We start from the raw sequence: 107,106 nt of genomic DNA, 5'->3' as shown, positions 1-107,106 counted from the left end.
GTGGTCAGCAGTTAATTTCTTCCACCTTGTGGGGGTTTTAGTCTCTGCAAAACAACTCAAGGATATGCCCTCAGGATATTATCTGTAGCCCTTGAAGAGAAACTAAAGGTCCTTGACATTGTTTCATGGCGTAAGTATTATTATTGTGTCTTGCTTGACTGTTTTCCTTTGTTTCTGTGATGTCTCACTTTTCTGATTAAGTTTGCTCTTTGGAACTCAGGGAAGGCCTAGGAGGTTAAAGCTTTTCTATAAACAAGAGGTGGGGAGGGGGTCTGTCCCCAGGAAGGTCCCACAGGCTCAGGTTCAACCTCATTCACTGGTACTCTTGTAATCGCCATATATATATGCATTTAAAAGCTTTATCTTTTAGCTCCTGGCCAGACCTTTATTCAAACTCCCAAGTTCTAGGTCCAGCTTCAAGGCATCTCCTCATATGTATATTCTCAAAGCAACTCAGTCTCCACATATCAAAACCAGAACTCATCTCACCCCAAATCTATTCCTATCCTTCCTACAATGTGTTGTAAATGACCGGAAATGAAGTTACTGTTGCAGGAATCTAGAATTCATCCTTCATTCTTTCCCCTCCCTTACTCCCCCTGTATAATCAAATAGCCACTGTTGTCCATTTAATCTCAAAAATTATTTCTCAAACCCAGGGCCCCTCATCATTATTTTTGAACTCTCAGCCCCTCACCTACCACCTAGCACAGAGTAGGTACTCAGTGAATGGACAGACCTAGTCCAAGCCATAGACTCCCAGACACGACGGATGGTCCCCAGACCGCAAGAAGTGAGATGCTCTGTCCAGTTCTACTAGGGCTTCGCTCCGGGTCCAAGGTGTTTACGCAAACCCGGCCGGATGTTTTCAGAGCCATAACAGACTAGGCTGAAATCAGTATTACGACCTCCTGGCCCTGCACTCTGGGTCAGGGGTTTGCTTCTTCATTTTCAAAACGGATTTTAAAAGGGCCCACTTCACAGGGTTGTGGTGAAGGACTTAGGAAATTATGCTTGCAAAGTGCTTATCACAGGGCCCACCGCTAGCAGAAGATGAGACTATTTTGATGGCGAGGAAATGCGGGTATTGGCGCGAAACTGGGCGGGGAGGAGGGCAGCGGAAGGGGTGGGAGAGGGTTCTACGTGGCGCCCCGCGGGGTCGCAGCCCGGCTCCTGCGAGCTTCCGCTGAGACAGCCTCGTGGAAGCCGGGTTTTCTTCCAGCAGCCGCGGCTCCGCCTGGGGTGCCCAGGCCTGGGCCGGGTACGAGCCAAGGGGAAGATTGCGGACCGCCCCGGGAACGCCCCCGCGGCGCGCTCCGCCCCGGAAACACGCCCCCGGCCGTCTGCGCGCGCTTTTGAAACAGCCCGGTTCTTGTGTACGTTTCACAGGGTCCTGACAACTCCGGGGGCTTGGTTCTTCGGCACTAACTAAACCTGCGGCCCCCGGCGCGGCGGGACCCCCGCCCCGACCCCGACCAGCGATGAGGAGGACCCGCGAGGAGGTGGACGCGACGCTCCAGATCGCCAAGCTGAACGCGGCCGAGCTGCTGCCCACCGTGCACTGCCTGGGCTTCGGCCCCGGGGCCAGCGCGGCCGCCGGCGACTTCTGCCTGCTGGAGCTGGAGCCCGCGCTGTGCGAGCAGCTGGAGGCGGGACACAGGTGAGCCCAGGCCGGGGTCTGCCTCCCTCAGCCTCCTGCCAGCCACCTTCTGATTTTGCTGCGAGGAAACAGGATGGGGAAATTGGGACAGAGAAGTGCATTGATTTGACTAGGGGCCTCACAGTCCAGCGCGCTCGCTACTTTTCCCGAAGAGTCCCCACCCCTGCTAGTCTGTTGGGTTAGCTGGACCGAGGAGATAAATAGGACTTGGTGCAGCTGACCTTGGAGGCCTGTCGGCGGAAACAAGTCAGGAAATAGAACCTCAGTGAAGTTTTGAAGATGTTAACAGTGAGGCTAGGGACTGCGCAGGACACTGCCGTTCTACCTTAAAGTCCAACAGTAATATCTGGTATTTACAGAGTTCCTTTGCCTTCCACTTATATTTAGTTCACTCAGACAATAGGTAGGACTGTTTAAATAAGTTTAAAGCCGTTTTTACGGAAGTAATTATGTAAGGCCCTTAAAAAACCCCACTTGCTTGGGGGTCACTCAGTGGGGATCTGAAGCTGTTTCTTTCTGTTTCCAGGTCAGCTACCCATTTGCTGCAAGACCATGGGTTAAAAAACAGAGTCGGCGGAGTGGGGATATACCTCAGTGGTAGAGTGTGTGCTTAGCATGCAGGAGGTCATGGGTTCAACCTCCAGTACCTCCATTAAAAAAAAACAAACCCAAAATTAACTAATAATAAATAAACAGACCTAATTACCTCCCTCCCAAACCAAAAGAAACAGTCATAGGAGAAGTCCATTCTCTCTCAACCTTGTGCAGTCCCTGGAAGTGAGATACTGAGGTTTCTGGTTTAGCTCTCTTCTCCACTGTCGTTCCTCCAACACCTGTATTTTATTAGTTTGTTCTCTTGTAATCTTTCAATCTTTCAGGCTTTCAGTTTTCCTACTTTACTCACCTAACAGTATTATAGTTTAGCATCTTTAAGGGAACTAAAGGAGAACCTCACTCATGGGTTTTTGTCCCAGATGAGTTGGCAGAAATTTGAGAAAAGACTTCGGGTGTGAGGACTTTTTTTGTCCGCTTTTATAGTTAATCTAGCTGGCAAAAACCAGAAGGGCCTGAAAAGCGTGTGTTTTAAAATTTTTCTTGCTGGAGGAAGGGACAGTTGTTTTAAACAAAATATTAAAGCAGTGTAGAAATAAATGTTGAAGAGTAGGTACTTGGGACTATTAAATTTTTAGGACCAAGAAGCTAAGAAAAGAAAACCCTTTTATTCTTTTCACTTAAGTGAAGGCTTAGTTTTTTGTTTTTGTTTTTTCTTTTGGGTACGGGGAGGTAATTAGGTTTATTTACTTATTTTCAAAGAAGGTACAGGGGATTGAACCCAGGACCTCGCGCATGCTAAGCATGCGCTCTACCACTTGAGCTATACCCTCCCTCTAATGAAGGTTTAGTTTTAAAAAATATTTACAGTCTTCTATTTCAGGTTTTTAATTATTAAGAGAAGTGAATTGTGTATAGAGGATAAAATACTTTATAGACAAGGAAAAATAGAATCAACTCCTTTTTTGTCATCTCCATCATCTTTATCATTAGTTTTTCTTCTTCCACTTTTATCTTCCCCTTTACCTTCTTGCTTTTCTCTACCTGTGACCCTTTGTTAGAGACATTTAGCCTCGTTTGTAAATATATCATTTAAATATTTGTATTCAGTATTGCAGCTGTCTTTTCTCAAAGTCTCAGTTTCTTTACAGCATAAGTGATGGTTAAACCAGGATGTGCTCTTTTGATTGTTAGGTAATACTCAGGACAAGACAAGAAGGACCACTCCTGGATGGTACCAGGACCAACAACACGGTCATCATCTGGGAGCTTGTTAGTAATGCAGAATCCTAGGTCCCATCCTAGACCTACTGAATCCCATTTGCTTTTTAACAAGATTCCTTAAGGTGCCTGCGTAAGTTTGAGAAGTATTGCTTTAGCATATTAGAAAACAGACATCTTGACTGAAGCTTCCGGATGTTTTGTTTTGTACGCTTCCCAGCAGTTTGCACAAAGATACCATGTGACATCCGGCCTCTTTAGATGTTTTTTGCCCGTGTTGAATGATTTTTCCTTAATGAGGCCACCTGGTGCCCCTCTGGCTCTTAGTTGGCTCAGTCCTTGCCCTGTGAAGACCATCACTGTGCAAGGACTGTGAAAGCAGGGACCAGACAGAGCCTCAAGACTCAGTTTTAAATCCTACAAGCCTAGAGGATTTTGGAGCCGTTTATAATGAAGACATCCATTGGTGTCTCAATAAACCATGTATTTTGTTTCCCCATTTTCCTGCAGTCTTGTGATTCGTGGTGATAAAGATGAGCAGGCTGTGCTGTGCAGTAGAGACAAAACCTATGACTTGAAAATCGCAGACACTTCCAATATGTTGCTTTTTATTCCTGGTTGTAAAACTCCAGACCAGCTGCAGATGGAAGAAACGCACTGTAACATTATTCACACTGAGGTACTGTCTTCTGTTTCCTGATTTATGTGAGAATGAAAACACATGTGCTCATCTTGCCTTTCATTAAAGACTCCAGGTGTTAAATGTATAATCACAGAGAGTCTGAAAAGGTCTCCAGTGAAATCTGAAATTTCTCAGCGTTACTGTTTGTTTGTGTGGAGTCTTGTAAAAAGTTGTCTTTATTTTCCCAATTTGATTTTTAAGTACCAGATAAGTTGACCAATTTCTGAAAATCTCCTATTAGGTGACTCATTCTAAAATTTTTACCTGTTTTCAATCAGTTTTGCTGTGGGTAGGTTTTGAAAGGAGACTTCCTCAAACCATAACTAGTGCATTAGATCAGGTAGAGAAATGAAGACATTGAGTTTTTGAGGGAAGTGTATTTCTCACCTTTGAAGTTGGTTTAGTTTATTACTACCTATAGCCATGGATAACAAATTCTTAATTATTTTGGAGACTACTGATGGCAGATAACAAACAAACGTCTCCATCCTGGCTAGACTGTTACACCTATACAATCAAAGCACAGCCCTTAATTCTATCAGGGCAACTTTAGGCCAAGTATTTCCTAAAAACAAAATTGGGATAGAAATGAGTGAAACTATTGGGACATTTCAGTGATTCATAGGATGTTGCTAGAACAGAAGAACTTGAAGTAAATATTGTATTTGGTTTTTGTAGTGTTACATCTTTCATCGTGATTAACTGGAAATATTGGTGGTTCGTCCTTTTGTAAAAGATGTTATTTTTTCACGTACCTGTTTTGTGAGGTTATAAAAACATCTGTGAGTACCTTTGAGCTCTCGTAGGAATTCTGTGGACTGGTGCTGAGAAAAACTTAAAGACCTACTAACTGAAGTTTTAATCTGTGGTTGCCTAAAAAGGTTAGGTCAGGAATGCACACGAGCAAAGCAGGCTGGCATTGCTAAGTGGCAGTGGGTACCCAGTCTCAGGAGTAACAGGGAACGGTGGGATCTGTGGCAAATTGGAGTGCCCAAGCCCCAAGTAGGTGAGTGGTCATTTCTTGGCCTTGTGGGGAAAGCAGGCTCAGCACTGCCAGATCTTCTGGTATCTTTTTTCCAAATAAAGCTTACAATTTAGATTTTGGGGGCAAAACCTCTTTATTTTTCAGTGTTGGGAACTAATTTAAACTCTATACTGAGCTTCCCTTCTTCCCAGCACAAAAGCACACACCAGCATCTGTGCACTGGATAGACATGCCAGCAGGCTGCCGTTTGTGAACGGTGGATGAAATCAATCTTTCTGTTCTGGTCCTTAAGTTTTTGCTTTAAAGCCCTCAGATTCAGCAATATCTGGCTCCATCTGGTCCTTGTTTTGTCAATCAAAGCTTAGACCAGTTTGAGAGTAGAAGCATCCCCTGACCTTTCATTTTCGAGTTGGAGGGCACCCCAGAGATAATTCATTTCAGCCTTTTTTCATGTGAAACAGTTATTGGGCACCTACTAAGTGCTAGATATCAAGCAAGTCCTAGAGATACAGAGAGGGAGAACGGGTATTTATCCCCCACTGGATTTCCTTAAGTGATAGGCCTCTAACTCTTTCACGAGTCCGATAAGGAATTAGCTGCCATTCTAAATAGCAGGCAGTTCTTGCACTGAATAGAAGTCTCTCTTCCTTAACTTCTGCTTAATTTTGACGTCAAGAGCAACACCCAGCAAGGGTACCCCCTCTTTCCTTTAACATCCCTTCATTATTTGAAGACTGTGGTAATGTCTCATCTCTATTTTGTTTTTTAGCCTCAAAGTTTTTTTTTTTCCCTAAAGATACTCCGTTTCTGTTGTTTCCGTGGTTTGCCTGTTTCTACTAGGATTGTCACCATCCTGGTGATTTTTTTTACTCTAGTTTCCAGAGTATGTTTGAGATTTGGAGCTCAGTTATCCATTCTCGCTATATTGGCAGTGTCTTCTTAATTGGGGTTTGAAAAAAGTGTTTCTAGAAGACAACCATCCATCTCCTTGAGAAAGCTGGATGAGTGCCTTCTCCACAGAAAGCAGAATACCTTGGCTCCCTTTTCTTGCTTCTTGTTGAGGGTGGGTGGGTTGGTTGAAATTTTATATTGCAATTTTCTTTTAGAATGGCCCCTAAAAGGTTATATTTTTGTAATTTCTAGATCTTTGGTTTTTCCAATAATTATTGGGAAGTGAGAAGATGTAGACCTAAATTAAAGAAGCTCAAGAAACTTTTGATGGAAAACGCCTATGAAGGACCTGATAGTCAAGAAGAAAAGGATTCCAGTCACCCAAAAGTAAGACTATTATTTTTGTTTTTTTCAGTTGGAATTTAAAAAATAAAACTCAAATTAGAGGCACTTAATGGTGACAGTCTTTCCAGAGTTTATATTGTGAAAATTTGAAACATACCTAAAAGCAGAAGGACCCCCACGTATTCATCACTCTATTGACCATTTATCAATCTTTTGTCCATCTCATTTCTTCCATCCCCTTGCTGTCCTCTACCTTTTTCCCCCCTTCTTCTGGAGTATTTTAAAGCAAATCCTAGATATCATGGTGACATTTGTATAGCTGAAAGCTTCTCATGTTCCTAACTATGAAATAATAGTTTCTTAGAAGTTCATTTTTATTTAATTAAAAATTATAATTAAGGGTTCTTGAGAAAAGGCATTAGGAAAATGGAAAATCAGAATGCACTAATTCCTGGAAGTATGGAAAAATATTTATAGACCAAGTTAAAAAAATTTAAGTTTTAAATGTAATTCAAAATTCTAGAATACTCTACTGGTATTCTGAAGGCCATATTTGTCTTAGAAGTTTGACTGATTGAACTCTTTTTCTTTGCAACAGCTTTATTGAGATATAATTCAGATACCAAGCAGTTCACTCATTTTAGAGTGTTTAATTCAATGGTTTTTAGTACGTTCACAGAGTTGTGCAGTCGTCACCACGATGAAGCTGAGAATATTTTCATCACCCCCAAAAGAAGCCCTGTGCCCTTTAGCTCCTACCTTCTGATCCTACTTCTCCCTCCTTCCCTCTCCCACCTCAGCCTCAGGCAGCCACTAATCTACTTTCTATTCATTTTTGCCTCTTCTGGACGTTTTATATGAATAGTTGTATTATATAAGAAGGGCCTCTTCTGACTGGCTTTGACTTCGCCTGATGTTTGCAAGGTTTATATTCATGTTGTACCATGTGTCAGTAGTTTATTCCTTTTTATTGCTGAATATACCCCATTTTATGGATATACCATATTTTATTCATCCTTCATCAGCTGATAGACATGTGGGGAGCTTCTGCTTTTTGATTACTTTGATTATTATGAATAAAACTGCTGTAAACCTTCATGTACAAGTTTCTAGTGGACCTGTGTTTTTATTTCTCTTGGTATATACCTAAGAATGGAATTGATGGGTCATGTGGTAACTCTGTATAACCTTTTGAAGAAGTGCCAGACTGTTTTCCAAGGTGACTGTTACATTTCCTCTATATGAGGGTCTCAACTTCTCCATATCCTAAACAACAATTATTATTATGTCTTCTCGATTCATCCTAATGGGTTTAAAAGGTTCTCATTATGGTTTTGATGTGCATTTTCCTAATGACTAATGATGTTGAGCATCTTTTCATGTGCTTGTTGACTATTTACCTTTGGGTAATGTCTATACAGAAACTCCTTTGCCCAATTTTTAATTGGGTTATTTGTCTTTTTATTACTAAATTGTAGGAGAGTTCTTTATATGATCTAAAATACCAGTTCCTTGTCAGATATGTGATATGCAAATATTTTCTCCTATTTTATGGGGTTTTTCCCTTTCTTGATTTTTTTAAAAAATTGTATAAATTAACAAGTACAATTTACCATTTTAACCATTTTTATCTGTATAGTTCTCACATTACATACACTTACATTGTTCTGCAACCATCACCACCATCCATCTACAGAAAATGTTCATCTTCCCAAGCTGAAGCTCTGTACCCATTAAACACTAACTCCACAGTGTCTCCTGCCTCTCACCCCCTGGCAACCACTATTTTACTTTTTGTCTCTGAGTTTGCCTATGCCAAATCTCCCATATTAGTGGAATCAAACAATATTTGTCCTTTTGTGTTGATGTTTTGAAGTACAAAAGTTTTCATTTTGATGAAGTCCACATTACTTTTCTTTCGTTGCTTCTGTCTTTGTTTATTTACTTTTAGAGTAAGTAGTGCATTCTTTTTGTTTGTTTATTTGGAAGGACATAATTAGGTTTGCTTACTTACTTACTTTTAGAGGAGGTACTGGGGATTGAACCCAGGACCTCCGGCATGCTAAGTGTGCACTCTACCTTGTTGCTTCTTTTTTTGGTAAAATACCTAAAACCATTGCTAAATCCAACATCACAAAGATTTTACCCTGTGTTTTCTTAGATAGCCACTGATTTTGTGTAGTAATCATTACGCCTTAACAAAAGAAATGAAGCTAGTGTACCTATAAGTATTGCCTTAATCTGTTCTATGTCAGTAAGTCTAAAAAAAACTCTTTGAATGCCCTAAAATGTGTTTTTTTGTTTTTGTTTTTGTTTCAGTATACAACTGAAGATCTGCTTGATCGAATTCAGGCAAGTGAGGAAGAAATAATGGCCCAATTACAAGTTCTAAATGCCTGTGAGATTGGAGGTAGTTTTACTTACTATTATTAAAAACAGTGGAATTGGGTATCAGAGAGAAATTTTTGGACATCTTCACCTGTTTATTGCTGTTTCATGCTATTTATTTAATCTTCTTTTGGGCTCAAAGATGATGACATTTTTACTTCTGGGTGTAGGGTACAGACCGTAGGTGATCACCTTGACATGAGAAGGTCAGTCTCCAACCAGCGACTTTATCCACTCTGTACAGGCCTTTTTCTTTGGACTAAATGGTACTAGAAGAACCATGCTAGATCTAGAAAGGTCTTACATATCAGGCAGTCGAATCCCTTCACTGTTTTTAACAGGTGAGGAAACTAAAGCCTAGGAAGGGAAACTGACTTGTCCAGGGTTCCATGTTGAGTCAGTGATAGAATAAGGCATAAAACCCAGGTACTTGAACTCCTGGCTCAGAAGCAATTGGATAACCGCATTGTATTGCCAAATTGCTTAGAAGATGGGATAACTCAACATATTTTTGAATATTTGTTAAATAGTTTACATAATAAACCTGAGTGAAAGATGTAGTGGTGTGTGTTGGTCTCAGAGGCTGATGGAGCAGCCCTGTAGTATATCCTTCAGGGTTTTGACTGGCTTCTAGTCTGGAGCGGGAGCTTTTTTACCCAGCATCTGGGCCTGCAGTAATACTTGAGTAGATGTTTGTGTGGATTTTCAGCCCTCATAAGCTTGCCGGGAGAAGCAGCTTAATTCTGCACCTGTGTGTTAGGAAGGAGGAAACTGGCCTGGTTCAGTGGATGCATTCTTCAGTCTGCTCGCGATCCTCCGAGCAAGATTAGCTTTTGTGAGACCTTCACTCTCAAATGTGGTGAATTCCAAGCAACTGCACACAACTTCAGAACTAACTGGAAGCACTTAGCTCTTTGTTGTGGTTCCCTGAGACACATTTGGTCCTCAGCATTGGAAATAAAGCTTTAAATTGTGGGTGCCAGCTGCTAATTACTGTGGTAATGTGTACCGTGAATGTTAACCTTAGAAAAACAACGATGGATTTAGTGTAGCCCTCTGCATTATCCACGTACTCTGTGGCAATGGATAATATTTTGGTGTGTATGTAGGGGGATGGGGGTGCATAGACTTTTCTCCCCTAGCTTTCTTTTTCTGTTTTACATCACACATTCCATTTTTTAACATCACCTTTATTTTTTCAGAATAAGAGTAGCAACATTCCCCGGTGGAAATGCTGGATGTGTACTTGATTTGTATCTCCAGGGGTGGTTGGTAGTGCCTTCGCTTATAAGATGGCATTTCATAACCTTTTACAGGAATAGGGAAGTGTATCTCGATGCTCAGCTTTTGTTTTGCCACTGGTCCACATCGTACTTCTGAGCCTGTCGTCTCTTGTATGAGCTAGACTGCTTTATGAGCATGAGAACACCTCTCCAAGATAGTTGATGTGAGGGTTGTAACCATGGCAGTGCCCACAATGGAAATGACTGTGTGGGATATCCAGCCTATGACCGTCACCTCACCTGTGTGACGTTCTAATGAAATGACTGTACCAGCCACAAGTTTCCACATTTCCATTTGGAACCACAAGGTTATTGTGAGATAACTGAATATAAAAGCACTTGGGAAAAAAAGTGTTAGTCAAATGTAAAGTACTCTTTAAAAACCACCTGATCCCCATTAAGACACAATTTGTAATGACTGGGAGAAAAGCATAAACAGAAGCATTGTTTATAAAGAAAGCTAAGACTTAAGCTTAGTGTCTCTCTTATGCAAGAGCAAGAGTATGCTATCAATCCACCAGCCAGTTAATTTGCTTAAAATGTTCTTTGGTAAATGTAACTTTTGGAACTTGTAGGTTATTGGAGGATTCTTGAATTTGATTACGAGATGAAACTTCTGAATCACATCACTCAGCTTGTGGATTCTGAATCCTGGCCTTTTAGTAAAGTGCCTTTGAGTATATGCCTTCAGGAGCTTGGACCACTGGAGCCAGAGTAAGTATTTTAATCACTGTCCCTCCAGATTTCCTGAAGGGGAAGAAAACTATTTTCCAGGGTGGAACTAAGCATAGGGCATAGACTTTACATTTCGATATAGAAGTTTTAAAACTATACAAGTAGGAAGGTCTTGGGAATTTTGGTCACTGGACTGAATAAATGTGCATCATTTTTTTCCTGCCATAAAAAATAAAAAGAAATTATTACGCTTAAGCTATTTTCTAATAATAAATGTGTGCTCACATAATTCATGTAAAAATATTTACCATGGGGTCTGGCATATAGTAGCTTTCTAGTATATTTTAGTTTCTAAGGTAAAGTTTTACTTGGCAACTAAAATCATTTAGTATTATATATATGTAAAAAGTATATAAATACATATATTTAGTTGTGTATATATATTACATATGTTCAAATTTATATCTTAGTTCCTAGTTAGCAGTGGTGTTTAAAATATGATGCATAAAAATGTGAAAACTTTCCAAATCAGTGTTTTACATTTTTCAGGGAAATGATTGAACACTGTCTTAAGTGTTATGGAAAGAAATACATAGAGGACGGTAAGATTGGGAAAGTATTTTAATTGGTATTTTAATTTGTGTGTGTTAAAACTGATATTGCCCTTTTCAAGTGTCTTCCTGTTAAAAATAAGAATTCCATGGGGGGGGATGGGCGGTTAGTTGTGTATAATTCCTTCTGTGAAACTGCATTGGGGAAAAGGAAACACTGGTGTAATTAACTGTCAGAACACAATGTGAAACTGTCTGATACCTTTTCTTTAGGTGAAGTTTATTTTGAATTGAGTGCAGATAAAATATGCAGAGCCACAGCACAAATGCTACTTCAGAATGCGGTGAAATTCAATCTTGCTGAATTTCAAGAAGTGTGGCAACAGAGTGTTCCTGAAGGAATGATAACTAGGCTTGATCAGCTTAAGGTAAAGCAGTGACGGTGATTATCTCCGTAACTCATCGGATTACTAGGTGAATGAAACCTTTATGGGAACTGAATTTGGAGCCAATTTATTTTCCTAGCTGCCTGTTCCAAGTGTACCCCATATTCAATTCATCACAAAATCCTTAAAACAAAACAAAACAAAACAAAGAAACCCACTTGACAGAAGTATCATTTTTCATGTCACAATTGAACCTAAATTTAATGAGTTACCAGCCACCAAAATCTGTTTTAGAACATTTCTATCACCTCACTGAGATCATTCAGGCCCATTTACAGTTCATCCTGGTTCACACCTGGTGCACCTCATTTTGTTCCATTTCTCTCCGTTTCCGCCACCACCATCTTAGCCAAGACTATCATGTTCGTCTGGCTCTAAAGAGCAATGGCATCCTTCAGTGGGCCTTCCGTCCTTTTAACTTTGCCCACCTCCAGTTCATTCTCTGTGCTACTACTAGAATTATCTTTAAAAAAATGCCGGTCAGATTAGATGAGTATCTTGCTTAAGTCAGTTTAATGATTTCCTACTGCATTCAAGATATAAAATCCAGAACTATATAAAATATATACAATCTTGGCCTGCAAGGCCCTGCATAATCTCCCCTGTAGCTTCAGCTCTTGCTGCTTTCTCTCCTGCTCCCTGCAGACCAGCCATCTTTCGGGTTTTCAAGATCATCAAGCTCTTTCCTGCCGTACGACCTTCACACAAGGCTTTCTGTTCTAGAATAAGCCTCTCCCCAGTTTCACCTGGATATCTCCTACTCATCTTTGAGTCAAATTATCGAGGAGGCCTTCCTTTACTCTAAATGCTTCCTGCTTTACTCTTCCATTGCACCCTGGATTTTTCATAGAACTTATCACTTAGCTTTGGGAGAACATTTCGTTATGTGGTTCCCTGCTCACCACTTTGATAGGATTTTTTTTCACTGCTGCTTGCCAGTGTATAGCACCCTACTTTGCATGGAGTGTATGCTCGATAAGAATCTGTTACATAAGTGAAAGGACTGGCTCAATATTTACGGAGTTCCTTTTGTGTCCAGGCACCATGCTAGATGGTGAGGAGAAAATGTCATGCAAGGTGCCATCCAGGTCCTCAGCCTGGGGACTGGCAATGGGGATGCACGTTACACGTATATATCTCTTCCTACAATGCAGAGCCATGGGAAAAACGCGCACAAGATGTTACGGGAACAAATAAAGGAGCTTACCCATCTGACTGGTCAATCAGGGGTGGTTTTCTGAAGGAATGCATGTTTTAGCTGCCGAGTTTGAAAGGATGACCTATTACTCTCCAGACGGAAGGGCAGAGACAAGAATCCAGGAGAGTATGTTCCAAGGCATGGAGGGATAAAAATTGGGACACATCATAGGGGTTCATGGCTGGAGTGAAGGGTGCTGGTGAGTTGGTGAAGGACACTATGGGTTGTGCTCAGGAATTTCAGCTCCATCTAGAAAGCACTTTGGGGCCATTCAATGGCATCCATTAGAAGAGCTACCCGATGAGTTTTGCATTTTGGAAAGAGCACTATGACAGTAATGAGGATGGATGGATTTTGCAAGGTTGACTAGATTATGAAAAAGGAGAACTGCCCAGGCTTTCAAAACTTAAGTATTTGTAACTAAGAGAGCACTGGCCAAAGGAATGGGTGATGGGGAATGGAGGGAGAAATGTTGAGGCCTTAAACTCTGTAGGATTTAGTGACCACTTAGAGGTGGGTTTTGAATAACGGAATCTAGGATGGTGCCTGGGTTTCCTGGTTTCCTAGGATAGCAAGCAGGACTATTGCAGGTTTGGGTGAAAAGCACAGTGAGTTCATATATAGATTTGGACATAGAGATCTGGTGCTTAGAAGAGGGATTTGAGTGGAAGATACAACTATTACAGTCATTAGCAACTAAGTAGCGGTTGAAGTCACAGGTGTAGAGGAAGTTACCCAGGACAGTGACAGCTGATCAAATACAGGGGTGGGACAGAGGCCCAGGGAACTACAACATCAAGTAAGGAGGAAAATAATAAGATAGTGATGCAGGCTTAAAGATTTAGAGGAAGGAGTGATCAACACTAATAAACTACATGGGGCAGTGAGGTGAACCCAAGAAAAGGCCCCACTGATTTGGTAATGACAGGTTATCGGTAACCTTTAGAACTAGAGCCTTCTCGGTGAACTGGTGGTAGTAAAAGCCAGATTATGGAAGGGACAGTAAGTCGCTGCTTAGAGGAGCAATTCTTATGAAAAAAGCTATTGTAAGTTCTGGGTAGTTTGTTTAAGTTTCATGTGGCTGACATTTTAAATACTTTGGGCTAAGCTAAACCTAAGGTAAAAGAATGAGTCATTTTTAAACATTAGACTATTACTTTAACTGTCCATTTTCTTCCCATTTCTTATAGGGTTTAGCCTTGGTGGACAGACACTCAAGACCGGAAATTATATTTTTGCTGAAAGTAGATGATTTACCTGAGGATAATCAGGAACGTTTTAATAGTCTGTTCTCTCTAAGGGAGAAGTGGACAGAAGAAGATATTGCTCCATACATTCAGTAAGTAATTTATTACAAATGGATTTTGAGGGTGGTTCATTTTCTAATGAGTGGCATGGGGTTTTAAATTATTAGAACTTTTTTTTTGAGTATTCCCTGAAGACACTGCTTTCTTCCAGACTTTCTCAAGTGGTGGCTGTCTTCTCTGTCATTCTCCACAATTCCTGATCCTGGAAGTGGAGTTATGTGTCATCTCTCTTCCTTACTGGGCCTTGTAGGCCAAGATTGTGTATACTTTATATAATTCTGGATTTTGTATCTTGAAGAATCACTGCTCTTCTCCCTGCAGAAATGCAACTCTTAGAGGGACAGTCGACTATATATCCCTTATGACTCTAAGACAAGCACTCCTTTCTGATGGCCACCTTCTTTCTTTCCCACTGCCTTACCTTAACGTTTTGGTAGAAGCCAGACTGCAGAAGAACAAGTTAGCCCTAAAGTCACTGCTTTCAGGACCGACCTCAAATCCACTAATGCTACCACTTCTTCACTGTGCGTCACACCCCTCGGGTCCTCTCCGTCCTTTTTACCTGGCTTGGATTCCAGGGTCAGACTTTCTAACTCTTACTGTACACACTCTACTCTTTGAGCCCTATCTCTGTGTCTTGTCATTATCTCTTTGCAAAAATCTGCAAAGATTAAATCCAGCTTTCTGCTTACTCTGTACCTGCAGCGGGGCAGCTGAAATTTCCTGGAGAAAACTAACACAATGGGGCTTGCCAGTCTCACTCAAGACCTCCAATGGTAGTTAGCAGGGCCCTTGGCAAGGCACCATGGTCTCGTGAAACTTTCTAGCCTTGGAACTCATGTTACATCTTCGTTTCTCTTTTTATACCAGCAACACCCCGTTTCCTCTTCACCCTCAGCTTATGACTTTGTTTCCTGGGAAAATGTAAGCAGACAAGAAAAGATGAGAGCTACTTTCTTTCCCACAGCCCAGACTGCCAGCTTCCTTGTGTCTGCACACACTTCTTTTGCAGTGTAAGGCATGAGCCGACCCTATTACTAAGGCCAATCCTCCTTCTGCAGTAGACCCATCCTCTCTGGCCTTGTTAGCATCCTCTGGTTATCCCTTCCCCATTGTGTTATCAGTATCTCCCTAACAACTGGATTACTCCCAGCAAGACTCGACATTCTGTAGTGTTGCTCATCTTAAAAAACAACAGTAACAATCTTTGGAACCCAATGTCCTTTGCTCTCCTTCACAAGAAAGCTCCTTGTAAAACTTTGTGTACTTACTCTCTGCTTCTTTGTGTCTCATCTTTTCTTAACCCAATGGCGTCCATCTTCCTGCCTTCAGTGGTCAATTGTCTGTCCTTGTTTACTTGGCCCCTTAGCACTATTTGACACAGTGGACCACTTCCTACTTGAAACACTGGCTTTCTCACTTCTCCCCCAAGGCAGCTCCTTTGCCATCTCTTGCTGATGTCTTCCTGTTCCTCCCTTTACTTACTTACTTACTTATTTCTGTTGGGGGGGGTTAGGTTTGTTTGTTTCTAATGGAGGTACTGGGGATTGAACCCAGGACCTCGTGCACTCTGCTGCTGACCTATACCCTGCCCCTTCCCAATCTGTAAATGTCGGAGTGTTCCAGCATCCTGTTCTTGGCCATCTTCTCTTCATTTTATATTTTTCCCTTGGTGCCCTTATGTAGGCCTGGATTTCATTTCAGTGACTTCCTAATTTATCTTCCTACTTGACTTCTTTCCTGAGCTCCAGCTTCTCATATCTAGTTCCCTAGTTAACATTTCCACTTGGACATCGAATAGGAATTGTTTCTGTTGTTGGAATTGTTGATTTCCCTTTGTCCAAACCCCATCTTCCTCATCTGAGTTAACCGCACTGCCATTAATCCAGTTCCTCAAGCAAAAAATCTAAAAATCATCCTTGTCTTTTTTTTTTAAATCTCTCTTGCCCCCTGGTTCAGACTATGAGCAAATCCTGATCATCTCATACTTGCCTCTGAACTGGTCTCCCTACTTCTGGTTTTGCTCTCTACCCTTTTTAAACTTTTAGAAAATTGTAAACATTTAAAAATGACACTATAATATGATGAACTGTCTGTGTACTCACCACATAGCTTCCATAATCATTAACTCATTGCCTCCGTTATTTACAACTTAGATTATGTTATGCTTTTCCATGAATTAAAACCTTCCCAGTAGCTTCCCGTTATACTTATAGTTAAATTCTAGCTCCCCTCGTGTTCTTCAAGGCCTCATGTGATCTTGCCCTTGCTGCCTTCTCCAGCTTATGTCCTCACGTATCTTCCCTTCCCTCCTGATGTTCCAGTCAAAGTCTTCTCTCTGAGGTGCAGAAGAAGTTAAAGTTCAGATCGGGTAGGTAACCTAGACAAGCTCACGCAGGTAGCCTAGTATCCAGGTTCTCTGAGTCTAGACCCCGCTGTATCACGTTGCTTGCATTTCTGATTTGGAGGCTGTGTGTTATAATGGAAAAAACACAGACTTTGATGTCATGCAGAGCTGGCTGCAAAATTTGTCTCCACCCTTTACCACCTGAGCCTCAGTTTCCTCATTTGTAACATGGGGTTAAAAAATATATCACTCATACTCTTATCAAGAAGGTTGAAGATCATACATACATGTAATGTACAATTATGGCTTCATAACCTCTCTCTACCCTGTCGCTCCCACAAACACACACCCTTATGTTTGTTGGAAAGATGGATTTAGGGGAGAGATGTAAATAACTAGTATTGTGAACATTGTGTTATGTTCCCTAGAATACTTAATGATGTTCATTTTTGTTTTTATTGTTCCCACAGAGATTTGTGTGGAGAGAAGCAAACCATTGGTGCATTACTCACTAAATATTCCCGATCTTCAATGCAAAATGGTGTTAAAGTTTATAACTCAAGGAGACCAATTTCTTAAGGACAATAGTCTTTTCTTTGGGACTAAAGTGCTTTGTAAAGTTGCTAGTTGTAAGAGAAAGGTGTTTTGTTTTTTTTTTAATGTATTTGTGTTCCAGACTTAAAAACCTAGACCTTTGAGGCATTTTTCTCCTCATCTTAAGCATTTTGAAACTACTGCTCTTCTTTTTTTCTTAAATGTAATAGGATATCTTGTATCTTTCAGGTTATGTTTGTGTTATGTACACAGTGTAAACAAGGACAAAAAGTTTTATTTCCTATTTTAGTATTTCTCTGTAGTCTATATGATTTTATTTATAGAATAGTTTGGTTTTTTATATTTAAAATTACACTTTAATTAGGATTTGACATTCTAATCATTAATAAATTCAAAAGTTTTCAGAGAACTGAATAGTAAGTTTACTAGAAGAAAATTATTTATTCACTTAAATGTCATTTCTCAAGTAAGTGAGTTCCCCTTTAGTTTTGACCTTCCACCAAAACAGGAAGTCACATGATGCTATCAGTTATCTAAATTAGTTGTTTGTACTGATGAAATTGGCTTGACAGTTGCTCCTGTTCACCTGGCTGATGTACACATGCACTTTGGGATGAAAGTTTATGTACTCCCTTTTTGCTTCTTTGTCTCCCATTTGTTCCTTAACCCAGTAACATCTCTTTAACCAAATGGCATCTGTCCATCCTAGTAAATATTCTCCATCTTCCATGCAAAATGGTGTTAGTTTATAATTCAAGAAGACCCATGTCAATACTAATCCTATGTGAAGAATAGTAATAGAGTAGTTTATAATCCTATAATAAAGGATACAGGTAATACTCACTAGAAAACTGCAAGTGATTTCTAGCTGGTTTTGGAATGCTTGATAAAGCTCCTTTACATCTTTACATTCCTTAATGCATTTTCGTTTAGACCAAAGTTCAAATTAATTTTAACTTAGCTAATGAACTTGTCACTAGGATAGTTGGAAGGGATAAGCAAAGTTAAATCTGATCCAAAGTTAAAAGAAAAACAAGTGAATGGATAATACATAGTTAATCAAGATTTAACTGTTATTGGAATTTACAACTGTTTTATTTTCATGCACATGAAATGTGAATACGATGGCTTCAAAATATTTGGTGTTTCAATAAATTTTTCTGCATCATTATAATCCACTTATTTATTTGCTTTAATTAAATACTGAGGCAGCAGTGCCTAGTGAGGACTCTGGAATTTGAGTTAGACTACTTGAGGTCTAATCACGTATTTTACACTTAAGTCAGAGGGGCCCAGTGAGTTAATGGCGTCTGTTCACACAACAAACCAGAGGCACACCTCTCTTGGTTTCCTATGTCCCGGGTTACCAGCCCCAGCCTCCGGCTCTTAGCAAACTTTGTCCTCATACTTCTCAGTACGCTTGCGCTAGATCTTTACTCCTCTGAAGTTGTTTCTTCCTTTCCTTTTCCTCTTCTCGCGTCACGCACAAAACATCCCCGTCTGTTTTCCTAAATTTTAACAGCTCTCACCTGTATACGCAAAGGCAGACGCAAAAGCGCCGGTAACTCATGTAAGCCCCGCCCACTGACGAAACTTCCGGCTCCCGCCCTCACCGCCGTCCCACTTCCGCTGGCGTCGGAGGTCAGAGGTGACAAGATGTCGGCTGCTGGTAGCTGTGAGGGGCCTCTGAGAGGAGCATCCTCGTGACAGAAGCTCGGCGGAGACAGCTGAAGGAGCCGAACTGCGGGAGTGAGCTTGAGGCGGCGGCGGCGGCGGATCGGGCAGGGCCGGGCGTGGGTGCCGAGGGAGCCCCCGCCACGGGGCGTGACTGCGGGGAGCCTGGGGGAGCGGGGAGTGTCTGGTGCCTGAGACCGGTAATGCTCCGCCGCCCCCCGGGAAGCCGGGAAGCCGAGCTCCGCGGGATCCCTTCATGCCGCCGACTGGTTTAGAGCCCGCCAGAATGAACAGGAAGAAAGGAGACAAGGGCTTTGAAAGCCCAAGGCCATATAAATTATAAGTATTTTTCATTTCCCTTTCCTCTTCTAGGTTGGGTTTTCATTAGTTATGTTTTGTGATTGCTTGAAACTTAGTGGGCCTGGGAAACTAGAAGCCACTCACGGTGATGGAAATAGTGTTTGTAGGGTGAAAGTGTTTTGGATGACAGTGTAATTCAGCAGATTTACTGCCCCTTGCGGGTTAATAAACCTTTTCGTTAAAGTACTAAGCTGCATTTTTGTACAAAGAAATTTATTTTCATGGCTGTTAACTAAATTTAAAAGGAGCAAGTTACCCCAATTTATAGAGTTTTGACATGAAAGATACGTGTGATTTTGACCTGCTTGGAACGTAGTTCTTGTTTATACTTGAATAGAATTATGCATTATTTAATACTCAAAATATTTCCTTTATTTTTTAATATACAACCCATCAGGTGGTCTGCATCAACAACATAAACTTTCAGAGAAAATCTGTTGTGGTGAGTATATCCTCAACAATTATAAGCAATAATAAGTCCATCCTTTACAGCACTTAGGAACTTTCCTGTCCAGGTAACTGTTTCAAGAATAGGCTAGAGCTAAAATTCATACTGTGTGAGTTCAAGGGCCATGCCCTTGCTCCTATACTGGCTGCCTCCTCAATTCTCTCTTTCCTTTTTTTTTTTTTTTCCCTATTTTCTGATTAAAATTTTATTTCTTTTAATCTGTTACAGAATTTGAAAATCTGTATTACCAAACATTTTAAAATTGTGTGCTAAATAGACCAAAATTTTAATGAGAGCTGGTTTTCTTTGGTGGCATCAGTTTCCCTCTCAAACTTGTTTACTTAAGGTGAACTGTATTTAAAAGTGTAAACTTTTCATTAGGATTACAGTATCTTAGATTTATAAAGATCCTTAAAGGTTTATTAAGTCCAATTTCCTCATTTAAGGAATTTCTCTTTCAAAATTTATTACCTTGTATTTCATGGAAGGATACTTTAGATGTGTTGTATGAATTGGGTAGGGAAGATATGAGAATTAAAGAGTTAGTTAAGAGGTTACTGTAACAATCTGGGGTAGAAATGGTTTAGCCCTGAATGGAGATATCATTAATGAAATGGCATAGAAATAGAGTGGACATGATTGATTTATAGTGGACATTTATTAAATACGTACTGCGTGTAAGACCATCTTAGTAAATTTTGTGCATAAGAGCCTACTGCCACACTTTTCTGTATACATGGAGGCATGTATAGGATTGTGTGTTGATAAGTATTATAGTTAGGGAAGAAAAATCTAGAATATGTGTTTGTTCTTTAAAGGCAAATTACTGTCTCCCTCCATAATACTGGCTGTCTAGCCATTTTATTTCGGAGTAACTCACTGATCCTTCTTGGGAAGGCCTCATATTAGAAGTTTATCTTGATCCTCTGCTGTAGAGAGGTGGGCACTCAGCAGTGGTGGTAGCCAGAGCAGCTCTGCGAGGGGAAGACTGCGTTGTTGGGTTCGTGCATCTCCTCCCTACCTGCTCAGTGACCACTTTTATATTGAGCAGGGTGGCTAGGGAAAGAGTCTGACATCTACTGGATAGATAATCTTGCCAGTTGATTTTTGAGGGCCCCCCTCTGCAATCTCTGAGGATGCCCCTGATGGTTATTTATGTGATAACATAAATATTTTCATATTATACCTACTCTGAGAAATTCATTTATACACTTCTCCCACCATCCACTTATTTACGGTCTTTTAGTCTTGTTCTTTCCACATTCCTAACCAGCTGGCCAATGCATTAACAACAGCCCATGGATCAGTATATATGTGTGCTTCAGGTCATCTCTCCTTCTTTAACAGTGTACAACTAGATGTATTTCCCAGCATTCTGCCCATGGTACAGTTTTCTTCCACTGTGTTTCAGGACCATACCTCAATGGGTTCCAATGGCAGTTACCATCCACTTCCAACTTTACTAGCATCCTGTGCAGACTTATTCATAATTCAGGCTTGTGCTTTGTCCTATTCTGTTAACTAAGCATGAGGAACTCTCCATGAGGCTGTAGGTGTGATTTGAGGGAGAGATGGAGATGTACTGGGAACAAGTCTTACTGGATTCTGAGTCACCTGCTCATACTGTTTGCTTGTTGTGCCTTATAAACCTCCTTGGGCCTGGTCTGGAGGAGTTGTTTCCATTTAAAAGTAGAAAGCTGCTGCACATGCCCAGTTTTATTTTTCAGAGCTTCATGTTATGCTGAGTTCATGATGGCCATTTCAGGTAACTAAAATTACCTGAAGTTTTTGGGTGTCCAGGGTCATGTGTTCAGTTTCTACTGCAGGGCTTAGTAGCAAATCCATAGTTGCTTTGCAAGTGGAAAATAGTTGTTGGCAGAAGAGGTCATGGGTTTACTCTTAAATCCCAGGAATGACAGTACACTGTCATTCTGTTGGAGGAAGCTAGAGTTAGTAAAGCATCTCTGTCTGCTGTGGATGTTCTCAGTACTGTTGGGTACCTGAGTCATAAGGTCCAGGTGGCAGGGCAGTTTGAACCACAACCAGGACCTACTGTCTAGGTTGCCTAGTAAGTCATATACCTTAATGTGTATATTGCTTTCAGAATCCAAAGAAGCCTCCCAACTTTTGTGCCTCTTTTTTTCCCCTTCTTGTTGGGCAGTGCAAAGTGAAGCAACTTATTTTTCACTTTAGAAGGCTTATTTTTATAAGCTTCAGACCACTGGACCTTAGAAGCTTTATTTATGTGATTGATTGAAACCCCTACTTTCATAGGATTTAACCCTTATTCTCTGCCATCCATACATTTTTTTTTTATTAAGTCATTTAGAGAACTTGTTCCTTCTTTCCCACTAGATCCAGATAACATAATGCTGTCCACATGACATACCAGTGCAATTTTCTTTGGGCTGTCCTACAATCAAGGGACTTTGGGGCTATGTTTTGAGCAGGAGAGTTGATATAGTTTTTAGTTCCTAGGTGACAATAAAGGGGTTCTGATGCCTTGAAGACAACCTGCTTCTGAAGTTTTTTTCTTTCCTGATAGGAATTGGGGAAAAAGAAGCATTTACTTGATAATTAGTTGCAATATTAGCTACTAAGAGCTGCACTGATTTGCTGTGGTAAAAATACATCTGCAAACATGGTTGTGATTGGCAAATGTGTGATTATTCACCATCATTCTCCAAAACCTACTTGACTTTTGCTTTGGCCAAATAATTGAGTTAAATGAAGATGTAGAAGGCATCTTTCCAATCTCTGGTGGCACTAATCTCTGCAGTTCCCCAAGGAATGACTGGTTGCATTGATTTACTATCTTGGGGAAGGGGAATGGGTGGTCCAGTGTTATCCACTTAGTCCTTCCACTGTAGTCCTTGCTCAGAGAGTGAGGTCAGAGAATGAATATGGGGATTTGCCAATTTCTAAAATATATGCTGTATGTCCTGGGACTGGGGAGATAAGTACTAGTCCTATTCTGATACAGACTTGGGAACCCCTTTATTGACCTCCAAAGACTTCCACTCTGACTAGTAGACTATTGTATAGTTTTGGGACTCTGGCGATTAGTGTCAGTTCAGAACCAACATATAATAATTCCAGGAAATGGGCAAAAATTAATTTATTTGAGGTGACAGATCTCAAGATTTCAAAAGAAAGATAAGTGAGAGTTGAATGTGTTTGTAGGCATGGGAGAAAGTCCAACAGAGAGAAAAGATTGTAATTACAGGAGAGGATAATTAATAGAGCAGGATTTCTTTTTCTTTTTTTGTTTTGTTTTGTTTTTCCTTTTCCTTTTTTTTTTTTAAGCAGGGTTTCTGAGAATACTACAGAGGATGGCCTCTGTTGGAGTAGTAGAAGGATCATCCTCAACAGGAGGGAGAGATAGGTATGTGTAGCAGAAGGGCAAGAGAATTGACAGTTGGCAGAGTGGTTCAAGTTAAGGATCTTGGATGAACAGGGAAGAGAGTAGCCTTAAAAATATAGGGAAGGATTGTGAGACTGGAGGAGGCCAAGGAACAGGAGAATTTCATGTGGTTGAACAGGAGGACTGGCAGAGAAGTAAGAAGAGGAGCAGAAGGACAAGAATTCAAGTTTAAAACGTCAACATCAGAGCAGTCCTGAGCAGTGATGAGGTGTCTTTTAGAGTGTGATCTTGATTGCTATCCTGGAATGGTAGTGGAGATTGTAGGAACTGAGGTCGGGGGCTTTGAAGCAGTGTTACTGCGTGGATCAGCTGTGTCTGATTCATGTCACTTAGATTGATGGCTGAGATGGGTTAGAAAGGGAAAGTATGAACCTTCAATGAATGTTGGAGGACTTGGGAGATATTAGTGAAAGGGATAGAGGCTGGTGTACTGTATGGCATGAACGCATAGGAAAAGAAGTAGAAAAGAATAATAATAAAAACATTTACTAGATGTCAGCTGTCGTTTTAAGTGCTTTCCATGTATTAATTTTCTCAATTATCATAATAACACCAAAAGGTAGGTGGTGTCATTCTTGTTTTATAAATGAGGAAAGTGAGGTACAGAAAACTAGAGTAACTTAGCTCAGGATCATCATACACTTACTAAGTGGTGGGGCTGGGATTTGAAAGCAGGCAATCTGTCTCAAGAACACATGCATTTAACAGTGACACTATTCTACCCTCGCTCTTACAGCCATTTGAAATCCTACAAATGGTCTAGAAATAGTGATGGAAAGTAGGAGGGTTCCTGTTTTGCCTTCCTCTAATTTATAGTGAATGAAAGAATAAATAGCTTCTTTTCAAGATGGACTCAAGAGATGTTTCATCTAAGGCTAGTGGGTAGAGGAGTTTTTGAAAAGGTTGCATGGCTCAGGGGAGTTACTTAAAATGGGCTAGGGGCTCTGGGAGGATGGTCAGCTGTTAAGTGATGGGGAGAGAGCAGGGAGCAAGAAGAGGATACGTTAGAGGTTAGATGACCTGGCAGGCTTGCAGTTGTGCTAGTGGCTAAGGAAGACAGGGATTGGAGGCCAGTCAGTGGGTCTGAATGTTGCTGGCAGGTGTAGGTTAGGGCTCTAGGTGGTGTCAGAGACCTGGGGATAGAAGGAGACTGAGCTTCCCCTGTCTTCATGAAATAGACTCCATTCACTGTCTTATTATTATTAACCTTAGTTTAGAAAGCCGGAGCCTGTTCTTACGTCCCACTTATGTAACTGCTTGTTGACACCAGTTTCCATAATCTTTTCTAGTTCACTTTTTGACATTGTCTTGGTTCTGCTTGTTGTCTTTCTTTTTGCTGATCCAAGCATATTTATGTAGGTTGGTCTTTGGCTCGCTGATGTGATAATTAAGGGAATTTGGGTCTTCCTGCATTGCTCACAGTTTAATACCTTTCAACTCAGAGACTTCTTCAAAAGTATTTTTGCTTCTGCTTTTTCTGTTCTTATTTGCTTCCACATAGATCTGTCCAGATGGTCTAATTTAAGGATGTAGAACTCTCTTATTTGGGAATTGGAGGAAAGGGAGCTGTAGAGTAGATAGGACTTTTGAGCAATTGGGCTGAATGTTATAAAAAAAAAAAACAAATTTCTGCATATTATTTAAAGGCCTTGTCTGAGAGACATTATGGCATAGTGGGAATCAGTTGGGATCATTTCGATGTGTGTTTGAATCTCAGTTCTCCACTTATTAATGATATAATTATTTTAACTCTGTTCACTTATATGTAAAAAGCATTAAGTATTATCTCTTAAAGTTGTTGTTGGGATTAGAAAGAACATAGGAAAGTTCTAGTGTAATGTTTGGCATGCAGTAGTGTTCATTAAATAGTAGCCATTGTAATTGTCATAATCTAGTTCTCTCTGGTTATTGCCTGAATTTCATCTTAGCTATGCCTGTTGTGGTCTCTGAAATTTTTCTGTTTACTTTGCAGCCCCTGCAATGTTACTATTTCATGCCCTCCTATATTTTGTGTTTTCAACCCAGAATATTAAACTCACTGGGCATACATTCCCTGTTTCACTGGTACATCTTTCCAATTTGATTAAATGCAGAAGGGTGGTGGACAGTCAGTGTATTTAGCTGTCTCTCTTGTCTCGTGTACATGCTTCAGATAGATTGCTCACCACACAACTAACGTGGTAGAACTGTATGCGCCCTTTGTGATTACTTGGTAGGAAGTCATCCAGCACTTTGAAGTATATGCTGCCCTTGGAGGTGGAAATAGATTTTTTTCCCTACTTGCCTGAATATCTCTTGCAACTCTTACCCTTTCACATTTCCTGATTTACCTCACATGAGCAGAGAGATTCCCACTTGGTAGTGTAGTTTTTTTTACCCTATTTTTATAGGCCACGTTCTTTTATTCACTGAACTGGTTTTGATTCTCTTTTTGCTCTGTCATTTTTTCCCCCCCTTACTGCCTGTTTGGATTTCAATCTGTCTAGAAATTCTAAAACTTGAGAGTGGTGAGTCCTTTTACTTTGCTTTCTAGCAGATGGTCTGAATTTCACTGATAGTGAATGTGAACCACCAGGACATGATAAAGTATATGTAATTCACGCCCATTTAGTCGCTAGGACAACCATTCTTGAAGTGAAGATACTTGGAGAATACTTGTGTGTGTATCTATTTGGGAGTCTGCCTGCAGAATGTAGTATAAATAGTAGAAATCAAAGAAATATGTTCTAAAACATACCAGTATTAATTATAATCACTATTCTTTATCTTTACAGGGATTCGTAGAACTGACTATATTTCCCACAGTTGCAAACTTGAATAGAATCAAGTTGAACAGCAAACAGTGTAGAATATACCGAGTAAGGATCAATGATTTAGAAGCTGCTTTTATATATAATGATCCAACCTTGGAAGTTTGTCACAATGAATCAAAACAGTAAGTTACACACTTTAAAAGTCGATATTTTAAATTTTAATTTAATTTAATTTTTTTTATTGAAGTGTAGTCGATTTACAACATTGTATCAATATCTGGTGTACAGCATAATGTCTCAGTCATACATGCATGCACATATATTCCTTTTCATACTCTTTTTCGCTGTAGGTTATTACAAGATGTTGAATATAGTTCCCTGTGCTACACAGAAGAAACTTCTTGCTTATCTATTTCATATGTAGTAGTTAGTATCTGCAAATCTTGAACTCCCATTTGTCCCTTCCCACCCCCATTCCCCCCGGTAACCATAAGTTTGTTATCTATGTCTGTGAGTCTGTTTCTGTTTTGTAAATAAGTTCATTTCTGTCTTTTTTATTAAGATTCCACATATAAGTGATATCATATGGTATTTTTCTTTCTCTTTCTGGCTTACTTAGAATGATGATCTCTAGGTTCATCCATGTTGCAGCAAATGGTATTTTATTCTTTTTTATGGCTGGGTAATATTCCATCGTATAAATATACCACATCTTCTTTATCCAGTCATCTGTCAGTGGACATTTAGGTTGTTTCCTTGTCTTGGCTATTGTAAATAGTCCTGCTATGAACATTGGGGTGCATGTATCTTTTTACATTAGAATTCCCTCTGGATATGTGCCCAGGAGTGGGATTGCTGGATCATGTAGTAAGTATGCTTTTAGTTTTTTAAGGCATCTCCATACTGTTTTCTGTAATGGCTGCACCAAACTACATTCCCACCAACAGAGTATAAGGGTTCCTTTTTCTCTACAACCTCTCTAGCATATACCATTTATGGACTTTTTAATGATGGCCATTCTGATTGGTGTGAGATGATAGCTCATTATAGTTATGGTTTGCATTCCTCTGATAATTAGTGATATTGAGCATTTTTTTTCCATGTGCTTATTGGCCATTTGTATGTCTTCATAGGAGAATTGCTTCTTTAGGTCTTTTGCCCATTTTTGGATTGGGTTGTTTGTTTTTTTTGTTACTACTTTGTATGAGCTGTTTATATATTTTGGAAATTAAGCCCTTATCAGTTGCATCATTTGCAAATATTTTTTACCATTTCATAGGTTGTCTTTTGTTTATAGTTTCCTTTGCCTGTGCAAAAGTGTATGAGTTTAATAAGGTCCCATTTGTTTATTTTTGCTTTTATTTCTATTGCCTGGGGAGAGTGTCTTAGGAGAACATGGCTAAAATTTACGTTAGAGAATGTTTAGCCTGTGTTTTCTTCTAGGAGTTTTATAGTGTCTTGTCTTATGTTTAAGTCCAAAAGTTGATATTTCTGACAGTTTTTTTTTTAATGATTAGATTAATTCTTTTCAACAGATTTCTCTTAGATTATTATTAGACTCACTTACCCAATTTCTTTCCAAATTATAATTCTGTTGCTTTTACCACTTCTTACATTTGGTTCAAGCAATTTTACTAGCTCTGCCCAACATAAGTTACTAAGTTTCCTTTCTTCAGACTGCAGTTTTTAAGAAGTGCTATGAGAGAACGTTAAATTTTCTTAGCCATTTTTCTTTTAATGTTTTAAAAATAGTATTTTCTTCACAGAGATTAATGTGATCTTCAGTGAGTTATGTAGTACTGTAATCTGTAGACCAGAAACTGTTTTAAAATAGTCTATAAAATATTTGACAACTTTAGAATATTTCAAAGTATTATCTGAAATATCTGATTCCTTCACCTTAAATATTGCCTCTCTTGGGGCTACTTCCGGTTTTTATCAGTAAACATATATTTTTGTGATCAGTTTTATGTTCTACATTTTTCATTTAAATACTTTGTTTTCACTTTTCCATGTATAATGATAGGCTTCATTTTTTTATCATTTTTAGTGGCAGGTAGTATTCCGTTTACTCAGTATGCTGTGGTTTGCATGATTATTTTTCAGATTCTTTTTTTTTTTTTCTTTCAGTGATTTCCTTAGGAAAATGGGATTCTCATTTTTCTTATGGCTCTTCTAGTATTTTACTTGATTGTGCCCTGGTAAGATTTGTACTGATTTAAATACTGTCAACTTTGTTTGAAGGCACTTGTTTTTTCAAAGCTTCGATAGCATTGAATTATATCATGTCTGTGATTCCCAGTTTTTTGGGGTAGAATGCCCCAAACTAAACTCTTTTCTTCATAAACTGTAAACTCTTTTTAGTCAAGATGATATTTTAACTAGTCTAAATCTGTAATATTTGCCTTAAGGCAGCAGGTCTCAAAGTGTGATTCACAGACAGGTATCATCAGCATCACCTGGGACTTGTTAGAAATGCAAATTTCCAAGCATTACCCTAGACCTGCTGGTTCAGAAACTGGGGATAGTTTGCAGTTTGTGTTTAACTAGCCTGCCAGGTAATTCTGATACAAGCTAAAGCTTGAGAAGGAACCACTCCTCTTTTAAGGGATTGGGATAGTTGAGAAAGGAGGCTTATCTGTAGGCATATTTATCATCCCAATAACTATTGATTTAGAATTTTTCAAACTCGGAGAAAAGAAAGGGATGTTAGAAAAATTCAGGGAATCTCTGAGTTGCTCCTGTGACTTCCCATTCTATAAAGATGAGCTGTTGAAAATACATGCTTTTATAGCCATACTTGTAGAATTGACATAAAAAGACTTATTACAAAATCATCTGCATCTTCTTCTTCCCCCCAAAAACAATCGTCTGGCTTTGGAGCAGTAAGTAGGTACCACTAAGGGATGAGAAAGGCATGGGTAAAAGGGCAAGTAGGAGCTACTGCCTTGTTAAAAGTCCAAAATAGCTACTCTGTTGAGCCTAGAACTCTGCATTGATGCCAGAGTAAGAAGCTTCTCCATCTGCCAGTCACAAAACACAGCGTTTGCACAGCTGCTTTTTACCTGTTGTTGATGCTCAGGTCTCAAAGAAGATAATCTATGACATTGCAGTGACAGAAACAGTGGACTCCAGATCCATTGAGGAAGCAAGCTTTACTTTGCTATGTTAATTTTGAGATGATGATAGCCCCTAAAATTTTTCTTTAGTGATAAGGAAGATACCGCATCACTTTTTGTATTATAAAGAAAGGAAAGGAAGTCATAAAGGAGAATCTTTTCAAAGATTAGGTTAGAAAATTGGGAAAGTTAGAATGTATTTAAAATTTTCTTTTTAGCTGGTATCAGAGCTCTGTTAGCCATGGTCACTTATTAAATACTCATGACAACCTGTGATGTTCTTCCTGGCTCTAGAATCTTGATACCTTTTTTTTTTTTATTACTTCCAAAGAGAGATGACATTAGTTGTTTTTGCTGATGTTTGTGTATTCTCTGACTTGTTCAGAAAAGAATTTGAGATTGGTTTTAGAATTTTATTGTATAACAGTTTTTTAAAGTAGTTAATCAAATTAGCATGAAGGGTGAAAAAGTATAGGGTGGTATCACACTATTAAGTTACTGCACAATTATTAGAGGAGAACTGTAGGTTTGGTTTTGATATTTCTGGTTGTCATACAAAGGGGCAATCACTGTTGTACGTGTATTAGGTTCATAAGATACGAGAAAGAAACTACCAGTTACTCAGAAAAAAATACTGCTTAGCAGTTAGATGTGAAAAGTATCTCCTGTTAATGATATTGTTTATTTTTAAAGATAACTTTGGGAAAGGCAGATAGTTAAGGTCTTTAGCATGTCCCTAATACTTCTGTTACATCTCTTGTTTCGAAAGTAACTTTTTTTTAATGAACCAGTACAATTTCCACTAAAGCTGAAACAGAAATTAAATATAAAAGATTTGAAATTGAAAATTAAACTTAAAACTCAGTGGTAAAATTTGATCTTGAATACGTATAAGAATGTGCTAACGTTCAAAGAAGTAATATGCTACTTCATCACATTTTCTTCTTATTTGTTAAGGTGCCAGGCACTTCTGTTTTTAATGGAAAGAGTGTGCTTACCTTGGTTAAGATTCAGCACCTTTGAACTGCAGGGGGAATGTAAGGAGGGGAAACATTCAGATAAGGGGCCAAAAGGCGTTTCTACCTATTTTATCCCACTAATGTTAGCTGAGTTGTTAAGTTACCTGTACTAGCAATTAAAAAGCCTGTTTGTTATGTAACATCTGTAAGGCTTCTCTGCCTTTCTCTGTGTCTGTCTCTCTCTCTCTCTCTCTCTCTCTCTCTCTCTCTCTCTCTCCTCTCTCTGCCTCTCTCTCTCCCTCCCTCCCTCTCTGGCTTATTGTCTGTCAGTAAAATAATTTAAAAGCATTTTTTTTCTTTACCAATAAAATAATTGAAGCACTTGAAGTTTTTCCAAATATATTTTCTGTTTGAGTCTTACATGTTGTAGGTATAGTTTGCCTCCATGGGAGCTGTGGTTCTTTGGTAGTTTTTTAAGTTTGTTTTTGTCCTTCCTTCCTTCCTTCCTTCCTTCCTTCCTTCCTTCCTTCCTTCCTTTCTCTTTCTCCACATTTCTCTCTTCTTAGAATAAAATAAATGTAGACTTTGCCAGAGAAACTGTTTCTGTGCATAGATAGCCTACAGTGGCCGAGATTTCTCTTTCCCATCCAAGTACTAACCAGGCCTGACCCTGCTTAGCTTCCAAGATCAGACGAGATCGGGCGCGTTCGGGGTGGTATGGCCGTAGACGAGATTTCTCTTTCCTCTTTGTTTCTTTCCCTTCCTTTGATAGGCTTTGCTACTTTGAGAAGACCTTTTTATTTTACTTGAAAAGTCTCCAGTTTCAGGAATTAGTTTCATTCCTGTCTTCTGTCTTCATTCCCACTAAGGAGTGGCAGTAGAAATGAAGCTAACTTAAGATATAAATGAAATAACTGTTGAGTGATTGGAGCAATTTTTAGAGTGACTAGAATTGATTTTTTTTTAGTTACTTTTTAAAAAAAAAAGATTTTCTAGGGCCTGTATTTAATACAGACTTACATAGAGATTTTAAATGTTATTATTTTACTAATGTCATGTGGTAGAAGTGGTTAATTCCCTTATTGGTTATGGTTAAGTAAAATGGATAGTTTTATAGTTTAACTCAGCCACAATGCCTCATGCCAGTTGTTTTAGTAGTATTGCTTGGAATTAAGTTGTCATAATTGGAAGAACGTTGGGGTTGATTTAGTCAAAACTTCAACAGGAATTTTTCCTTTACTATTCTACCTTCTACTTTAATGCTTCCAGCTCTAGAGAGCTCACTATATTTTAAAGCACCCTTTTCATTATTTCTAAGTGCTAGAAAGTTTTTTTTAACTACATTGAGTTACAGTCTGTTTTGCTATGATGTTCACAGACTTACCCTAATTAAAAATTGTTTTCCTCTTAAGTTTTCTCTTTTCCAGTCTGTACCATCTCACTACTCTCAACCATTCCTCATTTAAAACTCTTCCCAAATTTGTTAACCATTCTCTTTGCCCTTCTCTGAATACTCTCTAGCATTGTGTTTTCTTAAATGTGGTAACCCTAGGACTAGATAGAGTTCTTACTTGGGTTTCTTATAATCACACATGCTTAGCAGTAGAGCCATTTTGTTCTTACCTATAGTCAGTATTTCTAGTGGCTTGAAATTCATTAGCCTTTCACAAATAGTTACTTTTAAGTAGTTGATTCAAGTTTGAGCTTATAATTAGTGAAATCCCCTAGGCTTTTTCATAGAAAAACTTGTTAAGGAAGGGCTTTCTCTAAGCAACCTTATTATTTCATGGTAATGGTATATCAAATGTTATTTTGATTACTTTTAAAAAGTAATTTTTATTAATTTTGAAATTCCATTTCTGTAAAATAGATTTTTCTGTTGGCTTTTATTTATTTTATTCTGTATGTAAACTATCAAAACTAAAGAAAGAATGAATGTTGACAAAGATAACAAGTAAGAATTCTCAAGCACTGCTAATAGAAATGTAAATTGAGGTTGAATGTATACAAACTCTATGATTGGCATTCTCACTCCTAGGTATATACAGAAAAGTATAAAAATGTTCACAGCAGCATTTGTAATAGTCAGGATTATAAACTATCTGAAAACCCATCAATAATAGAATAGTAGATTGTGGTATATTTTCACACTATTAGAATTCTACAGGTAATGAGACTGAGTGACCAATAGCTAGATGCATTATTAGCACGGATGAATTTCACAAACTTAACATTGAATAAAAGAAGTCAGACATGAAAGAACATGTATTAAGTTGTTAATCTATCCCATGAGATGTCAGAATAATGCGTTACCCTTGGTCATGGGAAGCAGGGCTAGGTTAGTGATTACAAGAGGGCTTCTGGGAGGCTGGTAAAGTTCTGTTCTTGCTCTGCATGCTGGTTACTTGGGTTTTATGAAAATTCATCAAGCTGTATGCATAGAGTATATGTACTTTTCTGATGTACATGTGCTTTCATGAATATTTTTTTAAATGGAGAAAAAGTTTATGAGTAACTGAATGTTAAGTTTTGCAAAATCTGTGCCTATAGTTTTAAGAAGCACATATTCCTTATTTGACAAAGAATTAACAGATTATTTTATTTAATACGAATGTTTATAATAGGATTTTGGAGAAAATTCTTTTGATTACCTTGATTTACTAGTTTTTCAATATCCCCTACAACATTACTCATCTTTAAGCTTTGTTCCCTTAAAGAGGACTGGGGATTGGCATAGTGGTGGTTATAGGGCAAGGGCGCATTAATATTTGGAGTCATTGTTATTCTGAAAATTGAAAACACTATAATCTTGCCTTGTAATTTTTGGCTTTTATGAAGTTATTATGAAAGGAAACACATTTGATTTGTTTTATGAAAGGAAACACTGAAATCCAAACCATGAGAAGGTTGTTCCTCATAACTGACTTTCCAGTAGATTCCATTTATAATGACTCACCATTTTATTTGGACCACTTTACCTTTTCTCAGGAAATGAGGAGATTAAGTGAGAATGATTTCCCATAAAAAAAAAAAACTGAATGATTTAATGTCTAATGTTTAAATTTGGCTTTTTGTGTAATGATGATTTTTACATTTTTGAATTTCACAGATAACTGGGGGAAATTATAAGTTCTTTAGTTATTTTTCAGATTTCATTCTTGTGAAATTTTATTGAAAAGAAATTGCATCCTACAGATGTACAAAGTAGTCTTTAAAATTAGATAGTATGTTAACTAAGTGCTGGCAAGGATACAGAGCAACGGGCATCTCTTATAATGCTCGTGGAAAAGCAGAATGATATAGCTATTCTTGAAAATAGTTTTAGCAGATTCTTATAAAGCTAAATTTACATTTACTATATGACTCAACAGTCCTATTCTTGAGTCTTTGTACTACAGAAATGAAAATTAAATTCACATAAAAACTGATGCACAGTTGTTTATAGCAGCTTTATTTGTGATAGCCAAAAACTGGAAACAGCCCAGATGTCTTTGAGTAGATGAATGAATAAATAATAAACAATGTATGGTATAGTCCATACAATGGGATACTATTAGTGTAAAAGGAACAAATTATTGATACATGTTACCCTTTAGATGAATTTTAAAGACATACTAGGTGAGATAAGCCAGCCTCAAAAGGTTGCATTCTGTATGATTCCGTTTATTTGACGTGATGCATAGCATAAGGGACTTTGTGGGATGATGGAACTGTCCCATATCCTGATTGTGGTAGTGTTGACACATGTGTTAAAATTGATAGATTTATATAACAAAGGAAAAATTTTACTTTTACTGTATGCTAGTTAAAAAAAAAAAGGTAGTATGTTACCTTTTTTTTTATTGTGGTCCTGGAGTTTTTATACCTTTTATTTTACGTATCGGAAAAAAGAAAATGTTGAAATTATTGAGAAGGCTGCCTAACTACTTCAGAACTTTGTGTTTTGTAGTTGTTAAAGGCCACAGTTAATATTATATTCTCCTAGTTAGAGAGATGGAGGTGGGGGAGGAATGGCTTCTATCCTGTTGAAAGTATGTAAATTTAATGTTTTATTTAATAACTTTTCCTATTTTATTTTCCCTATAATCTTCTGTAGAGTATATGAAACTTGTGTTTTAATAGGTTAAAAATGTATTAAGCTAGTGAAATGTCACTAAGTTTGTGGATTCGTCTAATGGCAAGATGATAGACACAAAGGTGCACAACAAGAATATGGCTCATGGTGGTTTGTCTCTTCTTATTTTCTCACTCTTGCCATTCTTCACCTTTCTTTTTTCTCCCATTTCTTCCATATTCCTTTAACTGATTTCAGTGGGGAAATGTAATACACGTGTGTGTGTAAATATACGTATATAAGTCATTTTTATGGTCTATCATTAGAAAATCAGATGAGAACAATGTTTTCATATTTCCATAAGGCTTCTGTGTATTTCATCCAGTGGGAAATAAAGCCAAGTAACTATTGAACAAATATTTTTTATGTCCCTTGGCATTAAGGGGATATAACAGTGAACCACCCAAAAGTTCCCTTCTTCCTTAAGCTTACATTGTCATGCACTGGGAGCAGTACTATAGTTTGAGGAATTGATTCCCATCCTGACTTGTTTGAAACATTTTAATTTCTATCAGATTATAAAGTTTGTTGAATCCATTCAAATTTTTGCCAGATTAATAACAATTATGTCTTCAGTTCTACATATATTCTTTACATTTGTATCAGGAAAGTGTAGTGGCTTTGGCATTCCAAAATTAATGATGGATGTAATAATCTTAATCACATAGCATTGATGTGTAGACTATATATGCTATTACATTTATAGTTTAATAGTTTTTGTCTTGGGAAATAGAGCAACTGTTACTTGGCTAAAAAGCATTCCTATGAATTAGTTAAGATGATACAATGCTCAACAGCAAATGATGCCAAGTATTTAAGAAAATGTTTGGTGAAATATATGGCTTATTATTAAAATTGACTCTCTTTTTTTTTTCCAGGAGAAATCTCAATTATTTTTCCAATGCTTATGCAGCTGCGGTTAGCGCTGTGGATCCTGATGCAGGGAATGGAGAACTTTGCATTAAGGTCCCGTCAGAGTTATGGAAACATGTTGATGGTAAAATAATAAGAATATGTTGACTGTACAACAAAATCATGTTGTATTCAGCAACTAGAAACTTTTCATGAAAATTAATGATGTCAGAATTTTAAGTTAATCAGTTGAAATATACAGAAGTTGGAGGCTCTTTTTTTTCTTAAGGATAGCTGGCTAACAGGAAAATAGCAATCAAGGGCTATGTTGGTTTTAACATGAAAGTTATTTTGAGAAATTAGATGAATGGAGCAATTTGATTTGAGAACCCATACAATATTAAATCAGTTTAGAATTATAGCATTTTATAATAGGAAGGATCCTAAAAAGTCATCTGATTTAATTCCTTCCTTTTACAGAAGAGTGATCTGAGGTTTAAAGAGAGTAAGTGACCTGCTGAATGTTATTAGTAGTGGAGCCAAGGCTAGGACATAGGGTTCCTGACACTTTTACTGTCTTGTTATTGCTAAACCTTTATTTTCTTGTATAAAGTTACAACCATTATAATTATTATATATAACCTTCTGCTTACCTGTTTTTAGCCTTAAAAAATTAACATAAGGAAGTAGAAGACTGTTTTCTTTTTGCTTGTTGCTTTTTATGGATAGTTTGTGTGTGTGTGCTGGGGGTAGGGGATTATTTGGGAGGCAAGTTGCCTAGTTTAGGGGACAGGCATGAAATGTCATCATGCATGTTAGGGATTGAAGAAAGTCCATATGGTTGTAATGCCTTGGGGGAAATTTAAAAAAAAAATCTTTTAATCTTATGAAAGCAACACATATTATGTAGAAATGAAACATAATAAATAATGCTATGTTATGTAAATTCTTGGGTGGGCCTTCCTACCTACCTCCCCCCTACTCCTTCTCCTCCTCAAAATCATAACTAGGGTTAACAGTCTGAGGGGAAGTGTAATAATAGAACAGACTTGAAAAGTAAGTTTTGAATTGAGTCTGGAAGGCCTTATGTGTCCTCTGTGGTAGTTTTGGACCGTTTTCTTCAGGCAGAAATGCTGAGAGGAGGATATGGCATGATCTCTACTTTGGGAGGACATAGCTAGCAATGACTAGAATTGAGTGGAGATAAGGACACCCGTGGAAGCAGACTGTTGAGTCTATGGTCTATCACACATGATATACATGACACAGGCGAAGAGATGATAAAAGCCAAAACTAGGTTAAGTAGTGTGGGTTTTCATGTAAACTGAGCCTTTGATTCCTGTTTATGTTCAGTGTAAGTCTTTGCCTGTATTATATCCACCACTGTTACCTAATTATTTATTTAAATGTCAATGTATGTATATATTTGTTTGTTGCAGAATTAAAGGTCCTAAAGATACACATCAATTTTTCTTTGGATCAACCAAAAGGAGGTCTTCATTTTGTGGTACCAAGTGTAGAGGGAAGTATGGCAGAAAGAGGTGCTCATGTTTTCTCTTGTGGGTATCAAAATTCCACAAGGTAGATTACTAATTCTTATGTATTTCACTTGGTTTCATTTTTCTGTTGCATTTTTTTCCTGTGTATATGCAATATATGTATTTAGTACAAAATGAGAAATATAAGCTTGATCTCAACTCTTTAGTAACTTCTTCTGAATCTTGTTCCATTAATCATTCCTCCTCAGTCCTATATGTTCCCTCCTTCTCTTTTAATTCTGCTTTTCTAAAATCATCTTAGTTCTTTTATTTTTAAAAATTTTTTATTGAAGTAATGCAACATACAGAAAATTGCATGAATTGTAAATAGAAAACTCAATACATTTTCACAAATGAACAAACTCATGTAGTTCATGCTCACATGAAGAAAGAGAACATTAACATTACCAGCATCGCAGAGTCACCCCTCCTCCCTCTTCCATTCACTATTCCCCACCTGATATCCTCCTGCCCCAGGGTAACCACCATCCTAATTTCTAAAATACTATAGATTAACTACACCTATTTTTGAACTTTATTAAATGAAATCGTATGCATTATACTCTTCCTATCTGGCTTTTTTGTTCAACACTGGTAATTATTGTTGTACGTATTATAGTTCATTCTCATAGCTCTACAGTTTACAGCATGTTATAGAAACATTATTTTACGTGTACCCTCCTCAGATTATTAACTCCTCCAAGCCAAAGATGCTGTCTTACACTTCTTTGTGTTCCAGTACCAAGTACAGAACCTGGCACATAGTAAAACCTGACCTGAATAGAAATTTTATGTGTGGCTTTACCAGCACTATTTGAACTTATGAATGCATCAGATACTCCAGAAAAGCAGTTTCCTAACTTACGGAATAGATTATGAGTATTGTATTTTTTTAAACTATTGTGAACATTTTTAGTTTCCAGAAATGAATGCTACATAAAAACTGACTGTGAATATATAAGTAAAATTATTTTTCATTTAAAAATTGGAAACTAAGAATTTACCTCTTTTCAGGGTTTAAACTGGAGGTACCACATGATGTTTTCTTAATACTGCTGAATAATATTTGGAAACAGGGCTCTGTCTTTAATCACATTCTTTCTGGTTACTCAGTAAAAAGCATCAGTAGGCAAATAGCTGAAGTTTCTTTTTGTACATATTCTATAAATGTTAAAATAACTTATATGTGGGGGAAACAATGTTAGGTTACACTTTGAACATATTTTTCATACTGTTGATCTTTTTTCTAGATTTTGGTTCCCATGTGTTGATTCATACTCTGAATTATGCACATGGAAATTAGAATTTACAGTAGATGCTGCAATGGTGGCTGTTTCCAATGGAGATTTGGTGGAGACAGTGTATACACATGATATGAGGAAGAAGACCTTCCATTACATGCTTACCATTCCAACAGCTGCGTCAAATATCTCCTTGGCCATTGGACCTTTTGAAATACTTGTAGATCCATATATGCATGAGGTAAGCCGTAGCTTCTTGCTCCTTTCACTCCCACCGGTTTACTCTTAATAAGGTGGATATTAATGAAATACTAAATTTTTCTTAATTCTTCCTTCGACTATCAAGAATATCACTAGAGAGAAAAGGTTTCCTGAAATATTTAATGATATGAATTCCTTTTAAAATGTCATACTAAAATTTCATATCTTTTTCATCAGAGGGCTTAGTGTTCCAAAAGAGCTGCAGGCATGCCTTCACTAGAGTATATAGGTTTATTTCTATAACTAATTATGTTAACAGAGTTAACCTGAGTTTATGAATGTTATAATCCCATCTCCAGAACCTGGAATACTGGAATTTCAAAATTTAAGAACCAGATTTAGTGTCACTTCTGCATGTACAGGAGGAAAGAGAAAAGGTTGAGTCAGGGTTAGAATTTTGGTCAACAAACTTATGAAAGTTTCCTCTGCTTTCCTCCCATCTTGTATCGCCACATATTCTGTGTCAGTTGATAAGCCTAGTAGTGCTTTTAGGCCTCCCCAAGCATGACACTTCTGGTGTTTACAAAGTGATTCATTGGTTATTGACCATCCTCTCTTCCATAAATATTTAAAGTAATGTTTGAATGAATCTCTTTTCATTTACTCTTGTCCTTTATGTTTTCAAGTTTAGTTTCGTTTCGTTTTGTTTTAAATATAAGGCTTGTGTTATGACCATGTATGTCTCAACAGCACTTCTTCCAAGTTGTATGAGCAAAAATTGAGGGCAGCCAGGTTTAGAAAGTCAGTGTAGCTCCTCAGTCTGCCCTTATATTTTCTTCCCTGAAATTCACAAGATTTATAAAATCACTCATGGAAAATATTCAAGATATTTTATGAATGGTTTGCTTTTGGTGTCTTGACAATGACTCTTTGAAGTGTATTCACTGGTAAGATTGGTGGTAAATTTTATCATCTTTGGTAATTGATCAACTTTAAAATCGACAGTTGGTTAGTACCTACTTTGTATTTTGGAAGAATTTTTATTTTCTCACTCTGAGCCATTGGATGGGAGAAAAGTAAATGACAGTCAAGAAGTATTGTTCTTGAATACTTAAGCCTATAACTTGGTCTTTCTGCCTGAAATAAATGGTGTTTACTGCATTATCAGTAGATTTGCTGTCATGTAGGTTTGTCTATAAGTGATTCTTTTTCCTTCTTTCTTTTTTCTTTGTTTTTGTTTTTGTTTTTGATGAATAGTATTTTATTTTTTGTTTGTGTACCAAGAGGAGTGCTCACCCTGATGCAGTTTGGACCCTGACCATTAATAACACATAGATGCTCCTTGTTCACTTATGGTAGTCTCTACTCTGTTCTTTCATAATGCTGTTAGAAAAATAATTTTTATCATGCATTAGAAACTTTCCTTGCCTCCACAGGCTTGCAGTAATCAAAACTCTTTAGCAGGGTGTTCAAGAGCTTCTAGAATTTGACCCTAATATTCCTTTCTAGCTTTCTCCCCATTACTTTCCTATTTATGTTTGTTACATTGAATATAGTTTACTTAGATTTTTTTCTGACCAAATCATGTTTTTTCCTGTCTTTGACTCTGTTTGGGATATCTTCTTTTCCTCTTCTTACCTATTAAGCTTTTGTCCAATTCAAAAAGAGTAGCTCAGAATCAGTCTTCTTCATGAAACCTTACTGGGTCATTCTAGTCAGAGTAATCTGTCCTTATCGATGTCATTCATTTGGCACAGAGTCATAGTGTGGAACATTGAGGCGGGATGTGATATTTGAGTGTTTGTCCAAGTGGGATGTAATGTGATAAGAAAGTCAGAATTATTTATTGCTGACATTTCTTATCTCCTAACTACCAAAAAGCTTCCCTGTAGCTTTTATATTGTTCTTTATATTTACTGAAGATAGTGTAATTGACATTAACTATTATCAAGATAGTACTATGATGTGCAACATTCACTACATTAGATATTGATAATCAAAGGTGGTTTTACAGTAAGCCATGGAAATCTAGATTGTTCTTGTTTTGTGTGCATATATACAAAAGAAACTTTAATTTGGAACCAAAGTTATATTTTCATTGGATCTAAGCATTTCAGAGACTTATAATTCATCATGAATTTAATTCTTCATTGCATTGATTATTTTATAAATATGGTCAGTAAAACTTATCACTGATTTCATACCAGTATTTTCTCTCAGTGCCATGCATTTGTTAAAAAAAAAAAAAGCAAGGGGAGAGATTTATATGCAGCTTCATTTATAATTGCAGTATTTAGGAAATTAAAAAGATTTAAGTTAACTCTTTTATTTAATGATCTGCTTTCCTGCTTTTTGTTTTTAGGTTACTCATTTTTGTTTGCCTCAACTTCTTCCATTGCTTAAACATACCACATCATATCTTCATGAAGTTTTTGAATTTTATGAAGAAATTCTTACGTGTCGATACCCATATTCCTGTTTTAAGACTGTATTCATTGATGAGGCTTATGTTGAAGTGGCTGCTTATGCTTCCATGAGCATTTTTAGGTTTGTATCTCTTCAAATTTGAAATGCCTAAATTAGGTTAATGATGTGAAAACAAGTTATTTATTTTGTGATCAGTTTTTAAGATGTGGTTTGAACTTTTCCCCTTCCATTTAGTTATGATTGGCTTTATAGAAAATCTGTTGTTTTTAAAATTTAAAAATGTAGAAAAGCACAAAGAAGAAAATTACAAAATGACTCAAAAGACTCATCTTTCTCCAGAATTAATTGATACTAATATTTTACATAGTTGTTTTAGTCTCTTTTCTCCTTATGCATTTAAACAAAATCATGCAAGTTACTATACGGATGTCTAGTTGGATTTTTGTCCTAGCACTATTTAAAAATTTACCGATACCATCAGAAATGTTTATGCCCAAAAAAAGAGAGAACTTTGTTTTCTTTTTTCTTGTATCTTCTTTACCTCCGTCCTTTCTTTCATTCCTTGAAAAGTTTACTTTTTTATTTTTATTTTTTATTGAAATATAGTCAGTTTATAAGTTGTGTTAATTTCCGTGAAATTTTCAAATTTAGAAGTTTTATGTCTCAGGGTCAGTCTTTTTTCCCTCCCCCAAGCCTGTTTTTTCATCTGTAAAATGAATGTAATAATACTGTTCCTACATTCTCCAGAGTTGTTAAAAGAGACAACAGGACAATATATTTGAAAGTAAATACTATAGCACAAAAAATTAATAGTATTATTAGGAAAAGATTTTTGAAATTAGAAGAGCCCTTTGTAAAAGGATTAGTCTCTGATTAATATATCAGTTTCTGATTGATGCTGCAACTCCTTACCCCCAAAAAAGGATATTTATATTTTTCATGAAAATCGGTGGGAAACATAGTTCTTGCTTTCAAGCAAAAGTTATTATGGTTATGGATTTTCAACTAAAATTTGAAAAGATCTGAAAGCTCTTGGGGAGAATATTCTGGTTTTTCTCTTTTATGTCTTAATTGAACTCCACTATTTTTAAAGTGTGATTATTTTATTTTGACTGAATAATTGTTTATTTCTTGGTTATAATTAGCCACCTCTTATTTTAAATTCGCAGCACAAATCTGTTACACAGTGCCATGATTATAGATGAAACACCTTTGACTAGAAGGTGTTTAGCTCAGTCCTTGGCCCAGCAGTTTTTCGGATGTTTCATATCCAGAATGTCTTGGTGAGTAATTTCAAAGTTTACAACTACTGAGAAGAATTAGGAAAGTTTATTTTTGTTTTCTTTTCCTGCAGTGTAAGCTGAAGTTTGTCCTAGCTGCAGATAATTAACTTAACAGACACTATTTCTCTGTATGTTTAAAGAAAAGTAATGAGTCTAAATTCTGTCCTAAATTTTTGGCCATGACCTCAACATATCAATATAGTTAATTCTGTAATTTGCAATAAGAATAAGGTAAGAATTTTGATAGCAACAATTTCTTAAAGATCTGAATAAGTATTGTAGATATAAGGACTTCAGTGTACAGAGAACTATGGTTAGAATACTAATGTCAATATTCAATGCAGTTGATAATGTTTAAGGTAAAATAATGGTCCTCTGCAGTAGTGATAATGATACAGATGTTTTCCTGTTAGTACCTACCTTTGAACTAATTTACTTGAAAGATGTGAGAAATAAAACACTTTTTATTTTGTTTTTGATTAAGTTGAGGTGAATTTGAAGAAATAGACAAAATTCCCTTCAGATTATTATTTATGATTATAATTTATAATTGTGACCATTCTGTGCTATATGTAATATGTGAATCTTGATTTCTTTTTCTTTCCTTCTGGAGGGGAAAGGGCAGAGTAAGACCTCTTTGTTTGTAATTTTCCTAAAATTACATAATTTCGTTAAAGAATAACGCATGGAATATGATGACAAAATGTTTGAATAAACGAATGAATAAATGGATAAACATACAAATGAATGAATGGTTTCATTGCCTTTCTTCTTAAGAAATTAAAAAATAATTAAGTAATTAAACTTTAGGTCTTTGGATCCCACTAATACTTACGCATGGAATTGGCAGTAATAGAATGTGTACTTTAGGAATTGAGCAGTATGGTCCTGGGTATGTGCACGTATTTTGTTAGAGGCAGACAGTATGGACAGAATTGGGCACGAGGGAACCAGTACTGCCAGAGCAAACCACAACCATAGGTACATTATACTTGAAATTAAGAGAATAAAGTGGTCTTACAGTTAAGCTCAAGCCAGATGTGAAGAAGGTATAATGAATGGACAAGAAGAACTCAGCCAGAGGAAGTGGGAAAAACAAGTGGTTTAATAACTTTCATTGTCTTTAAGAAGGAGAGAAGTACACACTACACTTGTTCTGTGTCCTCTTTGGCCTTATCTGAGGAATTTTTATTATTAAAATAATAAAATTATTTTTTATTTATATTAAAATATATAAATAATTTATTATTATTTGACTTTTTGCTTAGGTCTGATGAATGGGTGCTGAAAGGAATTTCAGGCTATATTTATGGCCTTTGGATGAAAAAAACTTTTGGTGTTAATGAATATCGCCATTGGATTAAAGAGGTAAATAAAGCAGCTGGATCCGTTATCCACTTGGAAGTCAATAGACATGGTAGTGTTCTCCTGATTTTCCAGTTGCATGTTTTTTATTTTTACTATTTATAAAATACTTACTGTCATTTGAAAGTTCCTAATTTTTTCCAGCAAAATGAGAATCACTTTGCAGAGAAAGACTAATGGTCTAGTTTCCATTGTCAGTGTTGGCCTCCAAAGACTTTTTTGCTAAGGACGAGAATATTCAAGTTCTTTACATCAACCTAGCCATTAGATATATTCCAGCTCCTCATGGTAGTCATTTTTAATGTGATTCTGTGCTTCCTAAATTTGTTTGGACTTAGCGCCTGGATTCTGGAGTCAGATTGCTTTTCATTCTGCTGCATACATTTACAGGCTTTATGATTTTGGCCAATCTTTCAAAGCCTCATCTGTATAAGGAGAGTAGTAGTAGCGTCTACACGTGGACAGGGATTGTGAGACATCATACATGTAATGTGCATGGTGCCTAGTACGTAGTAAGTACTTACTGTATGTTGGCTAGTCCTTCAGTGCATTTGTGTTCTCTATCATTTTCACATCTTTTTCCCATTTAGAGATTTGGCCAAAAAGAAAAAAAAATCAGGAAAATTTTGCCTAGCCCATTCTGTTTATATACATTTTAATCATATCATACTTCTACTCAGTTGGAAAAATTTCAGCCTTTAATATCCTCAATAAATAAATAGTCCCCTCCATCTTCCTTCTTTTTTCTTATTTTATATATTTTCATCATCCAAACCTAAACTCAAGCCAAAAGATAATTGTAAAAGATTTCAAACATTGAAAACTAAAAACGACTTTGTACATCTTGAACTGGAAGAGTCCATTTTTCATTTCAAAAACTTAATAAAGGGGGAAAAAATAACATATAGCACTACAGTGTGTCAAGCACTGTTATAAACATCTTATAAATATAAACTGTCTTATTCCTTCTAACTCCTTTGTTGTTATTTGCATTTTACAGATAAGGAAAGAGAGGTGGTTATTTGGCTAAAGTTACACAGGTAGTAAGTAGTAGAGCCAGGATTCAAACCTGGCTTTTAACCACTTCAGTATGGTTTTTGCCACTTCTCTGTACTGCTTATATAATATTTAAACTAGGCATGAATTTTCAGCACAGTTGTGGTGTCTTTTTTATCCACTTAAAGTTTTTTTTCAATTTGATCTGTGTCATATTAGAGAAAACTAGAGAAGTTTTATAATGATAGTTTCCTGGCATAATTTTATCCCTGTTTCTTTTCACTTGCTTACATCCTCCACCAGAAGCAAAATACGGAGAGGGAAGAAATAAACTTGGAGCACAGGTCAGAGAGTTTGGGAAGAACCATTAGGAAAACTTGCCAGGCTACTGGTGAGCCCTGAAGTCGCAAAGTAGAGAAGGCTTTTGGGCTCTTATCATTCAGCCAGCTGTGTATTCTGTTTTGTTTGTAAGAAAATAAACTACTCTCCAAATACATTTTATTCATTTTAAGAGATTTACATTCTGATTCCAGGAAATTAGAAATTACAGTTTGGTTCTAAAATTTGTTATGTAAAATAATTTTCACTAACTCTTATTTTTACATCTTTTTTAGGAGCTGGACAAAATAGTGGCTTATGAACTAAAAACTGGTGGAGTTTTACTACATCCCATATTTGGTGGAGGAAAAGAGAAGGATAAGTATGTTGATTGTTCAGATAGAATATTACAAACCCTGTTTTATGGAATTAGTCTTTTAGGATCACTTGTATGTGTGCGAGCCCACACAGGCCAAAGAAGTAGTAATAATAGTATGTAATAATACTGAGGCCACAAATGCTGGTAATATTCTCATTACTCCTTTCATTACTGTTTTTATTGCAAATGATGACTATAAATGGATTTAAACATTAAAAAAAAAGACTCAAAAATATGTTTTTTTCTTTTAATTTCCTAATGCTAACATATTGTCCTATTCTCATAAAAGTTTGAAAATAATAGAAACAAGTATTTTGCTTATGTACCACTGATTATTTTTTTAAGTCTAAGTAGATAGTTTCAGCATCAAGACATCCTACCTGTACCTGTTTATCTGAATGGTCACCTACCTAGATAATTATTTACTCTTTCCTTTTTTCCCTTTTTCCTTTTATTTCCCCCTCTCTCACTTTCTTTCTCTTTCCCTTTCTCGCTCTCTCTTTGTTTTTTAGCAGGTAACTGTAAAGGAGACAACCACTTACAACAAAATAATGGTGCTAGCAGGAATCCTTATTTGCTCTAGTGTCCGTGGATTCCCTAAGGGAATATGGATTGAATTGGATAGGAAATTTCTTCCATATTTTTACTAACCATTAACTGAAATTTTATACCTTTAATTATGAATGTAGGTAATAGTCAATGCTGTGACTTTGTCAGCAGTAGAAATCATAGATGTTTTCCTCTCACATTATAATTGTTAGCAGATACCTTGAAATATTTTTTGCACTCCATTACCTTAAAATTACTGCAGTAAACCACTGCTAGATCTTATTGAATGCTATATAAATGATAAACTAGCTCCTATATTGGTAGTATCATAGTTTTTAAAAAATACTTTGATAACTATATTTCAGTAATACTGATTTCCTGTGTATTTATTTTGTACATTATAAGCAGTTTTTCTCATGTCCGTAGGATTAACCAGACTACCCAAGTGTCTAGAAAGTACAACAAAGATTAAGAAACTTGAAGTTGTATAATCAGTAGTCTTTTGTGAAGCATGGTCACTGAGACAAGATTAAGTCAGTGGAAAGGCATAGGAATTTGAAGTTAGACAAACTTTTATAGTTACTAATTTTTGTGATCTAAGAAAATTGTATAACGTTTCTGAGTGTGTATGTATGTTTTAATGTATAAAACGATCCATCTTAATCAGGTTGGTTGCGAGGATTACTTGAGATAAAGCTTTATACATAGTATGCACTCACTCAAATGTTAGTTCTTTTCCTTTCTTCTCCTGACTGCCTGCTATGTGGCAGTTTCCTAGCATATAATTTGAGTGTGTTCCCATTGTGTTTCAATATTATTTACACTAAATGCTTTTACCTTGGTTCTGCCCATTTATTTAGTTCTTTTTGATGTTTGATTTTTAAAATTTGTACTGTAAAAGCAGTACATGAATGCATGCTCTTTGAAGAGATTCAAAAAAGGACAGTTTAGAAGCTTGTGGAGTAATAAGTAAAAGGTTCTTTTTAGCCCTCTTTTACCACCCCTCACTCCTACCAGTTCCTCTCCTTGGAGATAACCGTGGTTATAAATTTGGAATATTGTCTTCCAGACCTCCTTCTTTTTATTTTTTTGTCTTTATTTATGTGTATATGGCATTTATAAAATGTAATTTAATCATGCATATTACGGTGTACTTATCTTTTTAAAAAAATTAACCATATCTGTAAATTTTGGCAAGCATTCCATGTGACTGTACATGAATTTATTTTGTTCCATTTAAGCACTATATAGTATTTTATTAACCCTTGGAATTCATTTAACCTTTTTCATATTACTGTCTATAAGTTCATAAGCTCAGAAGTAGTAAGTGAAGTATAAAAGTAATTTTTTAAATATTAAATTAACAAATATTTTAAATTCCAATATTCCATGTGTTTTAAGGAAATATATAATGACAGTTCTTACACATTGATTTTGGGAGTATAATTTGGTACACTGTTTTTTGAAGGATAATTTGTTAGCACCAATCAAAATTCTAAAATGGGTAATTTTTAGATTCAGCGGTTCTACTAAGTATATTATCATATAGAAATTATACTTCTAGACATTTGCCATACAGAAATACTTGCAAAAGTATAAAAGGATAATCACTATCGCATTATTTGAAAGAGTAAAAAGTGTAAATATCTTAAATGTTCATGTATGTTGCATTTTCTGTTAACTGTACCTGTCTTTTAATTTACTGATGGTCTCTTTCATCATGTCAAGATTTAAAATTTTTACATGGTCTTCTCTTTATGTCTTCTGGACTTTGTATTTTTCCTTAAGAAGATTTTTCCTACCCCAAAATTAGGAAAAGAAAATTTTTTCCTTTTTTTTTTTCTTCTGGTACTTTTGTAACTATTTTTGTTTTAGATATATAATCCATCTTGAATGTTTTTTGTGCATGCTTTAACCTTGGGATATTGATTGGAATTGCATTGATTGTACAGATGAATTTAGAGAGTACTGAAATATTTATAATATTGCATCTTCCTACCTGGGAGCTTGGGATATGTTTCCATTTATTCAAGTTTTCCTTTATGTCGTTTCAGAAAACTTTATAATTTTCTTCCAGTTAAGTTTATTTTTAGATGTTTCCTAGTCTTTGTTGCTCTCATACTAAGGAAATTGCTAAGGTAGTCCCAAAAGGTTTTTGATTTATTGTTTTGATATAGCTATGAAATTTATTGTTGACTTAATTCAAATTTGTTATATTAAGCAAATCTGTTTATTTTTTTAGTCCAGCATCCCATCTACACTTTTCAATAAAGCATCCACATACACTGTCCTGGGAATACTACACTATGTTTCAGTGTAAGGCTCACCTTGTGATGAGATTGATTGAAAATAGGATCAGTATGGAATTTATGTTACAAGTAAGTACTAAAGTTAAGAACTTACTAATTGTAAAGAAAGATCTATTCTATACGTATGTAATCTGAATACTATTCTGTAGAATAGGAGTCAGGGTATCTGGGTTTATAGCTGGAGTTCTGTTACTCATTAGCTGTTTGCCCACTAAGTAACCTGTTCTTTTTGTTTGTTTCCTTAGGTACAGAATGGGTATCAATACTCGATGCACTTAGAGCAGGATTTTTATGAAGATAAAATTAGAATGGGAGGTTAAAAGTGAAACCTATTTATGCTATGATTTTGTGTTTGGCATTATTTAGACTATTAAGGATGAAGTGCCATTTAGAAATATTTTCAATAGAAAAAAGCAAGCCTATCGAAAAGATGTTTATTTTTAGTACTGCTAAATTCTGCTGTATGTTTTAAGTAAGTTTTGGTGTGAGTAGTTGAGATGTGCTAATTGAGGTAGTAGAAGCTAGTTGTATTATAAATATTCATCTTTTTTTTCTATTGGTAATATTCTTAGAGGTAAGTTAAAAAAAACTTTAGTAATCTTTTTTTAAAAGCGTTTAAGTTTGCTATAAAGTTAAGTTTCTTTAATCCTTCTGTCCTTCACCTTGCCTTTAGAGTAAAGAACAGAAATAATAAATAAGAGATGGTCTATAAAGAGCCAATCAACTTTTTAAAAAATGATTATTTAAAAAAATTTTATTTTTTATTAGATTTTTTGTTTGTTTGTTTTTTGAGGAGGTAATTGGGTTTATTTATTTAGTTATTTGTTTTAATGGAGGTACTGGGAATTGAACCCAGGACCTCATGCATGCTAAGCATGCATTCTACCACTGAGCTTTATCCCCCTTCTGTCAGCTTTTTAAAGTGGTATGAATCTGCATGAGTATTCTCAAGTTCTTAATGTTTCATTCCTATATAAACCTCATAGCACAATACATTATAGGTATTATATTATTATAATTCTTAAAAACACAATATTCATTGTTTGGCCAGGATACCATTAAAATTCAATTATGTTTAGAGGAAGAATGGTGTTATAGTCTGGCTGTTTTAATCTTCGCATGCTTCCCTTGCTAATAGTCTTTCGCTAGAACAATCTATGAAGTATGATGTGAAATTATTGTCTTCTGTAATTGTCTATAATAAACTTATAATGCAAAGTTGGAATAGTACAGAATTGAAGGCAATGTGTATTATGTTATATAGACTTACTAAGCAACACTTTGATTCTTACAGGTTTTCAATAAACTGCTAAGTTTGGCTAGTACTGCTTCATCTCAGAAGTTCCAGTCACATATGTGGAGTCAGATGTTGGTTTCCACATCTGGGTTTTTGAAATCCATCTCGAATGTCTCTGGCAAAGACATCCAGCCTTTAATAAAGCAGTGGGTGTATCCTTTTCAATAGCAGTTTGGCAAAGGAGGGAAGATTATGTGTATAAGGGGAAGGAGGAGGAAGAGGGCTTTGGTGGGGGCAAAAGGAGGTAAATAATAGAAATAACCAGGAACTATAAACCATTTCCTCTAGGGTACCTACTAAGCATTGAGATACACACATACATCACATCTGTGTTTGTAAAATTTGTCAAATTTGAAGTACCGTTAGTGTGTGAGTACAGTAGTAGGCTTGATGGTGAGGGAAGTAAATAATCCACCAGACAGGCCTGTAGGATTACTTGTAAGATGCAGCGGTCTGGTGACTTTTAGATGTGGTTGAAGGTTGGCACAACTTGAGTGGTATCTTGGAACTTTTCAATTTTTACATTTTTTCATTTCAAAGCACTATATTAATAACCCAGTAGAGTGGTTTTGCTTCTTTCAAAAACTAATTTCTTAATGTTTCAGATTTTTTTCTTTTAAATGTGAGGGAACATTTTTTCACAAGAATTTTGAATACTTTGCCACCTGGTTTTCAGTGAAGTATGCTCTCAAGCTTTGAACTGATGGGAGTGCACTTGAAAATTATTACTACCCTCATGAATAATTTATTTTGTTTAATACATATTTCTTTCAGTATGCAAAAATTCCTTTACAGTTCTTCAGAGACCAGAGTGGAGTGGTAAAATTTTATGGAAGTTTTGCCTTTAATAGAAAACGAAATGTCTTGGAGTTGGAAATAAAACAAGATTATACATCTCCTGGAACTCAGAAATATGTGGTACGTTGTTTTCCAAAATGGCCTTCTGCACTGCTTTCTCCCCAGCTTAAATAAAAGAAAGGCTTATGGTTGGGGAGCTGGTTAGAAATCTAATGCGATTTTGTTTGCAAAGGATGAAACTGAGAAAACAGCAAGTGTCAGTGAAGGGGGGAGGGGTTACAGATGGAGATTTCAGGGGAAACAAATTCTCCCAGTTCTCCCCTTCTTTGGCACCAGCTGCCTTTCTGGGTTACCACGTGAAATCTTGTATAGTATTATTTTGTATCTTGCTATATATACCTGTACACAGAAGAGTACATACTGATATTTTCCTAGTACTATCTTTGAATAGTATGTTTCTTTTTAAAGGGACCACTTAAAGTGACAGTACAGGAATTAGATGGATCCTTCAATCATACATTGCAAATTGAAGAAAACAGTCTTAAACATGATATTCCCTGCCATTCCAAAAGCAGAAGGTAGGCACTGGGTTATAACTAAAAACTTCGGTCTCTCACATTAAAATGCCAAAATAGAAACCCTACTGTATACCTAATTTTTTAGGTGAGAACGTGTTATCTAGTATCTTTTTTTCCCATTTTACTTCAAGTTAGTATTACCAAACATTCTTTATTTGCTTTCTGTTCTTGATAACATTTTTATCCTTAGAATTAAGTAATTAATTTTAAAATTTAGGTTTGAGAATCCTTATTTTGTAGGGGCAGGAGGAGGTGGAATGGAAGTTTGAGTTTTGGGAGCCAGGAAAAATTTAAAACGAACTGCTTAGTTTCATTTTTTTTTTAATTTCTTTTTTTTCTTGTTTTTATTTTTTTGTTTTGTCTTTTTCTTTTGTCTTTCTTTGTAGAGGGTGGTAATTAAGTTTATCTGTTTATTCATTTCAATGGAGGTGCTGGGGATTGAATCCAGGACCTCATGCATGCTAAGCATGTGCTCTACCACTGAGCTATACCCTCCTCCTTAGGTTCATTCTTATTAGTCTCATTGGATTAATAGCTATAGGAAATTTTGAAAAAATGATCATTGACTGTAAAGAAAGCTGCATGACATATGTCATGAGAAGCCTCTGCATCATCTTTACTATGTCTTTCTCCCTTTTCTCTGTATCACCATGCCGTTAAAGAACATCCTTGATGTCTTTCAAAGGCACATTGCCAGTTTACTTAAAAGATGTTCCAAAAAACAAAAACAAAAACAAAAAAAAAAGGGAAGAGAGAGGGTATAGCTCAGTGGTAGAATTGGTGCTTAGCATGCGTGAGGTCCTGGGTTCGATCCCCAGTACCTCCACTGAAAAATAAAATAAAATAAAAAATTAATTCAAAAATACATAAAGAAACCTAATTACCCCCCCAAACAAAGACAAAAACAAAAAATGTCCAATAGTTCATCTTTCATTTAATATATTTTTTCTTTACCACTCCTTGTTTTTCTAATTCAGCCATTAGCATATACTCAGAATAGTGAAAGATGAGAATATTTTTGTGCTTTCTTCGGGGAATGTGTAGTAATGTCAAAATTTCAGGAACACAGATCTTATACCCATGACTATGCTTAGGTCATCTCAGACAGATGAGAATGTCAGTTAATTCTGAAGGACTTTACAGGGAGATTTCAGAATCAAGTTCTCTAATCAGTCTTTCATTGTAAAAATTCTTAGTTCAAAGTGAAATCCTTTCTTTTTGTCCCGTTCACCTTCAAAATTGGGAACATCTGATTGCTACCCTTTTCATAACATTTCCTCAGTTTTGTTTTCTCTATAGTAACAGTATGTCATCTGGGTTTTCTTTTGGTGTGAGGAGCACAAGAAGACTGTGTTCTCTTTCCTGTTTTATTTGTCCTCACATGACCATGCATCTAGTGTGGTGTCCAGTAGATTTTATGATTCAAGAGTAGTTTGCATGGAAGCAGTTTTGTTTTGGCTTATCTTAAATCTTGTGCAAATTAGTTAATTATACATATTAATTAGTACTGTTAAGATGTTTTATAGTTAACCATTTACTTCATATAGGACAGCGCCTTGCACATAGAGCACATGTTCATAATTATTCATGTCTCATTTCAGGCCTGGCTTTTTTTTTTCATTTTTTTTATAAAGGGTTTCTTTATTGGTATATCTCTTACCTTTTTGTATAAAACTGCAAGTGCCAGTTCTTAGGAATATGTATATGTTTTAAGTTGACATTTAATTATGTATTTCTGATTTTTGTTAAACGTCAATCAGGAAGACATTTTAGTATCATTTACTTCATTCCCTTTAGTTTCAAAATAGATAGATTTGTTGTGTTTAAATTCCATTACCTTTTGTTATCCCTTCTCCTCAGGATCTTTCAACATGTAAAATTCTTAATTTGAACTTCAGCTGCTCGTTATCTCCTTTCAAAATTGGATATGTCACAATTTTCAAACTTGTTTTTCCTAAAATGTAGGAATAAGAAGAAAAAAATTCCACTGATGAATGGAGAAGAAGTTGACATGGATCTTTCTGCAATGGAGTAAGTTAGTTACTTAAGTTTAAGGATACAGTGTTTTCTGCAGTCTCATTTGTCTTATACATCTAAAAGTATGTGAATGTCCTGAAATTAGTGCTTTTAAAACTTTTAAAAGGCAATAGACACCTACCAAATCTTACTTAAAATTATAATTAATCAAAGAGAGAGACGTAAACATAGCCTGGCCCAGTTGAAATTCAAAGGAAGTGCAGGATGGTGGTGGGGTAGGCATAGCCTTGGCTTAGACAGCTTTCTTGCTTCCCTGGTGGCCTCTAGAGCAGTGCTTCTCGAACTAAAGTTCATGTTAGTCATTGGGAATCTTCTTAAAATTTAGTTTCTGATCCAGCACTTCACTAGTGGATCCTGATAGTTTGCATTTCCAGTGAGCTCTCAGGTGGTACTGGTTCTCTTTGTCTTTGGACAAAAGCCCCTGGGCTCTTTGATGTTCCCTGTTTGCAAAAAACAATTTAAATATCATCATAAATTTTTTGTGGTGATATATGTTGATTGACAGTGTTTTATTTTTAAATATAATGTAGCTCAGGCTTTATTTTGCCCGTCCATATTGTGCCTTTGTATTTTTTATAAAACATCTGAATTATTTACTAGCTTGGTTGCCAAATATCACTGCTATTTATATAGAGTTTATATCATTTTTCCATATCAAGTTCCTTGCCTATAGTAAGTACCCAGTAGTATTTGTTGAATTGAATTAATATTTCAGGTGGGGCTCTTTTGATAAAAGTGTTAGACTAGATTTTTAAAACTGTGCTTGTTACTTTGAGAAGTACGTGAGGGGAAGTTGTGCTGTGCCTCTGCACTGTGATTTCTGAACTTCCTGTTTAATAAAGGTGATCATGAGTCTAGCATTTAAAAAAATACTAAAAGTCAGCTAAACAAATTAATTTAGTAAAATAATAAGAAATAAACTTGTTTCTTAGTCACAGATTGATTTCTAATAAAGGGTGGCATCTACCGCCATTGTCAGTTTTTAGGCTTTAGGAAGTAAAATGAAGAAATTTGGTCCCATTTTCCCTCTTTACATCATAAAATCACTAATCAAAATCCCCAAATAAATATTTTCAGGTGACATTTTTTTGTGAAAACTGTCTTATTCTTGGAGTTCTTTTCAGCAAGATTGATACAGATTAGACATTGTGAGAAACTTGAAATACTTACTGAACATAATGAGAAAATTGTCAATGTGATTTTTTTTAAAAAATGAATACAGTGAAACTCCAGGCATTCTTGAGCACTGCATGGAGAAGAGAATCTGGTTAATAAATACTCTGTTTTTATTTTATAAATATATGAGATTGAAAAAATAAATAAGAAAATTATATTTTCTTTCAGTGCTGATTCTCCTTTGCTATGGATAAGGATAGACCCAGACATGTCGGTACTGAGGAAAGTGGAGTTTGAGCAGGCTGACTTTATGTGGCAGTACCAGCTCCGCTATGAGAGGGATGTGGTCGCACAGCAAGAGTCCATCTTGGCCTTGGAGAAGTTCCCTACTCCAGCATCTCGGCTTGCCCTCACGGACATACTAGAACAAGAGCAGTGTTTCTACAGAGTGAGGATGTCAGCCTGCTTCTGTCTTGCAAAGGTATGATTATGTATAGTAGAAAAAAGAAATGGCTACTGCATGTTTCAACAACAACAACTACAAAAACCAAACCTCTGAGGATGAATTGAAATTCACCATAGTCTTTAATTTTACTTGGCAGTTGGTCTCTTGAAAGATTTTGCCAAATGCTTTTAACAAGGCTGATTTGAAAGAAACATGTTTTGACCTGAAAATAATGCACTGAAATGTTATAATTGTCAAACTGAAAGTGAGATTTTAAAACCAAAGAGAATTCCTTCCATTTTATTGAATTGCCAACCACATTGTTAAAGCAAAGAATTTAAGTCATTCCTTGCTTTGAGAGATGTTTTACGTTATGCTACATGAAATCAGTTCTTCTTAATTGTCCCACTTTGATGGTTATTTCATGTTGATTTGGGCTTAGAAATCAATATTGGGGATATAACTTAAAACAATCCATTCTATAATTTAACATGCTAGAAAAGTTAATTTATTAAGAAAACTAAGTTTTTTCCTTTAGATGCAAAAACGAAACAAAACAAACAAACAAACTGAAGATAGAACAAATGAAAACCAGAAACCGCAGAGAAAAATTCGGCCAGAACTACTGGGTTCTGGGTATTTAAAAAGCATTTTGATAACCGATTCATTTTCATGTAGTGACTCTTGCCTTCCTTACTGCTAAATCCCATTGTCCAACATTTCAGCAGATTATGATTGTTTAGATTTGTTTTAGCTTTCATAGTAGCTAGTGAGTAGTTAAATTCCTTCATCTACTCTAACATATGAGGGGAACATGATTTTCCTTGATAAGCATCCGCTAAAGGTATAATTTCATTGCTTCTATAAAGATCTTTGTGATTCGTGAATGCCAAATTCTTAGCAGATCCATAAAATTATAGACTATGTTATTTAAAGTTAATTATAATTTCATTCTTTTCAGACATGATTTTTATATACACTAAAAGTATCAGTAGCAAGATGTAGTTTCTTCTAGAGCATTCCTACAGACTTGAGTGGTAGCACTGGACTTGGCTTATTTTTCAATTAGAGTAGATTTAAAAGCCTTATTTAAAATTCATGATGATGTTTCTATATCTGATAAATTTAAAAGGTTAGAACTACATCTGCCTGAATGCACAAAGACTTATTCAGAGTAGAAGCCTTTTGCAAATATGTTTTTTAAAACATAAAAAGAATGCTCCCATTTAGAAATTAAACTTGTAGCAAATAGTTGCAAATGTATGTAAGAACTTTTTAAGTTTGTATATGATGAGTTTATATATGTTCTTAGAAATGATAATAAGAAACTAAAATGTATTCCTGAGAATTGAAGTGGTTGAAAATAAATCCAGTTGTATTGATAACTTTTAGGAAGCTATTTCATTTATTTAAAAATATTTTTACCCTGGTGATGGAAATTACTTCATTTTCTAATTATTTACAGATTGCAAATTCAATGGTGAGCACATGGACAGGACCACCAGCCATGAAGTCACTCTTTACTAGAATGTTTTGTTGTAAAACTTGTCCAAACATTGTGAAAACAAACAACTTCATGAGCTTTCAAAGTTACTTTCTACAGAAGGTACAGTTTACCTTCTAGTTTTCTTCTGATTGTTTTATGCCAAAATCTGTGTATCTCAGTTAACTTGGGGGCTCTTTAAATAATAAGTATATTTACTTTCTTATATATGATTTTATCTTTGTTCTCTTCTTGCTTCTAAAATGCAAAGTTTTTTTTTTCCCCAAGATTTTGATTGTTCATTGATTTTATGAACTGTGTGCAAATAAGTCACTGTCTACAGTAATACTAAAGAGAAAAGAGGTGGATAATTTGACTTTTGGGTTGGTTACATGGGGGATGGAGGTATGGCTAAGACCTTCTGTTGGCAGTCCTTGTAGAATGTGGACAGCATTTCTGAGTCAGAGACAATGCGGCACAAGCTCCAGTTTCAGTCCCAGTTCTCCTGCTCACTCACAGTTTGCGTGAGGACAAGTTTAACTTTCCAAGCCTTGGTTTACTGAATTGTAAAATTAATCTTTTTTATTTAGGATTAAATAATATCAAGCATATGAAGTGTTTTATACTATATCACATAAAGTTTTTTATAAATAGTAATTTCGAAAGTGGTGGTGTGATGGGTCACTGTTTTAGAAAGGGATGTGGGAATGGCAGAGGTGTTAGAGTTTGGGTAATTTGGGAATCATTTGTAAAATATTTTGAGTAATTTAATAATAATGAAGGCAGATATCAGATTAACTAGATTGAACTAGAAGTAGGAGTAAAGTTGAAGTATAAAAATCTAATGAAGCCTGTTCTTTCATGTTTTTGGTATTGAAGGGTGTGAGGAAGGAGACAACATGTTAAGCATAAAGCAAGGAAAAGGACATTTTAGTCGATTTTGTTTTGTGTAGAGGGAGAAAAGACTTTTGGCATGTTTGGCACAGAGAAAGATGGAATACTCAAGTGGGAGCAAGTAAATATAAAAGCGATAAGATAGAGCAAATTCTGAAATTATTAGTAGTGGGCGGGACACAGCTGGGAGGTTAATTTTAGAAAAGATAAGAACATTCCTTTTTCTGAAGCAGGTAGAAAGCAGATTAAAAGTAAATGAAATGATAGATGTTGAGGGGGATGTTAAGCAAAGTTAGATTTACATAGGAGGGAGGGGAAAGTGAAAGGAGCCCCCCCCCCAACTCTGGGGCACGTGCTGAGGGTGGATATCATGATGTATTTAAAGTGAATTTCTTCAGCAGAACAGACTCAGGAGATCCAGGTTTGGGGGAAGCCTGGTGTGATGAAAGAAGTCTGAGGTATCCTGTTATTTAATTTTTGGGTGTGAGCATTTGATAGTACTTAACCACATGGCTCAGCTCTCTGTTGCCATTTCACTACTTTATGGTCTGGAAGCAAGTTGATTTCGGTGTCTGTCGAATCTGTCCCCTTCATCATGCCATTGTTCCAGATACCTTAGGTCAATTTTCTAGTTGGGAGTTGTGACCCATCAGTGAGGGGATCATGAAACCAATTTGGAAGCTTTTGTTTGTTTTTTAAATGAAAGAAAATAGGCAACATCAGAATGCAACATGTGTAAAAAAGTTAGGGTAGATACAAGGGTTTTTTGTTGTAGTTTTTAGTTTATATACATAATATTTAAATGTGTTTGTGTGTGTTAGGTTGGGGAAGAAGTATATTTCTTACTGTGGGCTGCACTCCAAAAAATTGGAAAAGCAGTACTTTTAGACAAGTTCACCTTTCTCATAATACCTCTAACAGCAGAAAAGAGGGAGATTAGTGCTTAAATCAAACTTGAGTCCTATTTCGATGGAAAAGAGCCTTTCCCTCAGTGCTTACAGCATTAATACTGACTATTGTAACACTGACCATCCCATTGCTTCTGGTCGTTAAAGGAAAGAAAGGAGCCATGCTACTTTTTGTCCCTCATTTTAGAGGGTGTAGTGATTTTGAATCAGAAGAGGGGATATAGTCCAAACGTCTCTGTATACTGGAGACTGTGATGTCTCTTCATTTGTAGTTCTGTCTTGAGTTTGAACAGCTTTGTTTTATTTATAGAGGTTACCACTGTATGAGTGAGGCTTCCACCTCCTTAGAAAAGTTGCCTGTGAAAATCTGAGAAAGGCTGGATTTTAGATAATTTACCATTTTCTCTTAGGCTGAGAATGGGGTGGTACTGGAGTATCAGTGTTTTCTTAGACTGATGATTGAACTCTACTGCCTGCCGTGTGCCTCCAGCCACTACTGTATCTTTTAATCCTGAAAACGGATATGAGGAAACTAGGCTCCTGCGCACTTGGCAATTAGCTAAAATAATCCATTTTAGTAGATAGTGGAGTAGAAGTTCAATAATGGTCTATCTAGTATTAAAGCCCACACCTTTTCCTCTGTAAAACACAGAACTAAATTTATATTACATATACTTTCTCTGACAAATGGGTTACAGAGTGTGTCCAGTTATGCAGCTGTCTCTTGGTTTCCTACCCAGCTCTTCTCTTTTGTTAGAATGTTTAGACATGTTTCCAGTGGGAGGGGGTAGGAGTCAGGGGAATATGGCTCCATTCAAATACTTATGTCAGCCCCAGAATAACCCTTTTTCAACATATGCTTCATTGAATTGTAGTAAGGAAAATTAAAAAAAAAAAATTTTTTTTTGTAGACTATGCCAGTTGCAATGGCTTTATTGAGAGATGTTCATAACCTTTGTCCCAAGGAAGTCTTAACGTTTATTTTAGATTTAATCAAGTACAATGACAACAGGAAAAATAAGGTAAGATACCTTAATGTTATAAAACTAACCAGTGATATTTTGTTTTTCAAAGAAGTATTTAGACTGTAAAATTACTGTTGAGTCCATGGTACTTGAGTTTTTCCTGCGCTCTGAACACTTAGATCAGAACCAACAGCTAAGTAAATGGGCTCTTGCTTTGTTAGCAAAGTAGTTATCAGAGGTAACAATGAAACTATAAAAATATTTGGAAAAAACCTATACGCATAATTTAAATAATCTCTAAATACAAATGGCCTTTCTAAGAGGTGAAACAAACTTCAGAAACCATAGAGAAAAGATTGAAGTTACAGAGGTAAATTTTTTAGTCATTAGGACAATTTGAAAACAGAACTTCATCCATAGTGAATACTTATGCAATGTTTGGTACTTGTGGTTTTGTTTGTTTCTATGTGCCTTACTTTTTTGTCCTACCCAGTATTTGAACATAGGGATGTTTAGGGACTCTGCCAGTATCTGTGTCAATATGAAATCTGACTCCACGATGAAAGTTTAAAGGGGGCAGGTATTCTTCCTCTGTCCCCTGGCAGTTTATGTTGCCGCAACATACTCCCTACACTGCTGATAGAATTAATTAACGTGTTTGCTCCATGTTCAAATTTCTAGGCTAGAGCATCTGATTTTGCTGAGTTTTAAATCAAGCCACACCCAGACTGCTTTCAGTAAATTGCTTCTCTGGGAATTGACTAGGGTATGGATTTAGGAATTTTTCTGGTTTTTGGTTTTTGGTTTTCTTGGTATGGTTTTCTCCATTTTCTCTGCTTCTTTTACTAGAACTGCTGTTATTTGTATATTATGTCTTCTACATGAGCCCTCCAATTTCCTTGTGCTTTACTTCCTGTTTTTTATCTTTTTTTCCTCAAAATTTCAGATTTTTTTTCAATTTCATATTCCAACTTAATTTTGATTCTTATTCTCTGCCTATTTCTCTCTGAAAATATGTTATATTGTTGAAAGTCATATTGGTTATTTCTCAGACAATATTTATGATAATTTTTTCCCCTACTGGTTTTCTTTTCCTTGCATACTCTTATTTCCTCCAAGTTGCTTTTTCCCCTTTGTTCTTGTCTCTGTTTATGTCGATACTTTCTTCAAATATCTGGTGACCCTTGGTTGTGTTTTAGATGAGAGGAGAGCACTAGAATTGCTGATTAGAAGCTCTGTGTTACCGGTAGGATTTGTGGACTGTGGTTTTCCTTTAAGAGGAATCTGGCTATATTACTGTAAGAATGCCTTACATACAGTAAACATTTATCAAGTAAGCTAATGTATTACTAATTAATAATTAGTAAATCTCTTTCACTTCTTTCTCTGACATGTGACTCTCTGCAGGGACAGAATTGAATATTTACCTGTGAACTTGCTTATATTTTCAGATAAATTATATTTTAAAGTTACATATTTTATTTTATTAATTTTTGAATAGAAGTATGAATTTTGTTGTTTTGTAATTATTTTTTGGCTTAGTTTTCAGATAACTATTATCGTGCAGAAATGATTGATGCCCTTGCCAACTCTGTTACGCCTGCAGTCAGTGTGAATAATGAAGTTCGAACTTTGGATAACTTAAATCCAGATGTGCGACTCATTCTTGAAGAAATCACTAGGTTTTTGAATATGGAAAAACTTCTTCCAAGTTACAGACATACCATCACTGTCAGGTATGATGATTCTTTACATTTTTTTAAGTTATTTGTTTTAATAATTAAGAATAAATTTATTTTCACAGAAAATTGGGAAATATAATAAAGTAAAAGGAGAAAATTAAATCCTACGTGATTCTATAATCCGTAAATTATTGGTATTTTGGGGAATGATGTTCTAAGTTTTTTTCCTCTGGTAACTATATAACTTTTAAAATTATTTGAAATATATTCTATTTATAGTCTATGTATTCTGCTTAAATCATAGACTTCCTCATGTCATCAGAAATTTTTCTAAGCAGTATATTTGATGCCTGTATAATCTTTTATCCCATTGGATATAGTTTAAACATCCCTCTATAGTGAGGCTTCTTTTAAGATTTTTTGCTTCTCTCAACTTCTTTGTTTATGACTATCAACAAGTTCTGTTTTTTTAGGAAATTTTTGTTTCTGCTGAAAAAAAGTTTATTTACTGATTCAAACATTATGAACACTTTTAACTTTCTATATAATTAGTAAGTAAATATTACTAAAACTCTTAGAGAAAATACTTTAAATTATGTTTTATACTGAATATATTTTTCTGAAGTATGTTTCTTTAGTAAATGTTATGATACTTTAAATTGGATTTCCAAACAAGTTTTGAAACTTGTTTCCTTTTAATAGGGTTTCTTATGGCCATTACAAAAATTGAATGTTAAAAAATTAAAAAGTGGATTCAAATAATACCAGTTTTTCAATTTACTGTTACAGGTTAATTTCTAATGCCTAGGAAGCCAGTGTAATTGAAGATGCTTTAACAAAAAAAAGTGTTTAACTGTAAATACTATTTTCTTAGTTGTTTGAGAGCCATACGAGTGCTTCAGAAGAATGGACATGTGCCAAGTGATCCAGCTCTTTTTAAATCTTACGCAGAATATGGCCACTTTGTGGACATTAGGATAGCAGCTTTGGAAGCAGTGGTTGATTATACTAAAGGTAATGCTTTAGAAATACATGCTCATTATTTTAGAAAATGTTTATCATTTACTGTTTAATTAAAGTTTTCATATGTGCAATACAGATTTTTAATTTTAAATTCTTGACACTGATTTAGAATTTTTGATAAATGTAGAATTCATATAAGAATTAGTAAACGAGGGAAAACAATAAAATTATAGACGTTTTGGGCCTTTCTGAAAAGTCAGTGTATCATTCTGTAGCTTTAATTACATGTTATCTTAAAAAATAGAGGATTTGGAGGTGATTTCTAATGATGCAAAGATTCAAGAAACATTTTGCACCTGTCAAAAATTTTACCTGTGAAAGTAGAGCAAGAGACATAAGTAAGAGCTTCAGGAGAGGGATTAGGCAAGGCTTCGTGAAATTGATAAAAACATAAAGCCAAAAAATGTTTTATTTTATTGTTTTATTTCAACAAAAATATTGCTTCTAGTAAGAAATTATAAGATGGTAAGAATGATACAGTGTATATATTATATATGTTGGCCCAAGTTCAAAAAGGACTGTCATTTGTTCTTTTTTGTTGACGGTTAAAATATTCTTTCTTTTAAAAAGTGCTGGTGAAAAAAGTGATATTTTTTCATGTTTTTTAGCAAGAAAAAAATGTAATCTAATTTATGAAATCTAGAAATCTTGAGATCCACCAAATATGCCATTATTTCCAGCCACGGTATATGAATAGTGTTCACTGTCACAGAAATATAAAGATTTCATGAATAAGAACTACCTGAAATCAAATAGAATGCTAATATTATGATTTCCAAACGAATGCTAAATTAATAAGTATAATTTAATTGAGACATGTTTAAATGTGAACCATGAATCCAGTTCATTAGAAAATGAAAAAATGGAAAATACTAGAAATAAAATTCTGAAAATAAAGCTTTTCAAATCATAAAAGCAATACTTGTTTGAAAAGGTAAGTGAAAATAGCTAATGAGTCATTTTGTTAAAGTCAATTATATTTTTAACACTAATTTTGCAGTTGTTTTTTATGTTATGTGGAAAAGTTAAAGCTGCTCTTTAGTCTTAAATGAAAGAAACCACTTGGACAAAAACAGTTTATCATCCTGTGTGATATAGTTGAGATACCTTTAGGTATCAAACCTCTCTATAATTTGATTTAAACATCTAGAAGAACAATTTATTTAAATACATTTTGTCCATTTAGAGTTAATCACCTCTAATTTAGGGCTCTTAATAAATTACAATTTGTTTTATGTTGTATATGCTGTTGATGTGAGCCTTAGAAGAACATATGCTCTTGGTCCTGTTGTACAATACTTGCAAAATTTGCAAAGTGGCCTATTACATTAAAAAATGTACAGCCTTTGACTCTGATTGGAAGTCTGGCTAAGGCAGAGCCTAGATATTAAATGTAAACTCCGTTTGTCACTTGTTGTTTAATTTGTTATAAGTAGTAACAAATATATTTCCTAATTTTCAGTGGACAGGAGTTATGAAGAACTGCAATGGCTACTTAATATGATTCAGAATGACCCTGTACCCTATGTAAGGTTAGTTTTTTTATGCTGTAGTATTTTGTTTTTATAAATCCTAAAGTAAATAATTTCAGATTATACATGGAAGAAGTCCTAATTTTTGAAAATATAGGATTACATTATCCATTCATTCACATCCTTTTTTCTTTGATTTACCTTTGGAAAGACATTTTAAATAATATATTGTTACTAAAGTTTATTCCCTTAATTTTACGTATGATTTCTATTGTAACTTAAAGAAAAGCTTATGTAACAGTTTTTAGTGCACATGGAGGAGTCCATTATTTATCAAAAATCATAAAACCTTCATTTCAATTGATTTAATCTATTTTAAAAGAAAGTAAGGGTGATGTTTTGGTGTATCCCATTTGTTACCTTCAATCTCATAAAATTTTAATTTTTAATAAATGGATTTGGGATTAAAGTGTAATATAACATTATTAAAAATTTAGAAAATAAGAGAAAATAAAAGAAATCTCAGTCCTAACATGGTAACTATCTTCATTTTTATATCCTCTTCTTCATTTCCTTTATTTCTACTGCTTTCTTTTACAAAATAGGATATTTATAGTGTATTCGAATAGGATTAAAATTTTTATCATTTTTGTCTTCCTTACATATAGTAGACTCAGATTTGTTTCCATTTGTTGTAGTAATTTGTTTTCATGAAATGAAATTTGAAAGCTGGAAAGTAACAGATTTTAGCCATTCCAACTAGAAATAAGAACATAGACTAGAGACATTGTCTTGCTCAGCTTTATACATCAGTTGGCAGATGTTTTCTTCTAAAAAGGCGTACAAATAAACTCTGCCTTCTAATCTCACTGAAATGCATCTGGGTGGAAGGAATCCACATAAGAAGATTTCGACTCCCTGACAGAGAAACATCTTTGAACAACAATAGTTTTCAGGTTAGTTGTAGTAGTGAGGTCCTGATTAAGTCACTTTATATTTCATTGTTTCAAGTGATGCTTATTAAATAAATAGTCTTTGTACAAAGTTTGGCTGTTTATATTTCATAGCTCTTGATTCATATGATCTGAATTGTATTTTAAATAATTTGTCCTTGTGATTGATGTATACTAAGGGTAGGATTGACATGGACAAAAATCTTAGAATCAGCCACTCAGAAGTATATATTTATATAAAAGAAGATAGCAGAAATCCAGCATCATCTCTTATCTGATGGAGCTTATGCATTTGAAAGTTTATAATAAGATGCTACTGGTAGCAAGTAGGAACAGAAAGAATAAATGCAGTATAAATAAAGCTTATCATATATTCATTTATGTTTTCAGTTCACGACAGTAATTAACATTAAGGCACACATTTCTGAGATCTTGAAATTGTGTTTTGAAGATAATTTTTAGCAGATTATAATATATAATATTTGAAGTTATATTTCTAAATTATATACTGTATAATCTAAATGATTGCTTTTGAAATGTGAAGCTGTTAATAGTCATATTTTAAGAGCTCTGTTATTTACATTCTGAACTGAAAATCTATTTAAAGATGTATTTCATGATTATATTTGGCATGTTTACTTCATAATTAATGTGATTCATTTATATCACCAATAAGGAGCCTCTTAAAGTTTACTTGAATCCTCTAGCCCATAATTACACTGATAGTTAAAAAAAATTCAACATGTCTTAAGAAAAAATCTTTAATGGCAGTGAATGGTCACAGGGTAGAAGTGTTACCACATTAGCAGTCATTGTATATGTGTAATAGTTGATATCTTGGGACATCCATCTCCATTTTTGTGGTTTTCTTCTGCTGTTTTTTTATACTTTGAATAGGAACTCTGTCCTTTTGTCTTTGTCCCCATGATTACCTTTTCCCTTCCTCCTTTCCTCCTTCCCTTCCTTCCTTCCATATTGAGGTATAATTGACATACTAGTTTCAGATGTACAGCATGACTCCATATTGGTATATACTGGAAAATGATCACTACCGTAAGTCTGACTAACATCTGTCATTATACATAGTTAACAAATTTTTTTTTTCTTGTGATGAGAACTTTTAAGATCTCCCCTCTTGGCAACTTTCAAATATGCAACACATTATTACTATCTGTAGTCACCATTGCTGTAAATTACTTCCTTCCCCATGGCTTATTTATTTTATAACTGGAGGTTTGTACCCTTTGACCCCCCTCACCCATTCTGCCACCCTCTAGCTCCTGGCAACCACCAGTCTGTTCTGTTACTTTTTCTGAACTCATCGAGTAGCCATCATATAGAACTGCTATATTCTGCTCTGTTAATTGGATAGAATTCTTAATCTTAGGTAAATGTTTCTGTTTCTGTCTCTCTTAAAAATCAGTGACATTCCTTTTCCTGCCCCAAACACAGCATTTTATTTTTATGGCTTTTGGTTGATTTTTAAACTAATGATAGTAAAACGAGGGGAGGTGATAGCTCAAGTGGTAGAGCGTGTGCTTAGCATGCATGAGGTTCTGAGTTCAATCCCCAGTACCTCCTCCAAGAATAACCTAATTACCACCCCCCTCACAAAAAACAACACGAATAAAATAAAATAAAATAAAATAAAATAAAATAAAGCCCATTAAAAGAAGTAAATTGGCCTTTAATAAGAATTCATTTTTTTTAATATTTTAAAAAATTTCTGTCTTTAATATTATGTATAATCAGGGTTACTAATTATTTTAGATTTAGATAAAGCTCTAAAAAACTTGAGGGATGAAACCTTAAAATTTGGAGGGAAAAAACCTAATTACTTGTAATTACTCCTTTATACTTTAGAGCTAAACTTGAACATCATTTCTATGAGGATGTTCTTGACTCCCTGCACTAGGTCAGGTCCCTCAGGTCGTAATGGCCCATGAAATCCTAGGGTTGTTGCTTTACTCAAGTACGCAAATAACTTCCCATGTATAAGTATTAATTTTATAGTTTGACTTTTTAATTATTGCTGTCTCCCTCACGGTAATATAAGTTTTAAAAAGACGGGGACTGTGTCTTCTTTTGCCACTGTGTGTCTAGCACATAGTATGACACTTTGCACATGGTTTGTTAAATACATGTTAAAGTGGTTGGATATAATTTCTTTCCCCTCCCCTCCTACACTACTGGTGGGAATGCAGTTTGGTGCAGCCACTGTGGAAAACAGTATGGAGATTCCTCAAAAGACTAGGAATAGACTTACCGTATGACCCAGGAATCCTGCTCCTGGGCATATATCCAGAAGGAACCCTACTTCAGGATGACACCTGCACCCCAATGTTCATAGCAGCACTATTTACAATAGCCAAGACATGGAAACAGCCTAAATGTCCATGAACAGATGACTGGATAAAGAAGAGTGGTATATTTATACAATGGAATACTACTCAGCCATAAAAACCAACAACATAACGTCATTTGCAGCAACATGGATGCTCCTGGAGAATGTCATTCTAAGTGAAGTAAAACAGAAAGAAAGAAAAATACCACATGAGACCGCTCATATGTGGAACCTAAAAAAAACAAAAACAAAAACAAAAGCATAAATACAAAACAGAAATAGACTCATAAACATAGAATACAAACTTGTGGTTGCCAAGGGGGCAGAGGGTGGGAAGGGATAGACTGGATTTCAAAATTGTAGAATAGATAAACAAGATTATACTGTATAGGACAGAGAAATATACACAAGATCTTATGGTAGCTCACAGAGAAACAAATGTGACAATGAATATATATATGTTCATGTATAACTGAAAAATTGTGCTCTAGACTGGAATTTGACACAACATTGTAAAATGATTATAAATCAATAAAAAATGTTAAAAAATAATGGTAATAAAACTTCTAAAAAAATGAAAAAAAAATTTCTTTCCCCTGTAATCATATATATGTTTAACTTAATTCATATGTTAAAGAGAAGTGATTTATATCTCTATAATAACTGTATATAGAAAAAACCTTTAAGTTGTTTAATTATTTATACATATTTGGGAAAATTCTTAGTTTTTTATTTGAGTTTGACGTTTTAAATGTAATAATAGGATTGTCAGCTTTCTTTGTATAGTCTTCTCTCAATGGAAGATTTTCAGAGTGTAAGATATCTTAAGAATTTAAGTAAGTGTACTTTGGCTGGTGCACTGTTGTTAAAACAAATGAAATTTACATTTTTGAAGATTAGTGTCCTTTCAATGAGAATAACTTTATTTATTTATTTTTAAATTTTATCTTACTGAGTTATAGTCAATTTACAATGTTGTGTCAATTTCCAGCATAGAGCATAATTTTTCAGTCATACATGACCATACATATATTCGTTGTCATGTTCTTTTTCACCATGAGCTACCACAGGATCTTCTATATATTTCCCTGTGCTATACACTATACATTTATTTGTCTATTCTATATATACCTGTCAGTATCTACAGAAATATTAACGCTTCACGAGTTTGCATGTCATCTTTGCGCAGGGGCCACGCTAATCTTTTCTGTATCATTCCAATTTTAGTATATGTGCTGCCGAAGCGAGCACGAGAATAACTTTAAAATGTTCATTCATATTTGGAAAAATACAAACTCACATTAAGAAGAAAACTTAAAAATAGCATATAATTATTTCAACCAGAAGCAATAATTTTTAACATTTTGGATTATTTTTTTCCAGTCATTTCCGGAAAATACAAGCATGCGTATACTTTTTACATTAATAGGAAGAACTTATTAGTTATATTTCTTTAAATTGGATAGGATTATTTTAAGGATGACATAGAAATATCTTCTCATGTTGTAATCAAACATTCATAGGATCACAGTGTATGAGTTTCTCAAAGGACACACGTACATCCAGTGCTTTTTCTCCAGAGAGATTTTAAATGGTTTTTTTTTTTTTTTGGTTTTGATTTGACTGACTGCATTTCTAACAGATAATGACTGGCAATGGAATTGGATTAGTCCACCAAGAAAATTGTCAGTTGTTTAGGGAATTAATACGGTGTTTTAATTTTAATGTAAATCTTTAAAAATTAAGTGTAAGATTCTCATTTTGTTCCCTTAAACTTAATCTCTTCTGAGTATTGCTTTGAGTGTTTAGTCAATTATAAATACTTCCTTGTAAAAAGCCTTTCTTCTATCATCTAAACCTTAAAGAAAAACAAAACTTTCGAAAAAATGCTTAATTTGCTAAAAGTAATACACATAATAATCATTATTACTCTTTTAGTTATAATTTCAGAGATATCCCCAGAGCATCCTTTACAATTCATTGGCATAACTGTAAAGAGTTTGTAACAATCTGAGTAAATACCATTAAGTATTATTAGTTGGGCCCTGCCACTTTGGTATTTGGGGTAGTTGGGAAAGCAGTCAGATAGAAACAACTTTTCTTCTTTATGCGAATTAAAAATTTAACAACATTAACATCTTGTAAAGAAAAACTCATCCACATTTTAAAAGATTATTTACCCGTAATACTGACTTATTCTTACAAATAGATTTTGAGGTCCTTAAGGACAGTAATTGTGTTTACTCATAAAGATACAAAAATATGGGTATGAAATATCCATACAGTATGTATGCCCTTTCATGTTATTATCTATAAACTGCACTTATAATCACATTTCATGTTTTGTTCTCATAGCCTTTCAGTAGTCTTTCAGACAGTCTAAATATTTCAAACCACAAAAGGTGTTAACAATGAGAGTCCACATCTTTCAGTTTTACAGACATGAAATTAAAGCCCAAAAGGGTTAAGTGACTTAAACTACACCTTGCGGTTCTACTTTCGTCCCATTTTTTCTCAAGTATAAATCCAGTTTGCTGTCTTACCACTGACAACTAAATGTAAAACTTTCCCAGGTTCATCTTCTCTAAGGTCTTGCTAATAACTTCAACAAATACTACAACCTACACTTCTTGTTATGGCCAAGCCTTCCATTACCCTGAGGTCAGACCTAGCCCTAGGCCTGGCTTGTACCCTTCACTGAATGCTAGACGACTGCCATGGCTGCCTTGCCTCTCCTTTTCCTTCTCTTTTCTTTTTTTATGATGTCTCCTACTCACAGCATTGGGCATTTTCTTTTTCAGATTTTGTTTTGGTCACATTGTCCTATTTTTCAGAAGACTTCGTAATGTGTTCGGGTAGTCTCTCACATAAGATAAAAACTTCTAGTAGTGGGGTTTAGCTGTTACCCTCTGTGAGGATACTTTTATTAACTGACTCTTCTAAACTTCAGCTTATTTTGAGGAAACCTTTTTGCAATCTCCATATTTAAAATTTTCTGCACATTTTTAGGCATTACAAAGATACTATAATTATGAAGTTTATATTCATTTTATTATCTCAAATGTAAATTCTTGGCGTATGTGTGATTTTTTGGGCTCATTTTAAGATTTTTGTATTTAATGACCAGTCTTTCTGTAAACTTTTCTAAGAAGAGTAAAGTATTCATTTTAGAAGTGGGATAGGAAAGGTTGGTTAGGAAACAGAGTCAGGTTTTGGAAGACCTCATTGTATACTAAAGCGCTTTTAGAGAGAACAGACCCACCAGAATTTTTTAGTGAAAAAACAGTAGTAAATATTTAGGATGCAACATAATGTCTTTTGAAATGAAACTAAACTTAAATACAAAGCTAGGTCTAAGAGAGATGATAAAATAGGAAGGAGAAACTGCAAATAATTTTCAAATGTTTTTACTTACTGGTTAGCAAAAATTTAATTTTTTTCTGTTTTTCAGACATAAGATTCTAAACATGTTGACCAAAAACCCACCATTTACTAAGAACATGGAATCTCCCTTATGCAATGAAGCTTTGGTAGATCAACTTTGGAAACTTATGAATTCTGGTAAGACAGCAATGGCTTAAAAAATTTTTTTTATTATTGTAGTATTTTCGTTTTATAACAGGTTTTTTAAGAAAATAATTTTTTATTTTTTTAAAGTGGCAGTTTCTTTTTATTTATTTATTTTGTGTGGTGGGGCGATAATTAGGTTTTTTTTTTTAATGGAGGTACTGGGGATTGAACCCAGGACCTTATGCATGCTAAGCATACCCTCTACCACTGAGCCATACCCTCTTCCCATAACAGGTTTTTAATACTTAAAGCACTGTGGTTAATTTTTCTGTCGTTTTCTGGGTTTTGTCTGTTTGTTTGTTTTTTTTAAGGAGAATACTTACCACACCTGCCTTCACAGTGGTCTGTGTGATAACATTTGCTGAGAACATAACCAGTCACTTTGCCCCACAGGGTAGTTGAGGAAACAAAAATATCACACAAATATTTCACACAAATATGAATTTGTGTGAAAGTGTCTCAAATGTCTAAAGAGCTTAAACATGTACTTGCAAACTATTATTGTTATTTTTATTTTGGAAGCTTACAGAGGGTTGAAAAAGTAAGTCTCCTCACTTCTTTTCCCTAGCCTCCTCGAGGCCTTTCCCAGAGGTAACCAATTTCTTCTGTATCCTTTTAAGAGCAATACGTATTTGTTACTGTTCTCCACCTTGGAGATCATGGTATCTCATCACAGTTTTAATTTACATTATTATTTCACATTATTTGAGTGAAGTCTGGAGTCGACTGGTGCCTTCGAACATGAGATCTGGAACCAGTTTGCTGAGAGTTAAGTCTCAACTGAGTGACTTATTCTCAGTGTGGCTTGTCTAAGCCTATGAGTTTTCATTTTTAAAATGGAAGTGATGATACCTACTTCTGCAAACTGAAAATTAAATGAATTAATAGTTGTAAAGCACAATATCTAATTCACATTCAGTGCTCAGAAATGTTGTTATACTAACATAGTAATGATATTATACTTCTCATATTGTGGGCTATTTATATTTCCTTTTTAAAGTCATTCATATTCTTTGCCATTTTTATATAAATGAATTATTGGTCTTTCCCTTTTGACCTGTAAGTGTTGTATATATTTAAAGAAAATTTGCCTTATGTCTATGTTGAAATTGTAATACTGATTTTAGTTTAAAATTCAAGCAAAAGCTAAACTGAAAGGTGTTTTGCTTAAAGATAAATTATTACAGATAGACAGTGAGGGAGCAGTGGGTGTTCGTTCTAATAGGTATGTCACATTACCTTCTCTCTAGAATGCTGGAAAGTAACTTGCCCTGCCAATGTCATTAGTGACTGTTTCACTGAATCACAACTAAATATCAAGTTCTGATTCTTTTTCAAAAAATATTTAATTTACTAACAGTGAGATGTAATGTAGTTGTATAACTTCTGTCCCTCAGTTTCATAATATAATACAGTACCCCCAAGTAAAGACACCATAGTAGATATTTCACTGAAATTTAATAAAATTGAAAATAGAATGGCCCTTGTCCCCAGAATATTCAGAAAACAACACATAATTCATCGATACTGCCAAATTATTTTTCTCCTGTTTTCCCTAATGCCTAGAAGAATGATTGCTGCTGTTTACACAGTGTTTGATCTTTTGCTACTTGTGGTTACCTTAAAGGGTGTTATGATTACTGTCATTTAGATCTAGGGGATGATCACACAAGTTCACAAACTTGTAAAGTATCATTTAGCAGTTAATATGTGGCACGAACTGTACTGTGTTGAATATATTCTTAACCAAAGTGCGTGATTCCATGATTATGATGGATTACAGTTTTGAGGAAAGCATAATGAAGTACAAAGAATTCTCTTACCACCTTCTAGGGAAGATTTCATGGACAAAATAAATGTGTATTTAAAACTAATGGGACAATCTCTATAAAACATTTGAAGCCCATTGGAAGATTGTGGTTATACAAATTCAAGCTCTGATTGATGTTTTAGTATTTAATTTTGATAGTGTTCAGTATAAAGTACAATTACTGCTTTGGTTTGGAATTCCCTGTGCCAATAATGTAAACGAAACAGATCAGTTGAGGCCATAGTCATAAACAATTTATTGCTCAGTTCTTCAGATTTATAAATAAATGGGGACAATATGAATAGTGGGAGTGGCACAGATAATTAGGAGGGTTTTTTGGTTTTGTTTTTCTTTTTAGTGTTTTTGGAGAACATTGGACATTAGACAGGGAAGACTGGTTAGAGGACTGCTCGTTTCCCTTCCAAGCCTGAGCCTCTGGGATACATGAGTGAATCTGATCTAAGAAATTCCTTTTTAGTTTTTTTTTAAATTTATCTAAATGATAAGTAATATGTTGCAGAGCTTATCTGAACAAAGTAACAAAAAACCCAAATATTACATAATTCCATTATATCCCCCACTATGAGGATTTGTGTATATTTGACCTTTAGAGAAAATAAAAATTGTGGGTGTATATACATAATTGTAGTTGGAATAAAGTTTTAAAATTGCATTTTATCATAAGAATTTTTCACATTGCTATATTATCTTCTTAATAGTTACTATTTTAAGAAATAGTAATGAAAACTCACTTGTAACAAAAGGAGCTAAAACATCATCTAAGTCTCTAAATCCTGCTGAAATCTGTCTGCCCGTTACTCCTTATTGGGGTTCCTGGGTTATCACATCACTTGAGCCGAGCATTATCTTGATTTATATATGGAGAACAAATAAATTGTGGACAATGAGGATTTATTTATATTTATTCATTTATTTCCATCTTACTCCAAAGTGGGTTTGAGAAGTGTTGGCTTTGCACTGAAGTTATAAAATTTTTTAGTTCATTTAAAATATATGGGAGAGAGTAACATGGCAGTTAAGAAAGGATCATCTTATGACATGGTCATCAGGCTTTTGAGGAATCAAAGTTTGCTTAGCTGGTTTCAGAAACTTTAATAAGAGATTAATTGTTGTAGAATATATAGAAATAGGATTTAGAAAATTGAAATTACTTTGAGAGTAAAACAGATGAATTAAATCATATTTGTCCTTTTAAAAACTGATATATTATTCAATAAATATTAATAACACTCTTTTTAGAGGTGTATTGGGGTTGGGGGAGTTAATAGCTTTATGCCAGAAAGGAGGTTCCGAGACTTCTACTTTTGAGATTCCAGGACTGCCTGGTCTTTGCACTCTCTTAATGTGTGGTAGCTCTACCTAACCTTGAGTTCTGGGCACTAGTTGGATATCTTCCTAACAGTTTTGGCTTTGAAAGTACACACACACACACACACACACACAGGGCTGTATACACATACATACTCATATCAGATATCTTAATTCATTCATTGGTTTAATTTTCCCATATTAACTCTTTCTCTCCATGCTTTTGTTTTTAAAATTTTCGAAGCTTAGTACAACAAATAACCATATACTTTCAGCTCTGTTCACTAGTTGTTAACATTTTACCATATTTACTTCCTCCCTTTTCACTCTCTTTGTATGTATGTACAAACTTTGTTTCTGAATCATTTGAAAATAAGTTACATCATGCTACTCTTCCTAAGATACTCAGTTTATATTCCTAAGAATATGGACATTCTCCTATACATACACAGTACCATTATCACACTCCACCCCAAAATACATCCCACATTCAGATTTCCTCAGTTGCCCCCCAAAGTGTTCTTACAGTTCGCATATACCTTTTAAATAGTAATCCTCCACAGAAAGTTAAACATTTTTTATTTTATGTTTTTGCTTGGGGGAGGTAATTAGATTAATTTATTTATTTATATTGGGTACTAAGGATTGAACCCCGGACCTCTTGCATGCTAAACACCCCCTCTACCATGAGCTATACCCTCCCCCTAGTAAAACATTTTTAAAGAGAAACATCTTTTCACATTATATCTTCATCTCTAGCTGCTTAAGAATCTTAGTTTTATTTTTAATTAAAAACTTACATTGTCCAGGGGTAATTCTTTTTAGAGATTCTGAACATTAATGTATTCACCAGTTGTTTCTTGAACACTTCTCGTTTGCCACTGTGCTGTTCTGTGTGTAGAAAGATACCTTTGTAGTAACTTAGTATAATGGAAAGAGAGACATAGGAACAGATAAATTATAATACAACTAGGTAGTTGCTAAAATAAAAAGAAGAACAAAGTACTCTGGGAACTTGAAGAACAGAACCATGAACCCTGCCGGAAATGCCAGAATGTTTATGGAGTGGTGATATTTGGGTTAGCTCTTGAGGAAAGGAAAACAGTTTGCCACAGGAGAAAGATATTTTAGGTAAGAGAATTGTATGTAAAAGCTTTGCGTTCTGAAAGGATATTTGGAAAATAGTATTATCTGGAAAGATAGGTTAGGATCCAAAAGTGAAGGGCCTCAGAAATTTGTGTTGTATCCTGTAGATAATGAGGAGCAGGTAGAGTTATGACTGGTCTGACTTGTATTAGCTGTATGTATTCTTTTCCACACTGAAAGAAATGATTTTCCTTTCCCAAAGAAAAATGTTTCAAAATTTAGAATATACGAGATCCTACCTTTTAATAGCTTTAAGTAAAATATTGGATTACAGACCAGCATGACAGTACTTCAGAAAGTACATTGAAAAAATAAAAATCTAAGAATTAAAGATTTTTACTGGTGCTTTATATTTTATTTACAATACAAGTAATTTCTCTGGTCTTGCCTTCTTAATATGCTTTTTAATTTCTTAAGATAATAGGCTTTCATTGACAAGCTACTGTATTATTATGAAGGAAATTTTATCCGTTACTCCCAAGCTACTCTTCATTGTTTGGTACTTTACTACAAGAATGACAAAAATATTTATGCAGTTGTTCAGTACATTGTTCAGGCTGTGTATTTGCATCATGCATCATTGTCAATGTTTGAAAGTTTATAGCTACACTCTAGGGGTTAGAATGGAGGGATTACTTAAAATTCACTTTGGTAGAATTTGCCAGGTTTCAGAGTAAGAAAATAAAACAATTTTGATATTAACAAGAGAAGATTTCAAAATTCCACCCTCTGTTTCTCTCTCCCCGAAACTCTCCTTCTTAGAAATAGAAATGGTGGAAGAAAATGAAAACATTTTCATTGAACATAATTCATTTTTGTAGGAAATTACGTATATGAATTATATATGTGAATACATATGAAATTTGCTGTGTTTTTACTTTAGTGTAAGATAGAAAGAGCAGGACAGAACTACCGCATGGCAGTCGTATTTGTCTGGACTAACTGTGCAGATTTGAAAGCTTCTGTCATCAAGGGGTGCTGGGTTCATTGAAAAATAAAATGGTGAAAATGGTGTCTTAAAGTGAGCTTTCTTAGCAGATTTTTGGCTTGATCAGCTTTAATATCAATTACTTCAGAAAATGAAGAGGTGATCTTTTTTAAGATCAGATTTGTTATTTGGGGGTTTGTCTTTAGATATTTTCTGATTTGAATAAGAGCCTCAATACTGAGCATTGTTCTGATTCAGGTAAGCAGAGCTGGTCCCAAAGTATAACTGCTGATGAGAACAGAATGGACAGCATTTTCGCCTAAGAAGAAGAATAATGACTATTGTTTTTTCATATATATGAGAATTCCTTGCCATTTAAGTGATTGGGTTGGGAGGGGTGGCAATAGGATTAAAGAAGGTCTTCAAAATTCTGTAACTGAGGGCAGAAATTAGGAGCTCTCTCAGGGCCTCTCTCTAATGGAATTGGTTGATTTGGAATCATGGAATTTAGACCTGAGAGGATCTTAAACATCATCTCAGTTAATTGCTCTCATTTTATGGCCTAGGCAACTGACTTGCCCAAGATCACAGAGCTAACTAGTAAGTAAGCAGAAGTGTTTTTCCCCACTACACCACTTAATTCCACTGTAACATGACAACCATTTTAAGATTTTATTCCTTGATTTTGAAATATAATGGAGTTCCCTTTTTTTTTTCTGTCTTGTAATTTTAACAGAAGCTCTGCTTATTTTTTTGCTCCCTCGTATCAGCCTTAGGTTTTAATATTTGTAAGTCAATTTTTTGAGGAAAATAATACTTACCAAGAACTTCCCTCAGCAACAAAAGATTAATGTTCATTCCTCCATCCAAATTGAAGGTCTACTAAAACCTTTACAAACCCAAAACCAAAAGCCCACATAGAAATAAAAAGTCACAAAAGCCGTATGCTAGCCATTCAGTGCACTTAGCAGCCTTCATTCACTGTACTGCCTAATCAGCTTTGAGTTGCTTTTCAAAAAATAAAACAACACCCCAGCTCACCAAAGTATACATTTTCCATTTGCTTTGTAAAATTAAGATTCTTTTTTAAACTTTGAGGAGTTTATATTCAGTTGCCTGATTGGTTTCAACATCATCTACAATATATAAAGATTCCAGGATCACTATTTGCAGTAGACATAATTGGGCAATACTGATCTTCAAGGTTTAGTTTTCTTAGGTTTAGTGTAAATGCACCCTAAACCATTCTAGTTTCCTTACTGATAAAGTACCTGAGACTTTCTCTTTTCTTGCTCTACCCGCAAATAGATGCAGGGCTAGCTGCTCTGGCAGGATTCCCTCCCTTTCCTCAGAGGGTTCAGCTTCTACAGCTTTTGTAATAGAAGACCCAGGAATCTGATACCTGTCCCTTGTGGAACCTTTACATATGTAACATGCTTTGAGAAGGAGAATAATGAGTGCCTACGAAAAACTTAGGCAGTGTTAGTCCATGAAAGTGTCCAGATGTGGATAGTACAGAGAAGGAAGTGGATTTCCAGTGTAACATCCTTACTTTCACTTTGTACTGTTCTTCCCATTTCTAGTTTCTCTGTGGTTTTTATGATATAAAAGCTCATTCTTCTCAGGAACTCCTGCCTCTCACTTGTTTCTAACAGTGTTAAGTATCTGTTACCTTACCACACAGTAGCAGAATTGAAGATGTCTCAAATAGGATTGGTAGTTGACTCATGGCAGTGCAGCACAGTGTAGTGTATGGTATGAACTCTGTAAAATTATAATTCCTCACATATGTATTTCCTTTGTGCATAATTACTACATTATTTACGTACCTATTAGAGTAAATCTCATCAAAATCACTACTTGATTATAATTTACTTACTGATTTTTATATTTGTTGTTGAAAACCACAAAGCTTAATATTTATGCTGTCCAAAATTTGCTGTAGCAACTTCTTTCCTTTATGTTTCTCCTTTTTAAACATTAAGGTACTCTTTTGAAACCACAATTCTTGGCCAAAATTAAGTATAGTTTTTTTAAATTTCTTTCTTATCCAGAAGAATGTTTCTTCTTCTCACTTGTTTTAAATTCTCTAGGTCATTTTAAATTCTGCCTAGAAAGGATAGAAATTATCTAACCCTAGATGAAAATTTCATCTTGTCAGTTCTGTTTGATGACAGTATTTACCTAGAGTGTTCCACTGGGGAAGAAAAGAAAGTGAGAAAGAACTCTGGTGTCAGGTGCTCTCGTCTGTCATTGCTATGGGGTAAGATATAATCTGAGACCAAAACTCTTATTTTGGAGATGAAAATGCTGAGACTCATTAGAGAAATTGAAAAGTCTCTCAACTACTTTATACTGAATTTCTACAGGGGCAGTCTTCTAATCAATACATGTCTTGCAACCTGTTGCCATCTCTTGGGTTTGCTTTTTTTTTTGGTAAGCAAATACCTAGTAGAACAACATAGATATAAAGATGTTTAGCAAAATATTTTCCTCCTCTGTAATAAGTTCAAGTTTAGAATTGTATTATTTCAAATAGTTTGTAGGGTATCTTACCATATTTAAAACCTGAAAGTAATGAATTTGAGGGTTAGAGGAGTTTATTTCCAGTGATACGGTCCATGAAGGCTCTTGGTGTGCCGTCTTCCTATTAGGCTGTTGAAGAAGAAAATCAGACAAGATAAACAGAAATGAATGAATGTGGAGCAGTTACCAAGGAGAAAGAATTAAAAGGAAGATTTAGAGCCAGAATAATTAATATTTTTCAAATATTAGATTTTCCCTAGATGTCTAATTTTTTTGGTAGGAAGAAAAAGAATAAAAATTTTTTCAATTGTAAAATGTATTATTTCATTCAAACATTTGTTTTTTCTGTAACAGTTTGTGTAAGTACCTATGTTAAGTAAGAAGTATCTTTTAGGGTAGAGGGTTTGCCCATGGGGCCTAGATTAATAAATGGCTCATTTAAGGCCTCGTAATCCTCTCATCCCTTGCCTCTCTACAGGTTCTGGAGCAGTTACAAATGTCTAGATAAATGTGCATATTGACTTTTTATTATTATTACTTCCTAGGTACTTCACATGACTGGAGGTTACGGTGTGGTGCTGTGGACTTGTACTTCACACTTTTTGGCCTCAGTAGACCTTCCTGCTTACCCTTGCCAGAGCTTGGGTTGGTCCTTAATTTGAAAGAGAAAAAAGCTGTCTTGAATCCGACCATAATTCCAGAGGCCATAGCAGGCAACCAAGAAGCTGCAGTTAATCCAAGTAGTCACGCACAACTAGTTGGATTTCAGAACCCTGTAAGAATCACGTGTGTTATAGAAGATGTAGTTTAATTATATAGAGCTATCTAAAGAAGAGAATAGCTTCTTTTGAACTGGTGGATTTTAAAGCCACTAACAGCTTCTTGTGCCATTTAAGAAACTGCTGGTTGACATTAGTTTAGAACTTTACAATTTATAAAGTGCTACTGACAACTACATAGCGGCCCATAACATGATGTGCTGCCAGTCTGTTTACTCCTTTTGTGATAACATAATGATTTTCTGTACTTGAGCATAGAATTTTTACTTTGAGTAGTAGAAAATTGAAATGAATATTTAACCTATTACATACTAACCTATCTTGTCCATATATAATAATGGCTTGAACACATGGCCCTGACTTTCTTTATTTTGCTACTTTGCATAATAGCATAATTCTAAATATGTGAAAAGTGCCTGGCAAATGCTTATTGAATCAAATAAGTAAATGACAATGAACAGTCAGGTAATTGCATAATCTGATTTGGGGAGGAAAGTATGCATTACATCTTTTAACTTATATATATGTGTATGTGTTTGCCTTCAGAAAAGCTTTTAATTTCTAACTATGCATTATGAAATTACCAAGCTTTTTGTAGAAAGATCTGTAGGATGTATAGCAATCATTTTATTATAATGTAAAGAAAGTTTTCCAGAAATGATTTTCTTATTGATGACAAAATGTCCCCAAGTACTTCAGGCTTCATTTTTCACCAATATTTAGACCAGATTACTTGCCTGGCAATTCCCTGCTGGTGTTTTGACATTTTAAAACTCAAATTTCTCTTTATGCTAGTTAGTAATAGTTATTTAAAATTACTTATTCACCAAAATTTTTAAAAATACAATCATACTTATTTGTTGTAAATTTAAAATGTATCCTAGGGTTTGAGCTATGAAGAAGTAAGACAAATCTTTTAATAGGAAAAAAAAGTCTCATAAAAGAGCTCTTTTAGATCTGAATATTTATAAACCAGTAGAAATGAATATGTTTATAATTCTTGCCATGTATGTTAACTTATTCACATTTATACTTGAAGTCTTTAGGGTAAGAGGAGAAAGTGACACAAAAGGATAGAGTCTTCAGGGAAATCTTTAAAAGTTCACTTAATACCTCCCTTCTCCCCACAAAAAGACCAGCAGATAGGAAAAGGTGAGATTTATTTTAAGCCCATTGCTCATAACTTTTAGGCACTGGGCATGCTCTAATCTGCATGGTTGCTATAGGTATTAGTTTTCAACTATGACATGAGCTACTTGTCTTCAGAAATCTAATTTTGATCTTGAATATTGCCACAGGAAGATGATCACCTTGCCAAGGAAGCATCATGTAATATATCAGCTCATCAGCAGGGAGTGAAGAGGAAGGCTGATACACCACTGGGGTCCCCACTAGAACCTGGTCAAATACTGGAGAAGAATGAGGATAGCAGTAAAGTCAAACTCAAAATCAGAGTAAGAAATACAGGTTAAACCTGTATTAACAGTGTAGGATATTCACCTTCTTGTAAATCTTTTTGAATACTTGCAATGGTTTTTCCTTAGCAGGAACAGATGGGACAGACTGAATCATGAAAGAACTCAATGTCCATTCCAACCAATTTTTAACTTCTATTATCACATACTTCTTCTCTGTTTGGGGGAGGAACTATGTGTGCACAGTCTACCACAGCTCACTACTTCTTCCCACAACATAGGAACAGATTTTAGTTGTTATTGTATTTCCAGTAATTTCTAATCAGCTTCTTATGGAGGCTGGACCACATAATCTTTTCTTTCTCTTTAATACTTTTTGAGAAAAAGACTACTTTTCCTTTTAAGATATTTTGGGGGTATATCCCATGGCCTTTCTGCTGCCTTTTGGAGGAAAAATCCAAACGTAAAGTGACATAATGGCTCTTTTTCTCCATGTTTTATGTGTGTGTGTTTTAGTTTTCAAATTCTCAAGATGAGGAGGAAATTGATATGGATACTGTTCATGATAGCCAGGCATTCATTTCTCATCATTTAAACATGCTTGAAAGGCCATCAACTCCAGGTAAGACTGTGTACTGCGTTCACTGGGGTAGTGGAGACAGTTCACACGATGTCACTATTTTAAACTGTGTTACTTTATTTTCAAGAGAACAACTATAAAGTTTAAAAGTAACCAGTATGAAGTACGAGATTGTATCAAATTATAACACATATCAGCGAAGGAATGAATTTTTTAAAAGTATTTCTTTTAATTTTCTACTTTATTTTGGTTCTTTTTAAGTATTTGGCTTACTTCTAGATTTTTAAAAATTAATGTAACTGTATATATAAATTATATATTATATATAAAACTTGACTGTAGTAATGCAGCCTATGACAACTACTTTTTTCTCTTAACTTCCTGTTTCACGTAATACTGTATCATATCATAGATTTCTGCATACATCTCTCAAACATCATAATCTTTTCTTTTGAAAATATTACCTGAGACAGTATTGAGTTGATACACTTAAATTTACCATATTATTTCCCAGTGGGTAGACATTTAGGTTGTTTCTGATTTTAATTTTTTGCAAGTAATTCTCTGTGGGTAACTTTATGCTGGAGCATTTGTTTCTTTTTTGTCAAATTATGCTCTTAGACATGTAAGTGTATTTTGGTGAAAAGATTAATTTTAACTTTATTATAAAATACCCATCTTCAGAAGATTTTTATAGCTCTTGAAATAGACTGCCATAATGCTTTTTGAAGAGATTATACCTAATTCATGTCATCAGCATTTAAAACTTTTTAGGAATAAAGCTTTGATGTCACTTGCATGTAAGTTATGAAATACAGTAATAAAGCAAATACTGGAGAACCTACCACTCACCTTTACATGTATACGACTGTTCCTCTGTGTGTCTTCCCTGATTCTGTTCACCTGTCTTTTCACTACAAGTAAATAAATACTGTCTTGAATTTTCTTTTTTTCTTTTTCTTAATCATTCTGTTGCTTTTCTTTACAGTGTACCACATAGATATATGATCTATATGTTTACTTGCCCCTAGTTTTTGAATTGTATAAAAATGTTATAACACTCGATATGACTTGGTTTTTTCAGTCAACATTATGCTGCTAAAATTCATCCCTATTGATATATAAGATGTAATCCATTAATTTTTATTTATCACATTTTTTTTTGTATCTCATAGTACTATTTTATTGTCAATATAATAACTTGAGATATTTATTAACTATAAAATGATAATTCAAGTTTATAATGCATTTCTTTTTTGTGGGAGAGGGATACTGTTCCTGTTTTTTTTTAATTGGAAAGTTCTATTTATACGTCATGCTAATTGTGGTTATCTTTTATGATCTTTACATTTGAATGAGGTTTTTTTTAAAAAACATGTTATGTTTGTGCAAGTCTCTCTTACCCACCTTAGTCTGCTTGTTGTTTGTTTGGCTTTTTGTTTAATTTTATTTATAAGACCTAAATTATTTTTTACTCTCTAGCAATCTAGGATGAGCTAGTAGAATTTGAGAACTGGCATCGGGTAGAGTATGAACCTAATTGTATTTGAAAACTGACAGGTCATGAATTCTTTGGCTTCTATAATTATGAGATCTTAATGATTATTTATGTATTCTATCCATTTTATAGATAAGTAAGCTTAAGCAGAGAGATCTTAAATGACTTGCCCTAAATGACATACCCAAGTAATGGCCAACTCAGAGCTAGACCCAAATCTTAGAACTTTGTGACAAATGAAAATGAGGCAAAAAGAAATAAATGTCTGTCCTGGATTTTATATCTAATTTGTGGGTAATTTGGAATTAGAAATTGGATCTCCTGATACTGCAGTACTGTTCATGTTAAACCATTAAAACATTTCCTGTTTTAAATATCTTCTATAATCCCTAAATTATTTTGATCTATTTGTTGAGTAAATATTAATAATGGAATTTATTAATAATTTTGGGGGGAGCAGGCAAACTTTATTATATGCAAAGTTCCGTATAACTAATAAAAAATATGACATGGTTTTGTCCCAGAATATAGACTCTAATTTATATGTTCAGTAGTCTAGTCAGATTTACTGTCTTTCTTGAATGTGTATTTTTCTCAGATTTAAGTATCATGGTTTCCCAGAACCATGACAAAGGATTAAATCAAATAGGATCTTCAGTAGTTTTAAAATACAGTATTATTTTTATTATTAGAATTTTTCTATTTATCTGATTCTGGCTTTAAGGTTAACTTATAGAAAACCTTCAGCCTGTTTTCTTCTTTTGGGAAACAAATAAATCCCTGTTTTCCCTCTTCTTTGGCATTTTAGGGCTCTCTAAATATCGGCCAGCTAGCTCCCGATCTGCTTTAATACCCCAGCACTCATCAGCCTGTGATGGCACACCCACCACAAAACCCCAGTGGAGTATGGAACTTGCACGGAAGGGAACAGGTGAAATTATTATGATTATTTTTATTGCTATTTTGCTCAAGAACAAATCTACAAACATCATAAAGTTTCTTTATCAACTAAAAAAATACATTGAAAATTATAGATCTGAGGACTTGCTTTTCTTGCAACACGTTGACTTTATATTATGTAACATAACGACTTTTAAATTAGACTTTTTGCTATTTCAAAAATAATGTACTACTATTATATAAAACTGTGACATAACAGATAAGTAGAAGGGAGGGGGAAAATCATCCTTTATTACGCCTTTTAAGGATACCTATTAACATTTTGCTCTTTCCTTGCAGTGCTTTTTCTAAGAATATTATAATAAGAAAAATGTCAGCTTCAGTAGAAGCTATCAAATCTGTACCATAATTGTATTTTTATAAAATACAAAAATCAACTACTTATTTCTCCTCTCACCCTCCCCCTGACTGTTTGGTCATTCATGATTAGTCATGAAGACTCGATGCTGTACCTAGAAAACTAATATATTCTTTTAAATCATTTCATATCATTCGGGCTTAAGTTTATGAAAGGTAATTCAGTTCATACGTGATTGTTACCTATTCTGCTATTCTACATTGTCTTCTACTTTGTTCTTTTGCTTACAAAGAGAAGATTATAAACCAAATAAAGAGTAAACTTTCAATGCTGATGAACAAAAATTTAGTTGTCAAGTTTTGGAGGAACAGGGAGTGAAAAAAAAAAGATACATAAGCAAGATTATTTTTAAAGAATAGCTTTTCCAGAAGTCATTAGTCAGGCTTTAAAATTCCAACTGATGGATTCTGCTAATATAAACCATGTAGTTTTCATATAAACAAAAGAGTAACTGTTTATTGATTGGAGGAACTTAGGGATCAGCTGTGATGAATAGGAGACTTCAAACAAAAGCAACACCTCAGAATATTTTGGTTTTGAGACCCCAGACTGTTGTTTGCTTGTATCTCTTTGTGTGTTCTATGCATTTATTTTAATAAATTCACCCAAAATGTATTTCAGAAGGAAGTCAGCTAGAGACTTTAGCACTTAACTTGAAGTGAATTTTGACATTTCTTGGCCCTTGCCAATTCTATACTTTCTTGGTTTTGTTTTGGGTTTTGGTGTAATTTTGCTTTATAATCATTATACTTATTAAAATTTTATCAGGCATGAAAAATTTTTTACATCTTTTAAAATTATAAAGCTTAGGGCATTTCAAGCCTCTTGATATAGTTTGAGAGTGATGTTCATGCTTGTTTTCCATGGCTTTTAAAAAAGAAATCTATCTAAATTCCAACAGGCAAATAAATTCATGTTCCAGTAAAGAAACTGAATATATTTGTTTTTTCCTAGTGATGTGGCACACTAACCTATGTATAAAAGCAGATCTTAACACCTTTTTGTGCCCACCAGTGTGCCTTTTTATCATTATTTCATATGGCTTTAAAAGAATACATTTTAACTTTTTTTGGAATCTATATAACTTAATTTTGAATGTATTCTTTAATGTGCTTTTGTAATTTCCCTTAAGTGTATTTATGCTATCCAGTACCATATGACCACTGAGCAGGTCTTAAAATTCAACAAGGATATTATTAGAATTTAGAGAATGTTCATTTTACAAGTGGTAGTGTTCCAAAAGTTTGTTTATACATGTATTTATTTTGAAATTCTAAGTACAGTTTTCCTGTAAACATACTGTTATATTTGATAAGTAACTTCCCCAAACTAGCCAACAAAAACCCTCTTAACTTACACCATCCTGAAGAACAGAAGTAGCAGACTTAGCTGCTATGTGTAACACTGTTTCTGAGAGAAAAGGCCCTTAAAGCTCCATATTTTGGAATGTTAGAAGCACAACTTTAACCTAACTCAAGTAAAGTTGGCAGTAAAACAGGAACTTCCTCTCTTCCTGCCTCCCCGTAGAAGCTGGGCTGAGGGTTGAGAGTTGGGGTTCTGAATAGTGGTAAGGGAAGCTGTGGTCTCTCGGGGTTATAGATTGAGGTTCACAAGTGGGTTTTGGGGGGCCTTATTCAGCTCTTCCAACTGAGGCATCTTGTACTGGCCATAGAAGTCTTACAAAAATTTTTGAAGTAGTTGACTAAAAACGAAGAGATTACAGATAAAAATTTGGATTTCCAGCTTTTCTTGAAGAAGAGTTAACCGAGAGGCTGTCTTAGGCAGTGATGTGCTTTCCATTCCATTGGTTCTTTTTGTGTCGCACCTGGTAGTCTGCTTACTCATTTATGGTGTCCCCTTAGGTTCAAGGCTTTTGAGTTTGTGACCCCTGCTTGCTTTATTCATGAGCCGAGATGAGGTCTGAGATAATTGAGAACTGGAATGTGTTGCATGCCTCATCTGGGAGGGGTAGAAAAGGAATGAGGATTTAGGTGAGATAAAGAAGTGGGAACTGTTAAGTAGAAGACAGGTCATGGTTTACTTTTTAACTTTTTTTTAACTTCCCTACCCCCACCCATTTTCTCTTTACTTGCATATGATAGTGAGAGGAATATTTTAGGGTAGGGGTGACATGTGGGTGGTAGGTTAAGCCATCGGAGGTAAGAAAGGAGAAGTGGCAGTGCTATTTTCCTTCATTACTTGACTATTTCATTTCCCTCTCCTGAGTCAGGAAGGGAATCTGGAGAAAGGGCTGTGTGGTTCGCGTGGTGTGATGGGTTGAGCCTACCACGTCATCTCCTTTCCCACCACTGCAGCTCCCTCTCCGCAGCTGCCGAGGCCTGAGGTGGCTGGTCTGTCTCCCAAGTTGCTGCGGGTTGCAGTGATGAGTGGAGGAGTGACAGGAACAGGAGCGGAGGGAAATCCCTGGTGGTTTCTGTGGGGAGGAGAAGAAGGAGAGTTCCTGGAGTTGCCTCACTGGGGCTGCTGTATTATGTAACAACTTCTTGCATAACTCAGAAAAGCACTGAAAAGCAGAGTTCTGGTACAGAAACCTTAAAAAAAAACAAAAAAAACTCAAGAGCCCTAGAATTCTTTCTTTTGAAACTCAATGAAAAACAGACTGGTTTTTTTTTCTTTAAATTATAATGATATGATTCTACACATTTTTTAAATCTAAAGAATCTAAAGAACAGACTTCACACTTTTCCTAACAGAAACTGCAGATTTTGTGTTAAATTTCAACATATACCTAATGCAGTGAATTTAATAGGGTTAGCAGGTTACTCAATGTCTGTGTTCAGCACTTTTATCAAATGGACTGCAAAGCTTCTACATTAGGCTTGTATTAAGTACCTCATTCTATTTGTTTTGCATTTGTTAAATTGACTGCAGCTAACTCTTATCCATAGTGAATTCATTAGGTCTCTAGGAGAGATTTTATGTTAGATAGAACGACAAAACTGAACATCTGCCTTATTCTTTCCCGAAAACATGAAATAGGAAAAATTATAATATTGTGAATTATGTTTATCTCCTTTTCCTGATACATCTCCTGTCTTATAATAGAGACTTACTATTTCAGATCATTAAAAGGGCTTTCATTAGCTTTAAAAATGAGTGGTGTCTAACCTGAAAGGGCCTCAAGTTCCCAGGCATCTTATAAACCCTGAAAATTATAGTGAAATTTCTTATGTAAATGTTTGTATTTGGGGATAGTAATAGATGCATTTTTCTCAGTAGAGATTCTGTAGATGACCTCGTTATGCTAGTATGAAAGTAAATTCATACGTGTCCCAAATCTGACTGTTAATATAGTTCCACATGTGAGAGAAATTGTACTTTGTTATCACCTTGTATTAGACCTGGTAAAAATACTCAGGAAAGATAAAAATTAAACAAATAAAAAATATACATTGTCTACAATAGAAATGAAAACATAAGAGGAAAATGTTGGTGGTAATAGAGTAACATTCGGTTTTATGAGACGTTCTGTTGTTACAAACACTATTCTAATGAATATTTTTGTATATATTTCTTTGCAGTTATGCATGAGCACAATTTGTGGGATCAATTTGTAGAAATGAGCTTTCTGAATCAAAAAATATGAGCATTTAACATTTACACAGATAGTGCCAATTTGCCTTAACTTCTTTTTAAAAAATGCTTTTGTCATGGAAAACTGTAAAGTAATCAGACTAGCATAATGAACCCCCAATAAAGCTGCAGAAATTATCAGCTCTTGATCAGTCTTGTTTAATCTATACCCTTACCCACTTCCGCCCTTCTGAATGATTCCAAAACAACGCCCACATATTTTATTCATAAATAATTTGGTATATGTTTCTAAAAGGTAAGGACTTTAAAAAGTCATAACCACAATAATATTCTTATGCTTGAAAAAGTAAAGTTTTTTCATATCATTAAATATTCAGTCACTGTTTAAATTTCAATTGAGTCATAAATGCCATTATTTTTGTTTTAGTTTTTAACTATATGTTTGAATCACTTCCACATAAGGTCTACACATTGCGATTGGCTAATATATCCTTTACATCTTTTTAAAGTTTCCAGTCCATCTTTTCTCCTCTCTTTTTTCCCCTTTACAGTGTGTTTGTTAAACAATTGAGGGTTTTGATCTGTAGTTTTCAAGTCTGTATTTTGCTAATTGTATACCTGTATTGTAATTAGATTCCTCTATATTTCCTTTAAATTTGTGGTTGTGTCTAGAAGCTTAATTGGATTCAGGTTTATAGATGGTGGTGTGTTCTTCCATCTGGAAGCATACAATGTCTGGTTGACTTTTTTATGAGATTAGCCACTAAAATGTTCAAGGCTTCGATACATTAATTTATTAAGGGTTGCAAGATGGTGATATTATAATTCATCTTTCTGTTTTTATTTTTAAACTGAATTATTTCTATAAAGCTAACTTCACCCCCATCTACTATTACCCAGTGGTATAGATCATATCGCAAAAGAAAGATAAAGGCTTGATTCTCTCTATTTAATAATTTTCAAAATAACAAGTTGGCTATTTAGTATCTTCCAGTGGTGATCCATCAGTTCTAATCCATTACAGTTACTTTCCTTATCAGTATTCAAATTGTCCCATCTTTGGTCAGTGAGAATCTCTTAGGTTGACTCTTGAGTCTCTTGAGAAGACTTGAACTTCCTTGCTGTTATACGAGATTTTTAGGCTCATCTTGCAACTGTTCTACCCAGACCTGGAATCAGCCATTTGTCCTAAGAGCCCTGGTTCCTAACACTTTTATCCTTGAATCTAGTTAATCCATTGTCCTCTTAATAGACTTCATACAAATCAAGAGAAATGGAAGATTTATAATCAGTATATCTTTGATGAATAGTAGAAGACTAGTAGACAAGAGATTGGATTTACTTTTGAAGTGGTTATAAGTATTCCTTGGTACCTCCATTAAATAAATAAATTAAATAAACCTAATTACCTACCTCCCACAAAAAAAAGATAAATTATAAAAAAATTACATCTGTAATATTCCTTGGAAAGAGTACACTTAGTTGTACCCCTGGCAGTTGCCTCTACTGGGAAGTACAGTTTCCAATATAATTATTGGCTTTTCTGAAATCCAAGTAGCTTGGCAGGTGTTTAGGATTAGATGATGAAACTTCTCTCAGTACAGAAATGGACCTCAGACTCCCAGTAGTGCAGGCAGGCATTTGGAAAGCTGCAAAGTCTGGTGATGTAGAGTGACTAAATAATGAGATAAAAGTTACAGGAATTTGTTTATGAGACGTTAAAGTCCTATTACTTATCCTCATCACTTGGCTAGTGTATATTCTGTTAGGTAGGGACCTATATTCCCATATATATAGAATTGAGGATATGTTTATATATTTCATTTAAAATCTAAATTGAAATTATATAGTGACATATTTGACTTAACTATAAATCAGATATCTCTCAAAATTTTTCTGAATTTTTCTTTTTCTCTGTGCCTTAATTTCCCCATGTGTATTATGTTGTTGGGTACATGAAGAAACTAATTCTTTTTGGGCAGTTTGGGGAAAACTTCCCAAAGAAGTGACATTTGAGCTGCATTTTAAAGTATTAAAGAGCCTAAAATGTTTGTTTCTTTCCCTTTCCCTTCCTTTAGGGTACAGTTTAAACATTACTTCCTTGGAGAAGTTTGTCTCTGATTCCACCCGACTCACCACTCATTTAAGTCTCTGGTTGTGCTCCTGTTTCACTTCTGGTGTTTTGTCTTTTTATTACTCAAATGTACTCACTCAATTTCTTTCTTCTTTGCTAGTTTGTAAGCTCCAGGAGAACTGAGATCTGTCCAGTTCATCACTATTTTCCTCTCTCTCATGTAGTTCCTGACATGTGTTAAATGAATGTGCAAGTCAGACAAGAAACAAGGGAAGGGCATTTCAAGCGCTGGAGTAGCATTTACAAATAAGTGAAGGGGGTAGTTTTAGAGTGTATAGAAGGGAATAGTGGAAGATAAGGTAAATTCAGAACAGATTGTGAACTGTCAGTAGAATTTGAACTGAAAGTGATTTTTAGAAAACTTCTATGGTGATGCCTCTTTTGGTGTTAAAAAAAATGACTTGGGGCTAAACTGGATCAAAATTAGCGCTGAGAATTTACTTTTTAAAAAAGAAAAGAAACCACTGCATTGAAGTAAATTTTAGTGAGAAAAGCTTAGGTTTTTAGCTAGTTTAAATTTTAAAAATAGTTTTTCAGAAATTGCTGCAGTGAGGTCTAAAGATCTTGTTCTATCAGTAGAACTACCTGAGCTTTTAAACGAATAATCATAATCGGCTTTGTTTTTAGGAAGGTCACTGTGCAGTAGGGCCTCTGAACCTCAACACTGTTGCCAGTTTGGGCCATGAGAGTTCTGTGCTGTAGGGGGCTGTCCTGTGCGTATAGTGCTTGACAGCATCACTAGCCTCTACCCACAGGTGACCAGTAGTACTTCTTCCCCGTCCCGCCCCAGTTGTGACAACAAAAGTGTCTCCAGACATTGCCAAACAACCCCTGGGGGACAAAGTTGTCCCTAGCTGAGAACCATTGCTGTGCGGCTGTGTGAAGTATGGATTTGACTGTGGGACACTTCAGACAAAGAAGCCAGTTAATAGGACACTAGTACTGTGACCCAGAGGAGGGGAGGTAGTTTGAATTGGTACAGCTGCAGACTGGACAGAGGGGCAGATTTAAGAGGTACATGTAAGCGAGAATAAACAAGATTGGGGATTTATTTATTTATTTATATATATAAAAATATATAAAATAAATATATAAAATAAGGTATTTATTATTTTGTATTTTATTTATTTATATTATTGTTTACTCATTGGGTCTGGAAGAAAGAGGATCTGAGATGATTCTTAGGCTTTTTTCTTAGTTGGCTGCAAGTCTAACACATGTGTCATCATTATTGTTGCTTCATAGTACTTTAAATATTAAATATTAATTTTTAGAAGATGGTTTGATAACACACTAGCGTATGTCATAATTTGTATAGACTACAAGGAATTGAAATATTCACTTCCTGGCCAGAATGCTGAAAACTTACCTTTGTGTAACTAATAGGATGTCTTACTTAGATACTTCTCTCATTCCTAATTACTCCCATGGAAGTGGTAAACACTTAGAAATCTGTTCTTTTTCCTGTCTTGTCTTCAGTTCCCTCTTCCCTTTCACTTTCCTTGTTATCAATGGGAATTTATTTGGGTGTTTTTCATCTTGAAGGTAAAGAACAATCACCTTTGGAGATGAGTATGCATCCAGTTGCAACAGCTCCACTTTCAGTATTTACTAAAGAACCTGCGTCTTCCAAACACAGCGACCACCATCACCACCATCACCACGAGCACAAGAAGAAGAAGAAGAAGCACAAGCACAAGCACAAGCACAAGCACAAGCACGACAGTAAAGACAAGGACAAGGAGCCCTTCGCCTTCTCCAGCCCTGCCAGCGGCAGGTCTGTCCGTTCCCCTTCTCTTTCAGACTGAGGCGGGGACAGAGGGGAGCTTTTCGTCAGTGTCCAGGAGAACACGCGTAGCTAAAGCTTTGTGCTCGGGGAAGAAAAAAGCAGAATAGTTGCCTCTCTCATAGAGATTCAAGTCTAAACATTTGATTTACGTTATTTATAAAATTGAAATCTAGTTCGGAAACTATATTTTATAGTTCTGAATAAACCGTTTCATCTTGTTTCCCCCTTCACACAACACACACACACACACACACACACACACACACACACACCTATATTTTATAGTTCTGAATAAACCGTTTCATCTTGTTTCCCCCTTCACACAACACACACACACACACACACACACACACACACACACACACACACACACACACACACACACACACACACACACACACACACACACACACACACACACACACACACACACACACACACACACACACACAGTGAACCCTTCCGTGAGGCCCTCATACCCACTGGCAGTTCCCACCCACATCATGGTCTCCATGTGTACTGCCAAAGTCAATTATGTTTTAAAGCCTTTGACAGATTTATGGGGCAAGGTTATATTTCAGACAGAAGCTGCTACCAAATCTGTGGTGAAACCAGTATTTCCAGTGAAATACTGTATAACAACACTTGGAACTACTGAGAGAGAGGCTTTTCTCTAGGAGTCTTCCTCACTGTATTTTTTTGGTCTGTGTTAACCATAGAAACTAAGCATCAGAATTCATGAGCAAGAATACATGGCATTTTTCTTTTGCCCTAAAATACTGAGATTTTCAGAAGCAGCTTTTAAAAAATTTTGAGTGACTTTTTTGATAGCACATTTGGTGATTATGATGTTGGAATTGAACAGAACTATCAAATACAGTTCTCAAATCAAGATATTTATAAGTCCTTTTTTTCATTACGTGTAAGGGAATATGTTCATATGTAGAATATGTTTGCCAAATGTGGACACTTTATATGCCCAACACATTCTGAAATTATTTCTGTACCTTTACTTGGTACCTTAAAAAAAGGTGATTATATACTTTTGTTAACTTGGACATAAACAGTTCAGCCCTCATGTGAGTATACCAAAAGCATTTTAAAACATATGAAACATTTTGGTTTCATACTTCAGTAGTTTGTATGTTTGTGTGTTTTTATTTTTATTTCTAAATTTACCATGTGCTTTATTGTTTGTTTGTTTAAAAATGTTATCCATACCTGTTCTGTTTTTATCATTTCTTTTATCATTAGAAAGTTTGACAAAGTGCTTTTTCCCAGAATATTTGAAAGGGATCAAAGGGATCCAGTCATGTTGGACTTTTAAATATACTTCTAGTTGTGTTAAACTTGTTTAATAAATAACTTTTTAAATTGATCATTCTGCATCTTTTATTACCTTTGTGCGTGTATGTAATATACTTACGGACAGAGTTTGAGGACAGCTGTGTGGATAGGTGGGATTTGAGCTAGCCCTGCTAGGAAGGATGATTTCTGTTGGCAGATGGGATAAAAGTTCTCTCAGCAGAAGAAACAGTATTTTCAAAAGTATGGAGGAAAGCAAGGGCATGTTCAGGAATGCTTAAGCAGTGCAGTTGGCCAGGAGTGTAAGTGCAAAAGGTGCGTGATCAGACGTCGAAGAGCCTAAATGACATTTATTTAAATATTCTCACTAACTAAGTGTTGGCCAACTGAAATTATTCTTGGAAAAAGGAGTATTTTATATTACAGTAGGTAGTGCTGCTGTATATAGAACTGCTATTGAAAATAGTAAGGATACATTTCAAAATAATCTCGTGTGAAGGCAGTGATGAGTAATAGCTGACTTCGTAACTGAAGCTCCTCTTGTGTATCGAGCATTGTGCTAGCAACTATGTTACGCAAGTTATTTCTAAATTGGGTATTTGTATTGGATGTTTTTCTTGTGAGGAACATTTCTTATGATGACCTTTCATTTTTCTAAGCTGTTGTTTAGGAGTAAACAATGAAAACAATATTTGTATTTTTGAAACAGATTTCGGCACATAAATAATACAAGTGCTAGTGTGAGTTTCCTCAGTCTCCTCCCCCAGAGGCAGTTTTTGTTGCCAGGATTACATGTATCTTTCCAGAGCTAGCCTACACGTGGATCTATGCAGCATATGCATTTTTTAACAAATGATACTTGCAGAATTTGTTTTTTATTTTTGCATAGCTTTATGTCATTTTTTATAGTTTTTATTTTTATAGTCGTTTATGATGACCACATTTTATGTCATACCAGCAAAAGTCTTTTGTATTCCATGATTATAAAATGATTCTCCTGTTTTTTTCAATTGGTTTTAAAGTTTTATGTTTCAGGTTATAACCTTTGTCCAACTAGAATCCATCTGGAATTTATTTTGATAGAAAGTAGGACGTAGGGATCCAACTTTATTTTCCCTTCCAGAATGCTGCCCAATACCATGCATTTAAAACTGCATCTTTTTTCTCTAGACTGCAAGTGTTACATACCAAATTCCCATATCTAGTGGGGTTCACTTCTGGACTTTGTAGCTAGCTTTGTGGATCTCTGTACTCATCTGCCTTTACCACACTGTTTAGATTGTTGTAACACTGTGATATGTTCTGATATGGTAGAGCTGGTCTCTCCTCATTACTTCTCTTCTACAGAATTTTTTGGCTATTCTTGCAGGTTATTTTTTTTTTCTGGTTGACTTATTTATATACAGTAAAACTTACCTTTTTGGTGTGTATCTCTATGGATTTTGACAAATGCTTGGACCTGTGTATCCAACCACGACAGTTCCATTCTAATTTGTGCTTAGTTGCTGCCTTAGTCAGTTCCAGAGACACACTATCTATTTGTCATCAAGTATCGACTTGTGTGATTATGGAGACTGAGAAATCCACAATCTATCTACAAGCTAGAAACCCAGCAAAGCTGGTGGGGTAGTCCAAAGGCCTGAGAGCAAGAGAGTCCACAGTATAAATTCCAGTCCAGTCTGAAGGCCTGAGAACCAAGACTGCAAGGGCAGAAGATTGATGTCTCAGCTCTTCTACAGGCAGAGAGGGAATTTAACCTTCCTCCACCCTTTTGTTCTATTCAGGCCCTCAGCAGATTGGATAATGCCCACCCACGTTGGGGAGGGGCTTCTGTTTTATTTAGTCCAATTCAAATGCTAATCTCTTCCTGAGACACCCATACAGACACAACCAGAAGTAATGTTTAACCAGCTATTTGTGCATCTTTTGGCCTAGTCAAGTTGACGTGTAAAATTAACTGTCACGGCTACATTACTAAATTCCCAACATTTTGCATGCATTTCTTAGGTTTTACTTGAAAATAAATCATCTCTAAATGATGGTAATTTTAGTACCTCTTTTCTGATTTTTGTGCATGTACTTTTCTGATTTCCTCTTCTGTGTGACTTCTGTCTCTTGCTGTTTGCCTGCGAGCTGCGGGATGGGCGTCTTCTCCCAGCATCTTCCTGCAGCCGGCTTCCCTCTGCATTTGATAGCCCTTCCTCGTGCTCCTAATGTTGTGTTCCTAATTTCTGAGAGGTTGAAGTTTACAATTTTTGTTTCATGTTCTTATTTCTTTTGGATGATTCTTAAGGAGAGAATGGAGAAATTGCTTTACTCCGGAAGTCTAAACTGAAATACCTCACGTGTTGTCTGACACGGGATTCAAGTGAGCATGTCAATGTCATTAATATGTACATAGATGCATTATAGGCAGAGGTTCTAATAGAGTCTTTTTACATCTCTCGCACGCTCCTTAGAGTACATAGGTACCCTATTTGGAAGGTCCCTACTGTCGATCTTTGACCTTTCACTTTTGACCTGTTTATCCCTCTTCTTCTTGCCTTGCTTTTTAAATCATTGTTGTTCTGGCTTCCTCTTTGCAAAGGAATAAGCATACTGTAGGGCTTGAGACCAGCAGGACTGTTGCTCGGCAGGGGAACTGAAATCTTAACGGGACACAGATGTTTACTGTGTGGAATACATGGCCAGAAGGAGCCAATAAATGATAAAAATAAGAGTTCTTCAAAGTTGCTTTCTTTGATTTAAGAAAAATTGTGGTTGCTTCTTTGACAAGATAAAAATCCTTGCTTCTTAACATTTCTTGCAAACACATTTTCTGCTTTTAGTGCCTTTGTGTGTGTGTGGATAATGAAGTGGGTTTTTTTGAACTTTTTAAAATTAAAGCATAGTTGATGTACAATATATAAGTTACAGGTGTACAATATAGTGACTCACAGTTTTTAAAGGTTATACTCCATTTATAGTTATAATAGAATATTGGCCATATTCCTTTTGTTGTACAATGTATCTTTGTAACTTATATGTAATAGTTTGTACCTCTTAATTCCCTATCCCTATACTGCCCCTCCCTCTTCCCTTTCCCGACTAGGTAACCACTCATTTGTTCCCTGTATCTGTGAGTCTGTTTCTTTTTTTGTTGTATTCATTTAGTACTACATTTTCTGTTTGATTTACTATTTCACTAGAACTTGCTTCCTGCAGTCATAAAAAATTATGACATTTTAGTTGACTTTATAATGTGTTAGACTCTGATGTTTTTTGTTTGCTTTTGGGTTTTTTTGGTGGGGGGTGGTAATTAGGTTTATTTACTTATTATTATTTTTTTAATGGGGGTACTGGAGATTGAACCACCAGGACCTCATGCACGCTCAGCACACATTCTACCACTGAGTAATACCCCCCTCTTTGTGTGTGTGTGTGTGTGTGTGTGTGTGTGTGTGACAATAAAATCAGGATAAGTGTTATTTCATTTGCAAATACTTTTCAAACAGTTTTCTGTGTTGTATTTTAAAGTGACAGTTCGCATGAAACTAGCAGACTTCAGTACCTCTTAACACTATACGCACTTCTCAGTGGGGGCACAGTTAGGCAGTTAGGGTATTTTATGAAGGACTGTCTCACATGCTATGGGACATTTAACACTCTGGTCCCAACCCACTTAAACAGGCCCAGTCATTGCAACAATCAGACCTCACCTGTCTTCAGATGCCCCCCAGGAGTGGGTACTGTTCGGGCTGAGGACTGACATGCTAACAGTGTTCTCTCCAGACCCTCGTTACTGTCTCTCAGCTTACAGGAGAGAAGATGACTACGAGTCTAGCAGTGTGCTGCATCCTTCACGTTTTCTTGTTTCCTACTCATAGTGAAATCAGCGTCAATATTCTCATTTTAGAGATGAGGAAACCATTAAGTGCGTGATACGTGATTAAAATTTGTCATCCAGTATTGACTAAGTGCATTCTATGTACTGGGCACTGAGATAAATTCATGAGTAAGATAGACACAGGTTTTGCCCTCCACAAGTTTACACTGCCTTTACACAGCTATAAATAAGTGGAAGCATGAAGATCTTAACCCAGATCTGTCATTTCTAGAACTGTCTCCTATTTCTACCACTGCCTCTCCCCAAATGATCCTCCTGAAGAAAAATTTAGTCAGCCAAACGAATCGTGACTGATGAACTGTGAATCTATTTAGATGACGTCCAGCACCACGCGGTAAACCTTCTGGCCTTTCCCCTCCTCGGGGTTGCGGAGTCCACAGGAACAGCCCTCTCGAGAGTAGGGCAGCGTACAGCCTGCGAGGCCGTACGTGAGCAAGAGCCGTCTCTGCCCGAATTCTTTCCCCTTCCCCGCACAACCGGTTGTCTCCTGCTAAGGAAGCTGTACCTTGTATTGAGACTCTACTAAAATACCTCCTCTGACACCTGGGCTTTTCAGGTTCTAATCAACCAGCCTGCCTCTCTCCCTCCTTTCCATCCTTCTTTCCTTTCCCTCATGCATACAATATATTTGAATGCCCACTATTTTCCCATGTTCTAGGACGGTGATAATATCGTCAATAAGGCAGACAGTCGCTGTCCTCAAAGATCACACCACTCGTTCCTTTGTCTCGTGTGCTTGCCTAGTTTATTAGTCCTGTTGTGTCCTTCAGTGCTTTAGGATGGTGGCATTTATTTGGAATGATGACTACAGTAACACTGATATGTATCCCCTTAAGTGGCTTTCTTACCTTGCCTGTGTAATAGTTATGCGTGTGCATGCCAGTGTGTAGACTGATGTGCAGGGTTTGGTACAAAGGAGAATTGCACAAAATACATTATTTCATTTTCTTTCAAACATTGAAGAGTAGGCTCTGGATGGCTTTGTTTATTCAGCAGGGATGTCTGGTTGCCTAGACCAGATATTCATGTAACGTGCACATGTTAGATATTATGAACATAGTGGAGAAAAGTGAAAGGACTCAGCAAATGGGATGAGTTGAAAAGGTTGAAAAAAATTTTTTTATTTCTCAAGAAAAACTTTTACCTCAAAAACATGGTACTTAGCTATGTGAAATCCTTCCTGTTTCATGATGAGTCACTGAGGGTGGAGGGCATGTCATTACCCTGTTTATGATGTGTATTCTTTCTTGACCATCTAGTGCCACTGTAAGGCACTGTCAGCACTGAACGTGGGCTCAAATTTTATTGAATTTAATATGAAAGCAGAAGGTGATTTCATCACTCAGTGAATAAATAACATTGTGGAGAGGTCATGGTCTGGAAAACAGGATACCTGGGTTCTGTGTCGCAACCAGAGTGTCTAGTCTTGTGGCCTCAAATAAATCACCCAACCTCACTGGGTCCAGTTTTCTTGAAAAATTAGAAAACTGAATAAGATCGTCTCAAAGTTTCTCATCAGCTGCCAGACTCCTGTGATTATTCTGTTCCCACTACACAGTAAATTCGTAGAGAGGTTGACGTACTATGTAGGAAATCTAGGTAGTAAAGTCCTTATTTTCATTTTCAAATATAGACAGCCATGATTGTTTTTATTTGAACTTCCTAAAACAAACTTGAATTTCAACCTCAGACTATCTACATATGCGTAAGACATTGTGTAGTTAGGTATGTGAACAGGAAAGTTTTCAACTGACTGTTAAGTATTTTCTCTTTTCTTATCTCTTTGGACAGGCTCATCTTTTTCCCACGACCAGTTCCCACTGATTTTCATCAGCCACTCTGATTTGTTTTTAGAACTTTTATAGACTCCATAGTCATCAAGCTCACACCAAGTCAGTAGGTGTCACTGGATGCCTTCCGAGTGCGAGATTCCGTGGAGAATATAAGGCCCCTGCCTTCAAGGTGACTAGGTTCTAGTAGCAGAGTTAAAATAAATACGTAAGTAGCAACAATAGGAACTTGAACCTGGAGTCTCAATTTATACTATTTATGTACAGATCTTCCTTGATTTACTATGGGCTACGTCCCGATAAACCCATTGTAAGTTTAAAAAAAAATGGAAAATGAATTTAACCGACTGAACGTCGTAGCTTAGCCTGGCCTATCTAAAATGTGCTCAGAACACTTACATTAGCCTATAGTTGGGCAAAACCATCTAACACAAAGCCTATTTTATAATGAAGTATTGAATATCTCATGTAGTTTATTGAAAACTGAATGTGAAAAACAGAACAGCTGTCTGGGTACAGAATGATTGTAAATGTCTTGGTTACTCACCCTCGCGGTCTGGCTGACTAGGACCTGGGGCTCACTGCCGCCCAGCATCTTGAGAGAGTATCATACACATATCCCTAGCCTGAGAAAAGATCAAAATTCAAAATCTGAAGTACGATTTCTATGGAATGCATATGACTTTTGCACCATCATAAAGTCAAAAACTCATAAGCTGAACCACTGGAAGTCAGCGGCTGTCTGTACTTTAAGGCTGGCCATGAGGGGAGCAGAGGGAAGCCTTGCCAAGTTCTCTACTCCAGTTCCACGTATGCTTGAAAATTTTCTGCTGAAGAGTTTTAATTGCTGCTTTCTAAAGCTCTTGCGCCCTGCCTGTAATCCTATACCAGAGAGCCCTCTTGTCCTTGAAGTCCAATGTCCAAGAAGTCCATCTAAGACCAAGAGAACAATGCCAGAACTGATCCTGTGACTCTGAAATGTTCACCTGTGCATATTAAGTGAGAAAAGTTAGGATGAGGGAGTGAGATTTTAGTAAAACTCGTTCCTTTTACTGGGAGAATAAGTATGTCCATCCTAATTGCTTGGTGTTAAGTCCTTTTATAAAATGATGACAGTGGCAGGTAGTTTGTTGGTTGATTGGTGGATTGTTGATACAATTGTCATTTTAAAGTTCCTACTTGGCGAGGTCGAAGTTGATCATCCTTGAATTCTCTGAGTCTTGCGACCACTGCCCTCAGTGCTCTGCAGACAAAGCTTGTGTCCCAGGGGACTTGTCTTTGACTCGCTCACCTTCTGGGAGGAAGTAGGCTCAGTAATACTCAGCTCATTTTATGGTTGAACAAACAGCCTTGAAACCATGTGTTTTACATTTTCTATTAATGTAACACAGGCTTGTTCTGGCATTGATTAAAAATCTGCTCTCCAGACACCTCTGTACACAGTAATTATATGCATAGAATTATTATATATGAGGTCACCAGACCTCACATGTTCCTTACACCTTGCAAATATGGGACCAACTCCTTTCATGCGGTAGGGGAGACATCATTCTTAACATATTGTGGTTTTAATTAGTAATGGTAAGTTGGGGGGTTTTTTTAACTGAAAAATAGAGATGTCTATTTTCCTGGCTAAAACTTCTAACATCTTTTGAATATCTTGCTTTGAGGGGACACTTCACACATCAGGTTTTGATTCTCATGCAGTTGTTTTCCATTCCAAGAGGAGCCAGCTATTATCCTAAAAGGTCAGTATTTGGTTTCCATGCTTAATCAAACAATCGAGCTTCATGACTATTCTTTCTATTAAATACGGAGGTCTTTCTGGTTAAATACAGATGTTCTGCTGCTGCTGCTTAGGTGATTGCCTGGTGATTCAGAAGACTTAAGAGCTGGCTACTTCTTTACTTCTTTTTCCACTTATTTTTGCAGGGGCTCCAGTTGAGCAATGCCTTAGCCTCTATGAAGAAAAAAAAAAAAGGTAAATCTTAAGTAGAGTACAGAAAGCAATTCAGGAGCAATGGAACTGGTTAAACACCTCTACCCAATTGTCCTAATGCCTGTTTACATTGTTACTGTTTAGGCGTCCACAAGGCTGCCTGTGAATCTTGTCTCTGTGATGTTAAGCTCTGTTTAGGTGCTCAGCCAATAATATCCATTTTCCCTTTCCCTTGCTTATGGAACCCCAATTTTGTGTCAGTGAAAGTGTGTCTCCTACATATTTGCTTTTCAAATCGAGCTTTTCTTGCAGCTCAAATGGCCATACATAACAGAATTCTGGCCACGTGAGACATACACAGAAATCTCCTGGGGTTCTGCCTCAGCTTTCTGACCAGGAGAGGGCTCCTGTGTCTGGTACCCTCTTCTGCTCTCTTCCTGCCGTAAACTCTGACAGGATGTCTAGAACTGCAGCAGCTGTCATGTGCTCCTGCAGAAAGGACTGAAGGAATCACAGATACCAGCCGTGACATTGCTGAAATGCTAAGCCAACATCTGCAGTCACCATTTCCAGATTGTCAATTAGGTAGAAGAATAAACCCTTTTTTGTTGAGGCCACGATGGGCAGATATTCCTTTGCTTGCAGCTGAATACATTCCTGACTGCTGCAGGAATTACCATTCTTAATCTCAGAGGAAACTGAGGCCCAAATTGTTAAATAGTTTGTCTGATTTACACAGCTAGTCGTTGATGGAACTGGAATTCAGGCCCCACAAGTCTGAATTTAGAGTCTGAGCTCTTAACCACTTATCTTACGGGTTTTGGAGGAATGAAGTGAAATTACTTACACAAAGCATTGTAGCTTAGCATGTGCCCAGCTTGTAGTACATGCTTCTTCAAGTCTTAAAACCTTTCCCACATTCACAGTTCCATGTTCATGCTTAACAACATGACTCTGAGGTTTAGATTTTCATGAAGTTATTTCCCATTCTGAGAGGAGTCAGCTTTTATCCTCCTGGGTCAGTATTTTGTTTCCATGCTTAATTGAACAACCCAGTTTCAGGATCTAGTGGATACTCAGTAAGTTTGTCAAATGAGTGAAGGAATAATTCTCTTAAAGAAAATTCTCAAGTACCATGCTTAGGAGGTTACTGTATCCATTTTTGGAAATGAAGCCAATTTTTTTTTTTAAGTATCAGTATAGTACAAAGGTTCAGTGAAAGTTTTAGAAATTAGTCTGCCTGGGTTTAAATCCAGCCTCCACCACTGACTGCTGAGCTGTGTGATGTTAGGCAATTCACTTAACCTCTCTGTGGCCAGAAAGACAGAGCTCCCATTCCCCTCAGTTTCCAATCAAGGGCTAGAGTATTTTACCAGGAGGAAAAAGCCAACAGCATTCCTAATCCCATCCAACTTCAAGTCCCAGAGGCTGAATCCCTGGTGAGTGCAACCATGAGTTTGGCTACTCCCCTCCATCTAGCCCCTACTCACAGGGTGGAGGCCTTACCTTAAGCACAGCAGTCTGAGAATAATGGGGCAAGGGTTGTTCTCACCCCAGCTAATTCATAGGGTGAAAACTTCATGTCAGGAGAGGCAAGCGGAGAAGGCCAGTGGCTACTACCACACCCCAGATCTCTGCTTGTAAGTCAGAGATGTCATTCCAACAAGCAGGCCGAAGTCACTGTCCAGCACCTAGAACAGTGGTTGAGAGATTTTCCCCAGGGGGGGATGCAGCCAATAAGAACAAAGACCTCTGAAGCTCTTCCCCAAAAGAGGTAGCTTTATTTGAAACAGAGTAAAGGGAACTTCAAGCCTAAGGGCACTCTCTGAAACAGTGGAGGTTCAATGTTAAGAATTGTAGAGGCACTGGTAGCTCTGAGGGCATCAAGCTAAACCATAGGCTAGTTAGTTTACTAGAGAGAATCAGAAAAAAAAAAAAAAAAAGACAGTTTCTAAGAGCCTTCCTGATGTGAGAAAAAGTCCTCAAAGGCTTGCCTCGAAGCTAGCCATGACTGAATTTAATTAAATAAAACTGAGGAGCAATGTATGTCCCAGGGCATTGTCAAAAAAAGAATAGAATAATCATATGCAATTAGTGGAGTCTGACAGCCAAGTGTGATACAAAAGAGACAGACAACTAAACAGAGATCGGGGAAACAGAAGGTCAAAGAGAGCCTTGCTAAAACCGCTGTCATCCCAGGATGACTCTATTTATGCCAAAGCTTCACACTATGGGGGTGGGGAAGAATTAGATTTCATTAACACAGTATAGCCAAGCCATTGAACAAATACATGCACACACAAAACCCCAGAAAGAGAGGAGCAAAGTGGTATCCAGAATTGCTGCTATATATTTACCTAAAATGTCCCATTAAAAAAAAAAATACATGGAAAGAAATAGGAAAGTATGACTCATACATAGAAGAAAAGAAGTCAGTATAAACTGTGAGGGGGTCTAGATCTCAAATTAACAAAAGACTTCAAAGCAGCCGTTATAAATATGTTCAAAGAACTAAAGAAACTATACTTGAGGAAGTAAGGGAAGCTGTGATGACAATTTCTCATCAAACAAAGAGATAGAAATTATTAAAAACAAGCAAATGGAAACTCTGGAGTTGAAAAGTATGACTGAAATGGGAACTTCACTAGAGGAACCATCAAATTTGAAAAAAATCAATGAAGTGGATGTTAGATTGATAGAAACCTTGCAATCCAAAGGACAGAAAATAAAATGAATGAAGAAAATAACTCAAAAGTATAGTGAAAACAATTAAAGGAAATAAAATGTTACATTTAATGCAAAAGAAAGCCATAAGGGCTGAATAAAGAAAGATAAAAGACATGAGACATAGAGAAAACACAAAGTAAAACGGCAGGTGTACATCCAGCTATGTGAATAACAAGATTAAATGTGAATGGATTAAACAATCCAAAGGCAGAGATGTCAAACTGGATTAAAAAATAAAAAACAAGATCCCACTGTATTCTATAGGAGACACAGTTTAGATTCAAAGACATAAATAGGTTAAAAATAAAAGGATGGATAAAGATGTATTATGCAAACAGCAAGGGTGAAAAAGCTGGAGTCAATTAAAAAAGCTGAGGGGGCAATACAAATATTAGGCAAAGGCGATTTTAAAACAAAAGTCTCTGTTACTGGAGATAAAGAGGGAAATTTTATAACAAAAGGCTCAATTCATCAGGAAGATATAACAGTTATAAATATTTATGTACCTAATAACAGAGCCCTGAGATACATGAAGCAAAAATAGAGAACTGAAAGGAGAAACAGACAATTCAATGGTAATACTTGGAGATGTAAATATCCCACTTCCAATAATACATAGAGCCACTAGGCAGGAGATCAAGAAGTAAATAAAAGACCAAACAACACTGTAAACCATTAGATCTAATGCACATCCTTAGAATACTCCACACAACAAAAGCAGAATACATATTCTTCTCAAGTGCACATGGAATATTCTCCAGGATAGACCATATGTTCAACCATAAAACAGCTATAATAAGTTTGAAAGGATGGAATTCACATGAAGCATGTTTTCTGAACACAGTGAAGTAAGAAATCAGTAAGCACAAGGAAATTTGGAAAATTCACAAATAGATGGAAATTAAATAACAAAATCCTAAATAACCAATAAGTCAAAGAAGATATCACAAGGAAAATTAGAGAATATTGTGAGATGAATGAAAATGAAAGCTCACATACTAAAACTTACTGGATACAATAACATTGCTTAGGGGAAAAATTTTATATTTGTAAATGCCTACATAAAAAAGAAGAAAGATTTCATATCAATAATCTCACCTTTTAAACCCAAATCAAGCATAAGGTAGGAAATAATAAAGATTGGAGCAGAAATTAATGAAGTGGGAAATAGAGAAAATTGACAAAATTGATAGTTGATTCTTGGAAAAGATCAACAAAGTTTGACAAATCTTTACGTGGATTGACTAAGGGGGAAAAAAAAACCCTCAAATTACTAAAATCAGAAATAAAGAAGAAGTTACTACCACATTTCCAGAAATGAAAAGGATTGTGAACATTGAAAACATTATGCTAAATGAAAGAAGCCATTTGCAAAGGATCACATATTGTGTGATTCCATTTAAATTAAATGTTCAGAAGACGCAAATCTACATATAAAGAAAATTGATTAGTGATTGCCTAGGGTTGGTTTGGGGGTTGGGGGAGATGAGTCCCTGAGAATAGGTGCAGGGTTTCTTTTTGTAGTGATGAAAATATTCGAAATTGATTGTGATGATGATTGCACAACTCTAAGTATACTAAAAGCTATGGTATTTTACTCTTTAAATGGGTGAGGTATGTGGTATGTGAATATATTTCAGTGAAGCCATTATCAAAAGGGAAGGGGAGCTAAGACAAGCATGCCTGTCAGATGGCAAAGACAATTATGGGGAAGAGCCAGAGAAGGCTTTGTCAATAGTTAGGAGTCATAAACAAGAAGAGGGAGAAGGTTGGTAAGGTGCAGGTGGGGGCTTTTGTTAGAGAAGCCATGGGATTGGAAATTTCACAAGTATGCAAAAAGAGTTGAGGAGTGGGAGGGAGAAGAATGGATGTTAGAGATTTGAGGAAATGTGAAATATTCTCCAACAGTATTTGCAAATGATCACCTGCTTGCAGTGCTTTATATTGAATGCCTTCCTCTTTGCAAACTGAAAAAAAGTCGTATTTGATTTAATATCTACTTATGTTCCAGAAGGCAAACTTATTTTTTGAGACTGAAATGCAGCCAGTTAGAATAATTGGTTGATTAGGCTCTGTGATTGCACCAGGCATTGCTTTTACCACAAGGAGAGAAACTTTTGGAAATTTGCTGACCTCAAACCATTTTCATGCAAAAATGAACCAAAATTAAAACAAAAAATCCTTTGATGCAATATGAATTTTACAACTATAAACCAGGCTTTATCTGTCAAAGTATATACCTGTGATTTGGTCTTTGTTAAGATTTATTTAAAAATAAAGGCATTGGTCTGCTATTTTAGGATGGTTTTGCTTTATAAACCATTCAGCAACTCCATTTTTGAGAATTTTATTCTAATTGAGTCAGCTGAAAACAATGATTGTACTATAGTTAATTATTTTAGTTTTGTAGTTTCCACTTCCAAAGGGACTTGAATTATTTGATAGGTTCCAAAGGAAAGAGTAATTTAAACCCTTTATCATGAGGTGGTGATAAAAAATTGTGGGTACATATTTACAACACCAGGTTGAATATAATCATTACTACACAATGAGCAGTGAAGTAAGGGCTGGGGATATGACGATGTGAAGGTGAATGAGATAGGATAGTTCCTTGTCAGAAAGAAAAGTGTCATCTCAAGGGACAGGTTGTCCTAGAATCAAGTAATTTCAATACAACGCAGTATTATGTTGGATGGAAGCCGTAATAAGATAAATAATAAAAGAGGAGAGCATGAGGCAGGCAATGATGGGTAGGGATAGTGGGAAAGAGAGCTTGTTCAGGCAGAACTTTTCAACAGAGACAACCCAGACTTCAAAAATGTGTGTTTGAGAAAAAGAAAAGAAAAGAAAATGAAAAACAAAAAATTTTTTTTAAAATGTGTGTTTTGAGGCAGAAATAGGCACTTTCCTTTTCACATCAGAAATTAATCTTTATTAAATAGCAAATAACATTTTAAACAATTTTTAAAGAAATATGCCAGTGGTGCCCATTTCAGTGAGGAATTTCAAATACAAGGGACAGATATCCAACAAAAACCAACTTGAGCAAAAGGGGGAACTGAGACATCAGGTTTCAGGCACAGTGGGATCAAAGAACTCAAATGATGTCATCTCTCCACCTTATGGTTCTGCTGGCCTCACATCCTCCTTCCTCCTACGTTACACGTAGCTGAGGTAAAACGAATGTCAGTAGCCCTGGAATGACCTGAGTCCCAGTTTAGCAGTCCCAGGGCAAAAAGCTTTTCTCTTTCACCATTTATGTATAAATCTCAGAGGATGTTCTGTCTGGCAGTGCTTGCCCATTCCAGGCCTTACTTGGGTCACATGTTCATCTCTGGACCAGTCCATGGGCCAAAAGGATAGGGTATGAACACTGACCCAGCCAGAAATAAGTGTCTGCCTTGCTTAAAGCGCTGTGTTTGACACGTGCACATCACAGTTCACCTCACGGCAATTCAGTACTTTCTCCCTAATAACTTGCCTTCCTCAAACCTAAATCTTCCACATCTGGTCTAGGAAGTACTGTCTAGACCAAATCACCAGGACCACGAGAAATGGCGTAGAGCGGGGAGGTTTCTTCATGGTAGAGGCGGAACTCCTTTGCTGGAAGAGGTAAAGCAATATTTACCTGTAGTAGAGATGGCTGTTCTTCACTCAGTATTTATTCTTTCTTTTCTCTATAAGTTACCACCCTCAATGTTTTAGCTATGTTTGTGTCCACCCAGAATAAAAACATATTTCTCAGACTCACTTGCAACCAGGTGTAGCATCTGACTAAAGCTGGAAATGAATGTATGTAGGATTGTTGTGTGACACCTTCTGGAAATTTTTTTTTTTAATCGCTGTTATCCTTTGCCTCACTTTTCTAAATTTTTCCTTCTTTTCTTTTGAAATGAAGACATGCTGGCTGGCTCTCTACCTGTTGTATTGGACACAGAAGCAAGGGTCACACCGTGAAGTCCCTGAAGATCTTGTAAAGCACAGCTGCCATGCCGTCCCTGGACTGCCTAGTTCCAGACTTTTAGGTGAAAGAGAAATAAATGTCTGCCTTGCTGAAAGAGCTGTGTTTGACCACATCACAGTTCACTTCAGGGCAATTCAGTACTTTCTCCCTAATAACTTTACTTCCTCAAACCTTCATCGTGGTCTAAAGTCTAAATAAATAGTGTGACGTAGTTATTTCATTTAGTCAACAAATATTCCTGGAGACCTACTATGTGCCAGATCCCAGCACCTGGGGATGCAACAGAGGACTGAACTGTTCAGTAATCGAAGAAACGAAGAAATGTACGTTTTAGAGGGGGAAGAAGAAATAAAAGAATAGATACATAATTTATAAATGGTGACATATGCTAAGAAAATGGAAGCACGATTAAGGAGATAGAGAGGATACGGGAGTGCTAGGATTATTTTATATAGGGCAGTGGAGGGGAACCACCCTCTGATGAAATAATATTTGAGCAGTGACCTGAATGAATGGAAGGGGTGATGGTTAATTTTATGTGCCAACTTGGTCGGGCCCCAGAGTTCCCAGATGTTTGGTTAAACATGATGTCTGTGTGTGTCTGTGAGGGAGTTTGGGATGAGATTAACATCTGAATCAGTAGACATAGTAAAAGCAGGTTACTGCCCTAATGTGGGTGGGCCTTCATCAAATCATTGCATAAAACAAAAGGCTGAGTAAGAAAGAACTCTCTCTCTTTGCGTGACTCTCTTCTAGCTGCGACATCGGTTTTCTCTTGCCTTTCGTACTCGGACTGGAATATACACCATCAGCATTCCTGGCGCTCCAGATCTTGGACTTCTCTGTCTCCATAATCACGTGAGCCAGTTCCTTAGAGCAGATCTCTTTTTGGCATAAGAAGGAACAAAAAGTCCAGTAAGTTTAGAACAGTCGTTCTCAAACATTTTGGTCTTGGGACCCTGTTGCTCTCCTAAAAGTGGTGGAGGATCCCCAAGAGCTTTGGATTCTGTCTATACTTGTCATATTAGAGGTTAAATTGAGAAAATTTTAAAATATCTGTTGATTCATGTAAAATGGTAATAATAAACATATCACACGTTAATAGAAAGAATATTTTTATTAAAAAATAACATTTTCCAAGACAAAAAAAAATTTAATGAGAAGGGTAACATTATTCTGCATATTTTGCACATCTCTTCAATATCTGGCTTGCATGAGGACAGATGGATTCTCATAGATGCTCCTGCATCCAATTACTTGTAGTGTGTTGTTTTGGTTTTAGTATGGTTTAGTTTAGGAAAATCTGGTCTCACACAGATACATGGTTGGAAAGTGGAGGAGCATTTTAATCGTCTCTTCAGATGTTTGTGGTTGTTCTTCTTTGATATTGTGTCAAAACTCAACAAGTGATGGTCTTTTAAAGGGTCGTTACAATGTGGGATCTGAAACTGTGCCAACAAAATATTTGTTCTCTGTACCCCCATGAGAAAATAGGCCTGAAAACAACATTTTAGAGTTAGTATAAAAATAGTCTTGACCTCTAGACCCCCGAAAGGGTGTCAGAAGCTACACTTGGAGAACTATTGCCTTAGAACATAGTAACTGAGGAAATAAGGGGTAAAGATGTCCTCAGAGAGTACACGTAGCAACTGGCAGGTTGTGATGAGCTCTTGGATATTTATTCTGAGTAAAATATTAGGTCATTGTCGGGTTTTGAGTGGAGAAGTG

At 35.8% G+C, this 107,106-nt stretch overlaps 2 protein-coding genes, 1 long non-coding RNA gene, 1 other non-coding gene and 1 pseudogene across 12 annotated transcripts; 2 read left to right on the top strand and 3 right to left on the bottom strand.

Moving 5' to 3' along the window:
• Positions 1-1,072: 1,072 nt before the first annotated feature.
• DSCC1 (DNA replication and sister chromatid cohesion 1) lies at positions 1,073-18,260 on the top strand. 2 transcript variants are annotated; one of them, XM_072949657.1, is made up of 10 exons: positions 1,073-1,084; positions 1,390-1,660; positions 3,944-4,112; positions 6,244-6,378; positions 8,656-8,746; positions 10,583-10,721; positions 11,232-11,284; positions 11,507-11,661; positions 14,068-14,216; positions 17,002-18,260. In XM_072949657.1, exons 2-10 carry the CDS (start codon positions 1,482-1,484, stop codon positions 17,108-17,110), a joined length of 1,179 nt encoding a protein of 392 aa, XP_072805758.1. In that variant the 5' UTR covers positions 1,073-1,084; positions 1,390-1,481; the 3' UTR covers positions 17,111-18,260. The 2 variants fall into 2 exon arrangements, with proteins under 2 accessions (XP_072805758.1, XP_006211488.1); XM_006211426.3 differs by lacking the exon at positions 1,073-1,084 and having other exon boundaries at positions 1,347-1,660.
• LOC140689287 (uncharacterized) lies at positions 14,205-18,705 on the bottom strand. Its single transcript, XR_012064182.1, has 3 exons — positions 18,616-18,705; positions 16,290-16,522; positions 14,205-14,499 (listed from the first exon to the last, which is right to left on the bottom strand). It is a non-coding gene; the product is annotated as an uncharacterized lncRNA (long non-coding RNA).
• A 19-nt stretch (positions 18,706-18,724) lies between these two features.
• On the top strand, positions 18,725-106,527 carry TAF2 (TATA-box binding protein associated factor 2). 8 transcript variants are annotated; one of them, XM_072949651.1, is made up of 31 exons: positions 18,725-19,100; positions 19,509-19,562; positions 25,767-25,927; positions 34,816-34,934; positions 36,229-36,370; positions 37,578-37,809; positions 40,132-40,316; positions 41,366-41,479; positions 42,748-42,847; positions 44,455-44,540; positions 47,329-47,464; positions 48,690-48,844; positions 49,496-49,610; positions 49,959-50,068; positions 52,034-52,099; positions 53,450-53,702; positions 55,132-55,272; positions 57,863-57,973; positions 59,459-59,652; positions 60,473-60,612; positions 62,084-62,153; positions 68,842-68,951; positions 77,245-77,474; positions 78,777-78,932; positions 79,410-79,515; positions 81,780-81,902; positions 89,524-89,755; positions 96,750-98,496; positions 98,681-98,729; positions 105,313-105,439; positions 106,135-106,523. In XM_072949651.1, exons 1-28 carry the CDS (start codon positions 19,017-19,019, stop codon positions 96,799-96,801), a joined length of 3,777 nt encoding a protein of 1,258 aa, XP_072805752.1. In that variant the 5' UTR covers positions 18,725-19,016; the 3' UTR covers positions 96,802-98,496; positions 98,681-98,729; positions 105,313-105,439; positions 106,135-106,523. The 8 variants fall into 8 exon arrangements, with proteins under 8 accessions (XP_072805752.1, XP_072805751.1, XP_072805750.1 ...); XM_072949650.1 differs by having other exon boundaries at positions 96,750-96,956; positions 98,419-98,496; positions 105,313-106,518; XM_072949649.1 differs by having other exon boundaries at positions 105,313-106,527.
• Positions 30,439-30,552, bottom strand: LOC116285638 (5S ribosomal RNA; annotated as a pseudogene).
• On the bottom strand, positions 66,535-66,641 carry LOC116285630 (U6 spliceosomal RNA). The gene has a single exon (XR_004195322.1). It is a non-coding gene; the product is annotated as a U6 spliceosomal RNA (small nuclear RNA).
• Positions 106,528-107,106: the final 579 nt, after the last annotated feature.

Source organism: Vicugna pacos, chromosome 25 (genome assembly GCF_048564905.1).
Source record: "Vicugna pacos chromosome 25, VicPac4, whole genome shotgun sequence".
NCBI lineage: Eukaryota > Metazoa > Chordata > Mammalia > Artiodactyla > Camelidae > Vicugna > Vicugna pacos.
Note: the sequence above shows the minus strand (reverse complement) of the source record. Positions and strands in the feature narration are given on the sequence as shown.

What these genes read in the sequence shown, in the direction of transcription:
- DSCC1 (XM_072949657.1), top strand. Translation starts at nt 1,482, where the DNA reads ATGAGGAGGACCCGCGAGGAGGTGGACGCGACGCTCCAGATCGCCAAG. An exon ending in AGGATTCCAGTCACCCAAAA is followed by an intron (nt 6,379 to 8,655) that starts GTAAGACTATTA and finishes TTTTTGTTTCAG; the next exon opens with TATACAACTGAAGATCTGCT. An exon ending in CTTGGACCACTGGAGCCAGA is followed by an intron (nt 10,722 to 11,231) that starts GTAAGTATTTTA and finishes TACATTTTTCAG; the next exon opens with GGAAATGATTGAACACTGTC.
- TAF2 (XM_072949652.1), top strand. Translation starts at nt 19,017, where the DNA reads ATGCCGCCGACTGGTTTAGAGCCCGCCAGAATGAACAGGAAGAAAGGA. An exon ending in TAGATCCATATATGCATGAG is followed by an intron (nt 37,810 to 40,131) that starts GTAAGCCGTAGC and finishes TTTTGTTTTTAG; the next exon opens with GTTACTCATTTTTGTTTGCC. An exon ending in AAAGTTACTTTCTACAGAAG is followed by an intron (nt 55,273 to 57,862) that starts GTACAGTTTACC and finishes TTTTTTTTGTAG; the next exon opens with ACTATGCCAGTTGCAATGGC.